This window comes from Mustela erminea, chromosome 1 (genome assembly GCF_009829155.1).
Source record: "Mustela erminea isolate mMusErm1 chromosome 1, mMusErm1.Pri, whole genome shotgun sequence".
Taxonomy (NCBI): Eukaryota; Metazoa; Chordata; class Mammalia; order Carnivora; family Mustelidae; genus Mustela; species Mustela erminea.
Genome location: NC_045614.1, coordinates 145,598,236 through 145,742,414, shown reverse-complemented (window position 1 = coordinate 145,742,414; position 144,179 = coordinate 145,598,236). Strand labels below are relative to the sequence as shown.

Sequence of the window (144,179 nt, the reverse complement as noted above, 5' to 3'; positions counted from 1 at the left end):
TGTTATATATCTGATTGCTTATTTGTCAGCTCCCTGAGGGCAGAGACTTAGTTCTGTCTTGTCCACAACTACATTTACAGTACCTGGCACTTTGGATGTTTCCAATAAATATTTTCTGAATTAATTAATTAAACCATGACTTTCATCCACTCAGTTCCTTCCTCCATTCCCTCAGGTACACCTCATTCATTCCAAAGTTGAACCAAACCCTCTGGCATGGCTTTCAGGGCTCATGATCTCACTCTCCCCTCCTTTTCTGGCCTTATTTCCTACCACACCTCCCCCACCTGCAGTGGACCCTGAGCTGTAGTCAAATCTAGTGATATATCCTCCACTCCCATGGCTGCTCCTCTGTGCTGCTAACCCTGTGCCGTCACCATTTGCTGAAATCCCCCTAATCTCTCAAAAGCCTTCTGACGTGCTGTCTCCCCACAGTGGAGACTTCTCTATTCTCCCCCTCCATCCCAGCCATTGACAATTCTGTCCTTGGTATCAGTTTGTACATCTCTTAGGTTATGTACTGTCTTACACATTATCTCTCCATTTAACTTTCTCTACCCGTAGACAAAATATCAGAACTGGATATTTTCTCACAGAGAGCGGGGATCTCAACTTCAAATGCCGGCAGAAGCTAGGCACAAAGGGACATACATGTGAGTATCAGTCTCCTTGGGCTTCTGTAACAGAACACCACAGATGGAGGACTTAAACAACAGAAACTTCCTTTCTTACAGTTCTAGGGGCTGGGAGTCCAAGATGGAGTTCCCATCAGGACTGGTTTCCAGTGCGAGCTCTCTTTGGGTTTACAGATATCTGCCACCTTCTCCCTGTGTAGGTGTCTTTCCTTTTCTTCTGTAGACATATGGTGAGAGTGAGAGAGAGAGAGAGAGAGCGCTCTCTGGTGTCCCTTCTGCTAAGGACATGGGTCCTAACTGCTTGCTTGCTTGCTTGCTTGCTTTTTTAAAAAAGATTTTATTTATTTGAGAAAGAGGAGAGACGGTGAGGGAGAAGCAGAAGCAGACTCCCTGCTGAGCAGAGAGCCCGACATGGGGCTTGGTTCCGGGACTCTGGGATCATGTATGACCTGAGCTGAAAGCAGACACAGACACTTAACCTACTGAGCCACCCAGGTGCCCATCCTAACTGCTTTCTTAACGGCCCTGTCTCTGCATATAGTCACATTGGGGTTAGAGCTTCAAAATAGGAATTTAGGGAGACACAATTCCACCCATAACAACAGGCCAGAGAGGATTTAGGGAAACTGGAGGCAGTTCCCCCACTTATCTGGGGCCACTGCCACTCAGCTCTAACACACGGCCCCAGGCCTGACATAGAAGCCTCAGATCCCCCTCACTTCAGAATTTGAAAGAAGCTGAAAATCTAGGTCATATGTAGGTGAGAACTCTTCATTTGAAGTTGCCAGTAACTAGTTAAAATGTATGTCTAGCTTATGGGGACAAAACATTTAACAAGGCAGTGTTCTGGATGCCGGTGGAAGAACTGGGCCAATAGCAAAGCCTTGTTAAATGCTTTGTGAGGAAATGCTTCGCTGATGTCTGTATGTGCCATTGTTTGGAGAACTCTGAAATGAAGACGACATGGTAGGGAAAAGTCTGATTTCTGACTTACGTAAAGACTGCCTACTGCTCCCCCCATTTTCCATGGTGGTTGTCCACTAACAAATTCGGCTGGCCCTGCCCGCCTCCGTTCCCATCTCCCTGGGCACGCGAACCCGGGCAGACCGTTTCTCAGGTCTGCAGTTAATGCAGGAGAGTGAGAAACTGGAGTTGATTCACAGAAAGCCACCGAAGAGGTGAGAGGTCTGAGAAATAAAGATCAGGGAAGGTGAAAGGAACCAAGGTAATTCCGCTCAGAGGCGAGAGGGTTACAGGGTTCGCCAGCAGTGGTTTTCAAGTATATAAAAGGCTCTTGCCCAGGACAGTAATGAGCTGTTCTCCCTACTGAGAACAGAACAAACAGAAAACAGACTCCAAATGCAACATGGGGATTTGGATATCTCTTCCCCCAACGTAAGCATTTGTAAGGACTTTTGTGCTTGAATGGAACTTCATAGTGGAAGGCAGCTATGCTCACCACTATACCACCAACGCGAATGGAACTTCATAGTGGAAAAGTTCTTTTTTTCATTCATTATCTCCCTTTTGGCTGTAACATTCTGTGATTCTTTGAAAGTCCTGTTAGAAAAGGTTGTTCATAACGAGAGAATGAGCCATAAGGTGAAAGAAAGACTCTCATCTAGATACAAGGGTGATGTGACGTTGCTCAATGAAGGGTATACTATTTCTGTATTTACCTATGAGATTCACTATGCACAAAGAAACAAAAATCCAAATGAACTTAGTAATATGTTCTAGGTCGTAGATGACTATCAACAGCCACATTCTCCCCCTCATACACTTTCCAGTTACATACCAAGACAGCCGGGTTTTCTCCAGGAAATGAGGAGTGATAAAGAAGATATATAAATAAATAGATACACATAAGCAAACACACGACCTGTTCCGTGAGAAGTGCAGAGTCATGATCCTCCAGGGCTGAGAGGATCTGCCCCTGAAGGACAGCTGGACCTTTCCTAGGGGCCATGGTAGTGAGGAAGAGGAGGAGTGAGCTCTGGTCTCTCGAAATTTGGCAAACCTGGAGCTCCAGTGAACTGGCCTCCAAGGCAGCCCCTGGCAGCACAACAACGTTGATAAAGTCCTGGATGTTTCCTCTGTGCTTCCTCTCCCCTCTGTGGCCCAAAGATCCCTGTCGCCGCACACCTCCACTCACAGCCAGCTCTTTTTGCCCGGTGCATCCACAAACCCCAACAGCAGCCTGCTCTCTTTCCTCACAGGCTCTCTCTGACGAGGAATTCCTGCCGAAGTTAGATGGCTTACTCCTCTTTCGAAGAATGCCCATTGTCACATAAGTCACAGGAATGAATCTGGAGGATTTCCCGGATTTCAGATGAGCACATGCCCTCACACAGGTAAAACCTGCCTGCCAAGTTTTTTGGCATTCCTTGTTCCTCCTCTTTTTGCCAATTCCCAAGATTTGTTTCTTTACCCCAGTATTGCCCAACTCGATGTTTCTTCTTGGTGGACTTTTAAAGGCACTCTGTATCCTATTTTAAAGAGGACTAGTTTTTAACTAATAAGAGCAAAAATGCCAAAATTAGATCAAAGAGAAGTGTTTTTGTTTTGTTTTGTGTGATGGGACTCTGTCTGAAGGATACAATAAGGAGAAGGGATCCTATTTAATTAGAGCTCATAAATTGTGGCTGGACATCTGGAATCAAGGGTGAGTATACCAGGAATATGAAAGGCTGACAAGCACAAAGAAGGTATTTGAGTCCATGAATTCAGAATAAGCGAATGGGCAGCTTATCTCATTGCTAGTGGTTTCTTCCAAAGCTGTTATGCTCAGTGCTACTGGACTCCGCACTGACTTAGCATAAAAATGGGGGGATGAGGACATTGAATCTATTTGTTTTGAGTAGAGATTACACGTTTGAAATTCCGTCACTTAAATTTGGAGCCAGACAACCTGGATTCAAATCCCAGATCTGCCATTTGCTGTGACAACCTGGCCAAAAAATGTCATCTCTAAAATAAGGACAAGAATACCAGCCTCCAAGGTTGCTGTAAAAATTAATTTATATAAGATACATTATGCCCATGGCAGTTGTTAGCACGTATCTTTTGAGATGTGGTGACTATTATCGTCATTATAGTAATAATTAATGATAATAATAAAACATTTTCACTCCTTGTAGCCTTCTGGAACACACTTCTACAGCTTCCAATCAAACAAACTTACCTTGAAAGTAGACATTAGCAACCCAGAGTATTGCGGCAAAGGCAGCCCTGGAATTGGCTCAGGCATTGTACTTCCAGTATCTTCCGCTGAGGTACAGAAATGTGTTTGCTGTATCCTAGGCAACCTCCCTCTTTCTGTCACCCTCCCTCCACCTTCCAGCAAACCCAGTCACCTCTGTCCTGCCCCGTGGCTGCTCCTCTTTTCATCCTCTGTCCTTTAATCAAAACTCTTTTCCTTCCGGACTGCGATGTTCTGTGTGTGTGCTCAGACAAAGGTATCATCAGTTTCCTCCTCAGCCAACTGAAACTGCACTAGGTACTCAAGAGGTCTTGATAAATGGCAGTTCTCATCCCTCATCTGTGAAGTGAGAGATCTGGACATGGTTACCTCGAAATTCCCGGGATTCCACAGAAATTCATAGCCAGTTGTGAAGCTGGTATATATTTTCGTGCTGGCAAGAGAATTTTTTTAACCACCCACACTCCTCCTAGTTGAGACTAATCTCTGGTTGGGAGGTTAAGTGATATTTAAAGATACCCAGAGAAACTGGATCACCCCCAGCCCACACACAAATGCCAGAACAGTATTAAGCTCCTTACCACCCCACTTTTGAATGGCGGCTGGCCCTCACTCTGGACATGAACATGGCTAGAGAATTAAAATTAGGGTTGCCACCTGTTAAGAATGTTTATGGACAGTCCACGGACACGTAGGTCAGCTTCATCCAAGAGGGACCCTTTGATCAGAAGCTGTGACTTTGGGTTATCAAAAGCGTGACAGGCTTCTTGAGCAGACTCTAAGAACAGTCCAGGCACCCCAGGTTTCTGGTAGCATCTACTGGATTCAGGCTGGGGTGACCTCTGGTGACCTGAAGATGGCACTTGAGATTAAGTCAAGTTTAGAATTCAATGGCTGGTCTGTCAAGCAGAGAGGACCATCTATGGGACTGATGGCTCCATAAGGGCCCAGTAATGAAATCATGTGCCTGGGATACGCAGCTGGCAATCATGCTCTTTATGGATCACTTTCAGCAGCAATAAAGATAAAGTGCTTTATAATGTGTTCATCCATTTCAATAGAGTCAGTAGTAATGTTAGAAAGTGTTTTGTATTAAGAAAAGACTGAACTGCATTTGAAAAGGAGAAGTGTGTTTTCTTCACGGGATTATTTTGGAGAACCAAATGAATGTACATGAGATGCTTCATTAAATCATAAGTCAGTTTGGCAGGTGATCCTAATCTGCTCCTGGCAAAAGTGGGAATTGGAGCAATTGAAACAGTAGAAACAAATGAGCTACAGGTGTGCCTTGTTTTGTTTTGGGTCTCATTTGGATTATTATGGGTTACATCAAATATATTTCAAAAAGTTTGTAGTAGATCATCCCAATAAACAGATTTCGAGTTTCTAGGAAGCATCAGACATTTATTTGATGGACACACAAGGGACAAAATACGGTTTCTAGGATGTCCTCCTGGAGACTCAACACCTTCTGAGTAAATCCCCCTATTCCAAAGCTGTTCTCTACCCCCTCTCTTCCAGGGGAAGAAGTTAGTCACGTGGAGGGAAACTGGATTCCTACAGTGAGGTGGAAAACACCGAGCTAACTACCCAGAGAGAGGCACTCTGCAGGAAAATGTGGCTCTGATCCTTAGAAAGAAAGTAAACCTACAGAGTGCCAAGCTGGGTCCCTAGCCATGAAATCCCACCAATCACCATCTAAAGTGTTTTTCCTACTAAGCTGATCCATGCTTAAAGCTAACACATCATCTTCCTTTTCTTCATCTCCTCAAATAACCCTCTTTTATGAACTTTCTACTTCATTGATTTAATTAACAAATCTTTATTGAGAACTTAACTACGGGCCAGGCACTGTGTGAAGGGCAGAGGTAAAAATGAGGGATAGTCCTTGTCTATCTGCCCTCACATTTTACTAACAAACAAGCAAACAAATAGAAAATAACCAAACAAATGGCTAAACACATAATATATTATTAGATGAGGAAACATAGTAAGAAAAATTAAATAGAGTAAGGGGAAAGGGAGGGACAGAGTAGTCAGAGAAGGCCTTTCTAACACAGGTACATTTTAGGAATTTCTGTGAACCTACAGGAACTTTGGGGGAGAGTAATATTGTCATGTTTTATGTATTGGCTGAAAATTCCAATTTTCTAAACTACAAAGGTAAAATAAATGTGTGGAGAGGCAAGATAGGGACTGAAAGTGAGGGAGCAAGCAGGTAGATAACCTGGAGGAGAAGGTTCGGGTTGGAGAAACTGGCAATGGAAAGGCCTTATGTGGGATTTTGCTGGCCTTGTTCAGGGAACAGCAAGGACATCTGTGTGGCTGGAGAAAGTGAGCAGGTGGGACAATGGGCAGAAATGGCTCTTTGGGAACTACAGGTGTCTTTTGCTCCTCCCACCCTTTCCTGTATTTGGTTATCTTTTCTAAAGGGTGATTCTCTGAAATCACCCTCCTGCTGCTTCTCTCTGATCTCTCACCCAAATTCAGGCTCCATTCACTTTATGCCTGGATTACTGAAGAGCATGCTAACTGGCCTTCCAAACTCCTGCAGCAGCTTCTATTGCTCTAATCACTTTACTCTAAGCTTCTAGATTAGTCTTCCTAGAGCTTTGCTTTCATCCTGTCTCTTCCTCCCTTGCATAAAAATAGCTTAACGTACCTATAGGATAAAGCAGCAGCTCCTTAGCACACCCCACCTCCATTCCTGCCTCAGTCTGCCCTGAGCTTCATCTTCCTGTATCTCTCTGTTCCCATCTTCTCAACTCTAGTGACCACCACTCATCATGCCATATACTCTTGGTCTTCACTCTCAAGCCTTGAAGCCCAGCCTATGACCACTTTAGCCTATTCTGAGTAACCCATCCCAAAAAAGATCTCCTCCTCTCTTGAAAAGCTGGCACACTAAGTCATAAATATATCTCCAACTTACCACTTACTATACAGCAATATATAAGGCCCATAACTTTATTCTCTAGTCCTAGCCCCCCTCCACGTTAGACTAAGTTCATTGAGGGTGTGAACCATGTCTTCTACATTCTTTACATCATTTGAATGCCATATATATATATATATATACATATATATGCCATATTTTATATGTGGACAATAAATACTAGCAAAGAAAAAGTTATGGGTTTTGGGGCCCTGAAATGGGTAAGAAAAACAAAATGATCAAATTGTATCAATGAAGCCATCCTTTTTCTGCTGCCAAAAGGGGCCATTCAAGGCAAGGTCATCTTCCTCATAATATGAAGGAAGGGGAGCTTCGCAGCATGATCACAAAAATTTTATTTTTTTCATCCCCTATATTCAGCAACAGGTAAGTAATCATATAGCTCCCATATTTATGTTAAGCACTGAGTATATGTAACTATAAATTTTCTAGGGAAATGCTATCAATGTGACTGAACCAAATCTAAAAACTGTACACACCTATCTGGACTTCTAGTAGATAATGTTAACAGGGCTGAAGAGCTTTATAACAGTGAGAAGATAATTCCTTCAGTCCTCAATACCAATGTGAAAGGCTGGACAACGGCAATATTTTTTCCCACACAGAAAGTTAACATGGCAAATTAAAACTTAGGCAAAGTTTAGGGATGCCTGGATGGTTCTGTTGGTTAAGCGACTGCCTTTGGCTCAGATCATGATCCCACAGTGGTGCAATCGAGTCCTGCATCAGGCTCCCTGCTCAGTGGACAGTCTCCTTCTCCCTCTCCCTAGGTGATCTCTCTCACCTTCACTCTCTCTCAAATACATAAATAAAATCTTACCCTGAGATCATGAGCTGAGCCAGAGGCAGAGGCTTAACCCACAGAGCCACCCAGGTGCCCCTAAAATCTCATTGTTAAGTAACAAGGTTTCTAACAAGAAACTCAAGTAGAAATCATTTCACCTTTGAGTGCCTGATGGCCTTGCCGAGCATTGCCCAACGGAATTGAACTGCCTGGACAATATTTTATGTGTGGTCTTTGAAGTTAGCACCTGCCAGGGTCTTTGAAGTCCTATCTTGCAAACTCATAATAATCATAATTAAGTTAAAAATAAGAGATGCAAGAATTCTGTACTCAAATCATATTTCACCTGATTTCAGCAAGATGAGGCACTGGAAGGGAAGGGTGGGTATGTAGGTAGACGGGAGGTGTTGGGTGGCAAATCATTAACTTTGCCTTTCCTCTTCCCTTTATTCCTGGAGAGCCTGCCTCTGTGGTTACACCATCCAAGGGAAGGTTGGGGAGGAGACTGGCTCATAGTGACAGTAGGTAGAGGCCTTACCTGACATGGGAGGCAGAGGCTCCAGGACCCTCCCAGTCTTCCCACCAGCTAAAGCCTGGAATCCCTTTATTATTGGCTAATTTGCACAGCTTTCTTCCTTCTCTGTGAACCTGTAGGACTTTTGAGGAAAGCTAATACTGGAAGCTGTCACGTATCTCTGAGGGCAAAGGTTGAAATTTCCTGGTTTACCGGGCCTGGCAGGGCTAAGAGGGGACTGAAGCAAACACCTGCAGTGAACCCCAGCTGCGCAGAGCTGTGCAATGTGGGCCGCTGCTACCAAGCCTTCCGACCTTTCCAAAGAAGCCAAGAAGCCACATCTTTATGTGAAGTCCCCTCCCCCAACTTTTTGACATTGAGCACTAACTCTGGCTCGATACAACACTGAACAGACCAGACCAAACGCACCCACAGGCCAGCAGTGAAACGCGTCAGCACGCGTGTCTCAGTTCAGCGCATGGGAGAAGTGAGGGTAGAGTCCGCAGCCACCTGGTCACAAAGGCAGGAGTGAAGGGCAGTGCTTCAAGAGAATCTGAAGGTCTGAGCGTGAGTAGAGCAACTCTGCCAAAGGTAGGCTCTGCAACAACTTGCCTGGGCACCAGCCTGCACAGGAGAGGAAGGGCCCACACAAGGAGCCTCCAGAGGGTTTCTGAGCAGCAGCTTTGGCCACAACCCATCTACCTCAACTCTACCCCTTGTCCAGGCCCACCGTAGGATATTCCCAGGCACATTGAAAAAATACATCAGCTATGGCTATGCCAGTATAAAGACAAACAGGAACCAGGCTAGATTAGTATTCTTTTTTTTCTTCTGATTTGGAAAGAAATTTAAAACTTTTCTTGGGCCCCTTAAAGTATTGTGGGCCTTAGGCCCTGGCCTCGGGTGCCTAAGGGATAAATGTGGCCCTGCCTGCCTCCGGCCCACCAGTGCTTGGACTAAATGCTGAATGAAAACTCTTGGTTACTAGCTTCTGGTGCCCATCACTGTGAATACGACAAATCAATAGTCCTGTTAGGAGATGGCTAGATTATTGTGGACACAAAGCATAAGCCATAAAAGTGGACTATATCAGTTTGAATCCTCGCCCTGTCACTTACCCTCTCTGTGCCTTGATCTCCTCATCCATGAAGCAAGAATAGTAACAGTACTTACCTGAGAATTGCTGTGAAGATTAAATGGGTTAATACATGTAAAAAGCTTAGGAAAGTACCTGGCAAAAGTCAGAAATACGTGTTAGATGTTATTTTGTTCTGTTGTGTTCCCACATCTCACTGGCTTTATGGTTCTGGATATTGATGATGAAAGCATCAAGGGAACATGTTAAAAACTCGTGAAGGACCAAGCATTCCCTGGTCTTGAAGACAGCAGATTTATCATAATTTCTTAAAGGTAACTTAACTGCCTAAAATTCAAGAGATGGATAAATATCTGTGCAGGCTTGCCTTGGCTAATTTTTAATCATGTGTTGTTTTCCTTCTATCTGCTTCTTGATTTCCCCCATTTGTCTCTAAAAGAAGTTCAAAGTGGAAACTTGAACTTAGAAGCTTAACCATGGATTGTGTTTGACATTCTGAAGAGATACAGTCTTTTAATAAATAAATAGGCCTTGCGTTCATTCAAAGTTGCCTAGCAACTTTCAAAGCACTCAAATATTATACAGTGATAAATGCTATACATTCAAAGCAGCTAAAAGCAAGAGAGAAATTTAGAAAAGTTCATGCCCCTGGGAGGACCCAGAGCACCAGCCTCCCCTGTTGTTCTGGGATAACTATGGACAGTGATTTCTGTTGTCATCCATTGAGTGCTGGAGTGAGAAGGAGGCTCTCAAGTTATCAGCCCGTCCGTCCTTCATTTGCTGAGGACACTAAACAGAGAGTTGTTTCCTCAAGGTCACCTTGGATGGTCTCAGGCTCTTTATGTCTCGTCTTGCCACCTCGGTCATCATTTTGCATGCCTTGCTTACTCTGAGTGCTTTTGTAGGAATCCATACCTCTAACACTAGAGGTGTTGCAGCTAAAGACGGCTATAGACTTTTGTGCAGATTTTAAATACTTTTGGTGGAAAAGGAAAAACTCCTTGCTAAATGAATGAATGAAAGTTCTTTAAGCTTTCATTTCATGTTTCTTGTGATCCCATTGAATTCCTCACCATTTTACAAAGTAGGAGGAAGAAATAGAGACCTTCGTGTATTATATTCTCAGCCTACATGTAGTCCATATGGTTCATAACCACATGTGGAATGAAGTATTTCTATTTCCAAATGTTTATAGATACATTAACATGAGTGTTGTTTGATTTCAAAAGAACTAACAACAATGTATCCAAAGCCACGTGATTTGGTGATTTCCTGAAGACAAGAGTCAGGAAGGTCATGTAGAAATGTGAGCTAATCTGAGCCTGTATCTCTCTCTCTCTACATAATTACCTTTAACTGCTCAAACTACAAAAAATATTTATTCTCATCTAATCCAAAGAAATGGCACAACTTCGAATCTCTTAACAACAGCCAAAAACAATATGTTTTTCCAGATTATCACGTCAAAAAATGGGCAGAAGACAGGAACAGACACTTCTTCAAAGAAGACATACAAATGGCTGTCAGACATATGGGCGTCTGGGTGGCTCAGTGGGTTAGGCTGCTGCCTTTGGCTTGGGTTGGGATCTCAGGGTCCTGGGATCGAGTCCTGCATCGGGCTCTCTGCTCGGTGGGGAACCTGCTTCCCTTCCTCTCTCTGCCTGCGTCTCTGCTTACTTGTGATCTCTCTCTGTCAGATAGATAAATAAAATCTTTAAAAAAAAAAATACAACTTTAACTAATGAGAAGTTGTACTGGTCATGCTTAAAGGTGACCTTGAGAAAAACCTATACTAGCAGCAGGCCTCTATGGGAGAGGATGATCTATGTCATTGAAGCCCAGCAGCTGGGAACACCCAGCGGCTCAGGATGGAACACTGCCAGCTTCCCCTTTTCGTTGTCTCCCCTGCCTCAGAGAAAGCCTGCTGTTAAGGTAATCTATTTAAATACGCTTGCTGAACAAATTCCATGCTGCTTGACCAGACACAGCTTACTCTTCTTGTTTACCTATAGGACTTGTGATCAAGGTATGACACACATTCTTTCTTATTTACTTACCAGACCTTTGACTAATGTATAGCGTTCTTCTCCTTTGTTGGTTGTTATCTTGTATCTAATAAATACAGGACTGAGGAGTTGTTCGGGGAGACGGTCCTTCCAGCTGTTGTCCCCTGCTCCCTCTCTTTTACAGCTGACTTGTTTGTGCCTCATTCTTCTCCCGTGGGCTGTTAAGTAGTGGCAATCATCATTAGCCATCAGGGAGATTCAAATTAAAATCACATTGAGATACTACCTTACACCAGTCGCTAGGTCAAAATCAACAAGAGAGTAAACAACAAGTGTTGGGGAGGATGTGGAGAAAGGGGAACCCTCTCACACTCTTGGTGGGAATGCAAGTTGGTTGGCCACTTTGGAAAAAGTGTGGAGATTCCTTAAGAAATTAAAAATAGAGCTACTCTATGACCCTGCAATTGCACTACTGGGTATTTACCCCAAAGATACAGATGTAGTGAAAAGAAGGGCTATATGTACCACAGTGTTCATAGCAGCAATGGCCACAATCGCCAAACTGTGGAAAGAGCCAAGATGCCCTTCAACAGACAAATGGTAAAGAAGATATAGTCCAGGGGCATCTGGGTGGCTGAGTGGGTTAAACCTCCACTTTCGGCTCGGGTCATGATCTCAGGATCCTGGAATCAAGCCCTACATCGGGCTCTCTGCTCAGCAGAAAGCCTTCCTCCTCTCTCTCTGCTTAGTTGTGATCTCGCTCTCTCTGTCAAATAAATAAAATCTTAAAAAAGAAGAAGAAGAAGAAGAAGAAGAAGAAGAAGAAGAAGAAGAAGAAGAAGATATGATCCATGTATACAATGGAATATTATGCCTCCATCAGAAAGGATGAATACCAAACTTTTGTATCAACATGGATGGGACTGGAGGAGATTATGCTGAGTGAAATAAGTCAAGCAGAGAGAGTCAATTATCATACGGCTTCACGTAGTTGTGGAGCATAAGGAATAACATGGAGGGCATTAGGAGAAGAAAAGGAAAAGAGAATTGGAGGAAATCAGAAGGGGAGACGAACCATGTGAAACTGTGGACTCTTGAGAAACAAGCTAAGGGTTTTGGAGGGGAGGGGCGAGAGGGTTAGGTGAGCCTGGTGGTGGGTATTGAGGAGGGCACACATTGCATGGAGCACTGGGTGGGTGCATAAACAATGAATCTTGGAACACTGAACAAATAAAATTTTTTAAAAAGTGCGTTTCTCAAAATACAGCTTTACTATAGTCTGATAGTTTCCAAAAAAAACTAATCAACAAAAATCTCTTGCACGTTTGCAAAATACTGGAAAATCAGTAATTTCTCTGAATAGTATTGCTAGCTCACTTTATAGTGAAGGTGCTAAAGAAAGTTTGAGACATATTATGGAATTTTTTATATAATTCGCGTTCTAGTCAATTGTAGAATCCAGTGAGCCATGCTGTGCTCCTAATGTTAAATGGATGTTCAAATCTTTCTTTGGGCCAAAATAAACCAATTGGTTTAATCTGAAATAGCTGTTTTGTTAAAAACCAGAGTCGTTTATAAACAGAATGGTGATTTCTTTATAGCAAAACAACAAAACCCGTTACTAACCTATGCTCACATGTGATGTTCAACTCCGTGGGCCCAAATGCAATTCTTGAACATAAGCCATGTCAGCATTAAGTGCTGAATACAGGCTAATATATGGACTCTTTTTAACTGGACTATTAAGTCCATTAACATTTAATGAAACAATTTTAACTTTATCCACAAAAACACTCACAATGCCTTTCCATCAACTCCCTAAAGGCAAAACAACATAAATTTAAAAGAAAAATAACCATGAAGCTTTGCTAAGTGCAGATGGTTTCCATAGGACAGGTTAAGTCCTGAATTTCTGTCTCAATGCAGTCCACATTTGATTTTTAGTACAAAGATAAACTCAAACTGGCAATTACCCTTTGTTAACCCTACCAAATAATCTCAGCATGAAAACACTGGCATTTTTCTCACTACAATGTATGGAGAATTAACTAAAGTAATTTCACCAAGAGGCTTAGTAATCCATTGCAAATTTATGCAATGAAACATTATCTTTAAAAATATCATGTTAATGATTTTCCATTTACAGCAGGCTCAAAATAAAACTATATTCACTTTGGCTTGAATGATGAGGATCTGGAAATCAAGGTCCTTTATAGAGATCCACTGTCCCATTGACACAAAGATAAACATGGGACACAGGGAACTCAAATTGTTCAGTCGGTTGTGCTTTTTTCCATTACCTTTGACACATCTATGCTAGTTTAAACTTACAGTTTGTTCTGAACCCAAATCGGGATATTTGTTTTTAACATGGATTTTTTTTTTTTTTTTAGATTTTATTTATTTATTTGACAGAGAGATAGAGAGCACAAGTAGGCAGAGCAGCAGGCAGAAGGAGAGGGAGAAGCAGGCTCTCTGGTGAGCAGGGAGCCCTATGCGGGACTCGATCCTGTAACCCTGGGATCATGACCTGAGCCAAAAGCAGCTGCTTAACTGACTGAGCTGCCCAGGTGGCCCCAAGTCTGGATATTTTTATATGTATGTTACTCCCCCCGCCCACACTGCCAAGGCCTATATTGAAATTTCTAAAGTAGAGAGAAGTGAAATTGGTTCCCTTATTAAGCTTTTCAAAAAAATCATTAACATATTCATCTTCATGTTTCTTAGTGTGAAGCTCCTATCTGGACAGTTCTGTAGATTTAACAATTCTCCATCCATTCTTCCAAATCTGACCCCTTTGAAAACAGCTCTCCCTCAGTTAATAAAATAAGAAAAACTACAAGCATCCATGACTCAGAGTCATGTTTTTGGCAAACTTATTTAATAATCTAATGATTTAAAAGTAAATCATATTTTTTTCAAACACCTGTCTTGAAAGACCTCCCGTAGCCGCTTCGGGGATTTGAATACCTTTGAGAAGCCTGAACATCTAAAGGAGTTAGTGGGACTGATGCAGTTGAGGCACTGAACATTTGACATGGCAGTTGTAGGACTTGTAAATGTACCACAGTAGGAAGCAGCTTTCCATGGACTTCAAAGCAAACGGCAGTTAATTATCTAGCTTTCCCGAGCAGTGTGGACTTAGCGTGACAGCTGTTAGGCGAGGACACATGGGCATCTCCACAACTGAACATCAGCTCATGTCATTGTCTGGCTTGGATCTCATTGGAAAGAAATGCTTAAGGTCTCAGCTTGGTTCGATTCAAATTAGTCTACGAGTTTTCCCAGATGGTTTCTCAACACAAGCTTATTTCTCACCCCAGAGCCTGTGCTTCGCCATCACCTCAGATCTGCCGTCGACATGCTGTTTGCATATGCTCAAGCTCCATTTTTAATGCCATGCATGGGACATATCCATTTGAACTTTCTCCTCCCTGTTATTATTGTGAATTCAACCTGGAGGTCTTATACCTTCGGTGAGAAAAGGAATGCTTCTGCCTTTTAATCTCTCTCTCTTTCTCCCTCTCTCTCTATATCCCTCCCCATCCCTCTCATCCATCCTCCTCTTTTTTTCACCGACAAAGGTTGACGGTTTCTACCTGGTGCCTAACAGGTGGGATGTCTTGGGGTCTTCTTCCTGGTTGGCCAAATGTAGTGGGTCTAGCTGCTACTTGACCTGCATGACTCCTAGCAGAGCCTGGCTTGTTCAGTTTCCTAGAGCATCAGCTTCTCTCTATGACCTGATCAGCCTTCAGATCAGCCTTGACAAATGCCCAGAAAAACCAGGCTCATTCTTGGCCTCTCCTAACACCACCTCTCAGTCGAGGATTGTGGTCACAACTGTGCACTTTGCTACGTTGTAGAAGCATTTTTAGATCCGGATCTCATCCTTCTTCAACAATGTCAGGTCGTGCATAAACACAAGGATGTACCTTCAAGGAAAGATAGCAAAAAGAAAGTAAAGAATATATTCCTTTGATTAGACCTGTCAGAGATAGGGAAGAATAAAATGTGAAGGGCGAAAAGTGAGGGACAGAGTTATTGGGATCAGAAGCTAATTAGGAAAGAGTTGAGAAAAGGAAAACTTTTCAAAAACAGGGAAAAAAAAAATCAAGTTCTGAACTGACCTAAACTAACTTCATCCCTTTTAGAAAAATGTCTGCCTTTAAGTACTCTAAGTTAGGGAGGTCTTGCTGTTAAACTTGAAAAGTAAAAAAATAACACTTGAAAAAAACCCTCAGCAATTGCTGACCTCTCATTACCATTCACTTCAATCAGCCCCATGCTGTTTCTTGACATGTCCAAAGACCCAAATGAGGCCTTGCTGATTTCGAGCAGTTGGTAACTATGTGCAATATATGCAGAATCATTTTCTGGGGACTCCAAAGACCTAGGACTCTGCTAGTCCCTCCACCTCCAGGAAACAAATACCAAATGCTTTCATCTTTCCAGTATGCAAAATGTTTTCAAGCTGCCTATAAAACGTGTGCTGTGAGTGATTTGACAAAAATATTCTGCAAATTTATTAATTATCTTTAAACATGTTTCTTTGCAGTTTTCAGTTCATCTTATATTAAGTGCTGAGCAGAACCTGGCTTTATTTCTTACAGTAAAATTACACAAGATGTATAAATCTTTAATGTTCTTGGTTTCCTTTAGTGACTTTGATTTCTTCTAAAAAGTGTCTGAATACGTCTGAAATGCATGCTAGATAAATTCCCAAGATGCCAGGCTGCTGGCCAAAGTACTCAAAGGTGATGGGCCACAGCTGCTTCCTTCTTCCTAAAGAAAATGGTGCAAAGATGCAGGTCACTGGAGAGTTGACAATTGTGTGATTGCTGAGCGTTCAGGCGACTTCTAGGAAGATGCTGAGTAGACCATGTGAAAGCAAAGTGCTTAATGAATAGTTAACCAAACCTAGGTCTTCTAGTCTAAATAAGGCAGTATGTGACCAGTGAATCATAAAAGCTGAGAATGGGAATGTACTTTAAAAATCACATGGTCCTAGGATGGTAGGTGGCTCAGTTGGTTCGGCGTTTGACTCTGGATTTCCACTCAGGTCATGATTCCAGGGTCCTGGGATCGAGCTCCACCTTGGGCTCTACGCTTAGCAGGGAGTCTGCTTGAGGATTCTTTCTTCCCTCAGTTCCCTCCCCCTGCTTATGCTTGCTCATGTGTGTGCTCCCTCTCTCTTTCTAAAATAAATAGATAAATCTTTTTTTTTTTTTAAATCACATGGCCCAGAGATCTAATCCAAGAATACCTGCTGTATAATCCTACCAAGTGACCGTATGTTTGAACACCTCTGGAGCAGATAATCTACTCTGTGTTAAAATAGTTTATATATGTACACACAGTTGCAATTCACACAAGACAAATGGATAATCTCCATAATACATTAGGAGATACTACACTTCACTAAGAAAAAGACCAATAGTCCAATTAAAAAAAAAGGCAAAGGATATAGAAAGAAAAAGAAATGATTATAAATTTTAAAAACGGACAATTGCAGGGTGCCTGGGTGGCTCAGATGGTTAAGCATCTGCCTTTGGCTCAGGCCATGGTCCCAGGGTCCTGGGATCAAGCCCTCTCCTACTCTTCCCCCTACTTGTGCTCTCTCATTCTTTCTGTCAAATAAATAAATAAAATTGCTTAAAAATTTTTTAAAAATTAAAAATGTTCTAAAAAGAGACAGTTGGTTAAGTTTCTCTTTCAGCTCAAGTTGTGATCTTAGGGTCCTGGGATCAAGCCCCACTTGGGGCTCCCTACTTAGCAGGGAGTCTGTTTCTCCCTCTCCCTCTGTCCCTCTCACCCCCCACTCATGCTAATGCTCTCACTCTCTCAAATAAATAAATAAATATTATCTTTAAAATTTTTTTAAATTAAATAATAAAAAATAAAGGGGCACCTGGGTGGCTCAATGGGTTAAAGCCTTCGGCTCAGGTCATGATCCCAGGGTCCTGGGATCGAGCCCCTCGTCGGGCTCTCCGCTCAGCGGGGAGCCTGCTTCCTCCTCTCTCTCTCTCTGCCTGCCTCTCTGCCTACTTGTGATCTCTGTCAAATAAATAAATAAAATCTTTTAAATAAATAAATAAAAATAAAAAGAGAAGATATGCTCAACTTCACTTATAGCAAGAGAAACACATACCAAAACCACACTGAAACACAACTTTTCACATATTTCTATATTCCTGATATGAGTATAAATTTGTACAATCTATATAGAGTAAAACAGTAATTAAAGCCATAGATGCGTATACATGCTTTTACTCACTGTTTCAACTTTTAGGAATTTTTAAACATGCAAAATGGTCTACTTATAAAGGTAGCCACTGCAGCATTATTAGTGCTAACAAAAGATGTGGAAATAACCTGATTCACATCAACAAAGATCCAGTTAAATAGCATATCCATGCAATGGAGTACTATGCAGCTATAGGTAATAATAACGGTAATAAGGCAGCTCTTAATGTTCAAAAGAGAAAGTTCTCCAGACTTTATTATTTAAAAAAAAAAAAAAGCAAGGTACCCTCAGGAAAAGAGAACTTCCTCAACTTGATAATAAACCACTATAAAAACAACAACCACCTAACATTATACTTATTGGTGAGAAACTTGAAGCTTTCCCACTAAAATCAGGAAGACAAAGATGTCCCCTCTTACCACTGCTTTTCAACATTGCACTGGAAATCCTAGCTAATGCAATAAGATAATAAAAGGAAATAAGAGGTATACAGATTGGGAGAAAGAAATAAAACTATCTTTGTTCATAGATGATGATATGATGATCTAAATAGAAAATCTGAAACAATTGGAACTAATAAGCAATTATAACAAAGCTGCAGGGTACAAGGTTAATATACAAAAGTTGATCACATTCCTATATACCATCAATTAACAAGCGGAATTTGCTTAAAACACATCGCTATTTACTTCTGTAACACCCAAAATGAAATAAATCTAAAAAAGATGTGCAAGATTTACATGAAGCTAACTACAAAATTCTGGTGAAAGATTATCAGAGGAGAACTAAATAAATGGAGAGGTATTCCATGTTCACGGCTAAGAAGAATCAGTATTGTCAAGATGTCAATTTTTCCCAACCCGTTCTATAGATTCAACACGATCCCAGTCAAAATCCCAGAAAGTTATTTTGTGGATGTTGGCAAACTGGTTATAAAATTTATATCGAAAGGCAAAAGATCCAGATAAGAAACTCAAGATTAAAGAAGAACAAAGTTGGGGCGCCTGGGTGGCTCAGTGGGTTAAAACCTCTGCCTTCGGCTCAGGTCATGATCCCAGGGTCCTGGGATCGAGCCCCACATCGGGCTCTCTGCTCAGCCGGGAGCCTGCTTCCTCCTCTCTCTCTGCTTGCCTCTCTCTGCCTGCCTCTCTGCCTGCTTGTGATCTCTATCTGTCAAATACATAAATAAAAAAAATCTTAAAAAGAAAAAAAAGAACAAAGTTGAAGAAGTGATACTACCCGAAATCAAGACTTACTATTAAGTTATAATAATCAAGACAATGTGGTATTGCAAAAGAATAGATTAATACATCATGGAATAGAAAATCCAGAAATAGACCCACATAAATATAATCAATTTATCTTTGACAAAGGGATAAAGGCCCTACAATAGAAAAAATTCATCTTTGCTACAAGTGCCAGATCAACTGGACATTCACATGCAAAATAATTATTCTAGACCCAGACTTCACACTTTTCTCAAACATTAACTCCAAATGGATCATGGATCTAAATGTAAAACACCAAACCATGAAACTCCTAGAAGGTAACACAGGAGAAAATACGGATGACCTCGGTTTGGTAACAACTTTTTAAATGGAACACCAAAGCACAGTTTGTGAAAGAAAGAATTGATAAGCTGGATTTCATTAAAATTAAAAATTTCTGATCTGTGAAAGACACTGTCAAGAGAATGAAAAGATAAGCCACAGACTGGAAGAAAGTATTTGGGCAAGCATGTTTGATAAAGGACTGTTATCCAAAGTATACAAAGAACTCCTGAAAGTAAACAATAGGAAAACAAACAATCCAATTAATAAAAAGGACAAAGGCCTTAACAGATCCCTCACCAAAGAAGATAGACAGATGGCAAATAATCATATGGAAAGATGTTCCACCTCATGAGTGACCAGGGAAATGCAAATTAAAACAATAAGAAGATACCATTACACATCTCTTAGAATGGCCAAAATTTAGAACCCTGACACCAGCAAATGCTGTGAGCATGTCAACGACATTTGTTAGCAGAGACGCAAAATGGTACATACACTTTGGAAGACAGTTTGGCAATTTCTACAAAACTAAACATATTCTTACCATATGACCCAGCAGTTACACTCTTTGACATTTACCCAACAGAACCAAAAACTTATGTCCACACAAAAGCTGGCCTATGGATGTTTACAGCAGCTTTTTTCATCATTGCCAAAACTTGGGAGCAGCCAAGACGTCCTTCAGGAGATGAATGGACAAATAATCTGTGGTACACAATGGAATTTTATTCAGCATAAAAGAACATGAGCTATCCAGCCATAAAATGACATGAAGGAAACTTAAAAGCACATTACTGAGTGAAAGCAGCCAATCTGAAAGATCAGTGGTTGCCCAGGTTCGGAGGAAGGAGGGATGAATTGGCAGACACGGAGGAACTTCAGAGCACTGAAACTGTTCTGTACAATATTGCTGTGCTGGATACTTGTCCTTACACATATGTCCAAACCCATAGAATGTACAACACACCAACACCACACCCTAATGTAAATGGTGGCCTTCGGATGATAACGATGTGTCACTGTAGGTTCCCTGATGGTAACAAATGTGGTACTGTGATGTGGGATGTTGGTAGGGGGAGGCTGTAGGTGTGTGAGATCAGGGAGTATATGGGAACTCTGTACTTGCTATTCAATTTTGCTATGACCCTAAAACCACTCTAAAAATAAAGTTTGCTAATTAAAAAAAAGGGGGGATACCATATAACAAGATGTATAGGATGTTCCCCTTACATAAAATTGGGGAAGGAGTTACCTATATATTCATTTTTCTTATGCATGAAATTGTTGCCTGTGGAGAGTAGGACTGGAGTTGCAGAAAGACTTTTCACCATAGAGCCTTTTATACTTATTTTTGAACCATTAAATACTTACTTATTCAAAAAATTAAATAAAATAATTTAAAATATATGAAAATGGTCTATTCTATCCCTTTCAGTTGAAAAAAAATAGTATTGAAATACTGCCTCGAACAGTTAACTCTTTTTATCTTTTTTTTTAAACTGAGACCATCACACAATGGCCTATTTATCCTAACCTTAAAAATTTGAACCCAATTTTCAGTCTTCTTGAAACCAATAAAAGTATAAAGAAAACCTTAAGAAAGCTCCAAAAGAGAAAAATCAAATCTTAAAAGAATGTGGATTCCGATATGAACCTCCACCATTTTTTCTCTTATCTAAACTTTACCTTAAACATCAGCCCATCAGTCTTGATTATTTATCTACTGTTTAAGGTCTTCACTTGTAAGCCTCCAGTCTTTAAGGCTCCACAGGCAGGAATAGATTGTGTTTTGTTGTGGGCGTGCTGGAAACGCCCACTGTCCTCGCCAGCTGAGCATATTCTTTGGAACTGCTAGTTGCAGGGCTTCTGGACCTTTAAGGAATTTTTCTTTTCACCTCAAAAAAAAAAAAAAAAAAATCCAGACACCTATTCTGGACAAATGCTGTTTCTTTCCGAACTGATTCGTGGGGTTCCTGGGTGCTCAGTCGGTTAAACGTCTGCCTTGGGCTCAGGTCCTGATCCCAGGGTCTGAGGATGGAGTCCTGGGTCAGTCTCCTTGCTCAGTGTGGTGTCTGCCCCTCCCACTGCTTGTGCGTGCGCTCTCTCGCTCTCTCTCTAACAAATAAATAAATAAAATCTTAAAAAAAAAAAAAAAAAAAGAACCGATGTGTCCAGGAGATTTGTCAAATTCCTATAGCCAATATGTTTGATACAAACTATTCTTCTGCTTGTCCCTCAGGTAGTCAGTACCTTTCCTACAGATATGTCTTTATGAGAGTCACATACGGTACTCACAGACTTTCTTGAATTTGATTCTAGGAGGTGGCAGGGCAGCGCCACCTCTCCTTCCTTTGGGAGAACCCACTTGCCTCCAGAAAGGGTTGCCCTCAGCTGACACAAGCGGAACCTGCCAAAGAGCTCACATGCTGATTTTCTGATAGGCCCAGCAAGGTTAGATGCTATTACCGCTCTTAAGCTTTTGGCCAGGCCAGAAGCTGGGTGCGTCCCAATGATTTACCATGACCAAACATTTTGGGCTATAGCACCCTCTCTGGCGTAGAATGGTGGAGTATCAAATTCTGGCAACAGCTTTCAGCTCTGTAGTATTCAAGGAAGATCCTGGGCTGCTGGAGGGGTTTTCCTGATGCAAACTGACAGTGAGAAATTTTCAGCTCAAGGTCAGTCAGTCCACGCTGCACAAGTTTGGCTTACCCACCAGCCCTTGAGTTATTGATTGCAAATGTTTCTGAAATATTGAGGTTAGCGGACAATCATTCCTAAATACTTGCCAATGAAATTTAATGTGGTGGATACTTTAGTACATTTATTTAAAAAAAAAAAAAGATTTTATTTATTTACTTGACAGAGATCACTAGTAGACAGAGAGGCAGGCAGAGAGAGAAGAGGGGAAGCAGGTCCCTGCCGAGCAGACAGCCCTCTGTGGGCTCAATCCCAGGACCCCAGGATCTGAGCCGAAGGCAGAGGGTTTAACTCACTCAGCCACCCAGGTGCCCCGCTTTAGTACATTTTTAAAGTTGTATAAATCCAGATAAAAAATGGAATCCAGATAAAAAAATAAATCCAGATAAAAAATGATCTCAATCATCTGACAAAAAAAAAAAAAAACCTGAAATACTCTGGGAACCAAAGATTTATCTAGTTATAACACCGCCCCCCCCAAAAAAAACCCACACACAAAAAAAATGAAAATAAAGAACTTCAAAGTTCATCAGAAGCAAAATTGGAAGCAGCCAGGAGCAATATGTTTAAGAGCTATGTAACACAAAACAGAAGTGGGAAGTATTTTAAAGCTTGAGGGCTGTATTGATTTGTTTGGAATAATAAAAAGTCTCTCGTTCTCGCCTTATGTTAAAAAAAAAAAAATGCTTAAGGGCCGCCTAGGTGGTTTAGTAAGTTAAGTATCTGCCTTGGCTCAGGCCATGATCCCAGGGTCCAGGAATCCAGCCCTCCCCCCGCGCCCCCCCCCTTGCTCAGCAGGGAGCCTGTTTCTCCCTCTCCTCCCCTCTCCTGCTCTCTCTTGCTATCTTTGTCACTCTCTTTCTGTGTCTCTCTCTCTCTCTCAAATAAATAACCAAAATCTTTAAATAATAAAATAAAATACTTTAAATACTTATTTGGAAAAAACCCTTAAATATCCCTTGAAATTTTTAATTACAAGACGGAGTAAATTTCAGTTTCTACATAAACCCCTCTTTAATGTATAAATGACCACAAAAGCACTAGGTATTCATGGTTCTAAGAATTATATGTTACTATAATTGCTCTGTGGGCAAAATAGGCATACGTCAATGAATGGATCTTCTGAAAGCATGTTGCTTATCTTAAAGTTTGGGTTGTTGTTTTTTTAAGATTTTATTTATTTGACAGAGATCACAAGTAGGCAGAGAGGTGCACAGAGTGAGAGGAAGGGAAGCAGGCTCCCCGCTGAGCAGAGAGCCCAATGTAGGGCTCCATCCCAGGTCCCTAAGATCACGACCTGAGCCGAAGATAGAGGTTTATAATCCACTGAGCCACCGAGGCACCCCTGGTTATTTTTTTAAAAAAAGAAGTTTGTTTTGGGGGCACCTGGGTGGCTCAGTGGGTTAAAGCCTCCGCCTTCGGCTCAGGTCATGATCTCAGGGTTCTGGGATCGAGCCCCACATCAGGCTCTCTGCTCAGTGGGAAGCCTGCTTCCCCCTCTCCTCTGTCTACCTCTGCCTACTCTCTGTCAAATAAATAAATAAAATCTTTTTTAAAAAAAAGAAGTTTGTTTTCAAATATCTTCAGTAATCATGTCAAGCAAAGCTGTACCCACAAACTGTATTCATGTATGACAAAAATACCTCCAGACACGGAATCTATTTACTGGCTCATGAAAGGCATATTCACACATCGAAAGTAAACAGTTTCCTAACCTCTGTGTCTCATCATTTTGTGTGCAAAATGGAGGTAATAATATCTCCTGCACAGGGCTGTCGAAAACATTAAATGAGATTATGTATGTGTTACCTATTCCTTACTGTGCCTCATAAAATTAGCTCTTCAAATAAATGTCTCTTCTTAACCAGAATTTATTTTTTCTCTCTAATTATAGGTGAAATATATTGTCCTCTATAAAAGGAATTTCAGAACGGTAAAGATATTTTAGGAGTTTAGGACACTCAGAGAAGTCATTAAGCCTTTGTTCCGATGACCCCTCCCCAGAATGAGAGTAAGCGATAGGATCTATTCTAGAAACTGCTTAGGAATTACTAAGAGTGAAGTGACATATGTCCTTTGACAGCAGCTTTTTTGGGACCTTGGAACCTTCTTGGCTCTTTTTCACTTGAACTCTGACTCCTTCTTTGCCTGCTGTGGGCTAGAACTTCTCTCAGGCTGCTTCCAACATTCATCTATCTCCTACTTTCTGCCCCCTTTTTTTTCTTCTTAGAGATTCTTCTTCAAAAATCCAATACCTCATTGACTCCTCCATCTCCTCCGTGTCAAAAGGAGAAGCAGATGTGGATTGCCAGAACTGGCAATGAGTGTCTCTGAGGTCTCAAATTCTGAAGAATGCTCTGATTCCCACTCAAATTCCAGGACGGCAGCACAGTTCAAGAAGCTCCAGACATTAAAAAAAAAAAAAAAGAAAGAAAAAAAAAGCTCCAGACATGTAGTCAAATGACCTTGAGCAATTTTCTTACCTCTCTGAGTTTCAGTTATATCATCTATAATACAGGGAAAGTAATTCTGCATGAACCAAAGAAGGCCATTTTCACCCAGTGGAAAAGAAAAAAAAAAAACCTACAACAAAAACCTTTTTTGTTTCCAAACATTGTGTTCAACAGACATCCCTCAACTTCACACTCCCTTTGTAGATTCAGGGCTGGGATAGAGCTCAGAGATGTGATGATCCTGAGGGACTGGCTGTAGTTCAGTAATGTAAGAGGGCTCAGGGCTGGGCAGCCTTTAGTTTTGTTGTTGTTGTTGTTTAAGCTGGAAGTTGAATGCTTTTTAGAAAAAAGAATAAAACTATTGATTGAGTCACAATGGCCTTATAAAAATATCATGTAGGTGATCTGATAGGCTAGATGACCTGATAAGCTGTTTTGAAGATCAAATGATATAATCCACAAGAGAGTATTTTCTATAATATATATCGTGTCCTAGAGGTTTGGTGACAGTGATGTTCTTCAGGTAAAAGCCTGCAGTCCACAGATCACTAAGACTCTGAATCATAATGACTCTTGGGATCATCTTTTCTAATCCTCCTCAAATGAGACCCTAAGCATACATATGCTGGACAGTTAGAAGCAGATGGCATTGGCATGCTAAAGGAGGGTCATTCTCCAGTAACACAAGTGGGGACTTATGTCCCCTTCCTTCTCGGTGTACTATGAATGGACATCACATCATCTCAGGACACAATCAATTTTATATAAAAATGATCACTTCCATTCTTCATGATCTCATCCAGTTTTTACAATGAACTTTGAAAGTCAACTGCCATTCTTACAAACTTACATATACAATACTACACAATCCAGTAATCCTGCTCCTTGTAGGGGTGCCTGGGTGGCTTAGTGGGTTAAAGCCTCTGCTTTTGGCTCAGGTCATGATCCTAGGGTCCTGGGATTGAGCCCCGCATTGGGCTCTCTGCTCAGCAGGGAGCCTGCTTCCTCCTCTCTCTGCCTGCCTCTCTGCCTACTTGTGATCTCTGTCTGTCAAGTAAATAAATTAAGAAAAAAAAAAAAAATCCTGCTCCTAGCAGTTGAATATTCATGGCAGCTTTATTCATAAAACCCAAAGTAAAAGAAACTCAAATGTCCATCTGCTGGTGAATGAATAAATACATGTTGGTATATGCATGCAAAAGAATTCTACTCAGCAATAAAAAGTAATGAACCATTGATACTCAGCAAATAATAAACCTCAAAAGCCTTATGCTGAAAGAAGCCAGACACAAAGACTGTATACTGTATGATTGCATTTGTATGAAATTCTACAAAAGGCAAATCTATTTGCTCAGAAATCAGAGCTGTGTTGGCCAGGGACCAGGGTAGGGGGATGAGATTAACCACAAAGGCACTAGAGGGAAATCTGGGAGGTGATTGTGTTGATGGTTATACGATAGTATATATTTGTCAAAGCTCATTGAATTATAATCCTTTATTAAATTTTTTTATTTTATTTTTTTAAAGATTTTTATTTGTTTATTTGTCAGAGAGAGGTGAGCACAGGCAGACAGAGTGGCAGGCAGAGGCAGATATATATACACACATATATGTGTGCGTGTGTGTGTGTGTATGTGTGTATCCCCCCCCCCCCCCCCCCCCCCCCGCCGAAGAGTTCATGGTTAAAGATCCTGGACAACTTTATTTCTGCTTTTTGACGACCATCGTGTTGTTATTGTGTTACTGGTAGACTAAATAATAAAAGTAAGATTGAAAGATCAAGCAATTACTTTGTCTTGGACTAATTACAGAAGGTTATTCCCATGTCTGGATCCATAACCCTGAGTCTCTAATCTATGGAATCTTCATTTTACTGAGAAACCACCACAAAACCTCTAGAGTCACCCAAATTGAGCTGAAATTTCATTTTCTGTGCTCTACTCCCACTAGAAACCTCTGATCATTTAATTATTTACTAATTAATTCCACATGCCTCCCCTACTTCCAAAGGATCTCATGCAACTTCATGAATAAGGCAAGCGTAATAATGAGAGTAAGTAATGCAAGTAAATGCAGGGTGCAGAGGCCAAATAACAAGAAGTAGCTGCAAATTTGCCATAAGCTTCTAAGTGGACCAAAAACGGGGGAAGTATGTATAAATTTTGAAATGCCTATAAAATAAAGAAAAAACAAAGTATTAAGGAGACGCAACATTCTTTCTGATTCTAAGACTAGGGTGAAAATTTTCCCATGGATCCTCTGAAAGAAGAACTTGTGTGACACAGCAAACATCATCAACAGCACATCGGAAAAGCTGAAGTGAGTTTTCTGTGGCATCCTTAGATCCACAGAGAGAGCCGAGAACATAATGCCGCTCTATGCAGGGAAACACAGCGGCTGTAGGGAAAAGGCTGGAGGGGACTGACTCTTGACTGCACACATCTCCTTTCACAGCTTTTGAATAGTACACAACCTGCACGCATAACCAAACCCTGCTTATTGCACAGACTGGGGAAGCACCTCCACAAATTATTAGTTGTATAATGTTGGGTGAGCTCTGTGTCTCCAATCGACATTGGGGATTAGAGACTATCTATCTCATTTGATTGTTAAAGGTTAAATGATTAATTTTAAGGTTAAATGATTTAATATGTACAAGCCTAGCATCAGGTGAGTGATAGCTATTACTAATGATAATGCCAAAGTGGAGTTTGTAAAGGTTTTCTTGTGATGGAGCAAAACAATGTTGTTCCTTGTATAAAAGTTGATGATAATCCCATTTTACTCAAGAATATAAATTTAGAGTATCTACTAGATATGAAAACCAGATATGTTGGTTGGAATGCAAACTGGCACAGCCACTCTAGAAAACAGTATGGAGTTTCCTCAGAAGGTTAAAAATAGAGCTACCCTCTGACCCAGCAGTTGCACTACTAGGTATTTATCCAAAGGATACAAACATAATGACTCAAAGGAGCGCATGTGCCCCAATGTTTATAGCAGCAATGTCCACAATTGCCAAAATATGGAAAGAGCCCAGATGTCCACTGACAAATTAATGGATAAAGAAAATGTGGTGTGTGTGTGTGTGTGTGTGTGTGTGTATGTATATATATATATATATGAATGAATATTATGCAGCCATCAAAAATGAAATCTTGCCACTTACAATGACGTGGATGGAACTAGAGGGTCTTAGGCTAAGTGACATAAATCAGTCAGAGAAAGACTAATGCCATATGATTTCACTCATATGTGGAATTTAAGAAACAAAACAGATGAACATAGAGGAAGGGAAGGAAAAATAAAATAAGAGGAAAACAGAAAAGAAGGCAAACCACAAGAGACTCTTAACTATAGGGAACAAACTGAGGGTTGCTGGAGGGGAGGGAGTTGGGGGGAAGGGGTACCTGGGGGATGGGCATTAAGGAGGCATGTGACGTGATGAGCACTGGGAGTTGTATGCAACCGATGAAATCACTGAATTCTACCTCTGAAACTTATATGCAATATATGTTAATTAAATTGAATTTAAATAAAATTTTTAAAAAATAATTAAAGATGAAAATTACTGGGATAAAAAAGAAAATCAGGTGTCATGACTGTGGGGTTTATGCAGTTAACAGACCTAGTTTGTTTGAATTTTGTTATGTGCTTTAAAAGGCAATGTACTACTAGGCATTGTTGAAAGAAATTAAGGAAAATCTAAGTAAATGATAAGACATCTCATGTTCATGGATCAGAAGTTTTAAGTTTTTAAGTTGTCAGTTCTCGTCAAATTGATCTAAAAATTAAGTGCAATCTCTATAAAAATCCCATCTTCCCTTATTGGAGAAATTAAAAAAGCTGAACCTAAAATTCATATGGAAATACACGGAATCCAGAACAACCACAATAATCTTGAAAAAAGAACAAAAATGAAGGACTCACTCTTCTCAATTCCAAACTTACTACAAAGCTGCAGAAATCAAGGCAATGTAGAATTAGCATTAGGATAGACACATAGATCAATGGAATAGAATGAGTCCAGAACTAGAATTGTCACACTGATGGTCAACTGATTTTCAACAAAGGTGCCAAGACCATTCAATGGAGAAACAATGGACTTTTCAATAAACAGTGCTGGGACAATTCAATATCCACATGCACAAGAAAGAACCTGGACTTCCACTGCACACGATGCACAAAAATTAACACAAAATTGATTATAGACCTAAATTTAAGAGCTAAAACTATAAATCTCATAGAAGAAAACAAAAGGGCAAATCTTCATGACTGCAGGTTAGACAATGGTTTCCTAGACATAATACTAAAAGCACAAGCAAAAAAGAAAAAAATAAATTGGACTGTGTAGAAATTTAAAACTTTTATGCTAAAATACTACTATCAAGAAAGTGAAAAGTCAACAAACAGAATAAGAGGATATATTACACATTATTTACATAGGTATATTATATATAATATACCTATATATATATAATATGTATATATTTTATATATATATATGTATATATTATATACATATATATATATATATGTGACTCAGGGGTGCTTGCATGGCTCAGTTGTTTAAGTGTCTGCCTTAGGCTTAGGTCATGATCCTAAGGTCCTGGGATTGATCCCCACCTTGGGCTCCTTGCTCAGTGGGGAGTCTGCTTCTTCCTCTCCCTCTGCCCTTCCCTCTGCTCATGCTCTCTCTCTCTCTCTCTCTCTCAAATAAATAAAATCTTTAAAAATTTTTAAAAAATAAATAAAAATCATACATTATACAATATATATCTGATAAGGGATTATATCCAGAATACATAAAGAAACCTTATAACTCAATAACAAAAAATAGACTCAATTTAAAAATGGGTAAAGTCATTTCTCTAAAGAAGATATGCAAATGGACAATAAGCACATGAAAAAATGCTCAACATCACAAGCCATTAGGGAAATGCAAATCAAATCCACAATGAAATGCTACTCCAAACCCATTAGGATAGCTATAATAAAAGACAACAACATTGGTTAAGAAATTCTCATACTAATCAGAATGCAAAATGATGCAGACACTTTGGAAAGCAGTTTGGCCATCTTAAAATGTTAAACATACATTTAGCATAGGACCCAGCAATTCTACAGTTGGTATAGATCCGGGAGGAGACAAATATGTATTTTTAAAAATATATGTAAGTATCAAGCAAAAACTTGGATACAAATAAATGTTCTTAGCAGCATTATTTGCTGTATCTAGAAAGTAGAAACTACCCAAATGTTCACCAACATGTTTATTCATGAATGGTAACTAAAACGTCATAGATCCACATAACGAAATATTATTTGCCAATAAAAAGGAATGAAACACCGATACATGCCCTTACATGAAAGAACTATGAAAACATTAAGGTAGTAAATGAAAGAAGCCAGTACAAAAGACCACATATAGGCAAATCTTTCTAGACAAATCTATAAAGACAGAATTATTAGTAGGTGCTGAGGGCTGAGGGAGAGCGAGAATGAGGAGTGATTGCTTATGGGTATAGTTTTCGTTTGGGGTGATGAAATGTTCTAAAGTTAGATCGTGATGATATTTGCACAATCCTGTGAATACACTCAAAACCATCCAATTGGATACTTTAAAATGGCTGAATTCTGTGGTATGTGAATTATATCTTTTTTTAAAGATTTTATTTATTTATTTGTCAGAGAGACTGAGAGAACAAGAGAGCACAAGTCAGGGGGAGCAGCAGGCAGAGGGAGAAGCAGGTTCCTCACTGAGCAAGGGACTTGGTGCAGGACTTGATCCCAGGACCCTGGGATCATGACCTGAGCGGAAGGTAGGCGTTTAACTGACTGAGCCACCAAGGTGTCTCTGAATTATATCTTAATAAAGTTGTTGGGTCTTTTTTTCTTTTTAAGGCATTAAAAAAATACCCTAGTCAACAGGCCCTTGCAACTTGTGGAGTTTGAGATTCTAGCTTTCAAGTGAAGAATGAACAACTTTGGGCCTCCAAGGATAACATTTCTTGAATAAGCTTTCATTTGGAGTTAGACGGGGATGTGATCACTGGCAACAATTCCAGGTACAGATTTTGTGTGTTACCAATTAAGGGCAAAATTTTAAGTAGTTAGTTAACTAGTTAGTTCCTGTGTCTGGGCAGATGTGGTATATTGATTTCATGGACCGCCTGTGGCACTGTTTGTCTTAGGCCAGCAGGTTGCCCTCTGGAGTATATTTCTAGGTCAGTGGCTCCCACCATCAATTAGTGTGTGTTCTCAAGGGAATGCAAACTGATTTCAGCATTATCTTAAACAAAACATAATTAGGAAGGTTAAGTATCCTGCCAAAAAATTACATAATGCATTCCAAAGCCAACTAAAAATGAATTTTGGAACAACCGTGCTAAATATACACATTCAGCATGGGTTTAAATGGTTAATAGTCATGCTAACACTAAGTTTTTAGTACCCATGTAGGTTTTCTTTTTGAACTTATTTAAATCTCTCTTTAAGGATTTAGAAATTCTGCTACACAAGTTTCACTGGGAAAAAAGTTAATAAATTAAATTCTTAGACATCTGCCCCACTACAACATTGTCTGTCTTTCCTCTACGTCTGACTCCTTCTAGCATGTTCAATCCAGAACGTTCAATCACCTTGCTATGCAAAATTGGTCCACAACCTGGACATCACCAGGGAGAGCCACTCCAAACTGTTGAGTCAGAATCTGCATTTTAACAGGATCCCCAGAAAATCCGTGTGCCCGTTTAAGTTTGAGACGCCTTGCTCTCATACCTAACTGAAACTCAATGTAAAACAGCCTCAGGAAAACTGGGTGGTGCGTCACTATTAGTAATCTCAATTGAGACATTGTAGCAACCTCAAAATCCCTATTTGATTAAGGTGGTGAAACCTATAAACGTTCTCTTACTGTAAATGTGCATAAAACACAGGAAAGAAGGCTGTGATGACCACTCCTGCTTAAACATCCTGGATGATGGAGCAGAGAGGAGCTTGTTCTTCAGGAGATTTTCCCTCCTGTTTCTGTTGTCCCCAGATCTTCTGCTGGCTTTGCCCTTTTGGATCCAGCATCACGCTTTGTGAAAGCCCAGCCCGGACACTCCGCTGTCAAGCAGCAGGTGGTAAAGAATCATCAAGGGCAGGAGGGTTCCAGAGTGAAAGATGTACACTTCACTATTTCCTATTTTCTGTATCAGTATAGAAAGAAGCAATTTAGACCTGGAGCACCACTGTTTTCCCTCACCCAGGTGGGTACAATTCACACACATGTGCCTTCATACTCCTTAAAGAGCATCAACTCTTCCGAACCCACAGGGTCTGAATACATGAACACCCCTCCAATGTACCTTTGCCCCCACATTTCCACTTCCTACAAATGAAGTTTATAAAGCTAAGTAACCAGGAGGTCTTTCCAAGCGAATCAGCGGTCTCCATGTCATGATGGGAGACTGGGAAGGAATCAAGAGAGATTTCTGAAGAATGATAATTAAGATGCTGATTCTTAGATTCCACCCTTAAGATTCTGATTCAGGAGGTTTGGACTAAGGACCAAAAATTAACATTTTAACAAGTGTCCTAAGCAATTCTAATGTAGGTGGTACAGGCCTATACTTGAGGGAACCAAGATAATGGGTTTAAGAATATCAATACCACCTTTGCAATCAAACACTTATTCTTATGCATCTGTTTCATTTTTGAACTGATGTTGTCAGTTTCCTATTTGGCCTCTATGCAGCATTTACTGAGCAACTGTTGTTGGCAGAGAATTGTACTACCTATTCCTTTCCTGGTATGTTTGGGCTGGGTGGAGGGGATGGGGAGACGAGAAGGGTGTGATCACAATAGAAAGCGATTTCTCAATTTCCTAGCAAAATGGCAAATTCACCTTTTCATGATTTGTGAAACAGATTAACCTAAACAACTATATTACTCAACCAGAGTTACCATCACTTGCTAATTTTTTTAAGGGCACCAGCTACCTGGGATGTCCTAGCCTTACCGGTAGGAAGGTCAGTTCTGTAAACCAAACTGCCCACCTTCTCCCCTTGAAATGACCACAGACAAGTAACTCAACCTTTCCGTAACTCAGTTTCTTCATCTGTAAAATAAGGCTACCACCTACTTCGTGGGGATGTTGTAAGGAGTAAACAAAACCTTATCTAATGGATGCAGAGGGCTCCATGAATCTGAACAATACAAGTGAAGAATTCATTCCATTTTTCAGTCAAAGCTACAAGACCATTGTGAGAATACCAAAAACTGTTTCCAGAAGCTGATTTGTAATTCTCGGAGAAGAGTGAAATTTAAACCTTGTTTATTTCAAACAGTTCAAGTGAATTATCGTCAGTCCAGTAACCTGGGATTTTTATTTTTTAGAGTTCTCTAACCCTTGGCTTCTTCGGGAGTTTGTCCTGCTGATACCACGCTCTGCCCCAAAGTTCCGTTCCAAATCCCCGCTTGAGGCGAGGATGCGGAGGCGCGAGGTCCCCGGCAGGTGCCCCTCGGAAGCTGGCCGGGAGCCCAGCGCCGGGGGTGGAGGGGCTGGGAGCGGACGGGGGTCGACGGCCCCCGCCGGCGGCTCAGCGGGGAGGATGTCGGCAGGCGCCGGGAGCGTGCGCGGCCACGTGACGGCCGCTATAAGAGCGCTCCGGGCCCACGCTCGCCTCCCGCCGCGCCTCCTCGCTGGCCGCGCTCCCTCCCGGCACCCGGCTTCTCCCAGCCAGCAACCTGCGGCTGCGGCGGCCGCCCGCCCCCCTCGGCAGCACCATGACAGGTACGCGCCGCGCCGCCCCCCGCCCCCCGGACTCCGGCTCCTCGCCCCGCGCTGTGGCCGCCAGCCGCCTCCCCGCCCCGCAGCCCCGGGGGAGTTCCTGGCAGGACGAGGACCGCCGCAAAGTTGCAGGCTGGCTGCAGTCGGGCGTGCCGCTTCCTGCGTCAGCCGCTGCCCCGCCGCCCCCCGGCGCCGGAGCTGCGGCGCGGAGCCCGGGACGCTGTCGTGGGGGTGGCAGCCTGGCGGCGCCGGGGCCCTCTGCCGAAGCCCCCGTTCCTGCTTCCGTCTCCGTGCCCTTCCTCCTGCTCTCACCGTGAAGGGCGGGCGGAGCAGCTGCGGCGGGGCCGGGTGGGGGTGGGGAGCCGGTTCCTGGGGGCGCCAGTCCCGCGCCCTGGGGCGCGGCGGGGTCGCTTGTTGGCCGCCCCCGCCTCCCGCAAGCAGGAACACCGGGAAGGGCGGGCCTAGAGGCCCGGACGGCGGCGGCCCCGGCCCGGCCCCGCTCCTCTCCCGGCCGCCGGGGCGCTGGCCGCCACGCCGAGCCTATTTTTAGGCCTTTGGGGCCGGGTTGCGGAAAGCTAGAGCTGGGCGAGCGCCCCAGGGGAGCGGGCCGCAGGCGGTGGGCGTGTGCCGGCTCACTTGTTGCAGGGGTTGACTGTGCCGGGAGCTCGGAGATAATTGGCTGGTCTTCCGATGTTGCTGAAGCTAATAGCGCGGTTACGAGAGCGGCTGAAGTGCCGAAAGATTGCAGATGTAGCCGAAGGTGTTCTTTTTTACCCAGCTGTCCCTGGTCTCTCCTGTTCCTGTGTAATGTTTGCTAGGTGTTCCAGTTTATGTTCCTAAGCATCTGTCCTGTCCCTGCTTCATCTTGGACAGTATCCACATCCTTCCTTCCTGAAGCCCTTGAGTCCTCTTTACCTTATTAAACTTGAATCCAGGTTCCCCCAATCTGGACTGCTTTTGAGTTAAAACATTAATCCTCATCCCCCAGATTACATACTCCTGGGCAGACTGTCTGAAATGTTGCCATCTCATCATGGGTTGAAGGAACAAGTCAAGGCAGAGATTGATGGGCACGTCAAAGGACAGGTTACTGTTCTGAGCTTTCCTAGGTGGGAAACCGGTGCCCCTTGAGGAGTGGGGGACACCAGTTTCTCTACAGCTTAATTACTATCCTGTTCAGGAAGAGTGTCCCGTGGGATGTGAAGATGCTCTTTGGAGTGTGGCTGGCTCGCTGGCTCCTGCTGTAGCCCCCTGACAGCCTACAACTTTCTTTGGCTTCTCAAAGGAATTCACTCTGCCTCCATCCAGCCTCCAGATTGGAAAACGGGCAAAGGGAAAATGAGACAGAGCGTGACTTCATGACAAAATGTCCCAACTCCTGGGTTGGGCAACAGTGCCCCCAAGTGACCCCTGCCACTGTTTGATCCTACGTATCCTGTACATTTGGATGCCCACTGCCTTGCTAGAATCCCTGCAGATAGAGTGGACCTCAGACTCATTCCAGGGAACCGGAGAACTGGAGGGAGGGGTAATCCTTGTATTTGCCTTCCCTTCTGGCAACTACGAGATTGTGTGTGTGTGTTGGGGGGGGGGGGCCCAGGATACAGGTTAGGGGTTGCTGTTTGGTTCTCCTAAAGAAAAAAAAAGAAAAGCAAGTTTGTTAGTGCTTTTGAGGTGGTCCCTAAAGCCAGCTAACTTGATTGGCTGCTGGTTAGATAGAAGCACTAAAGAGGGTAGGCCTGTCTATCAAGGTGATATTTGAGCAGACACTCAGAGTGACTTGAGATGTGGTGTGTGGTGTGGGTGCCTTTGCTTCAGGTTGAGGAAACAATATATAAAGCCTGAGGCTTAGCAGAAGCCTAAGCATCAGAATGAAGAATATGGCCTCTGCTTTCAGATGCTGTCAATTGAGGTCATTAGTTGCATTTGTGCTTGGCTGAAAGTACTTGTAGGAAACAGAAAATGTGCTTCTTGATAGCGTTGTCACCTGTTAATTTCCTGAGGTTTACTTTCTGGTGTTAAGCTACTATTTAGTCTGAGAATTTTGTGTGTTCAGACTCTAAATTGGGTTTAATTTTTAAAGCTAATCAGCCTGTTGGAGATTGCCAAAGATGCTAAAGAATGGTCTTGAATCATTCTTAAAGTGGGCACTTGGGTTCTTTCCTTACTCCCAAAGAAGCTGCTCCTTTATTAATAGAGAAAGTTGATCTCAGAGGAGCTGATTTTGCCAAGTTAGTGGTTGAAAAGGGTCCTGGGGTAGCTTTTTCCAGGTAGGATATTATTAATAATGAGTGTGTTGTTGTTGTTTTCTTTCTCTTTGTATTAAGATCAGGCCTTTGTGACACTGACCACAAACGATGCCTACGCCAAAGGAGCCTTAGTCCTGGGCTCGTCTCTGAAGCAGCACAGGACCACCAGGAAGCTGGCCGTGCTTGCCACTCCTCAGGTCTCCGACTCCATGAGGTGAGGACCTTCCTGCCGGTCTGTCCGTGGAGCTCTGAAGTCTTTATCCCATTTCTGGCATCACTGGGCATTGAGGCCATACCATTTACAGGGCTTGAGCACTAGGTGGAGAAAGATCAGAATTGCTGAGTGATGGATTTCTGGAGCTGAAACCTCTTCCTAGCTCTTGGGAACTATTCCAGCTGAGCTCCCTTCTGGAAGGTGTGGTTCTGATCCATGCTTTTACTGGTTCCAGCTGTGAGAAGGACCCTCCTGTAAGCAAGGCCTCTAGGATGACCTGAGTGAATGTTTTAGTCCAGGCATTCCTTTTATGTCATCACACTCCACTTGCATTTCTTTCCCAAATGCAGAGGGGCTACTTTGTTTCCTGTTTCTAACCAGGGAAACCTCAGATGACCGAAAGTAAGTAGCACTTTTCCCCACTCTCAGTTGGCATTTGTAATCTAAAGAACTGTATTTATCATTTAATAGACTAGAATATTTTCCAGGATTTTCTGAACTAGGGATTGTGTGAAGAAAGCACCCTGGGGGTGGGGGTGGAGTGGGGATGGGGGGGCACAAACTGCTGGTTGATTGGGTTAGTTCACTTTGATTTGTTGGTATTAAACTTTGAAATATTTGATTGAACTACCTAGATCCTAATACTACAGAAATATCTGGGCACACTAGCAGCTCTGTAGGTGTTTATTTTTGTTTTCCTATGCCTCTTAGAAATTGAAAATGCCCTTTTTGTGACTTTTTTTTCTCACAAGAAATGAAAGCACATGCCAAGGACCTCTGAAAAGGCTGCTGTATATTGGGAGATACTTCTCACACTAAAAACCTTATTTATAAAGGGTAATTTAGGAAAATGCACAAAAGACTGTTTCCTAAAGTGTACATCTTAATTTGTTGTCTGTTTAGTGAGGCTGTGTGCAAGAAGACACATGTAGTCTCCCATTCCTCCTCTACTGTACTAAATGGCTCCACTGACCATTTATTTTCAAAAAGCTGATGTTTACTGTGTGAATTGGAACATCTTTTTCTACAGTGTGGACACAGAATACAATACCAGTTTTGTTCTGCATGTTTCATATTGTTATAAATGTGTAGTGATGATGGGGCTTTATGGTATGTGTTCCCCTGCTCTGAGCTTAGTGTTCTATCTAAGTATACCTCCACTTAACCCACCTCAAGATTGCTTTCTAAAATAAATCTTGAGTTAATTTGGGGCCTGGAGAAGTGTTGCACCTCACAAACCAAAGTGATTCTCTCATTATGCCAAAAGTGCTAAGCATACTGTAAGTGTTGGTTATATTTGATTCTAATAACTGGCAGCTGAATAACCAAGTCCTTTAATGTCCTTTGGGACACATGACTCGCTGTCAACTGCTTCAGCAAAAATGGTTATTTATAGGCTTTATTGCAGGTATTATATGCACTTAGCATTTGTAAAACATGCAGTAATCGGCAGAAGTAACTAATGAAATGCCATTGTTAAATACATAGGTTGTTGTAAAGATGTGCTCTTTTGAAAGGGAGTCAAATTTTGAGAGGTGGTTTCTGTAATTTGCTTGGTATTCAGTGATAAAATAAACAATAGAAAAGTGCTGCTATAATAATGTATAAGACAAGTACTTTATCCTCACCAAAGCAATTTTTATTAGTGAAGTTAGCTGCCCATGCAAATTGATACAGTTTGGCCTGAAGTAAATTAAGACCACCTATTTAAGAGATTGTACTATATCAAAGTAACAGATTGCTCTACTAGTTGATGTGGTAGACTAATAAGAATACAATTTTACATTAGATGGGTTACTTGTTATTATCTGAAAAGACACTAAGCGCTGTTTTCTGGATTTGATTTTGGCAGAAAAGTTTTAGAGACAGTCTTTGATGAAGTCATCACCGTAGACGTCTTGGACAGTGGCGATTCTGCACATCTAACCTTAATGAAGAGGCCTGAGTTGGGTGTCACATTAACGAAACTCCATTGCTGGTCACTTACGCAGTATTCAAAATGCGTGTTCATGGATGCAGATACTCTGGTGAGTGTGGCTTTGGTGACTGGAAAGATGTATATAGTAACTGAGACCCGTTAGGCATTTGAGGAATGCTCTCAAGACGTGCCGGTGAAGTTCAGATAAAACCACTCATTGAAAGTATCAGGTGATGGAGGAGACTGAGCCCAGGCTACCTGACAGCTGTCATCTGAATGGTTAAGATCAGCAGCAGATTGCATCTTTTGTGTTGGATAACTTAGGGAGAACTTAAGAGTATGCTGGGGCAGAACATTTCTGTAATGCTTTCCCTCCCACCCCCCTCCCCCCTTTGAATTAGGTCCTAGCAAATATCGATGATCTTTTTGAGCGAGAAGAATTGTCGGCGGCACCAGACCCAGGGTGGCCTGACTGCTTCAACTCTGGAGTCTTTGTTTATCAGCCTTCAGTTGAAACATACAATCAGCTGTTGCACCTTGCTTCTGAGCAAGGCAGTTTTGATGGTAGGTATCTGTTATCTTTATATTTGATGAAATGATAGTAGCTTCTAGAGGCTGCTCTTCTCCAGGATCTAGTTGCTTTCATTCCTTATGCCTGGAAGACAGCAGTGCATGAGGTGGAGAAAACATTTTCATTTGTGCTCTTGTTGGAAAGACTGTTGTGTGTCTGTGTGTACATTTGCATTTTTCTTTAAGTGTATAAGACTGAGCTAAGAGACATTTTTATACACCTGACTTTAACCGGCTTCCTTCTGTCTTAGAGTGATAAATGAGCCATGATTGTTCAAGAATTCAAAAGACTATTAAATCAAGAACTTTAACCACTGTCTTTAAATCTAAGTAAACTTAACTAAAGGAGCTAACAGGAGGACCAGTCATTGTTTTCATAGAAACTGGAGGAATAAACCTGATAACTTGGCTCTCATTCTCTTGGGAAGCATTGGAAAAAAAGATAGAAAATTAACTGATTAATCTCTCTCTCCAAATTCTCATTCCCTGTAAGGCTGCACATATGAGTGGTATTTGCAAGGTCAAAGAGTAGAACATTGGCAAAGTCAGCATCCATTTTCCATAACACAGAATCATATCTATTTACATGTATATAGAGAAAGGTTCTGACTATTCGTGGATTTAGGGTGCCACAGCCTTTGGAGAAATTTGAACAAATGAATTAAGTATGTTTCCATTTCAGGCCAGTCTCTGAAATAATAAATAATCTTTTTTTTTTTTTTAACAACAAACTATCCCAAGACAGAACTAGTTAATGTGCAAAAGCAGCATTTTCTAAAATTAATGTTAATAAATCTTTTGAATAAAGAAGAATGCCAGTTACATTAGAGAAGAAGAATCTGCTCTAAGAAGGGACTTACTATCAGATACTTGACATTGTGGCAAAGATCCCTGAGCTCTGAAGCAGATTTTGGGCACCAGGAGGTTCTTTTTCTCTCTCCGCCCCTGTTCCCCCAAGAGCAGATCTGAGATTGCAGGGAGTAGATCTTTTGAAAGTAGCAGAAATAGCTTTCCTCAGTTGACAAAAGGTTTGGCCCTCAGTAAAGATATGAAGATTCATTTCCATTAACTAGTTATAAAGTTAAAAGGCTTAATCTCAAATTGAAATATTTTAAAATAAAAGATTAAAAGTTTGTCAAATTGCTGAAGTTAAAACATTTTCAGCTATATATAAAACTGAAATTGGATTTTTGTCGTTGCTATTCACAGGAAATAAATTGATCACTTAACAAAGGATTTGGGATATACAACTATTGAAATGTCATGAAGAAGATTAAGAAAATTCAAGTCTCCATCTCATGTGACTATTTGGCTAGTTTAAACTCTATGCCAGGAGCCCTCACTGTGGGGTTGATTTGGCTTCCTAGGGGACAGACTTATATGGTTGTCACAACTGAAGGGTGCTGCTGGCCCCTAGTAAGTAGAGGCTTGGGTTGCTGCTGAGAGTCCTACAGTGAATGCGGACAACCCACACAGTGAAGGATTACCAGGCCCTAGTTGTCAGTAAGGCCAAGGCTGAGAAACTTTGCTCTGTGCCAAGACCTTATATGCTCTACATGAGCAGGAGTGTATACATCATAATGAATGACGACACCTGATACAAAGTAGTCTTAACTTTAAGCACCCTTAAATAGGAAACTGTGTAGAGTGTTCACTGCGGTCAGGACCAAATGCAACTTCACTTCACTGACTTATTTTTTTTTAGGTCCATAGAAGAAATGAAAGAGGTATTAGTACCTGAGTTCAAAACACTTACTCTTTATTTCTACTGCTTATACCAAAACCATGACCTTTGCATAAAAGGAAGGTGAGAGTATTTTTAGCAGAAGTCCATAGTTTGTCTTAACCTTCCTGTCAAAATAGAGCTTTCTTCACCTCCTCCGATCAAATTTGAAGGAAGTAGTGTAATCTGCCAGAAACTCAGCATAAATGGTCCACTCCAGTAAATAATTCACATTCGAAAATAGACCCAGCAACCTGAAATCGAAATGACTGTAATAGCATAGAGTCAGTCCAGTTTCTAATCTAGAAGAGTACTTGGTTTTGTTGTTAAGAGTTTGGATACTAAACAGTAGTATGCCATGGCAAATTACCCAGGTTATAATTTTAGAATATAAAACTAATTGATTAACTGGTAGAGACCCCTCTGGATCAGTCTTGTTTGAGAATAAAGAGGGACTGGAGGAGTTGATGAATTCATTGTTAAGAAGCCCAGGATGTGTGGAAAGTGCTCAACTAGAAAGCACTTTCTGCTTTTTCGGGCCAGAATCTGAAACCACTGAGCGATTTTCTCTGTGCCTAGTAGCACATTTCATTATTCAGCAGCAGGGTTTCCAGGAGCTGGTCTTTCTATAAGGTGCTCCATTTAGCTGACTTGTTGGTGGTGAAGCATTGAATTTTCTTGGTTAATAGAAATGCTTAATTGAAGGAGTTGAAAATTTCAGTTATGCAGATTGAACTTACAGTTATTCTCAATATGTTATTTAAATTCAGCAGAAGAATAGATTAGCAGCTTTCAAGTGAAAGGTAGTTTTCCCTTTGTGTTGATAAGCTTTACTTTGTTGTTGTTGTTTTTTAAGATTTTATTTTTTTGACAGCACAAGTAGGCAGAGAGGCAGGCAGAGAGAGGAGGAAGCAGGCTCCCCACTGAGCAGAGAGCCCAATGCAGGGCTCTATCCCAGGACCCTAGGATCATGACCTGAGCCGAAAGCAGAGTCTTTAACCCGCCCAGGCCCCCTGTTGATAAACTTTGCTTACCAGAAAAAGCTCACAACATACTGAGGGAGCTGTTTCACTCTAGAGGAGTTTACTATCCTATTGAATTAATACCTGTGTGACATAAAGACTTACTGGACTGACACTTAACATTTCATCATGAGCTACATCTTTTTTCCTTTTTTTTTTTTTAAAGATTTTTTTTTTTTTTTACTCATTTGAGAGAGAGAGAGACAGAGACAGAGCACAAGCTGGGGGAGAGACAGAGACAGAGGCAGAGGGAGAAGCAGACTCCCCGCTGAGCTGGGAGCCCACTGTGGGGTTCGATCCTAAGACCTGGAGATCATGATCTGAGCAGAAGGCAGATGCTTAACCATCTAAGCCATCCAGGTGCCCCTACATCTTTTTTTTCTAACGGCAGTAGTAACCTTGCTTCACTTTGAGTTTTCAGCAGTGCACGGTTTTGTTTAGATGTCCTGTCACAGGCACTGAGATAGGAACGTTTTCAGGTGTTTCACATTTTCTAATATCTGCAGATACTCGCCATCCCCCTCATCACCCGGTTTTACTGAACAGAGGGCTTAGGTTCCAGTATTTTTAGATTGGTATTAAAGGAAACCCATTTGTAGATGATTGTAGCTCAGTTTGAATATCTCCCAAGTCCTTCTTAATCTCTTGCATACGTTCAACAAAAACTATGGGGCCGGGTGTCCACTGACAAGCCAGGCAGGCTGCTGGTGGCTGAGTGTTTGCAGCTGCGTTTACAGCCCTTCTGCTGCAGAGGAATGTGGCTGGAATGCTTCTAATCATCAGCCCTCTAATGGCTACCCCTCCCCATGCCTCTGGCCAAAAGAATAACAGTACCATGGCCAGTCCTGCTAGATACCTTGACTTCTCCTTTCCTTCCAAATATATAGAGTACTAGAATTGAGAGCTAGAGACCATGCACCTCATTCATGGCTGAATTCTAATTTTCTGTGAAGTGTCTAAGTTCCTATACTGTTATTTGTGTTTGCAGACTGTCTTGGCACTTATTTCATAACTGAAGTTACATGTTTCCTGGAAGTTGAACAATAGCTGTTGTGAAATATCTGCACACAAACATTTTATAGAATGTGACAAGATCAGGTTAATTTGGTGTTTGTTAGCAGTGAAAGTAAGCGAGGGCGTATGAGATACTGATCATCAGTTTTGTCTCTACATACTCATGTACAACAAGGATGATGCACTTGGCCCTTTAGGAAATTCATCTGAGTGCAAGTTGAGGTTTACTTTCTTTTCCCCTGCTACTCTAAAATATCCTAAATTATGGGTGCTTGTACAGTTGAAAAGTTTAGTGCTTGAGAATTGCTGTATGTTAAATTTTATCTTTATGTGTTTCAAAAACCTAGGGCAAAAAGAGGAATGTATATTTTCCAATTTGGAGGGTTTTTTTTTTGTTTTTTTGTTTGTTTTGTTTTAAGCTTTTATTTGTCCGAGAGAGAGCACAAGCAAGGGGAGCAGCAGGCAAAGGGAGAAGCAGGCTCCCGGTTGAGCAGGGAGCCCTACATGGGGGTGAATCCCAGGACCTGGGATCATGACCTGAGCCGAAGGCAGACGCTTAACTGAAGGCAGACACTTAACCTACTGAACAACGCAGGTGTCGCTGGAGTGTTTTGTTGTTGTTGTTTTTAAATTGGGGACTTACACTGTAACTTAAAAACACTAAGCTATTATTGGAGTAAAGAAATTTTGGTCAATAGTTGGATTTTCAGAAAGAAGAGGAGATAGTAAATTGGTGATTCAATATTAGGTATGATTTTACTTTAGGCAGAATCCAAGACCTGCTGTGAGGTCCTTATACCTACATGTTCCGTATTCTAAGTGGCCATTTAGACCCTTAAACTGTAAGGTGTTTTTTTCTGTGCTTGCAGATATAGTAAACCAGGAGAGTATAAGTTTTTTAAACTTTTAACAGAAAAGATTGGTGGTAAATTCTTATCAAGTGTAAAACTGACTCCACTGCTATCTCCTTTAATCTTTGTAGTTACTTAGGCTTCAAACTAGACCTGCCCCAAAAAGGAATGAAGGTGAGAGGTATTTCTCGATACCACTTGTCTTGTCCAACCCAAATCAGCTCAGAAATCCCAGTGTGCCTCCCTGGGTTGGCTGACTGGGTGGCTTCTCCCTTGCCCGCCGCCCGTGGTAGGCTTGCCTCAGCTGCCCCTACATGAGGCTGCTGGTGGCCTGGAGGGTACTTCAGCAGCTGCTTTGAAAACTGCTCTCTTGCATTTATGTCATTTCACTGATAGCTTGAGTAGTAAGCATCTCGAATAAGTAAAAGTGAAAAGTAGAAGTCACAGCATGTAACAGCAAGACAAATGAGCACCCAGGTTTTTTCTCAAGAGCTATTTTTACCTCCTTATACCCATGAGTATTTCTTTAACTTAGCCATCTGCTTGTCTCTAGCCTTGTAACCAGCAGAGCTCATGAACCCCGTGAGAAATGGAGAAAGGGGAAAAGACTCACCTATTATGTGTGTACAGGCTCTTAAACTGGCCCTCCTCCTCCACTCTCTCCCACCACGCCTCACTTGTTCACGCACTCATGTGTTCATGCGGCAGACCGTTCTGGAGGGCCTGCTGTATCACTACTCTAGTACTAGGAGCCCCTGGAGTCCCGTTCAGAACGGCAGCCTGGCCCAGTTCCTTAGCTGGTGGCAGAGCCTGGGCGGAACCAGGCAGTGTTCCTTGACTCTGCGTCTGGGTTGTGTGTGTGGTTTTCCCCCTTCCCTCCCCATTAGTCCCTTCTGCAGCATTCATGACCATGAATCCTGATAGCGATACAGGTTGGAGGAAAATCTCTAGGACATGGCCCTTATTACAGATTAATTACTTAAAATTCATCTCCCTGAGTAGAAAATAGCTGATAACATTCCTCATCCTACAGATAAGGCAGTGGAGGCTCAAGTCTACTCTCTCTCTAGCTGATGGCTCTTCTCCCCGGAACCACTATATCTAGAAGTACTTTGCCTTTCCAAATCAGCTGCACAGTTAAGGGTCTTGCATTGTTTTCTGAGTCTGGAAGTATTCTTGGAAATACTACTTTCTACATTTCTTTCGTCCTCTTAGCATTTACATAATGTTAAGTACTAATCTGGGCAAGATGCTAAGTTTAATGACCAGCGATAGACTGGTAAATAATTCCGAGTTTTATCTCTGCCTCTATAAAGCTTATGAGACCTTACAGAAATTTAATAACTAATTATTAAATTTTTTACACAACTAATAATGTAATTAAGTTATTACATAACTAATAATGTAATTGTGATTCTGATAAATTCAGAGTGCTAAGAGAATCTAGACTAGGAAGAACTGCCTTAAATTGAAAAAGTGAAATTAGGCCAAGAATAAATGTTCTCTTGCTATTATACACTATCTAACCCCCTACCCCCACCTGCCTCTATGCCTACTTGTGAGCTCTCTCTGTGTCAAATAAATAAAATCTTAAAAAAATTATTTATTAGAGAGTACATGTGAGGGGTGTGCACGACTGTGGGGGCATGAAGGTAGGGGAGGGAGAAGCAGGCTCCCCACTGAGCTGGGAGCCTGACTAGAGGGGTGGTGGTGATACGCAGTAATAGTGAGACCCAAGCTCCAAGTGCCTAGATTTCCACCAGCCACCTGGGATTCATTCAGTGATCCTTGGTAAACCTCATAGAAATATCCCCAAGATCTGGGCCATTCATAGACTATAATCCTTGGCATTTTTGCTGTAGGCAGACGTGCTGATACCAATGTTTAGTGGATGTCAGTTTTAACACAGCGAGTCACATTTTCATTTCAGGGCTTGCCTGTATCACTGTAAAGTATTAAGCATATTTTACTTTAAATTCTTTGCTTGATACTTGGTCCTCTGCCCTTTCATTAGATTGAGAACCATTTGAGAGCTAAACCTATCTTACTAATCATCCTAGCCAAAATGCCTATACCTAATTTATGTTACTTCAGACATTTTCTATAGAAATGACTGTGCAAATTGCATTCTCCAATTAAAAAAAAAAAAACGTAATTCCCTAGAAGACTCTAAACCAGTGCTTCACATATTTTAATATGCAAAGAAATCACCTAGAGGTTAAAACATGGATTCTGATTCTGTAGGTCTGGGTTGGGGCTTAACATTCTGCCTTTCTGTCAAGCTCCCCGGTGATGCCCATGGTGCTGAAAACTGGACCGCTTTGCCTAGGATGGTTTTAGAGGGAGCATTCCTGTGGCTGAGCTGCTAGGGTTCATGTTTAAACCAGAATTGACCCACCCTTCCTACTATCCAGAGGAGGAAGGCCAAGTGCCAACAAACTGTGGAGGGGCACAAAAACAAATGCACAGATTTAAAGACGGTACTCAACTCCATTTCTGCCTTACAAGATTGAGCTTCTGACAAATGCTGTGATGTGTCTATGGTTACCGGTTCATGACCCTGCTCAAAAGACCTGGAAAATACGGAGTGGTTGCAAGGTTATTACCGTACTTGGGCAGCCAGGTGGAAGCATGAGGCAGAATCTGATATTTGCTTTTGTTTGCAAAACAAGTGCCATGTGTCACTTGTCCCATTTCCTTCTGTCTCTCACCTGTGTTGCCACGCCCTGGCCTGTGCATCATAACTGCTGGTGATGTCTCCTAATCGTGTTTGTCAGTTCAGAGATGATGGAGATTAGAAGTGTCTTAACGTGTCAGAATAAATAAAGCTGCCTCCAGAAGTCTGATTGAATGTACTGGACTAGAAAGTCCTGGGGATTTTGTGGTGAAAATTCAGTAGTCTTCATAGCATTCCTATATGTTTTGTAGTGTGGACATGCTGAGATTTGCATTCTGCTTTGAATTGTGCTCTTCTTCAGGGATTTCTCAAAACACAGTATTGATGATGCTACATAGATTTTTCTGATGCAGTTAAAACATTTGCCTGACCTTGAAATGTGGAATTGTGCATTTGAAAAAAGATTTTTGAAATGCTAAACTTAAAAATCATGTAAAAAGCTACAGACTTTTAGGTGATGTTTAATTCTATTTTTAATCCACAATTTTGGGCTGGAATTCGACCCTCTGTAGTCACATAATGAGGTCGGAGGCCGTGAAAGTTGTATGCTCTGTGCTGTCCCCTCTAGAGGCAAGGTTCTTGTTGACTACGTAAGGATTTGCCAGTTGAATGCATATGACTGACTTACACGTCTTCCCTGCGTGTGCCACCTCTTGCTGGTTTCCTGTCCCACCGGTGCTGCTCCGCCCTGCTGTGGCACACGGCTGAGGGACCGATGAGGTTTGTAAGGTACCTGAGGGTAAGCAGAAACAGCCTTCGGTGGCCAGGGGCAGCTGGCCAGGGGGCTTTGAGGGATCAACAGGGCTGACTTCTGTTTCCCAGGATCATCCTGTCCGATTGGGAAGTTCTGCTTTACAACTGCTATTCTGACCTTTACGGAATTAGATTTCTTCATTGTCCTACATGTAGTCAGTAGTCCTTTTCAGTAGAAATGCTTAATTTTAAAAAAGTCTTCTAATGTAGAACTAAAAAAAAAATAGTAGAAAAATATATATAGCATGATGCCTGATTTTCCGAAGTTCAGAAACAAGTGAAACTACCGATGTTGTCTGGGGATACATATGCATGTGGTAAAACCAAGAAATCATGACCATTAAACAAAACTTTTCATTAGTAGTTCTGGGGGATGGGCAGTGGGATTGGATTAGGTAGCCCGCACAGAGTTTAAATAGCACTGGTAGCATTTGAGTTCTTAAATTGGGTATTGGATAGAGTTTTATAATTAATGTTTTATAAACTACACATATACTTTTTTACAGTTTATTTTGTAATGAAGATAAATTAACAGGTAAAGAATATTTACAAAAGGTCTTGGCACAATCTTGTTCTTGTCCCTCATCTATTATTTTAAAATAACAAAAATACGGCCTTACTAAGGAAAAATCAGGGAGAGCATATCTATAACACCAGTCCCTTTATACAATGACTATTGTTTCACTTATTTTCTTCCAGTCTGAATGTTTATGTTTTTAGTTATGATAACGATGTCTGTCACTGTGTATCTTTATATTGCTCGGTGGACTGATGGTCATTATAGCCCTTAATTTTAGTGACCGAATAATATTCCCACCAGTGTATGTAGCATAATGTACTAACCATTCCTCTTGGGTGGAATAGTCAAGTTTTTCAACTTCTCTGCTATTAGAGAACATCTTCAAGTTTCTTGCATTCGTCCCACAAATAGGTTGTATATGTGTAAGGCATTCTGCTATGTGGTAGAATTACAGTAAAAATCAAAAAGCCATAGTCTCTGTCCTTGCAGAATTTAGAATCTAATGGCTAACAGTTCTTCATCATATTTTGTATTTTAAGCACATTAATCCTCAGACTTATAAAAAAATAATTTTCAGAATAGTAGGTACACATGCAGTTGTAAGAAATAATACATGAAGTTCCCATGTATCCTTCACCCAGTTTCCCCATGATAACATCTCAATTCCACAAAAAGTAAATTGACATTGATACGATCCCTAAGCTTTATTCAGATTTCAGTAGTTTCAAGAGTTTGGCGTGTTGTGTGTTTGTGTATGTGTATGGGTTTTCTATGCGGTTTTATTACATGTGTAGTTTGGTGTGACCACAACCACAGTCAAGACAGAACAGTTCTATCACCGGGACCCCTCCTGCTTCTCATGGAGCCATGTCCGCTTCTCCTCCACTCTCTCCCCCTCTTTGACCCCTGACAACCACAAATCTGTTCTCTGTTTATAATTTCATAGTGTAAAGGATGTTCTATAACTGGCACAGTAGAACTCGTTTTTTTTTCATGCAGCATAATTCTCTTGAGATCCCTCCAAGTTGCTGTGGGTATGCAGAGTTCTTTCCTTTATATTGTTGAGTAATGCTTCATTGTATGGAGACACCACATTCCCACACCTGTGACATTTGGACTATTTCCAGTTTTGTGTTGTTATGAATAGAGCTTCTACACACATTTCCTCAACTTTTATTTTGATGATTACATGCAAAAGGAAATTAGTAAGACTTCAGGCCTCTGTACCTCAAACTCCAGTGTTTATGCCCACATCTGGGGTGTCTTTGTAGAATCCAAAGTAAGCCACTGATGAATGTTATGGTGTTTTGGCTTTAATATTTTGTGTTTCAAAATGTTGTCAGTATAGCTAAACTCAGTTTTTGTTCATGTAACTGGTGAAGTACATCCTACCCCCATCTTTACCATCCTTCAGAACTCATGAGGGTAAAATCCCAATTTCTCTGTTGAGCTGTTTGTCCCTTGAAGAATGAGGACCCATCTAAGCACCCAGTACAGAGAAGTTGCTCCACAGACATTAGTTCAATGAAGGCCTTTGATCCATAGAGTCGACTGAGGGTAGTAAGAAATGGTGAGATACACAGAGGACAGATAAGGTACGCTTGGCCTTCAGACCGAATGTTTTGATCTTACTACTTAGTTCCAAATATTAAGTGTAATCTCCAGATTTTTAAAGTCTCTCTCAAAACCAGTGAAAACCAAATAATAATGAGAGGCAGTTGGGCCTGTTGTATATTTAAGAAGAAAACTGGGTCCTGGGGCAAAACAGACTAAGGAGGGAGGTAATCACTCAGTATGGCAGCCTTGTACTTGGGAAGAGCAGGATTCTCCCTGCCTGCCATCTGCCGTAGACTGCGCTTACTTACCCACACACACGTACACAAACACACCACCACCACCACCACCACCACCCAAGCTGCTGTTTTGCTGTATGTGCATGTTTTCCAAAATCTCATGAGCCTAACCCAGAAAGGACATGAGTTATGGGGCAGAATATGTTTTGAGTTGGCACATTGACTTGTTTGGTTACTTGTGTGTTTATGATTTAGGTTAGACACTTTTAGTTTCTTTTGAATGAATGGCGATGGTTATCACTTTGCAAGGAAGGCATAAAGATCAGGAACCCCCAAGGGCTAAGCAGATGCTATGCTATGTAGTCGTGGCTGACCTTGGTCCCAGTAATGACTAACCTGGACCTGTCCAGAGGCTTGGTCAGTGGTAGGAGAATGTACCAGGATGATGTGTCTTTCTGGGCCTCTGTCGATGAGCCAACAGCTGGGGCTCTGAAAGACCATTCGATTAACCCAGTTTGCTCTCTTTTGCTTTTTACCACCCCCGCCCCCATAGCCTCTTAAAGTCTAAAATCCTTAACTGGGGATAAAATCCATGTAGTCTGAGCCCTGTGTGATCTGGTCCCTTCCCACATCTCTGAGACCCACCCTTTCCCCTGCTGCAGTCCAGGCACACAGGCCAGCTTCCAGGTCTTTCCACAGCCTCATGTTCCGCCCACCTCACATCTTCGGTACATGCTGTTTGTTCTGCCTGAAACACCATCTGGCCTCCTCCTCTTCTACCCCTGTATTTGTCAGCCTCCTCATGGACGTCTTCCTGACACGTCATGTGCTCTTGAGCCACTTCCACATGCCTCACAGCACCCAGCACTTCGCCACTCTCCTCCTCCTCTGTGGTGATGCTTATTGACTTCTGGTTTGCTGGTACCAGTGTATCCTTCCTCCTCCTGCCCTGCCCCTCATGAAGACGATGGCCATTTCTCTGTTCCCTGTTGACTCTCCAGTGCTTGCTTCCGTGTTCGGCACATAGCAGCTGCTCAGTAAATACTTGTTGAATTCGTGAATTAACTCGGGAAAATGGCTTTAGTAGGTTTAACACAGAGTTTCTTATTTTAAAAATGGAATCCATACCTATTTTTAAAGATCCAGCTATGTGTTCCTATAAAATTATTGACCTGTCTCTGAAGTTTATAACAGTAATTCATTTCTTTTTCTTTCAGGTGGGGACCAGGGTTTACTGAACACATTTTTTAACAGCTGGGCAACAACAGATATCAGAAAACACCTGCCATTTATTTATAACCTAAGCAGCATTTCTATATACTCCTACCTCCCAGCATTTAAAGCGTAAGTGCAAATGGTTTAACTGCTGTTGGGGGTGGTCAGGGCAGGGGAATGGGTTTGGGGGGTGTCCCTCATTGTCATTCTGAAGGCAGTAGCAGGTGGAAATTTGGAGGGAAGTCTTTCTCATATGAGAAACATGGCTATGGTGGGGAAGGGCCTTGATGTTACCAGTTACTTTGTTCGGAGTAACCCTGAGGGCACTTAACCACCTACAGGAAAAAGTTCCCGTTTGTTCTTGGGGTGCCACACCCTCTGTTCAATTGCCCCTCTGTCATGGTCATGAATCCATAGCGGGCACAAATCCAGCCTCTGCGTCATAGTGGCTGCTGAGCTTCAGTTCCTGTACCTCTAAAATGAGGACGTTGACCGCTTTCTCTGTGGTGACTGTGGGGGATGAAGCAGGATGCTGGCCACAGTGTGCGGTCCTGGTCCAGGGCAGGGCTGTGGAGCCAGGCTCCCTCATTCATATTCTGGAGCAGCTTTTTCCTGGTTGGTGACTGGTTCCTGAACTTCTGTCTCAGGAGGAGTTAGACTTGTTACCAGACTTCTCTGCCTCAGTGTCCTCCAAAGCTAGTCGTGATCGTTAAGGGAGGTAATCCTATGAGGCGGGTAGAAGAGGGCACTCAGTGAACAGTCACATGATTAGTCCTTTTAGTTGGCGATGTGGTCTAGCAGTAGGCATAATCTGTGAAGCCAGAAAGGCAGGGTGTGTTCTCACTCTGCCACTTACCTGCTCAGTGGTTTAGCCCTGTGCCTCAGTTTATCCGTATGCAAAATGACAAGGAAAATCAGACCTACCTCACAGAGTTGTCCTGAGGACAGTGCGAGTTCAGACAGGCATAAAGATCTCAGTGGACATCTTGGTTTTGGCAGTATTGTTTGTGTCCCCCCGCCCCCCGACCCCCACGCCAGTGTGGTTCTAATTCAGCAGTTAATACAGCCTAGTTGTAGGGCTGGTCTCACTGAACAGGGCCCAGGCCCTGTTCTTTAGCCTCTGACTCATTTGTGTTGCATGAAGATGATGATTCAGGTTTCTTGAGTGGCGGCCAAGCTGTCAGGTTGATCCTGAGACACAGCCGTGAGCAGCAAAACTCTTCGTTGAGTTGGGCTCGGCTCTACAGTCTCTGTCCCGCACCGGCATTCCTGAGCCAGCGGAAAACAAAGGGCCTTTCTCTCCTCATATTTCGTTATCCAGACTCCTCTCTTTACGTCTCCCACCACAATAATGAGTGCATCTGGCTTCTCGTGGCAGAAGTGTTTCCTTTTCTGTTCTTTTCTGGTCAAACTCTGTCAGCATTCCCCCAGATAAGGATTATAAGTATCTTGTGTTCTTTCCTCCCTAACTGTTCTCTGGCATATGTCTCCAACATATTACAGCCTCTTGATTGTCTTCCCTCTCTAGAATGAAGCAGGGAAACTATGAAATATACCAACTGTCATCTGAGGAACACAAATAGAACAGGATTCACTATCAAGGGGTGGATTTGGAAAAACATTTTTTTTTTTTTTTTTTGGTCTCTCCGTCCTTGGCCTTGTCAAGTACCAGCCTGTCTTGACCTGGAAAGAGGGCCTGATTCTTTTCATTCTTATTGCCTCATAACTAATGCTGCAGCTTTGAACGGTGCTCCCACAGACCATGATAGCTCCATCCTGTAGAACTGAATTTGTGATAATAAGGCGGTTGGTTAATGTAATTGACTAGACTCCGTTGAGCAAGCAAAAAGATGAGAGGGTGAAGAGGAAAGGATCATTAGTAGTGTGAGCAGTTCCACCCACCGTTCCACTTAATGCTGCCCAGTGAGCACATGTCCTGGGGGGAAAATGTTGGGGAGACATGAATCTCATCTCCTTCCATTTGGTCTCAGTTCCCAGAGTTAACCCTAGTGTTCAGAGATTTGTGTTTTTCTTTCATGTAATGTGGCCCCCAGTGCCTAGCAACTATCTCCCCTGCAGGTCATTTGGACTCCATCTGATTTTTACCCCAACACCAAAATTGAACACACTGCACCTTTCAGTTGCCTGGTTTGCACAGGCACGGCTTGCTTTTATTTTGTTTTGACAAGAACAAGAAGCCCGTAGAGCAGAGTGAAGCTTTATTGTGGGAAGTGGGGATAGACTTAACCAGGTCCCCTTTCTCAGGAACCCAATTTTTATATCCTCTAAATGAATTTCCTGGAAAAACAATGTGGGGTCTAAATGACCAAAATGATTAGGATGTTTCTTTTTCCTGGCTCAACAAATTAGTGCTAATTTTGGAAATCTCCTTGGTTTACTGCCATAATGCAAGGTATATGATGCACTGGGGAGGCTGGGAGCAGCTCCCTCCATGAGCTGCCCTCAGCTGGCCCCATGGCCCTACAGAAGCTCTGTGCCTCTGTGCAGCCAGCCCTTGGGGGTGTCTGCTCTGTGCTTCTGTGGTAAGACTTCTCAGAGTGCTGCTTCTCTTACCCTGTTGCTGCTTATTTGGGAATGTTGAAACCCCATCAGAGAACTCCTTTTTCCCTTCCTCTACTGGAAAACGCTTTTTTTTCTTGCAGAGATCCACTTCCAGAGACAGTTTTCATACCATTGGGAAGGGTGTAAAAGACAGTTCTATCCTTTTTTTGTTCCAAGTGAATGTCAGCTTGTGACCCAATCTTTTAAGCTGAAGCGGATGATCATGAACACTCGGGCTGCCATGGCTCCCCCACGGATCGCCCTGTGGACCTCTGGGAGCTTGTCATGAATGTGACACCTTGTTGCTGGGCTCAGTCACCTCAGGGGTCTCCAGGACCCGGTGGCCCTGTGGCATGCTGGCCTCCCCTAGGACGGCACATAGGTGGTGGGAGGTAGAATGAGAGACCATGAAGTGCTTCGGAGCGACTTGGGCTTGGCGGAGCAAGTGAAAATTTGTCTCACCAGATCCAGGCAACCATGTGCCATGATGAGGTCACTAAGGCAGTATTTAGCTGCCCCAGAATCTTAGAACCATGGGCATCTTCAAACACATGCTGCACTTAGGACAGTGTAGCCTTGTAGTTTTTTGTGAAGTTTTTGCTAAAGGATGGCCGAATATGAACCTTACTTGGCAAATGAATTTGAGTCATGAAGGCAACATTTCTCATACCTTTATCTATATACCATTGGATATTGGAAGGAAACACTTACTAAAGGAAACACTAGTTTTACCACTGTAAGTGAATTCTCAAACATACTTTCTGAAAAACAAAATTAGTGCTGTTTTCTGTAATAGGAGATAGTCTTTAACACAGCATAATTTGAGAGCTGAAATGCTTGATTTAGTAACTTTTAAGGTAATTTGTAATATATGAATTGAGAAGTTCATAAATATTTCTTTTTTTTTTTTTAAAGATTTTATTTATTTATTTGACAGAGAGAGATCACAAGTAGACAGAGAGGCAGGCAGAGAGAGAGAGAGGGAAGCAGGCTCCCTGCTGAGCAGAGAGCCCGATGCGGGACTCGATCCCAGGACCCTGAGATCGTGACCTGAGCCAAAGGCAGCGGCTTAATCCACTGAGCCACCCAGGTGCCCCATAAATGCATTTCTTAATGAAATATTTTGAAAGTGCCTACCATAATGTTTAGGAAATGGTAGTCTTTTAGTTAATACGAGTTTCTTTTTGGTTTTCTTCATCTGGAGGGCCTATTTTATTCATGTAGGTTAAAATCTGGCTTATGCATAGCGCTAGGCAAAATCTCATCAGCCTTTTTAAAAATCAGTCATTTAGCTCTATTTTAGTTTTCTACTCTGTCTATTGACTAAAACCTGTTTATGGCCTTTTGTGCCATTTAAATGGGCCCAAAGGAAAGAGAAAGAGTTCTCTGGTATTGCTTGAAGTTGCCAAATTAATTAACCCTATTGATTGAAGCCTTGTCCTGGTCTAGTCTCAGAAAGTGTGTCTAGAAACCTAAAAGATTTCTCTCCATTTGCTTACTGCTTTAAATTCTTCTGAGGATATTTGTATCCACTGTTCTTTTTCAGGAATGGGGCTTATTCACTAAGACCTCATCAAACCTCTTTAAAATCAGTATTTTCCAAAAATGAAGTGAACATTTGGCGTCCAGTATTCTGTGTTCATGTATTTGATTTGATTGATTTTTTTCCTTGATCCCTGAGATACCCTTAGGTCCAGCTCCCCACTGTGACTGTTGTCACTGAAGTCATAGTTTTCTGTTTTCCTTACTTTCACACTCTTAACATCTTCACTTAAAACACTGAGGCCTCAGAGTTTGGATCTATCTTATTTCGTCAGCCGTCTGTTTGTCCACTCACCTGTTTGGTTGGATGGTTGGTGGGCCCGCGGCACGCAGGGGCTCACAGCTGAATGGGGGTGCTCTAGTTTAATCAACCTACGACTTCCTACATGTGGAGAGTTGCCCGGATGTCACGTGGCATGGTCCGTCATGATTTGAGTGTGAGAGGAGAATCCAGCAGTGGTTGCCCAGCTGTCTTATTACTTCTTTGTGGGTGTCAGGAATCCCTGTTGGGCCCCAGGTCCCCCAGTGTCCAGCATGGCCATCTGGTGCTTCCAACCTCCTCTCTGCTTATCAGGTGATGTGTCCTCTCTTCTTACTGCTGCCTGTTCCACTCCCCTACTTCACTTTTATCACCAAGGGGAAAGCTTCCCCATCAGACCGAGCCCAGCCATTAGAGGCTGCCCTGACGGTGGGCCAAAAAGGCATGAGGAGTGGTATCTCTGGGCAGAGGTCCGAGTGAGAAGTGTCCTCAGGGGGAGATGGAGCTCATAGAAGCGGAGAGGCGGTGGATTGAGTAGAAGACCTACCATCTTCCAGATCTCAGACTGCTGGGCCACACACTCTCTTTCTTTGTCCCACAGATACGTTCTGTCTTCCTTACAAAGTTTTCTTCTTTTTTTTTTTTTCCCTAACTACTGCTTAGAAATCAGGAAATTTCACATGAAACCTAGATTTTCAAATTCTTTTGAAAAAAGGTATTTGGAGAAAGATGTCCAGTGACTGTTAAACATGTTAAAGGTTTGGGGCCTTAAGTTGTTGGGAAGATGAGGCCAAGCAGGTGTGTGGGGACAGGGTTTGACCGGAGATGGATTGAATGTATCCAGTATGGGATGAATTACATTTGACCGGCGTGTGATGCATCCGTGGGAAGATGGGGAGTAGGTGAGTAGATGCAGGAGTGGGAGTTGAGGAGAGAGGTCTAGGTGAGACAGACCTTTGGGACTGTCAGCATAGATGTGCTGTTTATAGCCATGAGACAGGCTGATGTCACCCAGAGAGTGACTGTGATAGAAGAGTCCTGAAGACTGAGCCCTAAAACAGGAAAGTGTGGAGGAGCAGGGCCCTGAGACCGAGAACAGTGAGGCAAGACGAGGCCCAGGAAGGTGAGGTGCTGCACAAGCCAGCCAGAGAGAATGTGCCCGGTGGGAGGGAGGGACCCATCTGTATCAGACGATGATGTTGAGAACTGGCTCTGACCTGGAATGTGGAGGTCACTGGGTGACCTTGACAAGAGCATGTCTGGTGGAGTGGTGGGAAAAAGCCTGATTGAAATGCATCCAAGAGAATGGAGAATTGGAGACGGTGAATGTAGAAAACTCTTCTGAAGCATTTTCTTTGAGAGGGAGCAGAAAAATGGGCTGGTGGCTAGATTGGGATATGGGATCCAGAGAGGGTAGCAGAAGTGGTTTTTTCGAAGGTGGGAGATGTGAGAGCATAGTGGTCTGTTGATGGGAATGGTCAAGAAGAGTAAGAGAGGGCGCTTAACCATGCAGAAAGCTGAAGGGGGCCTTTTTGAAGTCTGGTCCTGGAGTAGCTGAAAGGACTTGTGTCCTGGAGCCCAGGTGGAGAGGTTGGTGTCAGGTAAGAGCCAAGACAGCTTGGTCTTGTAACGTGAAGGAAGGCAGAGTATGTAGACACAGAAGAAGGCAGGCGGACATGTTTTTTGGTTGAGTGAATGGTTCAGCAAGCACCCAGCCAGAGGGATGGAGATTGACAGGGTGTCCCTAGGAAAGTCTCCACGGTGGCCTGGAGTCATGGGGTGTCCTTGGCCTACTGGGTGAGGACAGGCCACCCTGGCAGGGGCAGTAGTCGACTAGGTCCTCGTCGAGGTGGTTAAAGTCCACGCCTGAATATTGTTGTTGTTCTGATGTCCAGGGCATGAGTGGGAGGGTTATTTAGCTTGAACGGCAGGGAAAAGTCAGGGGGGATCTGTGATGGCCACAGTTCTTTGCTGCTAGGTGGCAGCTATCTTTTGGTGATGCGACATGTGCTCGCTTGTGCTCCGCAGTCCTGACACTCAGCAGATCCACCACTTCTCTGCGCGGCCAGCCCACCCCTTGGCCACTGTGCTCATGACGCTTGGTGTCGACCATGAGTAGCTGGGTAAGAGGAGGAATTTGAGGGTGAGAGAGGAAGGGGGCTGACTGGCAGTAGGGAAGGGACTGTGCAGGAGAGCGAGGCTGAGGAGGCGGCGCAGGAGTGAGCGGCCTGGTGCAGGGGAACATGAGTCACGGAGGTGGGTGGAGGCCAGCTGACCCCCGCTGCTGCATTTCCCAGAGAAAGGTCTCACAAGCCGTGCTGTGTTTCTTCTTCTTGGCTCCTCATTGAACATCCCAGATAAATTGCTCAGTGAGACGTAAAATGGCTCCCGTACGCACTGTCACGGGGTGGTTCCGTTTCCATTCTGAACACTTCTGTAGTCTCAGCCACACGTTACCAGCTGCTGAACTAGTCATGAAAATTCTATCTGATCTTTTGGTAACATCAGGTCACAGGGATTATTTTAACGGCTAACATAAGCAGTATTATTGCTGGCTCAGGTTCAAACTATGTCTTGTGATCTGGACGTCTCTTTTGAGATTCTATCAAGTTAAAATTAGAACACTTATTTTAAGAGATGTATGCAAGCTGAGACAAATCCCCATTACTGGGTCAGAATGAATGGCTCTTAGTAATTTAGAGACAATTGTAATATGTACCCAGTGTTGTTTTGTTTTTTTTTTTTATTCCTGGCTGGTAATTTGGTGGATAAATCAGGCAGTGAGTCAGTGAATCTTCCCGTGACCCTTGCTCTGGGTCGAGGTCAGTTGAACTTTATCTTTTGACATCAGTATTTCCCCTTCTTATTTGTCAGCTATTTTGCCTTTAGCCAGGCAACATAGATTCTGAGTGGTACCTGTGTGTGGCCCATGGTGAAAGAGCCAAAACAAGAAAAATACCCTGAGTTTACTTTCTATAAGAAATATGCCCGAATTTGCATTTAGGATGAAATATTCTTGTAAGCAAAAAAGTGATTTCCCTTTTTACTTAGGACCTGTTCTCCTATTTCATTTTGATACAGTTATTTTGGATTTTCAGGATTAAGAGATAAAAATAATTACATGAAATTTATATCTAGATTAATTGAAATTCTAGATACAAAAACAGTGAGACCTTTTGCTCATCTTTTTTGCAAACTGTTCTATTATGAAAGCTAATAGAGCAAGCCCTTCAGGCTACTTTGCTGTGTAAGTAAATACTGTTCTGTTTGTACAGTTAGAGCATAGTTATATAGTTTTACCCATGTAACTCACACACCTTCATAGAAGGTGGCCAGTGTTAGGCCTGACAGCATCCCTTCTACCAAGCCAAGGGCAGCCCTAGGTGCTCTCCAGAACATGGCTGTGTATGACGACCTTACGTCTGTCTTCTCTTCGCTCCCCTTCCTCTCAGAGCCCCATGTCTCCCACCTACCAGCTGCCTTCCTTTGCGCCCTGCCCCACCCTCCCAGCGTCAGTGGGCTTGTGGGCTGGCCAGAACGTTCCATGTTCAGTGACTCAGCCAGGCCTGTGCTTCCCGAAGAATCCTTGTTCTAACACTTGCTTTTCTCCTACCCCGACTCATTTCCTTAGGTCAGCTTGGTGTGTGGTAGTTAGGTTAAAGGAATACCTTGATCCCTTAAAAAAGTTCCCATCTTCACTGTACAGAAGTAGGGGGCTTGGACCCCCTACTTGGACCATGGCCTTGACCCCATGACCTCTGAAGCCTGCACGTGGCTTCTTTATGCCCCACCATCTTTCTTACTTCCTGTCTCCTGCATCCCTGCATCTCTCCGCTGTCTCCCTCCCGAATCCCCATGAGCACTTTCTGGTCAGTTCCTCAGTCCTCCCAGCTGCAGTGGAGACCTAGTCACATTGTGCATTTTATGATTTGTTTTGTTTTTGCCGAAACTTGGGTAGCTGTTGGGTGGTTATGTCACATCTCCACCATCCCGCTCGCTCTCGTCCCTCCCCCATCTCACTGGCACCAAGGAATTCCCTGGCTTCGGGCACAAAGGGCCGTTCCATGCACATTTAGGACCCCTTATGACCTCTGCTTCTACCTCAAACAGGCTTACTGAGGACTGTCTTCAAAGTAAGCCTGCTCAGTCTAGGAAAGGACCCTCCAGTGGGTACAGTTTTCTCGGTGGTAACAGTGGAATAGGTAAAGAAGGTAATCTTGAGGAGGAAGGATCCTTCTTCTAGCCACGGAGGGTGTTGATGATTTAGATTAAAGAGATGCTCAGGGACCATGGCTTCATGAAGGTGGAGCCCAGGCCTGAGCCCCAAGTGAGGTGCAGGCTGTGGACTGTCCCCAGATGGGGTGTCTGTGGACATGGCAGGGGGAAGGCATTGAACCATATGGGGTGGTCGCTAACCAGAGGTTGCAGAGGCCCCTGAGCCACTGTGGGGCACAGACGGACCCAGAGACAGAAGTGTCCCCTCCTGCCGTCAGCTGAGATGGGGGTTCTGTCTCACTGGGCGGTGTTTGCAGCTCTGCAGTGGGCCAGACCATCGTGCCCTTCTTTGCCTGAGCTCTGAAGGCCCAGTTCTGGGAGCGAGGTGCTGAAGAGGAGCTGGGTGGCCCTTACACCCGGTGTAGCACAGTCCACGTAGGGGTCAGCTGCTGGTCCTAAGCGCCACCATCCATTTCTCGTTCTCCCCACCTTTCCCTTACCTTAGTGCAAACTAAACCCTTGTGAGAACAGTCTGTCTTGGGCAGTGCCAGCTTGCCTGTTTTGTAGCTTTCTTTCCTATCGGTTACTTTCTTGCTCTGTCCTTGACTATATTTGGAGTATTTCCAGGGCTCATTAGACACATCCTTTCCACTCTTCAGATTGACCGTCTGTAGGCAGGGAATTAACCTCTCAAGTAACAGATGCACTCTCAGATGACGTCCTTCCAATTCTGGGAGTGTCTTTCACTGAGAGCCTAGCTGTGGCTAAGAACCTTGGCTCTGGAACCAGACTGCCTCCGTGGAAGCCCAGCCCTATCACTCACCAGCCGTGTGATCTTAGACAAGTTATTGAGCTATTTCATGCCTTGGTTTCCTCACATAGTTGTTTTGGAGATTAACTGGGATATAAAACATGCAATTGTCAGCCATTGTCTGGTCCACATAAGTACTCAGTAGGTGTTAGCTGTTCTGTGACTCCTGTTGAAGTGTGTGCAAACTGTCGGGAAGCAGGTTAGTTCAAGAAATAGTGTTTATGTTCTGGCCACGTCTTATTTTAATTAGCATCGTTACTCTCCTATAATGACTGTAGGACATTCATATGGCAAAATCATGGATTGAAACCTACCAGTCAGTTTTATTCTAGAAGGAGCAAACAAGTAGTCTTGCTCCAGGCAAAATGAGTGAGGAGGCGGGATGTCTGAGAAGGCGGAAGCGAGTGCTCTGTTCTGGTCTCAGGGGGGTTGGTATTGCAGACAAGGTAGGGCCTGCCAACCCCCAAAACACACGCAAGTGTCTGGTCTCTGGAATGGGTCCCCTCATCACCACTGGAGCGTTTGTTGAAGGCTGTTTGTTACCGTCACCTGCTGTCTTTCCCAGGTCTTTGCTGGGCCCTGTTCCGCACAAAGCCTCTTCTGAAAATCCGCACCTGCACTTATGGCTTGGGGGTTCATTCCCGTAGCCCCTTGAGTCAGCGTTGCTGGGTCGCCCTGCTTGTTACTCATTTGTGCTGTTGTTCCTCATTTTTATGTTAGATGACTCCTTTCCCTGTTTGGGTGAAAATCTTTTGGGGTCCTGCACTGACCATATGTAATATTTGCTTATTTAATTAATAGCCCTGTGTGCACAAATTTTGAGCGTTACCCTTTAAGGATAAAACTGAGAGTACTGTGTGTGTGTGTGTGTGTGTGTGTGTAAAATATGAAATGAAGAGTCAGCCTGGGGATTTCCAGTATCTACTTCATTTTCAGAAGAAAGGCACTGTGGTAGTGTCCATCAGTCTTGGGAGGAAATTTACAGGAGGCTCTATTTTTCTTGCATACTTTTGGAGTGGCAGAATGGGAGGATTGGTAAGAGCGCAGGCTTGGGAGAAAGGCAGAACTGTACCAAATCCCTTTTCTGCCACCTAATGGCTGTACCCACCTAATAGCTATGGGGCTCTGGCTGACCCCCTGGCCTCTAGGAGCGTCTGTTAACACGTTAGTAAGATCTACCTTTAGACTGTTAATTACTCACAGTCACGCCCTTAAAAAGGTTTGGGCCCAGGATGCCTGGGTGGCTCAGTCGGTTAAGTGCCTGCCTTTGCTTTGGCTCAGGTCATGATCCCAGGACCCTAGGATGGAGTCCTGCATGGGCCTCTCTGCTGCTCAGCAGGGATCCTGCTTCTGCTCCTGCTCCCCTGACTCATGCATGCTCTCACTCATTGGCTCTGACAAATGAATAAAAAAAATCTTAAATAAAAAAAATGGGGCCCTAAACATAGGAAACTCTCAGATAATGATAGCTATGTAATGGGTCTCTGGCATTTAAAAAAACAAAACAAAAAAACTTTAAAAGATTAGAAAGGCTACAGGAATAGTTTGCATTATTTCAGTCTGTACTTCATGCTCCACCACTTTGGTTGCCTGTAGGATAAATCCACTAACATCTGACATTCGAACCCAATGCCCAGGATCCATCCCATTTTTCCTTTTCCCTATCAGAGTTTCATCTTTGGCTCCTGTGGGAGTACCCTCGGTCTGACTCTCATATACTACCTGATACCTGCTCTTCCCCTACCTAGAACTCGTGGCACTCCAGCTCCTGTCTGTTGTACAAGCTTTAAGTCATTGCCCCACAGAACTGACCTTTCATGACCGCCCTGCCTTTGCATTCCCGGAGCATTCACTGTTCCCATATTTCTTTTGGAACTTGTTGTATTCACTTTTATTATGTGGCTTTATTTACATAAATTTCCTTCCCGCTAGAATGGGACCACCCCTAACTCTTTTTAAGAAATTATGAAATATAGTATATAAACAAAAGGGTATATAAATTTTTTTTTGTTTTTTGTTTTTTTTTACTTAATCCAGGCTAAGAAATGGAACACAACCAGGGCGCCTTGCTGGCCCAGATGGTTAAAAATTTGCCTTCAGCTCAGATCATGATCCTAGCGTCCTGGGATCGAGCCCCACATGAGGCTGCTGGCTCCGCAGGGAGTCTGCTTCTCCTTCTCCCTCTGCCTCTCCCCCTGCTTGTCCCCTCTCTCTCTCTCTCTCCATATATATATCTGTCTCAAATAAAAAAACATTTAAAAAATTCTTCAAAAAAGAAAAAAAATCAAACACAACTAGTACCTTAGAAGCTGCCTTGTCTATCCCTTCCCCATCACAGCTTCCCCTTTCCCGCAGAGATGACCAACATCATGACACATCTATTGATTACAGTTCTCTACTTTTTTTTTTTAAAAGATTTTATTTATTTGAGAGAGAGAGCATGAGCAGGGGGAGAAGCAGGGGGAAAGAGAGAGGGAGAAGCTGACCTTCCTCTGAGCAGGGTGCCTGATGGAGGGCTCAGTCCCAGGTCCTGGCATCATGACCTGAGCCGAAGGCAGATGCCCAATTCCACTGAACCACCCAGGCCCCCCCAGTTTTCTAGTCTTTAAATAGTACTTTTTTTTGTTTTGTCTTGCCCTGTATAAGTGGATTCATATATATGAATTTCTGTTTGAATATTTAATAAATTCATCCATTTGCTATATAATGTGTATAGCTCTAGTTGATTTTCACTGCTATATTGTATTCCCTGATCTGAATATACCAGAAGTTGTCCTTTAGGAATGACAAAATAGACAGATAATCTTAAAATCTCAGTGGCATTCAATAGTAAGTATGTCTTTCTTGCTGGTTTGTTGGTGGCAAGGCTGGAGCAGCTCTGATGATCTCAGCAGGCTTGGGAGCTGGGCCATAGGTTTGATTCACATCCACTCCATGGGTCTCATGCATTCTTCTGCTGACAGAGGTCCCTCAGAGAGAAGGCAGGTTTTTGTTTTGTTTTAGACACGCTGTTGCTTCCTCCTCCATTTCACTGGCAAAGGCAGGTTCTGTGAACATGCCCAATTAATTATCAGGGTGGCAGGGAAGTGTACTCCCCCGTGGAGATTGGGAAAAGGGGTGAACACTTGCTGAACAAGCTTGAATATCCGGTCACTCAGGTGGTTTATAGTTCTGTTTCAAACAGTGCTGCTGCTATGAACATTTCGGCTGTGTCTCTGGTTCCACATGGGAAAGACCTGTCGGGTCTGTTCCTAGGAGCTGAACGTCGGTCAGAGGTGCGAGCGTTTCCAGTGTCACTAGGTTATACCAAATGGTTTTCCAGGTGGTTGTGCCTTTCCTACCACAGTGGATTGGTGTTTGGTTTGTTGCACTGACCCACTGCTACTTTTGGATTCTTGTATATATTTAACGTACAACTGAATAATTTCAAAAATAGGTCTAAAAATTTTTTCAGTAAGCTCAAGTTCTTTTCCAACCACTATTTCCAGTGGAAGGTGCATCGTTAAGGCTACAAAACAAAGTGTTCAGAATCCACTAATGGTTTCAACTTGTGCTCTCTTGGCAGATTTGGTGCAAATGCCAAAGTTGTTCATTTCCTGGGACGAATCAAACCATGGAATTATACTTACGATCCTAGCACAAAGAGTGTTAAAAGTGAGTCCCATGATCCAACCATGACTCATCCAGAGTTTCTCAACCTGTGGTGGGACATCTTCACCACCAGCGTTTTACCTCTGCTTCAACAATTTGGCCTTGTCAAAGACACCCACTCATACCTAAATGTGGTAGGTTCTGTTTTTTTCTTTCAGGCAATTTAATGCTGTAGTTTTTAAAACTTGGTATACTGATAGAGGTAGTGTTTAGTGGTACTTTAAATGGAGGTGGTATTTGTAGCAAAAGGAAATGTCCATCTTACAGGGAAGAAATACTGTCCCAAAGACTTTGTAGATTTTGTGGCAGATTTTATTAGATCTGAGTGCGTAAGAAAGGACTTGAGAGGTTTATATGTATGTATGTGTGTGCGAGAGTGTGTGTGTGTGTGTGTATACATGTATATATCTGTATCTAGTATGTACAGAATTCTTAGCCCATTATCCTAAGATTCTGAGATTATTCCTAAAGTATAAAGAATGTCTTATTTCAGATTTTAGAAACTACAAACATTTAAATAGACATATTGTTTATTTTTGCTATCTGCTTAGAAGAATGTATTTTCAGTGAACATTACAGTAACACGTGAAAACAAACACTTGCAAAAACAAATACATTTCTAGTGTTATTTTGGTTTGCCATCCTTCTGCTCTTAGGGTTACATAGAATCTTGAAAAAGAAGTCTCCTTATGAGAGGACGATGGCATTAACATTTTAACAGCAACTTGCTTAGCCTCTTTTCCAAGTTTAAATGTCTTCCTCTGAGGTTTGTTCTTTTGGAAGAATTGGAAGATGAGAAGTTACACTTCTCTGCTACATATTAAGATACAAAGAACAGAACTGAATGGATGAATTACAGTCAAGTCTAAGGTTGTAAGAGATCCTTTCTTCGCCATGGTAGAGATTTTAGCCATTTCACTTGGTAGCACTTGTACCAATATATAAAAAGGAGAAAGGGAAATGTACACTAAGATTCTTATTTTGCTTTACATGGACCATGAAAATAATACTTTGTATAGTACTCAGAACATTGCCTGGCATAGTAAGTGTGTAAGGAAAGCTAGCTATTACTATGTAACCCTTAGGACTACTGTCAAGTAAGTGATACTGTTATTATGTCCTTTTGTATATTAAAATTAAGTGAGGCTTAAAGAAGTAACTTCTCTTAGTGATAAAACATATTCATCAAAAGCAGAACTGGGACGCAAATCTAGGTCTGCAAGACTCTTACCTTCCAAACAATATTATGAAACAAGAAATTTGGAAGAGCCTCCCAATATCATTGCTGTTCAAGTGGAAGCAAAGGCAGGGCTAATACAGGGTAAGGACTTAGGTTGATTGAGCTGTGAAACCTCCCCATGGAATCTGCCCAAATATCTTGGAGTTTCAACATATTTAAACATGTTTATATATACATACACTGACCTATATATAGCAACAAAAACCAATAATCAAAAATTTTGTTCTCCCATTTTCTCTGTTAAAAGCAATACCTGTATGCATTCATTCGCCTTCCTTTTTCTCTATTTCTAGTACCTCCTCACCTCAGAGTTTTTTGAAGGATAGCTTTGATATTCTTCTACAGTCAATTGAAGTTAATTGCCTTTCTATAAGTAATGAGATTCTGATTGAACATAGAGTAGGTTTGCTCCATTTCCTGCACATTTCACTTGTTCCTTACACAACCCAAGGACTGAGAATTATGAACTAAAGGAAGGGGATGGGAATTTAAACAGCTATTCAAGACTAAGCCAATTAACACGAGCTACGAGAGTAAATGCTACTTGATAACAAGCTTGAACAGGCAGAGAAGTTTGGTGCATAGTCTCAAACCATTTAGCTCCCACTTTTATAACATGACAACTTGTGTATGTGGTGTGGCTCTCTGGCTAGGTGCTTTCTGAAGGTTAGCCTCTGAGGTATCATTTTGTTTAAGTTCTCAACCTTTCAGAGCCCACACAGATCGAGAATTGATCGTGAGACTGTGTTCCCTTGTCTGTCCATCTTACACTTTCTAATGAACTGTTTGCAGCTTTCAGACTTGGTCTATACACTGGCTTTCTCTTGTGGCTTCTGTAGAAAGGTATGCAGAACTTAAACATTGACCCTAATTTACTTTGTTCTCCCAATGTTTTCACTGAGTCAAGAAGTCTTCATTTCGTTAGGAATAAATCATATGACCCTTGTATTTTTGTGTCTTTTGTTCGTTTCGTGTAATACTTTTCAGTTTTTGCTACTTTGCATGATAATTCATCCTGGCTTTTCTCACCTTCAACTTCTTGCGTTCTTTAAAACAGTCTGATTTGCAGCTCTCAAGGAGTCTGTGATTATGCTCTCCTTTTTAGGAAGGCGTCTCAGGAGCCGTATCACATCTGTCCCTTGGGGAGATCCCGGCTGCAGCCCAGCCTTTTGTGTCCTCAGAAGAACGGAAGGAGCGGTGGGAGCAGGGCCAGGCTGATTACATGGGAGCAGATTCCTTTGACAACATCAAGAGGAAACTGGACACTTACCTCCAGTAGAAACACTGCCTTTTTCCCATGGACACATCCACTTCACAGGCACTTGTTTCTGATATTTAATATCTCGAGCTGGGTTAGGAAAGGTCTGTTACAGTTGCTAGAAGCTTTGCTAGAATTCATCAGATAAGGGGATTTTGCAAGACAACAGGTGAGAACTGGGCAAAAGTTGTGAAGTAGCAGTTCTGTTTATGTGGACAGCGTTCTGCTTGTTAACCCTAGGCTTATTCATTACTCAGCTCTTGTCGGAAATTCTTAATTTTGTTGACGGCCAGCATACGTGGTAAGGGAGAGTCAGGCTAATTAAAATGGCTGTTATCGACTCTAAAAATGTGCCAATATGGCTCTAGATCAGTCTCTCTTCAGATGGGACAGGGTATCTCTCTCTCGCTTGCACTTTCATTAGACCTGCATTTTATTTAGAATGGCCCAGAGACTGCCAGAGTGATTGTGATTCTGCTTTCAGGTGAAGATATCCTGTAACACTGCTGAGTGATTCATAAACCTATTGGCAAGCGGCGTTAACCCATTTTATTTCCTAACTGTAATGTCTGAAATTGTTCACCAGTTTTCTGTGTACAGTAAGGCAGCATGCTAAAATGCTTTTTTCAGTTCTGTGTATCTGTAAAGAGCAGTGTGTTCTCTGATGGTTACCTGCGGTGGCACCTTGTATGAAAATAAAGGCTTTTTGCCATATTTTGTTTGTCTAATTAAGGGATTCCCACTCCCCTTGGAAAAAAAAAATGTATTAGGTAGTTTTTCATAATCTGTAGAATTTGTCAATGTTTTAAAAAACCAGCATAAAACTTGACACTTGAAATTGGTTTCTAGATATCTAGAAATAGTTCAGTCTAGTGTTCTCCAGTGATGGTGATTTATCTGTTCTGTCACTCACACTGTCTCTCCATATCAAGTGAGTGTTCAGATTTTAGAAAATACTACAATGCTAAAATCATCACAGGTTCATTGTCAATCTCTGGACATACTTGATAATCTTTCCAGACTTCTAGAATCAGTACTGGAACCAGTGACTTCTAGTGTTTCTATCCATGAATTAAAATGATACACGTGTAAAGGATATTTATTAAATGTATAGAGGATTCTAGGTTGCAAGGATGGCAAGCCAGGGAAGGGCAGGATCCAAAATGACCTTTTTAAAGCGATGTGAGTAATTACTCTATTGGAGGAAAACCAACCAACCAACCAACCAACCATCCAGCCAACCAGGAGAGAAGACCAGGACCAGAAACTCGAGAGGTTTAATTGGGCAGAAGCTGCAGTGGCTTTTGTGACCTAACTAACCTGCAAGGTCACCCTTTTATTTCCACAGCATCCTACTGGTTACACGAGTCAGCCCTATTCAATTTGGGTGCAAATGAATACACAGGGATACAGAATCCTGGAGGCAAGAATGGTTAAGGGCTACCTTGGAGGCGGACTACAGAAGAGCTCAAGAAGTACCTGAGGATTTACCTAAAATTGTAAATTATCAAATAAATGATTTCTGAGGATAAACTACGATTGGGTGCCTCTTCTCAAATTATTCCTAAATCCAAGGATCTCCATGTTGGGGGCATTTATCAGGATGTAACCCCATCATAAGTCGAGAGATGGGTATATAAAATAGGAAACTGGTTTCCTGGCATCCTCCAAAGGTAACCAAAGTGATTTTGGGGAGATTGTGTTCTTAGCATCATTATGAATTACTGAATTTTGATGTAGTTGGTGACTGTTCGTTGCAGTTATTCTTAAAGATGATCTAATTGTTCTACCTTTATGATTTACATTTTAAGAACACTGCTTTTGCAGCTGGTGGAAAATAGTTTGAATTGAGGACAAGAGAGTTGATGGGAAGGACAGTTAGTTTACACTCATGGTCCCGGACAGAGACTGTGGTAATCTAGCATACCTTTCACCAGGATGAAGGCAGTGAAGTTGCTGATGGATTGGAAGTGAAGAGTGAGGAAAAGGAGTAACTGAAGATGAGGGGCTTGAGCAACTGTGTGAGTCTCCAGCCTCGCTGCTCCCTAAAGCATTGGAGACTTAACTGTAAGTAGTTTTTTATGCCTCATCACTTAAAAATTGATTCAGTAGGTCTCGGTTGAGGCCAGTTACTCGGCGCATTGTCTCTGCTCCAAGTAACTGCCAGGCAATCCAAAGACTCCACCCCAAATAACATTTGAAAACCACCTGATACATTAAAGTGGTATTTATACTAACTACAACGGGGAATGAGGTTTTTAGCAGAAGATGCATGAAGAGGTCAGGTGGTGGTTACATAGCAGGAGGCTCAACTTCTAATAATGAAAGTGAAGCCTTTCCAAAAGATAATCTCAGTTCTTTGAGGGATATAGAAAACATTACCATAAATAACATGTGTAAATATATTTGTATAGTATTTATCTTTTTAATGTCACTGAGACTTGGAGCATTAAGCTGAAGTCAGATTTGGCATGTCCTTAAAATGGTCTGTTATGGTTTACTTTTTTCTTTGCTTATTATTACAAACACACAAATGGGTTACAGTCTTTTTATACTTGGGTTATTTGATTAACTTATTTCTCTGGTTTTCAGATGCTGAAATTCAGTCTCCTTTAAATAATACGTAAGAAAGCAAAAGAGGAAAGTTTACTGGGCATTTCCATCTCAATTCTGTCAATCCTATGATGTATATATGGTATACACATTATCGCAGATAAGCAGAGAATAAGGTAAATAATCTGTAGATTTTGATTCAAATTATTATACTCCAAACCCCAAAGCTATGTTCTGCATTTAAAAAAAAGTATTGTCAAAAAAAAAAGTATTGTCACATAGTGAGATCAGAGAAACCTCTCTATGTAATGAGAATTACAAATGCCAGAAATCTGGGGAGTAATACAGTGCGTAATAATAGATGAGTTTTCATTTTGCTATGAAGATAAGGACCGGGGCTTGAAAGAGGAGTTGGGAAATACCGTTTACAAAGGCTTTCATTAAATAGATTGCCTGAAATTATAATATAAAAATAAACTGATAAAACTCCAGGATAGAATTTGTTGTGAGATTTGGCTGGGACTTTGATTCAGCTTCTCTACACAAGAAGCCTCTGTTACCCTGTTTTCAGAGGTTTTATTGGCCTAGAAGAGGCACAAATTCTATTACAGGACTATGCTGTGATATTGTGATGTATTCAAGGTCAACATACACCTGTATGGGCAAAGGCTCCGCACACCTTATACAAAGCAGTTCAGTTCTTGTGACCTAGTTATTCTGTATTTGTTTCTTGAATGGTTCTTTCAGCTACCATTTCTCCCTACTGTTTGCCTAGTAAAAATAGGAAGAGTCAAATGTTTAGGAAAGAGCCTTTGAATGCTAGTCCTTTTCCAGAGTCAAATACAGTTGACCTTGAACAAAGTAAGTTGAACTGTGAGGGTATACTTAACACATGAATTTTTATAATACTGTATTGTATTTGATTTTAATAATTTTTCCAGCTTCATTATAAAAATACAGTACACAAGATCTGTATCTATGTACATGTTGAGTGTTATCAGTAAGGCTTCTGGTTAGTAGTAGGCTAAGTTTTGGGGGAGTCAGAAGTTTTATGTGGATTTTCAATACAAACCAAAAGCACAGAGGGGGTCAGCTTGCCTAACCCTCATGTTGTTCAAGAGTCAACTATATAGGGATTTACCAAAGGCTGCTATTTTAGGTGATCAAACAGTTTTTTGGCTCCTGGGTCCCTGGTTGAGATTAACAGAAATCTTTTCAGACAACTCTACTGCCATGCAGTATGAAATCTGAATAATTAAGTGTATTTTGGAACTCTGTCTGTATCACAAGATTCAAAGCCTTTTTTTTTTCTTTTTTTTTTACAATTGAGAAAAGGCTATCCAAAGGATCAGATTTGGTATGTGTGGGGGAATCAAACATATCACTTGGTGTTTTTTGTCTTAATACTTTCTGTCCCCCCCTCCCCCCCTTTTTCACATTGTATAAGCAATAAAAGCTCTAAAGTGAAAAAGCTTACATAATTTAAGTAAATACTTTTTGAAGGCTATTAATGTTTTGATTCCAAAAGGGTGATAGATATTCCATAGAAAATAGCATATAATGTGCATAAAAGTATCCAGTTAAGAGGCTGAGAAGTCACTGAACTAGGCTAACAGATTTCTTCCCTTGATCTTTTAAAGGATATGCCTTAATTAAGGTGAAATACTAACTTTTCCAACTACAGGGAGCCTAAAATACCAAGAGTCACCTAGTAAGATGTATAAAATGGCAACAATAACTCAGATTATAAGAACATTTGTAGAGGATCAATATATCATTTCTTTTTAATCTTCTTGTGAACAGTGGTGGATAGAATAGCCTTTCGCTGTTAAGACAGATTTGCCCACACAAAGGTCAGATCCATGCCTTTGGGGATTAACTCCATGCTTAATCAAAGTCTGTAATTCATGCCTAATGTGAATGTTTATCTTAAATCTCCTTACTTAAACCTGCAAGAAGCCTATTAGGTCTCCTTCACTGGAACATTTCTCATGAAATAGTTAATTTACCTTTTCTTTACCAACATTGATACCAGGGCAAGTTTTCTTTAAAAACCTACCGGGGTGGGGGGGCGTAGGTTGCTCAGTGGGCTAAAGCCTCTGCTCTCGGCTCAGGTCATGATCCCAGGGTCCTGGGATTGAGCCCCGCATCTGGCTCTCTGCTCAGCAGGGGCTTGTTTCTCTTCCTCTCTCTCTGCCTGCCTCTCTGCCTAGTTGTGATCTGTCAAATAAATAAATAAAATCTTAAAAAAAAAAACAAAAAAAACCCAAAACCTACAGTGGGGGTGCCTGGGTGGCTCAGTGGGTTGAGACCTCTGCCTTTAGCTCAGGTCATGATCTCGGGGTCCTGGGATAGAGCCCCAAGTCGGGCTCTCTGCTCGGCGGGGAACCTGCTCCCCCTCCCCCTGCCTGCCTCTCTACTTGTGATATCTCTGTCAAATAAATAAAAAATCCTTAAAAAATTTTTTTAAAAAGCCTACAATGTACTAGTAGAAGAATAGCCCTTCCCTCCCCTAACAAAAAAGTAAGTTAAGCATTCAGGAAGCTGTATCCTGGTTAATTTTATCTGCTTTCATTTTTAATTAACTAGAATGCTGAAAACACCACAAACTTACTGAAAATCTTCCTGAAAGTATTCATATCTCTTCTTTAGTAAGTACAGCACATACTTAAGAATATATACTCTTTGAGGACTCTTACTACTCCTTCTGATCACACTAAATATCCTCTTGTAATATTCTAGACTATTTCATGTGAACACATGTCCTACAATTTTTGTTCACCAATCTAAAAAAATCATTTTGACATTTGATAGCCTTCTAAATGAAGTCCTGTAGCCTTAGTTATTATAAAGTTTTTGGACACTTGGCTGAGGTTAATGGAGTGGCCTGTGCCATATATGTTAAATTACAAGCATTATTAAAATTGTGTTCTTTTCCTATAGAAAACAATTTCCATAAAAAGTAGAAATGGATTTAAATTTGTCAGAAAACTCTTGACCAGGAAGGCTGAATAGGGGATTGGAAAAAGATTTAAACATCCTACATTTTAATCAAAAATCCTGATAGTAAATCATTTGCCCTTTCAAATGAAGTAAATTATTGTGGGTTCATATAGAAGACTATTGTCTCTTATTACATACAAGAAATATGAATATATTAACAGGGAAAGAAGACATCTGCTTACAAGTTTTCTAATCAACAGTTTTCCCTTTGAAGTAGGTAGTACTGCAGGGAAGCATCCCAGTCATTATTCACAGTGACCAGTTTCTGGCTCTTCTTACTCACAAGTACTACACAAATGAGGTACCAAATTCCAGAATGTAGAACCTGGTTACTACATACTTCCTAATGAGGGAAAATTGTATTATAACTTTTGCAAGTATTTTATAGCTAATACAGCTAAAAACTTAAGGTTAAACAACTGAGTTATTATTATTAAGCCAAAACTGATACTTGTCCCCGTGTGTTTAATGAATCTTCCAAATTCTAATGAATAGAATTTTGGCAAGTACTATAAAGAAAAAAAACACCAATGCCTTGGATTTCCCCCAACAGAAAACACACACTGCTGTGAAGATGATAATTACATTGGCACTCACTAGTAATAAATTTTCCTGATTTACTCCTTCAATCCTAGATTAGAGCAAAATCTACAATACAGAGTGCTATCTATTAATACCACTACATAGAAGTATTCTTTTTTCCTGGTAGATGAGGAAAATAACTGGAACCAATGTTTTAGAAGATCAAGGCACTTAACTTCAAAATATACACACTCTGTTTTCAAAGCAAATTCAAATTGAGCAAAATAAAGGGCTAAGAATAAACTTGTTACAGTACTTTTTAGGTATTGTCAGTAAACAATTGTGTAAAGTAGGTATCTTCACAGAAGTATGAGATTTATAAAAATTTTCTTCAAGGAAAAAGGCACAAAAATTACGGCATAGAAGCTGATTTTTAAAACTTTATTGATTTTAAAACAAAATCCAGTTTGAACCACAAAATTCAGTTTGAACCACAAGTGGGAATACAATGTCTTCAAGATAACTTCTAAAACTATTACTCTACATAATGATGAAACAGAATTAACAGTAGAGCAGAATACGAACTTTTCATTTTGGTGGTTTATATATATTCTTAGGATGAATTTTAACACCATTTAAGAGGACTGTACAAAAACAGGTATTTTTTTAAATGACTTGCCAAATTTATCATTATGAATGCTTAAAAATGCAAGTCTGTAAATGGGTAAAGAAGCAAGCAAACTTACAGTGAGTTTGCAAGGCTTTGCTTTTGTAAGCAAGAGAAGTGTGTATATTTTTGCTGAAAATTCTTTTTGTATTTAATCTCATGGGAGTATTGGTATATAGAAATCCACATACTGTATTTCATGAGATTTTCATCAACCTGATTTTTTTGTGTGTGAAATGCTAGTTCTACAAGGTAAAGAAATACCCTATTGCTCCTAATGCTAATGGACCAACCCCAATTTCTGTTCCACTCTTACCCATACAGAAAGGTCTGTTGATCTTTTAACCAGCCCTCTGCCTTACCTGCTGCCAAAGAGAAAAAGGGCTGGAAAGATTCTTGCTGTCTAAACCACTGTTCCCTTGGGAGCACAAGACCAAGCACAGGGAGGGGAGAATTTAGCTGTTAACAGATTTAGCACATATCTAGATGTATGCTCTAGAACACAACACTGCCTCCAAGCTCACCTTTAAGTCCTTTCTTAACACTATAAGTAAAATGAAAAGTGTTCTTAAGTCTCCATGGTCAAACAGGAAGCTTCTCCTGTACAGTAATCTTTCTTTGGATTAAAAAATTCCCCTTAAGGAAAAACATCACTAACGTGATTGCCAATGTAGAGCTTGTTTAAATGTGACTCAAAGGGTCATCTAGAATGCCATAACAACTACTGTGTCTGATTATTAACAAGAAAAAGAGGACTAATTTTATAGATAAATGTAGGGTGAAATTACTGAAGTTCCAAAATCAATGTCTGATTCTAAACACCGTAACAAAGAAATTTTTCCATTCAGGATTAAGATGTCTTTAAGAGTTGAAACGATTTTGGAGGTCATCCAGCCCAACTTCCATCCAGATATCACGCCTCTCACATATAGTAGTCTTCTGAATTATAAAAATTTATAAAGTTATTTTTTTAAAAAAAGCTACATAAATAAAAATTATCTCTATATATAGAAATATCTATTCAGCACTTCCATAATTTAAATATTCAAATTAAACTGGGTAGAATTGGTTCCTTCTCACCCCTACAGACTGTATTTACACACTAACACATTGAATTACATTTAAACAATAATAGTACTACTTCACTAAAAATGGAGAAAAATAGTATTCTAACACAGTCCCTAGTATTTTCATAAACATAAAAACTGCAAATTACATATGTGAATTAGATCTCAAACTGTTAAAAAAAAATACATAAGTTAACTTGCTAACCTGGACTTCAGTCTCATTTAAGGTTTGATTCTGGAATGCAAATATGGTTTTTTAAAGTAATAAAATCTCTTGTATATAGTCTACGTATTAACCATTTACAAGGACTGTGAATCCATCACATCACGAATGGAAGGCTCTAGTGATTAATCAGATGTGTCCAACACAGAAAATAACTCTTTATTTGGTCAAAATTATAAAAGGTTTGACCTTATTTGAAATATGAAAAAGCTGAGTACTTGAAAGATATGAAAATACTCAGCAAAGACACTATGAAAAGCTGAATAACAAAGTAACTTTCTCAAAAAATTATTTTAGGCCACAGTATATAACAGAACTTATTGCTATTTGAAATATTAAAAATAGGTTCATATATAGAAGAGATTATCAGTAATACTTTACTAATATAAAATGATACACTTCTTTTAGAAGACATACTCTAGATCTCATTTCTAAAACACTATTTTCTCATTTCCAAAATTTCAGTATATATCTAATCAAACTGACCTTACCAAAATCCCACAAATTATAAATCAATTAAAGTTCTGATTTCATTAATTTTAGCTTGTTTCATTTCATTAGCATTTGTTTTCTTAGTTCCAAAGGCTCCCGCAGCAAGTTCTCTCTTTGTGTTTTGTATTTTCAGCATATTTTCTTCAACAGAATCCTTCACAATGAACTTAAAAAAAAAACAAAAAACTTTTTAGGTCACAGTATTTAAAATCTTCAATAGGAAAAAATGAAAACTTCAGACATGTTGAAATGTTAGTCCACTATAAAAAAAATTTGCTTTCTTACAGTATATTACATAGATTAACCAATTTTGAAAGCTATTAATCTTTATAATACACATAATCTAATATCTAATAATTTTTTTCTCAATATGCAGTAAGCATGTTTAGAATACAGTAGAATAACCAGAGCTGAGCACTGCTTTCCCTCATCACTCATATGGTTTTCTTATATAAAGAATATGGCTGTAAGTCCTTAAGTTACATCTTAAGAACAGCACCAAACCAGCAAACTTTATAGGCAACTCTGTAACTGGAATACTTGCAAGATAAATTTAGCATTATATTTAAATAGCCAAATGAGATTCTCCCAGAAATGCAAGAATGTGCCTTTATCTGGTTTAATTTAAAACATGGAGTAAAGAAAAAAAGACATCTTCTCAACTGATGCTTAAGAAGCATTTCTGATAAAAACCTTGATTAAAAAGAATCTTCATTAACCTATAAATAAATGTCCCTTAATCTTAAGTGTATCCACTGGAAACTTACCAAGAACAATGGAGTCACAATGTAAAACAATAAAAGGAACAGTTCAAGAATTACTACTATGACTACTATTAGTCAACACTGCATAGAGGTCTAGTTACTGTAATAACAATACAACATTACTGAAATACATAAAAGACCAAAAAAAAAAATGAAGACTAAATTCTTGTATGGAAACACTCCTTACTCATAAGGAGTGTTTATATATATTTATAAAAATCATTCTCGAATTAATCATAACTTCAATAAATCCAAAATAAGATTTCTTAAATGAGATCTGGTAACCTAAATCCAAAGCTCAATTTAAGAGTAAGTAATTTTGTATTAACAAATTTCCAAAAAGAAGGGTAATGAGAGCGCACTGCTCTGCTAGATACAAAAGCATACTTTAGAAAACCATAGTAATTTTAATAGTAATGTCCCAGGAATAGGAAAAGAAATCAAAGAAATAGAAACACAAAGTCTGGAAAGAGATTCACATTAACATATACAAATTAGTTTATGATAAAAGTGACATTTCAAATAAGTAGAAAAAAAAGATATACTTAAAATTTTTGAAGCTTTTTCATGAAAAAACACATCCAGTTCAAAGAGTTTGAAATAAACCATTTCTAATGTAACAAATTTAAAATCAGTGTATAAAGGAGTCTTTTACATTATAAAACTATATTTGTACTTTATGAAAACTGGGCAAAAAAACAATTTACTGAAAAAAATATTAACTGACAATAGATTAGTGAAAAATAAATATGCTCAAGGTCTTAGATGTACAGAAATTAAAGGAGCACTTTTCTATTACATAAGAAAAAATTTACATCATTCTCATACATCTTTAAGTCTGTTTAGAAAGCAAAGTTTAAAGAATCCTAAATCCAGAATTTAGTTTTCTTTTTTTTTAAAAGATTTGAGAGAAAGCCCAGAAGAGGGAAGGGGCAGTTGGGCAGAGGGAGAAGTGGACTCCCCACAGAGCAGAGACCCAACACACGGCTGGATTCCAGGACCCTGAGATCATGAGCTGAGCCAAAGGCAGCCGTTTAACTGATTGAGCTACCCAGGTACCCCCAGAATTCTAGTTTTCTTAATCCTGAAGAAGTACTTGCATATAATATAATTCTCATTATGGAACTGTTTTTATTAGCAAAATATTAGACCAGCTAAATTATGATATATCTATATATGATATTAAAAAGAATGGGTTTGTAGAATCATTAAATTCACAAAGTATAAGGGTGGTTGCTGAGGGCTGAGTTTCAAATTGAGATGAAAAAGTTCTAGGGACAGATGATGTTGAAAAATTACACAACGGTGTGAAAGTATGTAATGCCTCTTAAGTGTACACTTTGGATAAAATGGTAAATATTCTGTATGTTTTACTATGTTTATATGTACTTTTATGGTAGTGTACTTACATGGGTGGTTCCCAATATAGACTGTTAAGGGAGCAAAGTATGCTGCAGAATAATAGAGGGCGATCTTACTTACCTTAAGAGACATTTTTAAAGGAGAGACATACACACAAATGAATCTATGTAAACACTGAGAAGGAGACTTTGAATAACATGTAAAATTACTGATAGTAGTTTCCCCTAGAGGAGATTAAAGCTGACCTTCATACTTTGTTCTGCCTAATTCTACTGCAGTCTTTCATAATACTACATTCATGCATTATTTGTATAATCTTAAAAACCTCATCAACCTAATTTTAAAACAGATGGCTTAAAAACTCACTTTTGTGATGATAACTTCTTGCTTCTGTCCAAGTCTATGGCATCTGTCAAAGCACTGATCTTCAGCAGCTGGATTCCAGGCCTAACAAGAATATGATTGCTTTATTACCACCCTGATCTGTGAGTGTTCTGCCCAATTCCTTTCATTTCAGTATTACTCATTCACCTTTTTACGGACTCAAGATTTTTCTGACAGAATTCAGAAACTGACCTAAATGCTCTGGGGGAAAAAAATATACCCCACCCCCAACTATGACAGGCAGGTATTCCTCATTTCACTGCACTGCTTCTAGTATCTAATACAGTGCCTGATACATAGAAAGCAATCACCCAATACACAGCAATCACCCAATGCTTAAGTAATCAAATAGTACCTTTTCCACTTTAAAATTGATCTATGTCTGTTTAACAAAGAAAAAAAAAAGTTACACATCCTTAAATGACTTAATTTATGTCAGAAAAGATGTAATATATTCCATTTATGAAAAAGTGTTCTTCCCTTTTGCTGATCTGTTTATTCTTTTTCTTTCACTTTCTTCCATTTGTTAAATAAAAGCACAAAAAAAGCTTTCAGGAGTAATCAAAATTAAAAATTAAAGGCTTTGTTGATGTAATTTTCTGTATCTATATTTGAATCTGACTTTAAAATTGAACTAAAATAACATTAACTCATTAAATACAAGTATTATCATGGGGACTGTCTTAAAGTGAAGAATGAAACAAGCAAAGAAAAAAGCAAAACGATACAGAGTTCTTCTGTCTAGAAAGACAGGAGTCAAGTGGTTTGGAAATAACTATAATGAACTACCAAGGTTAGCGATCATTAAAATTTTAAACTATGGGATGATTCTTAAAGGATGTTTAGGACAAAGGAAACTTTATACAGCAAAATACCACCTGAAAATGTAACAAAATCGCAAATGCCTATGTTGATGACAAGTTTATAGTGTGATTCATACTTAGGCTGTTATTTTCTTCTGTTTAAAGTTCCACTGATGGATACCTGGGTGGCTCAGTTGGCTAGGCATCTGTTGATTTTGACTTGGGTCATATCCTGGGGGTCGTGAGACTGGGCCCCACATCTGGCTCTGTGCTGAGTGTAGAGTCTCCCTCCCCATCCCTAGCTCTTAAAAAATAAAGTTCCCATGAGCTCTAGAGAAAAGGAGATTTTACTATTATTGTAATTTAAGTATTGGGTGATTTTTCATATTTCATATTTCATAGTCAGATTTTAAGAATATACTTAGCTTACGATTTTCTAAAAGTATCACATTTTATGTATATTCTGTATTTCATGATTTAATACATATTGAAATTGTTATTACCAAGAGCCCAGGTACACGTTCCTTTCTGTTGTCTTCTATTTTATCAAGGAACATTCTAGTGAGCGGCAATATATATCTAGTATGACTACCAAGAGTCAAAATTTTTTTTTAAGTAGGCTCATGCCCAGCATGGACCCCAATACAGGGCTTGAACTCAAAACCCTGAGATCAAGAGTAAAATGCTTAGCCAACTGAGCTACCTAGGTACCCCTACCAGGGATCAAATTTATCTCATGATAATATAAAACTGATAGCTTCCATTTTCAGCAGTACTGATGAAGGAAGGTAATTAACTTTATCAAAAGACCAAAACTAAATATTTAAAATACATCTTAACTCTAATGCAACATCCCATGGAAAGGTAAAATATTTTCATGAATAAAGTTTTTTTGATTTAATCTTATTTTCCTGGGAAAATTTTAAAGGTAGAAACATTTGAAGCGTTCAATGAAAATTTACTATGAACTGCTAAAACATTCTAGCAGTTTTTTTTTAACTACCAAAGAGTATAGTCTGTGATTGACTTTATAATACTATATTTGGTATTGACAACCTTTTCTGTATCAGATACTAAGATTATAACAAAAGAAGCAAGTAATTTGGGAATTTGTCCAAAAATCATATAAGATTATCATCAGGTTAGTTAATATAACTTAATATGTAATTACAATGACTTTTTTTTATAATAACCATAAAATATTAAAACTCTAGCAAAGATTTAAAACTTCATCCACAGAACTAAGGCAAGAAAATACAATAGATCACTGCCATCCATAACATCAGTATGAAATCTGTGAATGTTAAAATGTGGTTCTGTTCGGCACTTCACTTGGGGAGGTTACCCCCAGCTGAGCAAAAAGGCCTTGGTAATGGGTGCATGCATGAACTAGCTAGCCTAATCAGAATAACTCAAATTTGTATCTCAGTGAACTATGTTAACGAAATTTTCTGAATTTCAGGTAGCAAGCTAAAACTACAAATCTTAAATCTGTCAATCACAGAAATAGCAAATAGGGTTGCCTCTGGCCCTGACACAGTAACCCAGTGCGAATTAGAAACTGAATTGAATTACTCCAGAGTGCCTACAGCACTATGTGCTGTTAGAAGAAGGTGCTGCTCTATATATGCTTCTCTTAGGTCAGTTCGGTGAATAAAGTTCAGAATGAATTTTAGCTCCCACTCTACAGCTAGATCTGTATTGTACAACTACAAGTGATCTGTATTAGATGCTAAAATTTATCCAAAATGTTCATTAATGGCATTAGTTTCTAAAACTGTGATGCTGGACCAACTCCACCTGAATCACCTATGATCTTTATAAAAATGCAGCTTCCTGGGTCTCATCCAAGAACTCCTTAATCTCTGAGCACAGAGGTGAGAAATTGTATTTTACCTAATTTTTTGCACATTAAAACAGACCATTAAAATCACGACGGTAACTACTTTGTCTACCTTGTTTATAGCCAGATTCCTGGTGCCTGTAAGACTCCCTGACACAATGCAGGATTCACATTATTTGTTGGCCAAATGAATGAAACCACTACACTTTCTATTAGTTAATAGAAACTAATTTTATATATGGAAGCAGAAAACCACAGAAATTAAGAACATGGAATCCTGGTTTGCATATTACTGCATGAGGTTGGGCAAGTTATTTTATTTCTCTCTGCTTCAGAGAAGTAAAAATAAGGACAATAATAAAATAAGGACAATAATAAAATCTCATAAGGATCCACCCTAGAAATATCCTAGGGATATTGTGCGAATTTCAGTTGGTGTACGTAAAGCACTTAAAGCCCTCATTACACATTTACTAAGTTACTATTTTTACCAAGAATTTTCACAATCAGTTAAAACTATGATGGTATTTACCAAATAGTTTATTTTTTTTTTAAAGTTTAATAACATACCAAAAAGTCTACAGAACTACTTACTGGATCCATTAAAAACACTCGAGAAGCTGCAGAAAGATTCAGACCAACTCCACCTGCTTTTAAGGATAGAAGCATTATGGTTGGAGATCCTGCTTCAGTGTTTTGAAAACACTGAATTGATTCAACTCTTTTCTTCTGTGCCATGGAACCATCCAAACGAGTAAACACAAATCCAGAGGCTCTGTGGAGGGACAAAAAAGACAAGTAACACTTTCCATTTGATTTAAAAAAATGTAAGTAATTACAAATCTGTTCATTCAACCAATTCTTCTACTCATTTGACAAATATATACTAACCCATCTACTAACATGTCATGCTCTGCTCTTTTTTCTGATAAAGTCAGGACTAAATCTTTAAAATCCTATGCTCCCAGGCAATATTCTTTATTGTGATTCTGTCATTTTCGATAGATGAAATGAATATAACTGGTAAAACATTTTTTGCTAACCAAATCAAAACACACAAAATCCTTTCACTCAAAGTGAGAATCAATATTGAATTTACCTGAGTGGTGTTTCAATTAAAGACAGGAATGTTGTAAACTGAGAAACAACTAAACTTTTTATGTTGGGATTCTTCTTTCTTAAGTCAATCAGTGCATGCATTAGAGCATTAATCTGAAAAAAAAAAAAAATGAGGACACCCATTAGATTCTATTTTGAATAGGCAAAATACAAACAACTTTTTTTAAATTAGGAAAAGAACGTTCCTGCCCCATTATTTCTCTAAAATGCCAAAGTCAAAGAAAACTAATGTTTTTAAAACCTAAGATTGAAACAATGCACTCAAACTGAAGCTCCTTTCCTCTCAAACTCACCACTAGATATAAAAACGTTAACACCCACAGAGTATATTCTTTTTTTTTTTAATATTTTATTTATTTATTTGACAGACATAGATCACAAGCAGGCAGAGGCAGGCAGAGAGAGAGGAGGAAGCAGGCTCCCTGCTGAGCAGAAAGCCGGATATGGGGCTCGATCCCAGGACCCTGGGATCATGACCTGAGCCGAAGGCAGAAGCTTTAACCCACTGAGCCACCCAGGCACCCCCAGAGTATAATATTCTAACGATAGGGTTAAAAGCAGAATTATTTTAAGACATGGTACCCTTTTAAAAAGAAAAAAAAATTATATTAATTAGAGGGGGGAGAAAGAGCACAGTGGGGACAGGCAGAAGGAGAGAGAGAAGGAGCCTCCCCACTGAGCAGGGAGCCTGACATAGGGCTCGATCCCAGGACCTGAGCTGAAGGCAGAGGCCCAACTGACGGAGCTACCCAGGTGCCCAAGACATGGTATCCTTTTATAAATGTAAAACAAATACTCAAATATTTGCCCATGTGCATTTTACCTTTGAACTAGATGTCCATTCCATATTAGACTTTTTCTCAGTGTCACATGCCAATTCTTCTGGAGGGCATTCTAATAAATTGTCTCCATGTATATCATTTCTGCACAAAGGACATTTAGCATGTGGCTGTATAAAAGTGAGATATAAGTAAGGTTTATCAGAGGAAGAAATATAAATTTCCCTAAAATTTTCAAAAAGATGATAAATTCTATATCCTTAATAGCTAACGCTTTCTTAGACTTTTTATTAGATTCATCCATTTAAGATAAATTTGTACATGCTGAACTCCAGGCAGATTCCTATGTGTTAAGTGGGACTGGGTAAAAAAGGGAGCTAAAGTATGGTATGTGATCTTGACTAACAGCAGGAACTTCAAACAAGTATTATAATACAATTTGCTCTGGAACATGGTCTGAACTCCAGAGGTCCACTTATAGTGGGATTTTTTTCAATAAATATAGCATAGTACTTATATATGATAATATATATTATATATAGTATATACAAATATATATATATATATATATATATAGAGAGAGAGAGAGAGAGAGAACAATATAAATGGATATTCTCTTATCATTTTAGTATTTTCTCTAGCTTACTTTAAGAATATCACATATAGGGGCACCAAGCTGGCTTAGCTGGGAGGAGCATGCAATTCTTGATCTTGGGGTCATGAGTGTGAGCCTTACATTGGCTGTAGAGATTACTTAAATAAAAACTTCAAAGAGTAAATACCACATATAACATAAAAATATGTGTTAACTGTTATTGGTAAGGCTTCTAGTCAACAGTAGACAGAAGTTTTATAGGAGTCAAAAGTCATATGCAGATTTTCAACTGCACAGGGGGTTGGCACCCCTAACTCCTACATTGTTTATGGTGAACTGTACTATTTGCAGACAAATAAAGAAACCATGAGTAACAGTATCTTGAACCTAACTACAATACAGCACACTATTTGGAACGGTTTTTTAGAAGAAAAAAATATCCTTCTTAATGGCTTATAAAGCTGGTGTAGACCTGTTAAATCCTATCAGACTCATTCAAAGCAGTATTTGTTGTGTCCATTTGTACCAAGACATGCTAATATGTCCTACATTACTATATACCAAATACCGTTACCAAAAAAAAAAAAAAAAAAAATCTGAAACTGAAACAATGTCAAAAGTATAGTGCCGTTACCTTTAGGGAGCAGGGAGAAGGTAACTGATTAGAAGGGGACACAAGGAGACCAGGATAGTAGTCACATGGATGTATTTACTTCATAATTCACTCAACTGTACAATCATGACTTGTGCATTTTTTTCTATACGTATGCCAATGAAAATATTTAAAAACAAACAAATACACCTCTACCTCTGCTGAAGAACTGCTTAAAGGATTATTCCACTTCAAAAAATTATACCATACATATGAATCCAGGCCTACCTTATCCAATAAACAAGTGAGACAATTAAGCCCTTGAATATGGTGAAGCCAAACTGAGATATTTTCTATGTTTACAATATCACCAGACTTTGAACACTTAAGTTAAAAAACCATGCATATTATCTCAGTAATTTTTATGTTTTAGATAAATTAGATAAAAATGTCATTAACTTCATCTCTTTCTACTAGAAAATTTAAAATTACCTTTGTGTCTCACATTATTGATCTATTTATTAGACAGCAATGATCTTACCAACAGAACTAGGATACTAACTGATCATGCCTCTAAAAGTGCACTGTCTTTTCATGTTTAAAAGAGCTTAATTATAAGAAATATATCAATATGAAATACTGACATACATAATTAACCATAAAACATGCACTGGTAAATCCAAGTGCAAAACTCTTTAGTTGTTGGACTTAGGTTTCATTACACTCAAGAATAACTAGTGTACCACTCTGTCAAACACTGAATATGTACCTAGTACAAAACTAACCTGCTCATTCTGAATGACTTGGCAAATACAGGGTTTACAAAAGACATGCGCACAATGTGTTATGACAGGAACTGTTAAAGAATCCAAGCAAATTGCACATTCTTCATCAGAACCTGAGCTCAGAATTAACTTCATCTTCCTTATTAACTTTTTCCGTAGTTCCTCAGGTGTATCATTTCCTAGAGAAAAGGCTGAAAAATTAATATCACAGCAAGATTTGTAATATGATTAGACAAGTTCATCTTATATAGAGAAAAGTTTTACTTGGGTAGTCTTTATTTAGGCTTCCTTTATCACAGGAGACAAACATGATTTAAATTTAAAGAAAATTCAGAAGCTGAAATAGTAGCTAACCCACGTAATGCATCTTACACAAAAGCATCATTACAATCTGCACATACTACCACAGAAAAAAAGGCAGATCCAATTTGAAACAATCACCTAAGAGTATAACTGGAAGACACCTGGAAGACATCACTATTATTCCATTTCATTGCTAAGAATTTGTGAGTATATTCCACTTACGTCCTATCCTAAAAACAATGTCCATTTGACAAATAAGACACTATAGGCCATACAAAAAATTTCATTCTGATTTAAATATTCTTGACAAATATAATAGTGTAAACAAATCACATCTACTTACCTGAGGGACCACTGGAAGACACTGCATTTGTAAGAAGGTGAGTATGACAACAAATCTGCCGCAATCTAAGCAAAAGACCCAGGACATCTGCATAGTGCGCAAGGACAGTGCCTTCATTAAAATACCTAGGGGTAAAAAATGTTAAATATTATGAAGGCCTCTAAATATCATTCCCTATTCTAAAACGGTGGAATAAAAATGGCATTGTTCTTTTCTCTGGAAATCACGTCAAAACTATCTTTAATGAAACCACAAGAGACTGTAACCATAAAGCAATATATATCAGAAATGGCTGCCAATTGCAAAAGAAGTTGGATAGGAAGATGCTGAGAGACAGGACTCCAGATCTCAAACAGACCTGCCAGAGAACAATTCTTCAAAATAGATGGCAAGCCCTGAAGGTAAAATCAACATCCTTCATGTGCAAAAACAAAACCAGGGTGCATGGCTGTGGTCTGAACTTACATGGACAAGTTTTACATCGAGGCTAGAAGGCAAGCTAACTAAGGAAACATAGCAAACCTACTGTGTTTTCAGAAAAGATTATAGGCACTAGAGTCCACATTATAAAGAACCCTACAGCTTCTGATCTTTGTTGTGTAAGCACGAATAAAACCTGAAACAACTCAGCTACAACCCTGAGACATAATTAACAAGGATACTTCCTATTAGTCTGGGACACGCTATGCCTTCTCACCCCATTCATATTAACCTCTTGCAAATAACTAAGCCAGAACTCAAGATACTCAAATATAAGTAATAATCAGCAAAGAGCAATGGAGAACAAATGGCAGTGAAAGAATATTCATCAAAAAATGCTGCCATAAAGCAAATAAAAATTATGAGCAAGGATACTGCCATGATTTACCATCACAGCGAAATAACAGAGATGAAAAATGAGCTGGTACAGCTCAGTAGTGTAAAAGAGAAAAGTGAACCATCAGAAAAATGAAAGCCACACTGAAACCAGCATAAAAGAGACAAACCACTGTGAAAAAAAAAACGTGGTCAACATAAGAGATAAAAAGAAAAACAAAAACATAAGAATAAAATTTTACCTATGGAACAAAGAACATCCTACACACATGAAGATAAAATAATGGAAAACATTTAAAGAAAACCTGATAGGAAAGGGAGTGGGGTGGGGTGGGGGAATCCAGATTTAAATGGTATATGTTTCCAGAAAAATAAAATAAAATCAGGGTTTTCTTGGGGCGCCTGGGTGGCTCAGTGGGTTAAAGCCTCTGCCTTCGGCTCAGGTCATGGTCCCAGGGTCCTGAGATCAAGCCCCGCATCAAGCTCTCTGCTTGGCGGAGAGCCTGCTTCCCCCCTCTCTCTCTGCCTACTTGTGATCTGTTAAATAAATAAATTTTTAAAAAATAAATAAATAAAAATCAGGTTTTTCAATAGAAGTACACCAGAACAATGACAGTACAGGCTTCTGAAGGAAGAATGGATGATTCAAATACTATATACTAAGTCTATCACATACTTAAATATATTAAAGCAATCGAAAAAGTACAGCTTAATGATTAGGAGCACAGACTCTAGAGCTAGGCTAAGTTCAAAACCTGGCTTTGCCAATTTAACTGTGAAGCTTTGGGTAGGTTTCTTAACCTTTCTTAACTTCAGCTGCTTCATCTTTAATGGTGGCATGGTAATAATACATACCTCATAGGACTGTTGTATTAAAAGAAGCTAATACATGGAAAATACTTAGAATAGTGTCTGGATTATGGTAAGTAATATATCTGTATGTGTGTGTGTATATGTGTGTGTGTGTGTGTGTATATATATATATACATACACATACTAGTAATATTAGTATATTATTAGAATATGTATCCTATACATATTAGTAATACTATGTCAACAATTCTAAATAATCAACAGTATAAAGGGGCAATATAATATAAAGGTTGAACTTATAAGCTCTAGAACCAAACTGCCTGAATTTAAATACCAGCTGTCATTCACCAGCTGTGCAACACAGTACAAGTTTCTAAACTACTCTGTGCTTCAGATTCATCTTTAAAATGTGGGTAATCCTTGTGCTGACTTTTTAAGATTACTGTTAACTAATACGTATAAAAGCACTTAGGGGGCTCGTGGATGGCTCAGTCTGTTAAGTGTCCAACTCTTGGCTTAAGTTCAGGTCTAAGCTCAGGTCATGATCTCAGGGTCCTGAGATCCACCCTGTGTTGGGTTCTGTTCCCAGAGGATTACTTGAGATTCTTTCTCCCTTGCCCTCTGCCCACCCCCCCACTAGCACTTGCATTAAATTTAAAAAAAAAATTTTTTTTAAGATTTTATTCATTTATCTGAGAGCACAAGCAGGGGGAGTGGCAGGGAGAGGGAGAGGGAAAAGCAGGCTCCCGGATGAGCAAGGAGCCCAACGCAGGGCTCAATTCCAGGACCCCAGGGATCACTACCAGAGCTGAAGGCAGACACCTAACTGAGCCGCCACCCAGGTGCCCCTAAATAAATAAAATCTTTAAAAAACACATATAAAGCACTTAAATAAATGCATTAACACCTAAAAAGTGCTCAGTAAATGTTACTAAATGTACTACGTATTAAAAAGAATAAAAATAACCTATTTTCTAAGGTTTCAATAAAGTTATTCTTCTCAAACTTTTCAAACAGAATAACCTTTACAAACAGTCTATTCCCTGGCATGGTCACTTATTACACTAATTAGTCAGCACTTCAGTTTAACAAATCCCTTTTGAGTACCAGATAATTAGAGCAGAAGCCTCCTCCAACCTCACTAGCCATTCCTGTCTTGTTAGACCTGTTCTCCAACTTCACTCATTCTTGGTGATCTCATCCAGTTTCATGCTTTAACTAACCATCAGGTGACTAACCACAGGTGACTTTCAAATTTACATCAAGAACATTCCATGAACTCTAACCTTGTATCTAACTCCACTTAGATTTCTAAGACATCTCCACTTAGAAATCTCAGAGGCCATCATGCAATCAATGGGCCCAAAACTGAACGGATCTTCCCTGAAAAAAACCTCTGTTCCTCCCATAGACCTAGTTCTGCAAATGGTAATTCCAACCTTCCAGTCACACTTATGTGAAAAATCATGCTGTTACCTTTGACTCCTCTCTCTCACTCCCCATACCACATCAGTCAGGAAGTTCTGCTGGCTTTATAACAGAACCCAACTGTTTTTCACCCCCTTCATCACTACTACTACTGTAGTGAACACCATGATCTCTTTCTTTATTGCCATTCATCCCTATTTATGCCCTTACTGCTAGAATATCAATCTTAACACAGCAGCCAGTGATCCTTTTAAAATATAAATAAGATTATGTCACTCTCCTGGGTTAAAACCCTTCAAAGTTTTCTAATCTAATAAAAAGTAAAATCCAAAGTCCTTGAAATATGTGCAATGCCTTATGAAACTGTCATGTACTCCCACTCCAATCTCTGACATCATGAGATCCTGCTCATTATTACCCAGCAACACTTCCCTCTTTGCTGTTCTTCAAGCTCACTGAATATTCTTTCAACTCAGAGGCTTTACACTTGTGGCTCCCTCTGCCTGAAATGTCTCCTAACTCCACTCTCTTTTTAGATCTTTTCCCACATAGACTCTTCTCAGTAAGGTCTTCACCATTTTCCATTCCTTTTCTCTGCTTTAATTTTTTTCCATCAAATTTTATTTTTTAAAATTGTCTGTTCTCCTCCGTTAAAATATAAACTCCTTGAGGGCAGAGATTCTTGTCTGTTTTTTTAATGCTATATCCCAATATGTGTTACACAGGCACATATTACATTTTGGTTGACAGAATGAATATGAAGAAAATTTCAAACACCACTGAGATTTTGAACTCTGAAATCACTTGCTTAGTTAGAACAATCTTTTTCAATCTAATTCCTGTTAAAACTGCTTTGTATTCTAGTGAAGTTTTTAAATTTGAAGATTCCCCTATTTTCTCTGCCCTCTTCTGCCTTCACTTCTACCCATTCTGGTGCATGGGCACTCACATCGAACATGTTCTTGCCTCAACTAGAATTTCTTACCTTCTACCAATCCCCAATCCCTTTATTATCTACTTCATAATTCCTATTCCCAAGATTTCACGTGCTGTTTGGAAAGTCGTATTGACTTCTACATATATCCAATATTACAGAAAGCCTATTAAGCCCACATTAAGAACCTTACAACTTTTTAGAATGGCTGTAATCCTGTGATCTTCCTTAACTTCCCATCACCTTTCCCTGTAGATACCCTTGCCTTATATTTCACTGACTGTACTCTTTACAACCCACTAGGCTTCATTTTTCTCCACCAATTTGCTTTATTCTCTTCTCTATCTGTAGTCTCTTCCATGGTCTCTCCTCAAAGCAGTTTACCCAAATAAAATGCAAAAAAATTGATAGAGCAACCAACTATCAGTCCTATGTACCAGTCTTACTTTCTTCTTCCTTCTGCAAACGTCATGAAAAATGGTCTCACCCTACCTACTGCTGCTACTTCTTTGTGGTCCACACCTCAGTATTCTGGTGAAACTATGCTAAGAGTTTATACCGGTAACTTCTGAATCACCAAATTAAACAGCTTTTCTAAGTCTCTAATAGTATCATGTGATACTATTAACCATTCCCTCTTTCTTGACTATGCTTTCATGGGATTCTCCCAACAGTTTACTTTTCTTACTAATTCTGTTCTTCACAGAATCTTCTATGGTAATTTCTCTTTGTTTTCCTATTTCTTAAATATGGGCATTCCCCAAGGTTTTGTTCCTTAAATAGGTTTATTATCTCTCGCTATATGTACTTTTCTCAATGTTTGTATCTATTCCCCTGATAGCCAGGAATAGAAGCAAGCAAGGTCTTCTCACTAGCCACTCAGAACTTGCCACTTCATGTAAACTTTTAATTTTTTCCTAACTTAAGGAATTACTCACCTGTAAATTATAATACTATTTCATTTACTTCAACTAATTTGTAAAAAGAAATTTAAATCAAGAGGCAAGTTATCTTTCTGTATACTTCAGACTTTCCTAACATTTCTAAAAAATACTATTCAGTTAAATTGGAAAGAAAATAAAAATTATTTTCTAAAATAGCTTTCTTTTTTCCATACCTTCCAATAGTAGCTCTGCCCTCATTTTTCACAGACTGATAAATTTTTCTTTCTTCATCTGAAAGTGTAATGTGCTGAATAAATACTTTACGTTCTGGTAACTCCAAAACAGGTTTTCCTTTGATTTTGCTTGTCTTTGTTCTTCTTAGGGTAATATTTTTAATTAGGGATTGTAAGCGCCTAAGTCAAAATAAAATAAATAATTACATAACCTTTTATTTCTATATAAGTTGATTCAACAAGAACAAAAAAGAATAATATATCACTACTATTTAAGAAGCAAAGTCACGTTTTTTTTTTAAAAAGATCCCTTTGTTTTGAGTCTTATCCAATCTGATAATCAGACATATATTCTACCAATAGAAAAATATAACAATAATGCATTCATTGCCCTCAATTCAGTACCTGTCACAATTTAATCTTCTTTTATCCTGTCTTTATTTTTCTTAGCTTCTCCTTCTTTTTGTTCTATTCATGAACTTATTTCTCACTTCTGTCAACTATATCACCTAATATTCAACATTCACATTCTTAAGTACTTACACAAAGTACAAGGCATTATACTAAATATCATAAAACAAATATGTGGAAAGATCTTATCTTCAAAAAAATTTTTCAGTAATATAAAAACCGAAGTACAAAAATAATTTTTACAAAGATGCCAAAAAAAATTCAAACATGATGTGACAGTTCAGAAGAGGGAGAAATGCCTTCTGGGTTCTACAATCTTTACACTGCCTTCTCAACATCAGAAAAAAAGGAGGCACATCAATTCTTTAATAGAAAGAAAGGTTTTTAAGGAAAGGTTTTTCCTAACACTGAAATATAAATACAATTTCCTAAATTAGAATTTACACAGTTGATTCTGAGAATCAAGCAGACAGTTCTGTAAACTAGGTTGGTGGCTGTTGAACCTTTTTCGCTATAACCACAATAAGAAACACATTTTATTCCATCCAGCAAATACATATATATAAACACATACACATGTAACAGAAACCTTTCACAAAATAATGTGTGACAATTTAAATTTCTTTAAATCTTCTACTATTTCATTTTCTTTTATAATGTTTGATGCCATCTTTATAATGATTTTACGACCTGCTAATGGATCCCAAACTCTAAAAATCACTGCTCTAGGCAAAAACCTTAAGCCACATATTAGCCAGTACCCTGTGAAATAGCTACCATACCAAGCTAAATTTCATTTATCTGTCTCCATGAGAAACAACTTTCTTCCTTAAACTCTTATGGATGCCAGTGTATGTCATACCATTCAATTACCACTATATAAAAGCTATATAAGTTGTGAAAATTTAATGCACATTAGATCCTCAGAGCATACAGTTTTTCCTGTCATTGTTTAATTAATTAATGGTGATTTCAAGGGCAACAGCAACACACAAAGACTACAAAGCTCTGCCTTTCCTTTCTGTTTGGCTAAAATCAAAGAAAGGTGAGGCTTATGTTTAGTGGTAGTTAGAAATCCTTGTATCCCGAAACAAGAATCACTAGGCTCTGAGAGCCAAAGACATTAAGCTACAAATGCTCTTGGAAGAAAGCCAACAGTGAAGTTAAAATAATAAAGTGACAATTGGTTCAAGCTGCTTACAGTTATTTGTTGCCAATATTAATCAGTTTACATGAGATTACTTACCTAAGTCCTCCTTCATCTCCCATTGTGACAGGACGTTGTATTGTTCTATGCCACCATTCTCTATCAAGAAACGGTTTCAGTTTTAAGAAGGAAAGAAGAGACCACAAGTCCTTTAAAGAATTTTGAATCGGAGTACCTAAAAATAACAGAAAACTGTTGTAACTCTATAGTGTATCCATTCAGAATATTCATCTCACCCAATCAGAGGAAACAAGAGTTGAAAATGGGCATTCTGCACCAAGAACACCCACTCACTATCAAGGTATAACTATAATCCATTGTTAAACATATACGTAATCTCAAAATGAAGTTTTGCTATAATTTTTGCTCTCACCTGCCATACTAACAAAGAAAAAGACCATAGGTCCAGTAAATTCAACTTTCTCCTTATCCAAGAACATTTGTTTATTTGATTTTAAATCAGCAGTACTAGCAAGAAGGAAAAATGAATCTGAGTTTACACTGTCTTCCCCATGTCCTAGTAGAGGTGTCACAAGTAGCAAACAGGCCTGGCTTCAAGATAAGAAACAGAGAAATCAAAATTCTGATTGGAGAATTTAAGTGTTTAATGAATTTTCAAAGTTCAAAAAAAAAGTCTAGTGATTTATTCCATAAACTGACTATAATTCAAATGTTGCCACAGCATAGGCAACTGTGAAAAACAAGTCAAAATACTTTATTAAAAGACTTTCATGATTAATTATGGACAAACTTTATATACATGTGAAGTTTACAAAGTTACCTCACTAAAACTTACTTAATGATACATATTTGAGAATTAATTTTTTAAAAAAAACGTAACATTTTTACCTGTTAATACCCATCTTCTTTCTGCTTCTAAATCAAGTACAGCTTTTGTCTGCTGAGCATTCGGATTTCGGATGGCATGTCCTTCATCCAGGATCACTCTTAGCCACCTTATGCTATGTAATGGACTATCACCTTTAGTCTGAAATAAATGTTTCATGTGAATTAAAAAACACAGGAAAGTAAAATGGTACACTTCATGTAATTTGGTAAACACAAATTATTATTCTTTAATATCAACACCCACTAGGTGGGAGACAGTGCTTTGAGCACTATATACATACATCATTAAATGCCCAAAAGCTTATGAAGTATTATTTACTCCTATTTTACAGATGAGAAAACTGAAGCACCAAGGCTGGGAAGTATGTTGCTCAAAGGACCACAGCTAGGAAACAGCAGGGCTACCATTTAAACCTAGAATTTAAAGTCTGAATTTTAGAACACTTTTGAAACCTGAAGCTTACTTCTTACATTCAACTTCTGAAATGAGTCTCGGTATACTTACTCCGTAGTCATGAGTTAAAATGTTGTATGTAGTCAAAACAATATCCTGTTTTGAAAGCAAGGCTGGGTCTCTTATACGATCAGGACCATAATAAACATAAAAATTCAAGTGCACATCTGCTTTTATATGTTGTCCAAACTGGTCCTAGAAGAAAATTAGAAATATTTAGAATAATAAACAGATAAATAAGAAATAACTTAAAAAGTTTGATAAACTACTGTCCTGTACACAGATCACTACTAAAATTACATAAAATCAAGTTTCCTACAATCTAAGCTAAATAACAATAGTAACAATACTAATTATTATCTTGTCAGGAAAATGGATATATATGCAGAAATAATACATTACATACATTTTGCTTAACCCTACCAATGAGCAGCCACTTCACTTTTAGGAGGAAAAATAACCAAATTTCTTTAAAACTGTAATTATTTTTTTTAATTTAGTATTTTAACAGATCGGATCTTTAATGCTTCTAGTTAGTAAAGTTTGTAAAATCAAAATTAAACTGTAAAAGAACAAGCAATATTTTCAAGAATGTAGGCAGAGATTCAAGATAGTATCCACTTTCATTCATTTATCACAGACTTACTATTTACCAGGTTATCAACAGAAAGGTAGTAAAGCTAAAAAGAAAAATAAGACCTGGGGGCGCCTGGGTGGCTCAGTGGTTTAAAGCCTCTGCCTTCGGCTCAGGTCATGATCCCAGAGTCCTGGGATCGAGCCCTGCATCGTGCTCTCTGCTCAGCAGGGAGCCTGCTTCCCTTCCTCTCTCTGCCTGCCTCTCTGCCTACTTGTGATCTATCTGTCAAATAAATAAATAAATAAATAAATCTTTAAAAAAAAAAAAAAGACCTGGTCCCAGCCCTCTCTGAGGACATGATCTGTTTAAAACACTTGCCTTTTTCTCTCATGTCTGAGAGATTCTGAGCAGGGGGGGAAAAAAAATAATAATCATGGTTAGATTGGAAAAAAATAAAAAGGATACCAGAGAGGGGCGCCTAGGTGGCTCAGTCAGTTATGTGTCTGCTGTCAGCCTAGGTCATGATCCTGGGGTCCTGGGATCGAACCCTGCATCAGGCTCCCTGCTCAGCGAGGAATCTGCTTCTCCCTCTGCCCCTCCCCTCCCACTGCTTCTGTGCTTGTTCTCTCTCTCAAATAAATAAAATCTTTACTTAAAAAAAAAAAAATCAGAAAAATAAAATGGAGAACCTATCATATGAAAGATGATAAATAAAGCCCTCATGTACCAGAAGTAAGAAAAGAATGGGTAAAAGATAACCAAGAAAAAGGGACTAATGGGACTTGAGGACTAATTAAATATGGGATATTAAAAAAGGGGGGGGAGACAAAGAAGACTCTCATACTTTAAGTGAGTGCCTAGAAGCTATATGATAAAGATATAAAGAAGTTTAAAAAAAGAAGGGGAAAGTGGGTATAAAAATGAGAAAGAAATAGGGCACCTGGGTGGCTCGGTCAGTTAAATGTTTGACTTTGGCTGGCTTAGGTCATGCTCTTGGGGCCTAGAACCAAGCCCCATGTTGGGGGTTTGTGCTCAACAATCTGCTTGAGCAGATTCTCTCTCTGCTTGAGATTCTCTCTCTCCCTCTCCATCTGCCCCTCCCCTAGCTCATGCTTTCATGTTCTGCTTGAGATTCTCTCTCTCCCTCTCAATCCGCCCCTCCCCTAGCTCATGCTTTCATGTTCTCAAATAAATAAAATCTTAAAATGAGAAAGAAATAGTATTATTATTTTAGACATTTAAAATTTTTGAATACTATACAATGACTGGATATGTAAATTAGAAATATTTATTTACTTATAAAGATGTATTTATTTGAGAGAGAGAGAATGTGCAAGTGGGAGGATAGGCAGAGTGGGAGAGAGGGAGGGGGAAAGAGGAAAAGAGAAAATAAATCCCAAGGAGGCTCTCTGCCAAGTGCGGAGCTGATATGGCTCAATCCCAGGACCCCCAAAGATCATGACCTGATCAAAATCAAGAACTGGACAAAACAGACTAGGTCACCCAGGTGCCCCTACTAGGAAAAGTAAAATACTGGTCTGTAATACAATGGAGAGATGGACTTAACGAAGTTATCAGCAGATAGTACATGAAGCTACAGGAATGAGAAAGATTTTCTAAGAACATACATAATGAGAAAAGGAAGTTAGGGCAGAACCTACCGGAGCAGTATTTAAACTGTGGGCCTGTTTTTATTGGGGTAATTTAAAATATTGCAGCAAATAAAAAAATAAAAATAAAGCAAATGTGGCAGACTTTTGAAATTTTTGAATCTTGTTAAGTAAATGAAATTTTTGAATCTTGTTAAGTAAAATTTTCCTGTTTCAAAAACCATACCACGCTTTAAGGTGGGGGTGGGCAGAAGAAGGCAGACTAAATAGAAACCATGGAAGAAAAAGAGTGGTCAGAAAATTGGGGAAGCAACAAAATTGGGTAGGGGAGGGGGAAAATAGCAAAGTTTCAGGATGGAATACGGTGTTGATTTTTTAACTTGTAATTTATGTTCATTCCCTTCTTTACACAAAGGTTTAAAGATGGCTTATAAAAATAAGACATAATAAAATACTACAAAAAGAAAAATAAAAGAGCCCAGGAAAAGAAAAAGGGAGCTCACTGAACATGGTAACAATGAGGTCCCTGAAGGCCTTCACAGTTTCTAGCGAGGATGGGAGCAAAAAACCACACTATTAGGGTGGGCTGAAGAGAGAATAATAACTGAAATAGTAAAGGCAAAAATACTAAGAAAGAGGATAAAAGATGAAAGAGTAAAGGTAAAAACTTACAGAATTTTATTAAGAAATCTGGTGAAAAAGAGAAATAATTCAATATGAGAAAACTGAGTCAATGGGCTGCCTTGAAATGAAACAGAACAAATCTGTAGCAGGATTAGACCTAAAATAGAAAAAAATTAACTTTCTAGAGAAAAAGAACGATAGTATTGAGTTTCTAGTCACTGTGCTTCAGTTTGTGTGTGTGTGTGTGTATGTGAATAAAATATGTGTTATTTCATTTTCTCTTGTGAAGATAACATGTCCAAATATCTAGAACAAGTATGTGCTAGAAGTGGGATTGGTATCTTACACCTTTAAATGGACTCTCCCCTATCTAAAGACAAAAAAAGAATGATAAGGTAGTTCGACCAGCTCACTAGGGTGCTATGACATTTATTTGGGGGCTAGAAAGAGAGTAGCTTATTGAAAGATTGCAAAATTCTAATTTTTTAAAAAGATTTTATTTATTTACTTATAAATAAATAAAAGAAAGAGACAGTGTATGTATGTGCACATGAGCAGGGGGAGGGACAGAAGGAGAAGCAGACTCCCTGGCTTAGCAGGGAGCCTGACTCAGGGCCTGGTTTGGGACTCCAGGATCATGACCTGAGCCCAAGGCAGACGCTCAACCAACTGAGCCACCCAGGCACGCCACAAAATTCTAATTCTTGACCAGGAATCCAAACAAGCCCAACCATTCCTCATCCTTAAAAATCACTTTTTTTCTATAATCTCATTTAGGCAAGACTTTGCCAAGGAGTTTCCTTTTGAAGCTTCTATTATCTAAAATTTTGTTTTCCACATACAAAATTATAATGAAATACTGATGACCCATTTTGTTTTTTTAAAGATTATATTTACTTATTTGAGAGAGAACATGAGTGAGGAGAAGGTCAAAGAGAGAAGCAGACTCCCCGTGGAGCTGGGAGCCCAATGTGGGACTCGATCCCGGGACTCCGGGATCATGACCTGAGCCGAAGGCAGTCGTCCAACCAACTGAGCAACCCAGGCGTCCCCTGATGACCCATTTTTAAAATACATATCCCCAAACCAAGCTCACAGTTCTACTGTTTATATCCCCATTAATACTTGCAAACCTCACCCTCAAATTGTCATTCTAGTACCTAAGTATTGGCCTTCCCAAAATGTACTACATTTCTTAAGAGAATACTTCTGTTGGAATAAAAAAAAAAAAGACCAAAAAGACCAAGAAAGAACTAAACCTCACTCTTGTCCTAAGAGGAAAAACGACAAACCAATCAGAGGTTAATTTAAAAAAAAATACACCAAAAACTTAAAAAGAACAAGACAAGAGTATGTAAGAGTCAAGAAGAAAGAAGCATAGAATCTGACAATTAGACAATAACTACTAATCTTTTCCAAAGCAATTTAGAGAAAAAGTGGCAGAAGCCAGATTACAAGTTAAATAGTAAATAAAAGCACAAAGTGGAAATTAAACCCCAAAAGAGAGGACAGCAAAGGAAAGGATAAGAGCAGCAACTTAAAAAGTGAGATATAATCAAGAGGAAGTATTCAAAATTAAAAAAGATTCTAGAGCGCCTGGGTGGCTCAGTCGTTAAGCATCTGATTCTGGTTCCGGTCATGATTCCAGGGGCCTGGGATCAAGCCCCGTATTGGGCTCCGTGCTTGGCGGGAAGCCTGCTTCTCCCTCTCTCATTCCCCCTGCTTATGTTCCCTCAGTGAATGAATGAATGAATGAATAAATTAATATATAAAAAACAAAAAAAATAAAAAAGATCCAAGTATGTTTCATGAAAAAGTCAGTGGGAAAAGACTAACCAGACAAGAAAAAATAACAGATAAAATGCAAAGGTGGGAAGAGATGGAATCCAATGTACAGACCTAAGGTAATGATCTTAAAAAGACTAGGACCTCTTCCATCTCTGAGATTAGAGGAGGAAAGGTCAGGAGAGATGCAACAACCTTGGACGTGGCAAGAATAGAAGTTCATGTCCAGCAGTCTTTCTGTTCACAATACTTCCTAATAGAGCCATTATTTCATTTTAACATGCAGCTTGAAGCTCAGACTGGAAATCTAACCAAGCTGCTCCTTATAAATAATATATCAAGAGGTTCCATTCCAATGTAATATTTTAGAATAGAAAAGCAATCTGGAAAGAAAAAAAAAAGCTTTCTGGTGGGTAGCCTTAAAAGCATAGGCTCTAGAATCAGTATGTTGGAGACTATATCCTAATTTTGTCATTTATTAGCTGGATGATCTTAAGCAAATTACTTAATTACTGTGTTTCAATTTGATCACCAGGAAAGTGAGAATAATGGTTGTGAGGACTAAATGAGAAAATCAATTAAAAGAACTTAGGGAAAAACTGAGCTTAGTAAATGCTACAAGTTGTTATACACAGAAGTTAGTGTAGTTCTTAGAAAAGTTTTCAATAATTTGTAAATAAAGCAACCTTAAATTATGTATCTTTCCTACCTTGTGGGACAGAAATGGCAGAGGAAGAAGTACAAACCTAATCTTGATAATAATTAAAGATGTTTCCTTCTTGGGGCAACTGGGTGGTTCAGTGGGTTAAAGCCTCTGCCTTCAGCTCGGGTCATGATCTCACAGTCCTGGGATCAAGCCCCACATCAGGCTCTCTGCTCAGCAGGGAGCCTGCTTCCTCCCCTCTCTCTCTGCCTGCCTCTCTGCCTACTTGTGATCTCTGCCTGTCAAATAAATAAATAAAATCTTTAAAAAAAAAAAAAAGATGTTTCCTTCTCTACTATAAATCTTCAAATAATTACTTTTATTCAGCAAATAAAACCCTAATTCACCTAACAATTATTTTAACTTAACGTGCTGACCTAGCTTATCTTTCCCAATGAATGACTCTAACAGAACACTTTTTACTATACATTACTAAAATATAAATTATGTCATATTTTTAAAAGGCTGTCAAGACTTACAATCCAGTTGCTTAACACAGAAAGTGGGCAGATGATCAGTGTTGTTCTTGATCTCTCTTCAACATCAGTTTTCTTTGAACCCTCCACTGCAGATGCTCCTGAAAAGAATGAATCAGTTGAAACAGTCTTTAGTTTTATTCTCATATATAAGAAGTCAATAAAGAGATGACAATATATGCCTTCATGAAAAGAGAAAATAGGAAGAATTAAAATGAAGTAGATAGACTACTGTTTCCAGCCATGATGACATAATAGGAACTAGATTTTACCTTGTCAATTTATTATTTTTAACCTTGTCCCTTTAAACAACTAAAATCCAGACAGTGCTTACTTATAAGGGGAGGTAGAGAATTATGATTGAGAGTAAATACAAGGAAAAAGTTTGGAGTATCTCCTGATATGTATTTAAGTTATTCATTAAGATAGCATTTGTTTTATGCAGTTTTTGGAATCTGTACAGTCACAACCTCATGTAATTTCCTCCCACACTCTACTAGTGACAAACAGGATACAGCAAAAGTGGTGGTATACCACTTCTGAGATTAAGTTATAAAGGATGCAGTTTCTGTCTTGGGTGCTCTCTTCCTCTCTCTCTCTGCCCACTCCCTTTGGAGGAAACCAGCTGCCATGTTGCAAGAATACTCAGGCAGCCTATGAAAGGACACACTATAATTTTATTTTCCATTCCCCTACTGGACAGTATTACATTACTTCCAATATTTTTCTAAAGTAACACAGCAGTGAAAACTGCTTTTTCATGTGTCCTTCTACATATCTAGATGATATATCTATCTTCATCATATCTTGCCTAACTGCTCTCCATAGTAATTTACTCCCATCCACAGTGCATAAGAGTTCCTGTTGTTGTCCAATCTTGCCTATACATGGCACTGTGAGGTTTTTAAATGTTTGTAAATATAACGGGTGAAATGGTATCTCTGTTCCTTTAGTTTGATTTTTACAGTGACTGACTCTATCTGCACAGCTTTCCCTATGTTTACTGGTTCTTTACCTTTACTTTCCTTAGAATGTGCATTTGTATTCTTAGTAGCTATTCCCCTACTGGACTGTCTTTTTCCAATTGATTTGCAGAGGTTTTTTTTACACATTCTAGATACTAATCCTCTGTTTAAGTTACATTTAACCAGAAATATCTTCTTCAGTCTTATCATTTTTCACCTTGTTTATGTTACACTTTGATGCATGATAATTTAAAATGTAGGAGAATTTTATCAATTTTTTATGACTTTTTGTGTCTTATTTAAGAAAGCACAATCATTTCTGTCTCCACTCACTGATTTTTGTTTCTATTCTGTTTTTCTTGCAGAAATGTGGTTACTTTTTTTTTTCACAGCTATGACTTTAAAGTTTTTCTCTTCTATTATAGTAGAAGTTATGTTATGAGCCTGCAAGAAAGAACTTTTTGAGATGAACTTAATTACATCTGAATTCTAATTTTACCTCAAAAAAAGAATTCCATGTTTCTTAAAATTTCTAAAATTAGGGTTAAGAGTATTCTATCTGAAATGCCTATATTTTCAATTCAATTAATTAATTCTCAGACCAAAAGTTAGCTCTTTTTTCATCATTCTGTGTTGGGCCAAATATCATCTCCTTAAACAGGACCCTTTCATCAATCATTATTTCACTATCCCCCTTTATTTTATTCACAATTCCCATTATTTAAAATTGTATGTTCCCTTGTTTATGTTTTCCCATCATTAGTCATAAACTTCATGAAAATAGACTTCTGCATGGTATATCCCCAACACGTAAGATATAGGAGACCAAGTTACAGAGATAAAATAACTAGACCCAGATTTCCTTAACCTTAGGGTTCAAACTCTTTCCTTCTCAAATATTTAGATTCTTATGCAATGTTTTCCTCTGAACTACAAAATATAAAATTATAATAAAGATGACTAACATTCATAAATGAAAAACAAATTCTACTCATACCAAGAACTGAGTCTTTATTATAATTTAAATAAATTCAAATAATTTAGCTTTTAAAGAGCCATCAATTGCTCTGGGCCTTCAGTAGAAGGAAACATTTCTGTTACTCAGATGATTTAAGGACCTCTTTTCCATCTATTTTTTACCTAAATAAAATAAGTAGAATTAGAAAAGGTACTAGGAGAATATATAAACATGCACTTCCAGGAAAAATGGAATTATCTTTTTCTTTTCTCTACTTTCTAAACTTCTTGTACATGTTCTCTTAACTGCTGTCATTAAAACATTTTAAAATTGAAAAACAAAGTTTTAAGTTGAAAAACAGAAGCTAAAAAACCATGAAATTTACTGACCCTTTTTCAACATTCTCCTTTTTGTTGTAGGGGTAGATGAAGTAAGTGCACATACAAACTCTGTATCTTCTTTAACCTTAGAAGATCCTGCTGAAATAAAACCACAGAATCATTAAGATATTTGGAAACTTATTCTATCCTATGCTGAGGCACAGGTACCTCCTGAGGATAGAAAATAAAAATAACACTTTCATACTCCAAATCTTAAGAGTGTATATTATCCAAAAAAACCCAAAATATCTGGTGACCAAAATTGTTGACATAGCATATCATTCCTGCTCAACAAAGAAATGTAGTCACTTGTCATAAAGTGTTACTTCTCTTGAGGAAGAGATGTGAAAGCAGGAGCAACCATATACAAAGTGATTCAGCTTCCAGGTGGAAGAATATTTTCAAGGAAATGGATGTTTGACTTCTAATGATGAGGCTGCCAAATTTTCATATTATCAGCTGGTGGTAATGAGTAATTTTCCAAATATAATATAATTTCTCAACTAATTAGTAATACAGTATGATCTAGTTTACAAGAAAAGAAAGAGTTATGTTTAAAAGGTATAGGAAAAAGTAATGATACTCACTGGTTGTTTTTACATCTATATGACAAAGTGAACAGTACTAACACCAAGGAGCTCCCACCCAACTTTTATAATTAAAATTTATTCACATTAAGGTTTTAGAGGAGTCATTTTATAAGTAGTAAAAATTACTTTGTTTAAAGTTAGTTTAAATATTTCTGCTAGATTTTAATTTGAAATTAATCTTTCAATTTGCCTCATTTACCACCCTTGATAAGTGTAAATGGCAATCAAGTGTAAGACCTATTACCAAAGAATCCAAGATAGATAAATATAAACCTATGGAGTTTTACTTTAAGTAATCCTTAAGTGTAGATTATGGATACTGAGATTTATATATATATATACCTTTTACTCTTTTAGTCTCAGACTGTGGATTTTTCAGTTTCCCTACAACAAAATAAAACACAAAAAGAGTCACACTAGGAAATTAGAATGTAAGACATATTATCAAAATCAAATCCATTTCATACTACCTTTCATCTTCTGTGGCAATTCACTTATTTCATTTTCCTCTGAATCACTGCTTTCAGTGTGCTGGATAGCAGTTTTTCTTCTAAAATAGAAGTATACACAAATATTTTCAAACCAAAACAAAATGGGATATGAAAAACATCGGTTTAATACATGCAGTATAAATGCTTCTGTGTTGCCTGTTTATCTTCTGAAAAAATTTCAAGGAAAATCTGACAAGTGTATGCAAAATCTGCTAAAAGCATTTTGCTTTTATATGCAGATGCATTTACTACACAAAATACAGTACCACTATTATTAAATTTGAAAAAGTCAACCATCCTAAAAATAATACTCATTTTTAATACTGAGCTTAATATTTGGCTTAATATTCAAACAAAACAAAATATCTATATAAAAGTATAACTAAAAAGTAACTCTTGTCAAAGGAAATACTCCTAATATAATGAAATGAGCAGCTAAGATGCAAAAATGCAATTCTCTTACAATGAAAAATTTTATGTATTTTGTGTAGAAACACTACATTACAGTGATTAAGCACCTAAAAATAATGGACTTTGGAGTCAGACTGTCTAGATACAAATTTCTATTCCCCTACTTATTTGCTATGTGACTTTAGGGAAGTCACTTAATATTCTTCTATGCCCGTTTCCTCATTTGCAAAACAGAAATAAAAATACAATTCACTTCATAAGATGTGTTACTATATGCAATGTCCCTAAAACAGTGCCTGTTGCACAGTAAACGTACATGTATTAACTATCCTATGTGTGTTAGTTATTACTTTTTCCTCCACGGCCTCATTACTATTTCCATGTCCTTTATATCTTATTTGGTGAATCTAACAGTGCTGTTCTCATGCTAGTGGTCAGTTCAGAGTTGTAAGATTTTAGATCTATATGAGAAACTGAGGAGTCCTGGATTTGTGCTCAGTTTAGACAGGTATTAATGACAGAAAACAATTAACAAAGCCCCAGTTTTGAGATCCTTACTGGACTAGCTAATACAGACTCAGTTTTGTGGTCCCACCTACAGATATTATGGCAGACAATATATAAAAAGCCAAGTATGTAGACCTACTTCTGAGGGTAAATGAAATTTATAAAGTTAACAGATTCAAGTTAAGATCAGAGGAGCATTATGTATTTTATTCAAATTCTCCCTCTAGTTTACATTAATATAATACTCTCCATAAAAAACCTCATCACGTCTTATTTCTAAAGGTGAAATGACAACTGCGATGAGCAAAGAGCACTTCTATCAAATCATCTAATAGCGGTCTGTTTTCATCCCCTCAAAATATAAAGAAAATTCTTCTAAAATCAACAACAACAAAAAAACAACCTTAGGAGCTAGATCTTAGTTCCTATGTGAAAGAAATAGAAAAAAGGTAGTAGAAAGATAAGTAATTATTAACTACCAATTCACTTATTTCATAGATTAGTATTACTTTTCTTCACCTATAAAATGAGAACACCTACCTGCCTAAGTCAGTGATTTTGGAAGTTTCAAGTAACAGAATGAATTTGAAAGAACTATATAACTGAGATAAATGGTTATATTTCTCTCCTATATCTAAGAAAATGGAGAAAGAGTTTAAACAAACATTACATACAATCAAACCATAGCAAAGTTTACCTTTTAGGGCGGGAGCTAGACAATTCTGACTTGGGATATTTATTCTTTCCCTTGACATCTGAAATACTGGGTTCTCCACTACATCTAGATCCTTTCATTTCAAAGAAAAGGACAAATATACAGAGTATTAGTAAATTGTCTTGACCACTAGCAGTATCCTTAAAACCTTGGTTTTCCAAATCAGTAGTTCAACTTTTTAAAATATCTTCACTCTTGTTCTTTCAATCGGCCAGCTCCTCTCTCCACCCACTCACCACAAAGGTCTACACCATACTGGAACCTGTGCTTAGACTCTTAACTCCTCTGACTCCCAGATGATGATCTACTTCACTTCACAAAGAAAATTGAATGCTATCTTCTATAAACTGCTAATTTTCTTACATTTTATTCCCTCAATTATCTGTATTTTCCATCAACCTTACTTCCTCCTTTCCTTCTAACGTTCACTCACCTATCTATTCTCTTGATCCCTCTGCCCCCACAGAGGCCTACAAATTCTCTACATAGTACCCCAAATCTCTTCCTATCCATGGATTTCTTTCAATTGTGCCTTCATCTCCAACTATTTCTCCATTTCTATTTCAAACTTAGCAAAATACATAATAAACAACAACTGTTATTTCCAAGTCTTCACCTACTGATCTTAAAATGTTTTTGGTTTTGCTCCACTCTAACCAATCTTCAAAGATTAATTTTGTGAATTTATTGCTAAATCAGCTATGTAACTGCTAAATCCAGAGATCTCTTTTCAGTTCTCCTCTACTTCACAATTTGGCTCTTACCTATCTTTCTACGCTTATCTGCTATTGTCCATGTACATTACAATTACCATAAATTTCTCTGAGGTCTCAGAACAAAATATGCCTTATGTTCCTACTGTTTTGTTTTTACTGCCCTTTCATGTAATTTCTTCTCAACCAAAATGTTCTCCTCAGCTTCTCTAACTGGTGTACAACCACCCAATTGCATCGTGACCTCCTTGATGAAATTTTTCCTACCAGTTCCCATGAGATTTTTAGAAGAGATCCTAAAATTTTTACATATTACAAAGCCAGAGCGCAATTACATCATCAGACTGGAAAAATGTAAATACAGGATCATGTTCAAAAGTAAACTTTACCTTTGATTAGTCCATCTGCCTTTTCACTGGTATTGCTTCCTCCAAGTTTCATAGATTGATCGTTAACATTACACTCCTGGATGAAAAGGCATATTTCTTACATAGCACTGCTGTCAGTTTTAAATAAACTTAAAATGCATCCTTTATATTGCTTTACTTTACATATTAAAGATTACTTAGATTGGTACTCCATTCTGGAGCAATGCGGGGAGGTGCATTAAGCGAAGAGGAAAAAATAAACAAATAGATTAAAAATGTTTTCACAGGTATCTCAAAAGAGAAAACTAGTTGGTCTTTACCTGTTCAAAAGGAATACAAAGAGCAAAACTCAATTATAAATGGCATATAATTACTGTAAGAAACATTAAACATGAAATGGAAATTTACTTTAGAATTAAAAGGAATTCTCAGACTACTAACTTTTAGCCAAGAGTCCCTACTCAGTAAATAACTTATCTTTAATGAGGCTGCCACTGCCATCCTTGGTCTCCAGAATTGCCAAGGTGGGTAGACACAAGAGTACAGGTTTCAGAGTACCTCCTATCATACTCTATTAGGGATTTTCTTGCCAACTCTGACTTTTTCTTTTTCCCTTCATGTATATGCCTTTGTTTCAAAATCTATCAGTGTACATATAGAATACATGAATACCAAAACTTCTGTAGAAGTAAAAATTTACAGTTCTTTGTAAAAATATTTTTACATGAGTCTGAAAGGGTAGAGTTCCTCTGATCTTTCTTTCATTCTAAGGTACAAATGACAAAGGCCAATTGGGGTGAATTTAATTCTTCCCATTAAAAAAGAAAGGCAGGTGATTAAGTCATATCAAGTAGAGACTAGGACTGGGGGGCAGCAGGAGTACAAAGTAATTTTTGCTGAGATTGGGATAAGAAAGGATAATTTTAGTATTAAAAAAATATAATTTGAAACATCTTCTAAAATCCTACAAGTTTTACTAGAAATGTAGATGAAAAGATCCATCCCCTTCTAATGGTATGAGTCTAAATAAGCTGAAAAGTTTAAATATAACATATCTAGAAATCATGTTAAATAGTTATTTTAAGTAATTTTTATTTGTATTTTTTCAGAGCTGAGGATATTTTATTTTAATCAATGTCAAATATTTACATTAAGACTGCATAGGCATTATAAAATTAACACACTGCAGTCCAAAATTGCCATTTTTATCATTACAGTATTACACCTTTCTTTACTTTTTTTTCACAAGCTCGATAAATGATCTGATTTTTTTCTCCAAGTTTTCATTTAAATTCCAGTTAGTTAACAGTATATTAGTTTCAGGTGTAGAACTGAAGTGATTCATCACTTAATATACAATACCCAATATAAGAAACTGATACTAAAATTGCTTTTCATCAAATGTTCTATGTACTCCTCTTTAATAATTAGTTCAACCATTTATTAAACAAATGCAAAAAAGAACCTAACAGTTCATCCAGAAATAAAGGATGCTCATTACTCTTTTTCTTTTTTTTTTTAAAGACTGTATTTATTTAGGGGCGCCTGGGTGGCTCAGTCATTAAGTTGTCTGCCTTCGGCCCAGGTCATGATCCCAGGGTCTTGTAATCGAGCCCCACAGTGGGCTCCCCGCTCAGCTGGAAGCCTGATTCTCCCTCTGCTTGTGTTCCCTCTTTCGCTGCATCTCTCTCTGTCAAATAAATAAATCAAATCTTCAAAAAAAAAAAAAAAAGATTTGATTTATTTATTTGAGAGAGAGAGAGCAATAGATCACAAGTAGGCAGAGAGGCAGGCAGAAAGAGGGGGGAAGCAGGCTCCCTGCTCAGCAGAGAGCCTGACAAGGGGCTCGATCCCAGGACCCTGAGATCATGACCTGGGTTGAAGGCAGAAGCTAAACCCACTGAGCCACCCAGGAGTCCCTCATTATTCTTTTATATGAAATGATTTTGCTCAGCAAGTTTTTTCTACACAGAGTTCAAAATTAAGCCTTCTACAACATCCAAATCTATCAAGTCATATTACACTCCAAACTAATGGAACTTAAATCAATGACATTTCACTCTATAAGCTTGGACTAGCTAAATCTATTTAAAACTGTAATATTTTTGTTGCAATAAATTCTTAGTTGGAAATCACACTTTCAGCCTCAATTTCAATAAATTTGACAAAGCAGAAACACTAACACCTTCCTGCTACATAACACCTTAAATGCATGGCTGATTTTCGGGGTTGGGCGGGGGAGGCCTTATTGGTAATAGATAATTTTTTAAGCTAAAAATTGCTACTGAAGCTGAAAGTTGTCTTGGGTGGTAGTGTTCTGTTTTAATAACAAAATGTAAGAAAAACAGGATATAAAGTATCAAAACTACTCATGGTAAGGAACTGAATCCCAGATATTTGACAATAGAGTTAAACTCCAACAAAAGTACAAAGTAGGAAATGCAACCAAGGTGCAGAAATTAATAATACAGACTCTGAATAAACAGTGGCAGGAAACTGATACACAGCCTCTTTGAAAACTAAAAAATTAGAAGAGCAGTAGTTTAAAAAAAAAGTCAAAAATTAAGTCAAAACACATAAAAAAATTTTTAAAAAGAGGTATTTTATATATGCTTTTTGCTGTTATTCCCTACTTTAAGTTCTTTGAATTTTAAGCTGAAAATGGAAAATAACTGTTTCATTCTAATAAAATTTATTTTTTCTATAAAACTAATTCATTTTTTATTCTTAGAAACTGAGTGAAGTATGTTTATATGCAATATGTAAAAAAATATATAAAAATTAAGTATCAAGAAAGTCACCCTTGTTATCATCACTAGGACATGATTGTCACTATGTATGACTACATTCAGACTCAATACATACATAAATACACCTTTCTAAAATGAGACCCAGGGGACCTGGGGAGCTCAGTCAGTTAAGTGTCCACCTTTGGCTCAGATCATGACCCCAGAATCCTGGGATTGAGTCCTGCATCGGGTTCCCTGCTCAGCCAAGAGTCTGCTCCTCCATCTCCCTCTGCTCCTTCCCTAATTCGTGCATGCTGTCTCGCTCTCTCTCGAATAAACAAATGAAATATTAAAAATAAATAAAAATAAATAAATAAAATGAGACTCAACTCTATTCACAAATTTGTCCCTGGCCTCTTTTTTTCTTTTAACTAAGAAATATAAAAATAAGCGTTCTTCAAAAATAGGATTTTATAGTTACAAAATATTAAATTTTAAGGCTATATAATAATAGAACTTATTGGAAGGAGTTTCTTTTCTGCCTTAAATAATGCATAGAGGAAAAAGTCCGTACTTTTATCTCTGGAAAAAAATGGATTTCTGATGATTTACTTACTTCTTTATTTTTTAAACAAATTTACTTTTTTAAGTAAGCTCCATGCCCAGTGTGGAGCCCAACACAGGGCTTGTACTCACAACCCTGATGTCAAGATGTGGGCTAAAATCAAGAGTCAGATGCTTAACTGACAAAGCCACCCAAGCACCCCTCTGATAACTCCTTTACATAATTTCTCTGAAATGGCACTACTGAGTCACAGATTATAAACACTTTCAAGATTCTTGATATATATTACTCAATTACCCCCAAGAACACAGTACCCAACTTTCATTCTTACAGCAACACATAAGAGAGGCCATTCATCATTTCTCTAAAAACACTGGATATTATCAATTTTTTGGCAAATTATTTTTTAATGACAAAATTAAAATGAACCAGGGACTTCGGGAGAAAACACACTCAACTTTACCTTCTTCAGCTGACTTTTTTTAATTCTTTCAATAGGAAGAGGTTTGCCATCATGGAAGTTGGTAAGAATAACTGCAATGGCCGTCAGAGTTTTGCCCTTTAAAAATGTTTTAATTAAAAGACAAATGGTCAGATTCTGAAACCTAGTTAACCAGAGAACATTCCAAAACCAATTTTAAAATCAAATGGGCAAAATCATATAGCATTCAAGGTCACAGAAGCATACTATTGTATTAAATAATCTACGTATTAATAAAAAGTACTTTATTGATTAAGAAATGCTTTCCCACACTGTATTACTAAGAATTATTAAATGGTTTACTCTATAAAATACTATAAGCATCCCTGAGAAATGTCATTCTACTGAAAGACTGCTATTATAAGATGTTTAACCCTGAACTAATAACTTTATCATGAAACTAAAACTTTGCTTGCCAGGTAGTTCAGAGCTAATTAAATGATTAGTAATTCCAGTATGCACATAAGATAATTTTATTAAGTTTCATTTAAAGATCACTGTTAAGACTCAAAAGCTTTAACTTATCAACAAAGCATAAACGACATATTTCTTGTGCATTTTTCTTAAATAGAAGCATGTAACTTTTCATTACTTTCCATAGCTCAGTTTATAATTAGCAATACAGAAATAACTCTTTGGCAATTTTAAAATAGTTAAAGCAACAGTTTTCTAAAGTGTAGCCCACAGGTCCTAGAGTTTCCCAGGACCCTCTCGGCAGCATGTACAAATCTGTTTTCAAAATACTGCTAAGACCTTATTTGTGTTTTTATCTATAGTAATGCCACAAAAAGGAATTATGGACAAAACCACCGGTGATGGGAAGAGCACATCAAAATACTCTCGTTCCACACCAAAATATGAGGGCTATCTAGAGAAAAATGACTTGTGAGACTGAGATTATAAGCTCAACTAGCACCATGCATCGCTATTTTTACTTAAAAGAATGACCAACAATCAGTTATTCATGACTGAGTGGCAGATGTTTTTAAAAAATTAACAAAGTACAGCTATTTCAAGGGAAAATAATTGACAGATTTGTTGTAAGTGATAAAATCTGAACCTTCAAGCAAAAATTAAAATGTTGGAAAACTTGTATCTGGGGGTGCCTGGGTGGCTCAGTGGGTTAAAAATTGTATGTGACACCATGAGCACAGCAGCTTCCCAAAATGTAAATGCCTTTCTAATAAGATTAGCAGTACTATCAAAGAATATAAACTTTTGATACTATATAATGAAATGTTATCAACATCTGGCAAATCTGTGTAACTCAATGAACCAGTATTTTCCAAATAAGCAATGACTGATGTTATAAAATTATGCATAAGCGCAATATTCATTCAATGTGCAAGCTACACCAATGGATTTTAATGCAAGAGAGTACAAAAAGCTCACTCATACCATTTTTAAGTTCCATGTTGTAACTGTTATCCTTTAATAAACTAATCCTTGCTTAATTCTGTTGTACCAAAGAATTACACACAGTTACCTAAAAAGACTATTAAGATACTCCTTAGGTTTCCCAACTACATATCTGTGTGAGAACTAATCCTTATGTACCTATATCAAAGCACCTTATCAACAGAATGAATGAAAAAGCAGTTATGAGGACTCAGAATTCATCTCTTGGGCCAAACATTAAAGAAATTTGCAAAAATGTAAAACAATGCCAGTCTTATCTAAATTATTTTTGTTTTGGAATAGTCCCTTTTCATTTAAAAATATGCTATGTATGTTAATAAGTAATGAGTTTATTGTTTTTAAATTACTAACTTCAAAATTTTTACTTTAATAATTAATACTATTAATATTGATATAACCCGCAAATATAAAAAGCCCTTTGGGACTGTCAAAAATTTTTTTTAAGAATGTAATGGTTATTGAGACCAAAAAGTATTAAAACTGCTCGTGAAAGGAATCACAAATATAAATTTAATACTCTATATATCATAATACTGTGACAGAATACAAACAATTCCATATAACATTGTTGTCTTTCCCTCCCTTTTGTAAAGATCCATGAAAGATAAGCTACCTCGAATTTCCAAAGAAAACTGAAAGTACATTCATACATTATTGTATGAATATTGTATTGTAATACAATATTGTATTAATTGTACCTTAACAAAATAAACCAAAACAAACAAATAAGTATAACCTCATTTTAAGTTAAAGACATAGAGAAAATTATTCTATACTGAAAGTAAAATCTAGTCCCATACTGGCACCAACATATTCCTATCTACTTCAAAATTACCTTCTATAAAATCTTAATTACAAAATAAAATTTTATGAACTCAAGAAAAAAAAATAATTACCAAACCCATATCATCAGCTAAAATTCCTCCATGAACATTTTCTGGTCGGTCCTTCTCAGAAAAATTTGTTATTGTGTTATAGTATAAGTCATTTCGTTGTTCCCAAAATGGCGGAAGGTCTTTACTGTTTTCCCGTGAAACCATCCAAGCTAGAGCTTGTTTTTGATGTGGAAGCAATGGTGTTTCAACAGCCTATAAATAAAAGGAAGGTCTTAAATAGAAATAAAACCAGTCTTTTTCTCCATGCAGTACTAAAAACTACACAGATTAACATCATATTTTAAAATTCCAAATAGTTCTAAATAAAAAATACTGGGTGGTGCCTGAGTGGCCTAGAAGAAATCAGGCCAAATCAAAAAAGAGAGGTAACCTGGGTCTACACACCATGCAAAGGCTCAAGCCCTACTAATAACGAGCAGGTAAAATATGGTAACTACAATTACAAGACAAAAAGGTTAACAGAGATAGGTAGAGACAAAAAAAAAAAAAAAAGAAAAAAAAAACCCTGATGTATTTGTAGACTGATTTGAGAGGGTTAAGTGTCTGACTCTTGATTTCGACTCAGGTCATGATCTTGGTGTCATGGGATCCCACATCAGGCTCCACACTCAGAGTCTTCTTGAGATTCTCTGTCTCCCTCTGCCTCTTCTCTCTATCTCACATAAGCATGCTCTCTCCCTTTCTAAATAAAGTATTTTTAAAAGTTAAATAAATACATACATATATACATAAATAAGTAGAAAATACTGGTTCAGTACCTCAGCTGGTTCCATTTCATGAGTTTTATCATCTTCTTTTAAATCTTCAAACAATTTGTCAAATTCTGTTTTAAGCTACAACAAATAGGAACAAGAAACATCATGAAACAAACCAATTAAAATAATTTCACTTAATTCAGGGCTTTCAAATCATTTAATTAACTAAAAGATTTGAATACTAAAAGGTACCTAACACATTTTTTGAGTTGCTACATTGCTCACTGAAGGCAGAATGAATAGATGCTTTAGGTTTACTGTGTTACAATCAAAAGAATATACATGAGAGGCACCTGGGTGACTCAGTGGGTTAAGCCTCCACCTTCAGCTCAGGTCATGATCTCAGGGTGCTGGGATCGAGTCCCGCATCCGGCTCTCTGCCTAGCAGGGAGCCTGTTTCTCTCTCCCTCTCTGACTGCCTCTGCCTACTTGTGATTTCTATCTGTCAAATAAGTAAATAAAATCTTTAAAAAAAAAAAAAAAGAATACGAATGAGATAAATCTAAGGTTTGTCACAGCTCTGTCACAAATCTGTACATAACACTGGGCAAGAGATTTAACCCTTATTGCCTATATCTCACTCTTATAAAATGAAAGGGATAATTTAGATTTAGAGTGTCTCTAAGGTTCCTTCTGCCATTGCAATTCTGTGATTCTATTAACTGTATTCAAAACATTCTGTCAGATCCTACCAGGTATATTTATTTGACTTTTTTCCTAAGTTAATGTCACTTCATTTACTATTACTACAAACAGCTTGCTATGTGCTGCAAAATATTAATAGATGATTTTTATCTTATGCTAATTTAGTTGGTTCTTTAAACTGATCTAATCTAATTCTGTAACAACATGTGTTATAATTACTTTTATAAATAAGCACATGACTACAAAGCAGTAGCCCAGAAGAAATCAGGCCAAGTCAAAAAAGTTAGAGGTAACCTGGGGTTTACCCACCAGACACAGGCTCAAGCCCTACCAACAACAAGCAGGTAAACTAGGATAACTACAATTACAAGACAAAAAGGCTAACAGAGATAGGTAGAGACAAACAAAACAAAACAAAACAAAAACTGATGTATTTATAGACTGATCTCCATTAATTTATTTTATATTCTTTTTTCCCAAATTAACTTAGCCTAATAGTATCTTAGATTACAAATTAGACAAAGTAAGTACTATACTAATGTCTACGATTTAGAATTTTTTTTGCATCCCATTTGCAAACTTACTGAAACAAGTTTCAAGCTTAAATTTTTTAAAATATTTGAACATTTTAAAAAATCCAAATAATATAAAAACATCAAAACATACTAAAACATCCCATGCATATACAACAATGCATGTGTTTTAATATATGTACGAATGTGTATGCATTCCTTATCACTGCTTTCTTTTCACATAAAAGTTTTTAATATAGGCACGCCTGGGTGGCTTAGTTGGTTAAGCATCTGCCTTTAGCTCAGGTCATTATCTCAGGGTCCTGAGATCCTGCTCAACAGGGAGTCTGCTTCTCTCTCCCTTCTGCCCTTCCCACCTGCTTATGCTTGCCCTCACTTGCTCTCTCAAATAAAGTCTTAAAAAAAAAAAGTTTTTAATATATATTCTATAATGTTTCATAACTTAACATACCCGAAGATCACATATACTAGCACATACATATTTATCTTATTTTTTAAAACACTATCTTCAACATTTAAAATTCACTTTTAGATTATAAAATAAAGCAGCATACCTGCTCAGTTGTCATCTGTACTGCAGCATGAACTGGCATACTATAGCTTGGTCCAGCTCTTCCAGAGCCCCAACTACTTTCTAAACTGAATCCTAAAGCTGTAATTTACAAAATGAAAAGAATAAAATCATCAAATGAATTATCTTTTAGTGACTTTTTGAACTTATGTTTGAAATATATTTAAAAGATTTTTTAAAAAACTAAAAGTCGGGGCGCCTGGGTAGCTCAGTGGGTTAAAGCCTCTGCCTTCCACTCAGGTCGTGATCCCGGGGTCCTGAGACCAAGCCCCGTGTTGGGCTCTCTGTTTGGCGGGGAGCCTGCTTCCCTTCCTTTCTCTGCCTGCCTCTCTGCCTACTTGTGATCTCTCTCTCTGTCAAATAAATGAATAAAATCTTAAAAAAAAAAACAAAAACAAAAATCTAAAAGTCATTAAAAAATACATTGTTAAAATAATTTCACGTTTTTGAACAAACTCTTGCCAAATAAATATTAGTTCTTCATTTCCTATTGGGAGATTCTTTTTGTCTTTTTCAAAGATGAAGTTTAAAATCAGTGATTTCCAGATGTTATCATTGAGGAAACCTAGGGAAGGGAATACAGAACCTCTTTGTACATAGTCTGTGTTGTGTGTGCATGTTCACACACACACACATGTGCGCGCGTGCGCCCCTTCCTATGAAGCTATAATAATTTCAAAATAAAGAGAAAAAAAAATCAGGTATTTCCTTAAAACAATTTCTGAGTTACAACTCAGAGCCTTCAACACACAAATCAGTTTAGCCAAACAAACTCAAATTATTTCTCAAGAGAAGAAATGTTTTACAATTCCTACATCTTACAATAGCAAAAAAAATAGGAGCTTAAACTCTAAACCTACTTTTTGGTGCAGGACCCAATTTAAATCCATGCTTCTTCAACTGATCTAAAACCGCTTTTCTATGTTCTTCTTTTCCCCAAAAAGTCATATGGAGAGGCATGGTAAAGGCATTGTTTGCACCAAAAGGAACGACCCTATTATATTTAAGAGAAAAAAAAAAAAAGAAGAGAGAGAAAATTAGAAATGTTTTATTTTTTACTTCCATTAAGAATGTGACTATTAAATACTGTAAGCATCTCATTCAAATTTTGCAAGGAAGTGAAATAAGAAGGAACTATATGGGCAAACTAGAAAGACAGAAGTAGTACAGGGACAGTATCAAGAACAATCACTTTCTGTTCCTCTGTTTTTGAAACAGAAAGTCAGAAGAAACTGAAAGACAGAATAAAGCAGGGTAACCTATAATTGAGATTGTAAGATAGGTACAATAGTAAGTTTAATTGGGGTAGAGCTTTCACTAACAGAACCACTGAGGGTAGCAACCAATTCTGGGAGAATGGGAAATAATTTGCAAGAACTACATCTAACCCTTAACAACATGGGGACACTCACCCCCTAATGCAGTCAAAAATCCACATATAACCTTTGACACCCTAAAATCTTAACTACTAATAGCCTATTGTAAGCCTTACCAATACCATAGTTAACACATATTTTGTAGGTTATATGCACGAGAGACTGTTTTCTTAAAGTAAGCTAAAGAAAACATTCACAAAATCATAAAGAAGACAGAATACGTTCACAGTACTATACCGCATTTATTTTTTAAAAATCTGCATTTAAGTGGACCCATACGGGTCAAACCCATGTTGTACAAGGGTCAACTGCATTTTTGACCCAGGATTCACTAAAAATTTATTCTCAATATCCAAAAAATTTAATGAACTGAGAATGGAGAAAACAAGTGAGAAGACATTACTCAGTATTTATCATCCAACATCACCTTTTCATATTCTAAACATTCCATACTTAAAGTTGAGCTCACAGACTAAATGCCTAGAAGAGAAAAAAAGATAACCAAGGAGACTGGGAGTTTTAAAAAAGAAAGGGGTGGTAGAACTGGGAGCGTATAGGCCTTGCCTAAAGTAGCAGCTGCTACTCTGTTCCAGTCAACTGATATCCTGTGAAAATGAAGGTCAGATCTTGCATTTGTCAAGATAAATCTATATAAATAATTTTTACATTAGGTAAAAAATAAACTTGTATAAAATGCAGAATATCCAGATATTTGAATATTAGAAATGAATGAAAAATTACAAAACACTATGTAGGCAAAATGAAACTCACTTACATATGATCACAGGCTACTAGTTTACAACCTCTGATTTAAACACTTTTAAACTCCCAAATCGATGCACTAAAAAGTTTGGACACATGGTGTGGACCTCCTAATATTTGAGCCAAAGTCTACTATTCTCCATGGTAATAATTTAGTAGAAAAGTAAGGGAATAGTTGTTTCATGGATGGGGTAGTAGAGGCAGATGGGAAAAGAATTAACACATTTATTAACACACAATAAAGGCATAGTGATAAAAGTTGTAAGGGCAACTATATAGCCTCTTAACAAATTCAAAGATCACAACTTCTAATTATTAAAACTAAACTCTGAAAATACATTACCCTTCAATCTGTGCCAATTTGTTGTCCATGATATAGGCCAATGCAGCTGCAAGATCTTTCTTTAAATGCCCAACCTGATTTCCATTTACATTGTTTACTTTAATTGCATTCTTATCATAGGGATTATTGGGCTCTCGTTGTAATGCAACCATTTCATTATTATTAACCTAATAATAAACAGATAATATTATAAATAATAAACGCAATAGGAGCTTTCTTCATTAAACTTTTCTGGGCTTCCCATTTATTTTTTAATACTTAATAATAGCATATAAAAATGTATATTTTATTAGGCTTATATTGTATATTAACATAAAAATACATTTTATAATATTTTTATAGTATTTTTTAAACTTACATTCACTGGAAAGTTAAAAGATCCTTGATATCTGCATGATACATTCAAAACTAAATAAAAGAGTCACACTAACATTTTTCAACATCATAACTTCTGAAAACAGGTGATCTTTATTGAGTGCTTATTATATGCTATTGTTCTAAGTATATTACATAGAATTAGAATTTACATCCAAGCAAGCTGGTTCCTAAGTGTGATTTCTCCAGACTCTAAAAAGGGAAAAAGTTATTAATTCTAAGTCAGAATGGAACAAAATTAAGAAAATATATCCAACCTTCAACTCATGCCATTCTGATTCTACCAGATTAAAAATTGCCTGAAGGTGACATCACTGAAAACAGAAGAGTTAAGGACTTTTGAAAATTCTCTCTTCCATAAAGGCAATGAAAAAAATGGCAGAAATTTTCAGAATCAACTTTTCCAGACATCTAGAAAACCAACCAAAGGACTGCAGAAACCTGAAGGGTGTTAATTGGGGAAAAACAGCTAAACATCAGTGCTCTAGTCCCTCTCCAGCTCTCAGCTGCATGATAGCCTTTAAAAATAACTTGCTAAGGGACGCCGGGGTGGCTCAGTTGGTTGGACGACTGCCTTCGGCTCAGGTCATGATCCTGGAGTCCCGGGATCGAGTCCCGCATCGGGCTCCCAGCTCCACGGGGAGTCTGCTTCTCTCTCTGACCTTCTCCTCACTCATGCTCTCTTTCACTGTCTCTCTCTCAAATAAATAAATAAATAAATCTTAAAAAAAAAATAACTTGCTAAAAGTCTTGGTGCAGTCTAGCAGTCACCAAAGGGAGTGCAATGGAACAGAATCTTTCATAGATTCATTCCCAAAGAATTGTTATTATTTGACCTGTATGATGGTTCTCCAGAAGATCTCCACGTGCAAAGTGATTTCTATTTGATCTCTGAGCGCATCCAATACAAAAAAACCTTCTTCCTTGGGTGGGTATTTATCAGAAACAATTTTAAAGGCAGTGGGTAATAGATGGGGCAAACAATACAATAACCGAGAAGATTAAAAGGAAAGCTGGGGACTAAGATGTCCATCTTTGAATGGCTCTGAAAAGCTCCAATACATTTCTGGGAATGTACAAGGCCATATTCAAGCAGAGAGCTGTATGCAAGCCTGGGGCTGTGCATATGATCAGGGATAGACTTCAGAAGACCCTAAGCTCACACCTCTGACTACACTTGCGGCTCTGAACAAGCAGGACATGAATGTTAAGGAAGCGCTGTCAACTGAAGAGTGCCCCAAATGCATATAGATCCCCTCATTTAGTAAAGACTGAAAGACTGGTATAATTATAAGCTGACTACTAAGTTAACCAAATGCAGACATCAGTAGATTTTACAGGGTTAATTCAGGAAACTCATTAAACAAGCAACAATTAGCAAAATCAGCAACAATAAACAACCCTGGAGACAGAGAAGAATATCTAATTTTTACTGTTGCCACATTATTTAAAATGTCTCCTTTTCAACAACAACAACAAAAGACATGCAAAGAAATGAGAAGGTATAGTTCACTCATAAGAAAAAAGCTATCAGGGGCGCCTGGGTGGCTCAGTGGGTTAAAGCCTCTGCCTTTGGCTCAAGTCATGACCCCAGGGTCCTGGGATCGAGCCTCATGTCGGGCTCTCTGCTCTGCAGGGAGCCTGCTTCCTCCTCCTCTCTCTCTCTGCCTGCCTCTCTGCCTACTTGTGATCTCTGTCAAATAAATAAATAAAATCTTTAAAAAAAAAGCTATCAACTGACCGTGAGGAAGCAAAGATATTTGACCTACTAGGAAAAAAATTTAAAGTTATGTTCAAAAACCTAAAGCAAACCATGTCTAAAAAACTAAAGGAACGCACAAAAACTATGTCTCACCAAATACAAAGTCTATTGTCAAAAAGTGAAGTAAAAAAAAAAAAAAAATTTCACTAGAAAGGCTCAATAGCGGTATGTGGAGGCAGAAATATTAATGAAGTTGAAGACACGTCAATTAGATAGTCTAAGAATGGTTACAGAGTCTGAGAAATAGAAAGACAAAAGATGGAGAAACATGAACAGGCCTTAGAGATCTGTGGGACAATAGCAACCATATCTAAGATACACACCAGTCTCAGAAGGAGAGGAGAAAAGGGGTAGAGAGGATATTTGAAGAAATAATACCTGAAAACTCCCCAAATTTGATGAAAAACGTTAATCTACATATCTTAGAAAGTCAACAAACTCCAAATAAACTAAAAGAGATCTAAACCCAGACACAGCATAATTAAGCTGTGGTAAAAAATGCTGAAAGCAACAAGAGGAGAAACGCCTTATATATAGGGGGATCCTCAATACAATAAGGTCAAATATCTGATTTCTCATTAGAAAGCATAGAGGCCAGAAGACAGTGCAATAACTTTTCAAAGTGCTTCCAAAAAAACTAAAGCCAAGAACTGTATATCCAGTAAAACCACCCTTCAAAAGTATAGGAGAAATTAAAGACATACCAGTTAAACAAAAACTGAGAAATCACCACCAGCAGACCTGTCCTATAAGAAATATTAGAGACCTACATCTGAAATCAAAGGACTAGACAATAACTTGAATCTACACAAAGAAATAAGGACTACAGGTAAAGGTAATTAGGTAAATATAAACAGTGTAATTTCTTTTGGTTATTAACTTTTTTCTCCTACCTGATTTAAAAGTGCATAAAACAATCATAAATCCATGTTGATGAGCATTCACTGTATATAATCTGTATGTTAACAGCACAAAGGAATGGGGGATGAGGGAAATGGAGCTATCTATAAGCAAAATTTTTGTATGCTATTAAAATTAAATTGGCACTAATCCAAACTAGATTTTTATGAATTAAGATATTAACTGTAATTTCCCAGAACAGAAAATAAGAAAACAACTCAAAATATATAGCAAAAGAAACGAGGAAATTAAAATGGCACACAGAGAATGTTAACACAAAAGATGGCAGTAATGCAGGCTAGACAGAAAGGTCACATATTGTATGGCTCAATTTATATGCATTGCATACAGTAGGCACATCCATAGAAGTAGAAAATAAATTAGTAGATACCAGAGACTGAGGAGAGAGAATAATGGCGAGTGATTTCTAATGCATACACGGTTCTTTCTGGAGTGATGAAACATTCTGGAACCAGACAGCGGGGACAGTTACATAACCCTGTGTATAAAAACCACTCAAATCTATGTACACTTAAAAAATGGTGAATACTGGTAGGGGTGCCTGGGTAGCTCAGTGGGTTAAGCCTCTGCCTTCAGCTCAGGTCATGATCTCAGGGTCCTAGGATTGAGCCCCGCATCGGGTTCTCCGCTCAGCGGGGAGCCTGCTTCCCCCTCTCCCTCTTTCTGCCTACTTGTGATCTCTCTGTCTCTGTCAAATAAATAAATAATTTTTTTTTAAAAAATGGTGAATATTGAGACACCTGGGTCACTCAGTTGGTTAAGCGTCTGCCTTCAGGTCAGGTCACTATCCCAGGATCCTGGGATCAAGTCCTGCATCATGCTCCTTGCTGAACAAGGAGCCTGCTTCTTCCTCTGACTGCCCTTCTCTCTGACAAATAAAATCTTTAAAAAAATAAAAATGGTGAATTTTACGGTAGTGTTTATCACTTTTTTAATTGTCTGAAAAAGACAAGGGAATGCTGCTTCAAACCACCACCAAGATCTGTCTACTGATTTTTCACTATAGCCTGACCAATCAGATTATCAGATACTCCTCTCTAGTCCTTTGGAGATATTCATAAGGCATAGCTCTATCCTCTCCCATTCCCATCCTCTCTGCCAATGCCTGCAAGCCTGATATTTTTTTACACAAAATTATGCAAATCCCAGGAAATATACAACCTCAAAAAGGCAAAAAGAAAACAACCAATATATTTTAGATTTTATCTCAAACAAGAAAATTAGGTAAGTTTCTTTTACTGTAATAAATTATCACTTATTAAAATTAGGTAACTGTCACTTACTATAGACGTAAGTAATTACTGATAGTAGACAGTAGATAGATAGTAGAAAGTAATTAATGACAGTAGAATTTAAAATAGAATACATATAGGCCAAAATGCTAGAGACAACAAAAACAAAGAAAACAAGACCTGAGCACAAAGACAAAAAAGACATATTAAAAACAATGAAAAGAGGGGGCGCCTGGGTGGCTCAGTGGATTAAGCCGCTGCCTTCAGCTCAGGTCATAATCTCAGGGTCCTGGGATCGAGCCCCGCATCAGGCTCTCTGCTCGGCAGGGAGCCTGCTTTCTCCTCTCTCTCTGCCTGCCTCTCTTCCTACTTGTGATCTCTCTCTGTCAAATAAATAAATAAAATCTTTAAAAAAAAAAAAAAAAAAAAACAATGAAAAGAGAATTATGACTACTTATAACAGTATTTTTAGAATAGGAAAAAATCATCTATTTTATTATAAAATACTTTGATGTGTCAAGAAATAAATTTAACCATAAACTTAAAAAAGCACGTTAAAAAAAAAATTAGCAATTCCTGGAGCACCTGGATTGCTGAGTCAGTTAAGCCTCAGACATTGACTCTTCAGCTTAGGTCATGATCTCAGGGAGATCCAGCACCACAAAGGGCTCCACACTCAGCAGGGAGTCTGCTTCTGTCCCTAGCTCTCCCCCTGTGCAGTGCAGTTGGAGGCACTTGCACGCACGTGCGTGCTTTCTCTCTAAAACAAATAAATAGGCTAAATCGGTTAACCATCTGCCCTCAGCTCAGATCATAATCCAGGGGTCCTGGGATTGAGCCCCACATCAGGCCCCCAGGATTCTTCCTTTTCCCTCTGTCCTTCTCCACCCCTCCCCAACTGAAGCTCTTTCTCTCTCAACTAAATACAATAAATAAAATCTTTAAAAATAAAATAAATAATCTTAAAAAAATAGCAATGCCAACTTTTTGTATCAAAACTTAGGAGATACGGGACGCCTGGGTGGCTCAGTTGGTTAAGCAGCTGCCTTCGGCTCAGGTCATGATCCCAGCGTCCTGGGATCGAGTCCCACGTTGGGCTCCTTGCTCGGCAGGGAGCCTGCTTCTCCCTCTGCCTCTGTCTGCCATTCTGTCTGCCTGTGCTCGCTCTCTCTCCCTCTCTCTCTCTGACAAATAAATAAAATCTTTAAAAAAAAAAAAAAACTTAGGAGATACAACTAATATAGTACTTTGAAGAATGTTTAAAAGATTAAAAGCTATTTTTTTTTTAAGATTTTAATTTGACAGATAGAGATCACAAGTAGGCAGTGAGGCAGGCAGACAGAGAGGAGGAGGCAGGCTCCCAGCTGAGCAGAGAGTCCGATGTGGGCTTGACTCCAGGATCCTGAGATCATGACCTGAGCCGGAAGCAGAGGCTTTAACCCACTGAGCCACCCAGGCGCCCCAAAAAGCTATCATTATTTTTTAAAAATATTTTATTTATTTATTTGACAGAGACACAGCAAGAGAGGAAACACAAACAGGGGGAGTGGGAGAGGAATAAGCAGGCTTCCCACTGAGCAGGGAGCCCCATGCAGGGCTCCATCCCAGAACCCTCGGATCAGGACCTGAGCTGAAGGCAGATGCTTAATGACTGAGCCACCCAGACGACCCTAAAGGCTATTATTAGTAAGGTTAAAATGAAACATTCAAATCGAAAATCTAAAAATAAAATAAAATAAACTTCAGGAAAATAAGATAACAGATACAAAACAGAAGGAATGAAGAAAAATAACAACCATTAAGAAAAATCCAAGAAAGGTTTTTTGAAAAGATGAAACTTAAATCTCTACAAGACTGATAAAAACTAGACACAAATGTATAGCACAAAGAATGAACACAGTCAAAATGTTACTAAGCACAACTCTGCAACAATAAGTATGAAAATTTAGATGATTTTCTTTAAAAATATAAATTGCCAAAATTGACTATTTGAATTATGCTGAGTTTGAATGAAATGAGAATTAAAAAGTACATAATGTATGATTTAATGCATATAAATCTCTAGAACAGCCTAAACTAACTATGAGCAACAGAAATTAGGTTGTAGTTGTAGGGCAGGTAGAGCAGAAATGAACAAGAAAATACAACCAAACTTTTAGGGGTGATAGAAATAATCTACATCTTGCCTAGAGTGGTGATTATCATGTATTTATCTTTCTCAAAACTCATGGAATCATTTACTTGAAAATATGCATATATTCTCATGTAAATCCCATCTCAATAAAACTGCAAAAAGTTGAAAATAGTAACTATGCAAAGTTAAATACCTCAATTTTTATTATATTCTCACAATAGTGATCAACCCCAAAATGCCCATCAATAAGGAAACTAAAAATATGATATAGATTTGTACTGACATGAAAAGATAGTCCTAATATTCTACCAGGAGAAAAAAGGGTGATCACTATAACATACTAATAACGATCATATTTTTTAACACATAATATGATTTCAATTTACATGCATATGTTCATAGAATGAAGTGTGAAAAAATAAAATGAATAAGTTATGGTCCAGGATGATAAACTACAGGGAGATTTAATGTTTTTTCTTTTAGCCATTTAAAAATAATGAATATGTATTACTTATAAAATAAATAATACATATTTTAAAAAATAAAAAAACAAGTGATGATTACTTTTAATGGGTTCAATATTTTTATTAGCTTATTAATATCATGGAAATTATTCTAACTCAACAAATAGTAAATGTTCTAAAATCAGAAACCATAATCCAGTATTTCACAATGGCTTAAAATAATTTAGAAAACAATCAAAGTTTTGAAAAAATAGCACAAATCAGAAATAGGCAAGCTCAGAGATTGATACGAGAACTAAAGAAGAGATGGACAGGGATGCCTGGGTTCCTCAGTCAGTTGAGCGTCTGCCTTTGGCTCACGTTATGATCCCAGGGTCCTGGGATTGAGTCCCCCATCAGGCTCCCTGCTCTGTGAGAAGTCTGCTTCTCCCCACTGCCTGCAGCTTCCCTTTCTTATGCAGGCGTGCTCTCTCTGACAAATAAATAAAATATTTAAAAAGAAAAAAAGAGATGGATAGGACATAGGAACTGATAGATTTCAGGAAAAAATTAGAAATGAAAAACTGTTTCAAATTAAAAACTAGAAGGAACACAAAGTGCACAGACCTTGTGGATAACTACATGGTAAGAGAAATAAATGATGAAAAATTAAAAAGTGAAGAAGTTTGACAGAAAGGAATTCAGAGGGCAAAAGATATGAACAGACACTTCTCCAAAGAAGACATACAAATGGCTAAGACATGAAAAAATGTTCATCATCATTAGCCATCGGGGAGATTCAAATAAAAACCACATTGAGATACCATCTTACACTAGTCAGAATGGCCAAAACTAACAAGACAAGAAAGGACAATTGTTGCAGAGGATGTGGAGAAAGGGGAACCCTCTTACACTGGTGATGGGAATGCAAGTTGGTGCAGCCACTTTGGAAAACAGTGTGGAGATTCCTTAAGAAATTAAAAATACAGCTACCCTATGACCCTGCAATTGCACTACTGGGTATTTACCCCAAAGTACAGATGTAGTGAAAAGAAGGGCCCCAATATTCATAGCAGCAATGGCCACAATCACCAAACTGCCGAAAGAGCCAAGATGCCCTTCAACAGACAAATGGATAAAGAAGATATGGTCCATATGTACAATGGAATATTACGCCTCCATCAGAAAGAATACCCAACTTTTGTATCAACATGGATGGGACTGGAGGAGATTATGCTGAATGAAGTAAGACAAGCAGTGAGAGTCAATTATCATATAGCTTCACTTAGTTGTGGAGCATAAGAAATAACATGGAGGACAGTAGGAGAAGGAAAGGAAAAGTGAATTGGAAGAAATCAGAAGGGGAGACGAACCATGAGAAACCGTGGACTCTGAGAAACAAGCTAAAGGTTTTGGAGGGGAGGGAAGTGGGGGATTAGATGAGCCTAGTGGTGGGTATTAAGGAGGGCACCTGTTGCATGGAGCACTGGGTGTGGTGCATAAACAATGAATCTTGGAACACTGAAAAAACAAAATTAAATTTAAAAAATGTTAATATAATTTAAATTTTTTAAAAAAAGGATTTCAGAGACAGCAATAGACATATACACGGGCACAGATATATGCAGAGGAGATCTAATACATAGATGGTAGAATGGAGTCCCTGAAAAACAAAACAAACATTTAAAGCTATAATTAAAGAAAAAATTTCTGGAACAGAAAAAAATCAAGTTACAGGGCAATCATAAGACCTTTCAAGATAAGGAAAAATACCCTTTAGTTATGGAGGCAAAAATACCCAATTCACTTATATGGGAGAGAAATCATATTGTCATCAGAATTCTAACCAACATTTTATGCAACATCAAAATATCACATAGCAAAAAATGGGTCAAGGACTTTGTATTTAGCCAAACTGCCCGTTAATATAAATGTCACAATTAGAAACATAGAAAAACTTAGGAAATCATGTTCTTTCCTAAGAAATTTCCTAGCAACACATTTCAAACAATTACAAAATATTCTAAGAAGCGCCAATATAAAGAAAATATAGGAGGTGTGCCAGGTGAGGTGGTTCAGTCAGTTGTCTCTAAGGGTCATGAGATCCAGCCCCTTGTGGGGCTCCACACTTGAGCCTGCATAAGATTCTGTCTCTTCCTCTCCTGACCCTCCCTGCACATGCCCTAGCTTGCTCTCTCTCAAAAAAAAAAAAAAAAAAAAAGAACTATAAAAAGACATTTTTAAACAATCAAGAAAACTGATTATGGATTAGTTATTAGATGTAATAAGGAATTACTAATTTTAAGTATGAAAGTAACAAAGTCTGAATTTTTTTAGAGAGACATACTGAATTATATGAATGTGAACTGATACAGTAGAGATTTTTTTGTCCTAAAGGACAAAAGAAAAAGTGATGAAAGAAATGTGAGAAAAATTTGTTATATTTGGGTATATGGATTTGGGTATATGGGAGTTTGTTATACTATTCTACTCTTATGTATGCTTAAAATATTTCGTAATAAAGAAGAAAACTAGTGACACATCATCCAAATAACGCAAAAACATCCTACATAACCATAACAAAGACAACTTCTCACCAGCTATGAAATCATGTACTATCTCTATCTCTCACACATACACACAATGCAAAAAGAGAAACAGTAAGATAGACATAGGGAGAAAAATTAGGAGACAGGTAGTCTTACTACAGAAAGGGGAAAAAAGGACCTAAAAATAGACAATTCCCTTATCTAGCAGGAATTAATCTTCCTAAATTAAAAATACTGAAGTAGAGAAATGCGGTAAGGGACAGAAGGGGAGAAAGCAAAGAACTGACTTGGAAGTTACTCTACAAATGTACCCCAAGTATCTGCTTTTTGGGCCAGTCATCTAACCCTCCTAAGTTTTAGTTCTTCAGTTATAAAAACGGGATAACAGATGTTCTATCTACCTTTGAGTCATTACAGCTATCAAATGAAACCATACTGGAAAAAGTGCCCTGTGTATTACAAGCAGAATATAAATGCAAAAGAAAATTAGTCATTAAATATTTGTTATCTCTTAACCAGATACATTCTAATTAAAGTAAAATAAGTAGTAATTGTACATATCACCTTCAAATTCTTTTCTAGGTTAATAAGATAAATATATTTCAACTTAATATGTAATACTCACTACTCCTGTGTAATAGCGTAGTCCAACTACATGACCTCTCAAAGTTCCAAATAAAACTGAATCTAGCTCTTCATCACTAGTTAGGAAGTCATCTGGAGGTATAATATCTTGGAATTCAAAACGAGGAAAGAAAGTTGGATATGAGAGGCGTGGAAAATTGCCATGGGTTCCGTATTGGACAGTCTGCAAGTACTTCCAAACAGGATCTCTATTAAAAAAGAAAAAGCACAAGAAAATGATACACCATTTAACCAAAGACCATGTTATATACACAGGCCAAATGTTTTCTCATTTTATTTCGACATGTTAAATCTTTAGAGAGAACTGTTATATAAAAAGATCGACAGAGTGCTACTATGGGTAAAGCAGGTATTGGAGAGTGGGGAAGGTCTCCAGGAACCCTACCTGCTCCGTAATGCCTCTTCTACCCACTGAGTACTCAAAATGAAAACTCCAACAAGGGCTCCCAAATCTTTTTCCTAGTGATGATAACCTATTTAAACTAAAATGTATATGATGTCTGTAATTCTAATCACACACCATATTTCAATAAAAACTGAACTAGAAAGGACTTGCAAATATGGAACTATTATTATATGTGAAGCCATCTATACGGTTACAGATAATACGTCCAGCATCCACTATTTTAATTCTCTCCAAACAGAACCCTTATTCAGGCATCCAAATCATACCATCATGGGAAGATGACCTCAAGCCTTCCATTCCCATTGGTTTAAGGGTACCCTCAATCCTTTCATGGATAACTGTTCCAGGAAGAGGCGTGTGCACCAATTTGGAAAACGAAAAATAAGGGGAAGTCCATTGAGGGGCTTCCTGAAACTCTCCTAAAAACAGACGGAAGCTATTTCCCCGCGTTTTCCTTGTACGCTCCGCATACCTCTGGCTCCATTGCAAATACATATTTCCAGGTATGTACATGCACATAAATTGTAAGCTACCTGGGGACAAGGGCTCTCTTAATTGGTCCTTTATTCTGAGCACACCGTCTAGCGCACATTGAGCATCTAACGGGTGCTCACTGAATAAAGCTCAGATCAGGACCCATGTTAAAGAGCGGAGCTTTGAATCCCGGGCCCCCCAGAATCCCCCCATAACCCCTGATAAGCCCAAGCCCTGGCATGAGGCTCGCCTGAGGAGCCTCCCCTCGCCAGCTAAGGCAATGCATTTATTTCTCCGGCGGTGATATGAGCCACCAGCAAGACGAATATAAGCTGCACCGGGAACGCGAGGAGAACTCGAAGGGAACGCAGGGAAGGTCAGGTTCATTTGGGGACGCCAACAGGCCGTTACCCCCTGCGCCCCACCCCCTTCGCCCCCTTCACCTCTTGAACATCCAGGACATGGCGCTGAGCGGGTAACGAACGGAACGCTTGGGCGCCCCAGATAGCTCTCGAGCCGCCTCAATACACCTCCCTCCAGGCCCCCCAGCCGAGAAGCTGAGGATAGGTTCCGAGCGCCGAAGGAAAAGCGCTCTGGTGGAAGTGAGACGCCGCGAATCTAGTCAGACGTCGACGCCGTCGCCTTCTAGCAACAATCTAAGAGACCAGTGACGCTTTGTGACTGACACTGGCAAAGTCCAATCGCGAGGAGAGGGCCTACGGAAATAAACCAATCAGAACATGGAAGGGAGGGCAACTCCGCCCCACGCAGGGATTCAAAGACTGTAGGGGGTCCCGGCTGCAGGGGCGGTTCCATCCGGGTTCTTCCCCGCCCCCGAGGCGAGCGCGCGGGAAAGCCACGCGGCCCTAGGAGTCGGAGTGGCGTGCGGGCGGTGTCTGCGTTTTCGGTTTGATCCCAGCTTCAAATGCAGCAGAATGACCCTCCTTTTCCATTGTTTGTCTCAGACCCATTTTTCAGGCCTGACCTCATCCTGCCTCATCCTTACCTCATCTCATGTGACCTGTAGCAGAATTTTACACTGAATAAGCTCCGCGATTTTATGAGCCCTGGAGCGACCAACGAGATACTTTATTTCATTTCCTGGGGTGAACCTCGGGTGATTGCCCTCAAACTATTCATTTTAAGTGTCACTAGCGAATCTATGTGACACAACGAATTCAGGAGACTTTAACTGGAATTTAGATTTACAGCCCCCCCTCCCTTCCATTTTCTTTTTTAAGGAAAAATTCATTTCTAGCAGTTGTTGATAGCTGGGAGTGATGAGCAGGACCGGCTACACTGGAGGCACGTGCCTGCCCATGTGAATAGGTGGAAAGAAGCTTGTTTTCCTTCAGGAACCATAGGAGGAACGGAGCTACACAGTTGGCTTTTGAGTCAGAGGAGGATCAGAAAATGTACTTTGCGGGGGTTGGCCAGCGGGTTGACTGCAACCAAGAGGCTGGCAAGGCTGAGCTCTGCAGCTTGGGAGCCCAGAACAAGCTAATTCAGCTGAGCTTTAAAATGGTGCAGCAGCAGCACCACAGTAAGAAGCTGGTGCTGGTTTTGAACAGCACTTAGGCCCTGTGTAACTGTCAAAGAAGAATGAAAAGATCAAAGAGGAAATGTATCTGTGAATGTGGTCAATATTGGCACTTGCCCTTCGTAGAGTGGTGCTTTTTACACTTCCTTCAGCAGAGTATGAAGAGTAGTCAATAAGACAGCTTTTTGAAGAGGCATTTGTTCATTTTCTTAAGCTATCATCTGTAAGCATGAACTAGCAATGGAAAGAGAAATTGAATTTGCAGCAATTTATTCATTTCACTAAACAGAAGGAAGATGATGAAGAAGATGAAAACAGTGGCATTTCAAATAATATTAATTTACTTTCTTCTGGAACTATTAGATAAATGGCAATATAGTTCAATTTTTGGTGTGCCAAAATCTAAGTAAGCTTTTGGAAAATATGCCAGAAAGCACCCAGACTGAAAATGTTGTATGTGTAAAATCAATGAAGAAGCCATGATCATTAGACTGAAAGACAAAATTGCTAATATGAAAAGAGAGGTAAACCCAACTCCTTAAGATCTGTAATTACCGCCCCATTGTTAAAGAATGCAGATTAAGGTAAAAAAAAAATGCCATTTAAAGTCAACTTTTTTGACATTAAAGTCAACAATTTTAGTGTCTTACATTGTTTTACATTTCAGATCTAGCAGCTGAACAGTCTTTCACTTAGTCATGGCACAAAGGGGATGGTGGTGAATGTAAATTTCCATAGAAATTTAGGGTCTATGATAGAGTTTGTATTTTATTTTAAATGTAGTAGACCCTCAATTGTTTTCAGCAAGAGAATAACACTGTGCATTAGGCTTTAAAGAATCCATTCTGGCAGCCATGTGGAGATTATAGGGAAAAAACAGAAGTAGGCTGCTTAGTAGATAATTAGGAAACAATTGTGTCCAGCTAAGAGATAATGGTAGCTTGGAAAAGGGAGATGATGAAGCTAGAGAACCAACACAGTGTGCTGATGGATTTGGTATGGATGCTGAGGGAGGGGAAGGAATAAAAAATTTCTCCAGCCGCTCACTTTCCAGTCACAAACACACTTTCTCATCATTACCCGTTTATGCACATTAATCATGTCACTCTCCTGTTTGATGCTGTGAGCTTGAAATCAAAGAATGGCAGGTGTGACTCTTTATAATCTGTCCCCTACCTCCTACTCCTATCACTTCCCAACCCAGCCTGCCTATAAAAGCCTTCACTAACTTCTCTAAAAATTATATTTAGATATAATATAATATTTTCATACAGACCCACAAGGCCATTCTCACACCCCACAAAATTAATGATAAATTGATCTTTGGTATCTTCTAATAACATAATCAAATTTTCACAATTGTATACAAAAATTTTTTAAAAAAATAATTTAACAGAATGGAATTTTGAAACCCTTGGCAAAGAAAACAAGAATCTGAATTTCCAAAAGGCCGACTGTAATACAAAATATTCCAAGTTTATGTCCTAATAGGTTCGGAAGAATATATGATGTTGTGTGTTTGCCTGTTTCCTTGTTTTATTCACCCGTAAGGAGATAAAGACAAAGTTCAGTGGAAGAGGAGAATTTTCAGGAATAACATAGTAGAGTTCACAGAGTAAATCTGTCTTAAGTGGATCTCAGGGAAAGAGCCTGAATGCCATCACCCTAGGCCACAAAGGGAAGGATAATAGCCCAGTAATTTCTGGGGATCCCATTAAAAAAAGACAGCTATGCTTCATTTTCCAGAGTGTAGCCTCAAGGTTCTGCAAATCTTAAGAGTCTTAAGAGATCAGAAATGTGCCAGGGCAATAAAGGAGTAAAAGCTAATAAGGTGGCTCTGTTAAGGAGCTCAAGGGCAGCCTTTCAAAAGCTTTTCATAATTCCCAGTAAGCCTCCAGCACTATGAAGGTTCAGTAGTTGGTACCTGCTGAAGGTGAATGGAGCCCAAACATAGCCTATAGGGTAAGAGAAAGGAGAATGATTCTGAAACCTATATCTAATTGACTTTAAATCTTAAAATGCCTGAGCAACCTGGAAATGACTAAATTAAGTTACCTCCCATTAGGAAAACTGAAGGTATAAGATAAATTAAGTTCAATAAAAAAATACAAAATTTCATCTTTGTAAATAAAGTCAGTGATCAAAATTAATACATACTACATATCCATACACATACACCTCTCAGTGACTTTACATTTATATAGTTATAGCAGATACCTCTAGCTGGTTGACTTAGGAGGTTTTCATTTTCTTCTTTTTACTTACATGCATGTAAAATTTTCTGTTTTGAACATGCATTGCTTTTCTGCCACAAGAAAATAATGAAAGATATAAAGTATAATAAAGAAATTAAGAAGTTTTTCAAGTTTTTTTTTTAAGATTTTATTTATTTATTTGACGGACAGAGATCACACAAGTAGGCAGAGAGGCAGGCAGAGAGAGAGGGGGAAGCAAGCTCCCTGCTGAGGAGAGAGCCCGATGCAGAACTTGATCCCAGGACCCTGAGATCATGACCTGAGCCGAAGGCAGAGGCTTAACCACTGAGCCACCCAGGTGCCCCTCAAGTTTGTTTTTAATTAATGTTAACCTTAAAGAAAAGTTGCAAAATTACTACAGAATGTTCCCTCACATCTCTTACCCTATTTATTTTAACATACACAATCACAGTACAATTATCAAAATCAAAAAACATTGGTACAATACTATTTCTAACTTTTTTTTTTAAAGATTTTATTTATTTATTTGACAGAGATCACAAGTAGGCAGAGAGGCAGGCAGAGAGAGGAGGAAGCAGGCTCCCTGCAGAGCAGAAAGCCTGATGCGGGGCTCGATCCCAGAACCCTGGGATCATGACCTGAGCTGAAGGCAGAGGCTTAACCCACTGAGCCACCCAGGCGCCCCATCTAACTTTTTTTTTTTTAATAAGAAGACAGAGGAAATGATGGAAGATAAAATCTTTTGTAACTTAGCTATTTACAATGGAATTTTCTCAGATTTAATCAGGACCACAACAGATTCTGAGGCAGATTTCTGGGTACAACAGCTGGTAGGGCAGAGGAAGTAATATATAATGAATACCAAGTAAAAGTCTTAATAATATGATGAATATCGAGTGCCTGCCTTTAAATAATAAATGCTTATTGCCATTACTATTATTGTAATAGAATTATTATCTAATTTTCTCTAGCACTTAACAAGAAGTATAGTTGACTGAAGCTTATTTCCTGGTGCTCAGCAGCTGAGTTATTCCCAAATACCAGAATAACACTGTTTCTAGAAGCCAGTCATTTTCCCAGGTGTGTGTCCTTGATCATACTGAATTGTTTCATCAAGAACCAGAAGACACTCTGATGCCAACTCCCATTCTGAGAAATCTGTGGTGTTCCAGATTACAAAGGACTTTCCCAGGAGATACTAGTTTCCTCCTCCTTTAGGCCTTGACTCACCAAGTGCTCCTACTCAACAGAAGATCAGAATTTGCTAAAGAATCAGGGAATCTATCCCTTGGGATCTATCCCTTCCTTTGTGTCCTACATAGGACGCTTTTCCGAACTTCAGGAAAGCACAACTCCGAGCCATGGAATTATTTAGTGTTCTTGTCATGGCCATGGTGAAAGATCTTATTTTATTTTTTTAAAGATTTTATTTATTAATTTGACAGAGAGAGAGAGACAGGGAGAGAGGGAACACAAGCAGGGAGAGTGTGAGAGGGAGAAGCAGGGCTTTGGGCTGAGAAGGGAGCCTGCACAGCAGTGAGTCTGCTTCTCCCTCTCCCTCTATAATCTCTCTCACTTTCACTCTCTCTCAAATAAACAAGTAAAATCTTTTAAAAGAATAAAAGACAGCGGGAAGGAGGTGCCTGAGTGGCTCAGTCAGTTAAGCGTCTGCCTTCAGCTCAGGTAATGATCCTGGGGTCCTGGGATCTAGCCCCACTTCCGGCTCCCTGATCAGTGGGGAACCTCCTTCTCCCTCTCCCACTGCTGCTCCCCTGCTTGTGCTCTCTCACTCACTCTCCCTGTCTCAAATCAATAAATAAAATATTAAAAATAAAAAATAACAAAAGGATCATGTCGGTCAGTTAAGCATCTAACTCACTCTCAGCTCAGGTCTCAATCTCAGGGTTGTGAGTTCAAGCCCCCACTGGGCTCCACACCCAGTGTACTTTAAAAAAAAAAGAATAAAGGATAACTAACATATGGTCTTTAAATACACAAAAGAAATACTGCATGTCTTAAATGGTTTTATAAAGCAGCAAAGTAAACAAAATGAGATACAAATCACTAAACTGCAAGGAAAATTAACAAAGCAGAGTAATGGAGATAAAAATACCATGCTCTGGGAACTAAGAAGCGGTGTTTAGAGGCTTCATGAACTAGGAAGCAGCTAAGCTGGAGGAAAATGACAATTTCATTTTTTAAAAAGATTGACTTAAATGAGAGAGTACATACACAAGAACAGAACAGAGGGAGAGGGAGAGAGAATCCTCAAGCTGACTCCCTCACTGAGTGCAGAGCCCAAAACAAGGCTCTATCCCAGGACCCTGGGATCATGACCAGAGCTGGACATTTAAATAAGTAGGCCACCCAGGCGCCCTGGGGAATGACAATTTCAATGGGTGGGTTCCAAAGGGGTCTTTAAAGCTGGAGAAAAAACAAACAAGTCAGAGAAACAGCCAATTTAAAATATGATTAAGTGCTTATTGTGGGTAAAAGAATGTCTAAAAGACTGTATAAAACAGAGAAATGAAAATCTCACTCAACTAAATCCCAAAAGAATGCAGTTCTGAATTTCTCAATATCAATTTAATATAGATTCTGGGGTGGACTGCAAAAATGACAGGAGATTAAATATTTTCCTAAACACTAAGACTTGAAATGCTTTTTGTTGCTTTAATTAACCAAGGGATTATCCTGCTGTCCACCACCCAGGTATCTTCCTTAATGAATATTGTCTCTGTCCAAAACAAACTATAGATCTTTGTCAACTTATGGGGTTATGTCTTGATAAACCCATCCCATGTTGAAAATGTCTTAAGTTGAAAATGCATTTTATACACTTAACCTACATCATCACTTAAACCCAGGCTTACCTTAAACATGCTCAGATTTGTTAGCCCACAGTGGGACTGCATCATCTAACAATTTTATACTAAAGTGTGGATTATCTCATATAATATGTTGAATACTGTACTGAAAGTGAAAAACAGAAAGGCTGTAAATCAGTATCAGCTGATTACCCTTGTGATATCATTGTTGATTGGAAACTGCAGCTCACTGCCCCTCACTGCTGCTGCCGCCACCCAGTATCACGAGAGAGTATCATATTGCGTATCAGTAGCCCAGAAAAAGACCCCAATTCAGAATTTAAAGTGCAGTTTCTACTGAATGTATACTGCCTTTGCACCACAGAAAAGAGAAAAAAAATCATTAAGTCAAACTATCGTAAATTAGGTATTGTCTGTAAAGCTAAAACAGCACAAAACAAAACAAACACAAATCCAAAACAAAACTAAAAGACCATCACAGGTCTCTTTAACCTCTCATAATTGACCTGTGCCCCCAAAGATTTCCTTTCTTACCCCCTCCACATTAAACACACGCAAACGCCAGAAATCCACATCAACCTAAAAATCTTACTGTACTGCTATTGTAAAACCATATGTTATTCTCCTCCTCCTCTTACCTATTTAAAAAATATTCTCATTCAGAGAGCTAGGGGATCATTACAAATATTACTGCTTTAGATTTCTATTCTTTTTTCTTTTTTTTAAGATTTCATTTGTTTATTTGACAGAAAGAGAGAGAGAGAGAGAAAACACAAGTAGGCAGAGCTGCTGACAGAGGGAGAGGGAGAAGCAGGCTCTCCACTGAGCAGAAAGCCTGATGCGGGGCTTGATCCCAGTGCCCTGGGATCTTGACCCCAGCGGAAGGCAGACGCTTAACTGAGTCAACCAGGCACCCCTAGATTTCTATTCTTAAGGGAGTTCAAAGTCCCAAAACACAATAAAATTCATATTTTCCTTCATTACTGAGGATTATCCCAAAGGTCTACATTCTAAATGCTCATTTCCCGATCCCAAAAGTAGTGTAATGTTCTCCCTCACATCATACAACTTAAGGTAACAACTGAAAATATACACAAAGACATCAAAAGTCACAAAAAAATTGGGGAAGCTGAGTGGCTCAGTCATTCAGCATCTACCTTTGGCTCAGGTTATGATCCCAGAGTCCTGGGATAGAGCCCTGCATGGCTCTCACTGCTCCCTGGGAAGCCTGCTTCTCCCTCTCCCACTCCCCCTGCTTGTATTCCCTTTCTCACTGTCTCTCTGTCAAATAAATAAATAAAATCTTTTTAAAAAATTAAAAATAAAAACATAAAAGTCACACAAAAAAGTCAATAGTAGAAAAAAAAAGCAAAAACAAACCCCCCCCCCCAATCTAAACGTGGCATTATACTAACAGGTTACACTTAGCTAAAGACACAAAAATTTACTTGTTTTACTTGAACTATGGGCATCTTAGGAAGTACTCGAGAAATTAAGTTTATTAAAATAGGGTAAAAATTTCAGGTGGTAGGAGAAAACTAAAATCACATTATACTCGACTAGAAGCCTTGGCCCTGACTGTACTCCTTGCCAGGCCCCTGCCTTAAAGTCAATCCTTCACCTTTCATCTCCAACTTCGTTCGCTCTGGGAAACCTTTCTCACCTACTTGCTTCTGCTCAGCACAGCCATTACAATACAGGCCCTTCTACTCACACTAGTTTGTCAGTTTGCTTGTTAGCCCCATATCGTGAGCTCTGGAATGAATGAACCCTTTCCAGTAGGAAGGTCAGACTGAACCTCGATTAAGAAGCCGAGGGACGAACAGTCGCCGTGCCAGCCGTGCAGCCTTCAAGCTGCACCAATCCAAGCCCCAGGTGACACCCAGCATGTGCCTACTTGGCACGGGAGCTAGCACCAAGGTCCAGAGCGCATTGCGCATGAGGAGTTGGGCATGCGTGTTTGCAGACCAAAAACTACTAATCCCAGAATCCTCTGGGAATGCATTTTCCTTATCCAGGACTATGTTTCCCAGAAAGCCCTGCAGGCTTCTGTTAGTGTTTGGAAGCTCTTCTTTCATCAGAATACAAAGGGCGGAATTAACCGGTGTGTTGGGGTGATTCCTTCTGCCACGGGAGCCAGAGCCACGGAGACACTCCCTAGCTTCCCCAGGATGGCTTCAGCGAAGCCTATTTTAGACTTGTCACAGTTTGTTAGACCATGGAGTCATTAGAAGTTCCAAGAAATCGACATTTTGGAAGGAGTGGAAAGGGGCGGGGAGACAGCTACACCGGACCCTGCTTTGTGCCAAGCAACGGCAGATGGCTTAGGACTGCTAGGTCTTCTCCACTCACACTGGCAGAGATGGTGTCTTTTTTTTTTTTTAGATTTTATTTATTTACTTGACAGAAAGAGATCACAAGTAGGCAAAGAGGTAGGCAGAGGGAGCAGGAAAGCAGGCTCTCCGCTGAGCAGAGAGCCTGATGCGGAGCTCGATCCCAGAACCCTGGTATCATGACCCCATCAGAGGTGGGGAGAGGCTTAACCCACTGAACCACCCAGGAACCCCCCAAGATGGTGTCTTGGTCCCCAGAAGCCCCATCTCCTGGGAGTCACACTGGTGGCCACCAGGCATCTGCTGCAGAAGTCTTGGTAGGGACAGTGGAGCAGCTGGCTGTTTTCCATCTCAGTCTCAGTCTCGTTCCCCCGGGAAACTACTTAAACGCGACCCAGACCTTCCTTCTCCCCTGTTCCTGATCTTCAGTTCCACTCCATTTCTGCTTCAGAGACTCAATTCTGCCAGTTTATGTGCAAGAATCCACCCCACCCCTTCTCCCCACCTCCAGTACCTAAATCGTCAGCCTCTATATCCAACACTGATATCCTCCTTTCTCTCAGACTCTATAGTCCCATACTTTTTGCTAGTATCCTGACAGCATTTAGTGTTACCTCATACTGAGCATGACATCTCTAGTGCCCCTTTAGGCTCTGGTGCCCTATTAGGCTGAGGCTCCAAGTTAGCCAGGGGTTTTCAGAAGCGTGCTGGTGGAGAGCAGTTCTGTACTTGGGCTTCAGTTTCTCTGCTTGATATGAAGCCCCTTGGACTCAGGACAGAGAAGAGATGTATGTATCAAGATGAATCATCGCCTACGGATGATGGCAACACCTTCCATTACGCCTTATTCTCACTTGTAAAATGGAGAGTTATTATCCTTAACCAGAAGGCCCAGTCAATGACTTTCCTAGCCAACAGTGCAAACTTTGCCCTCTACTCCAAAGAAGAAACAGAACCCTCAGACATAGAAGAAAGAAATTATTACTTCTCTGGTGGTGCTCGCACTGGGAAGTTAAGATGAGGCCACTCTGGGGAGGATGACTTTGAAAGGAAGGGGAAGTTGGAGGACCAATTAATTTCAGTTCCACAGCAACCAATGGTTTTCTTATGTGCTCTTGGTTAGCTTACTTCTGAGACCTAAAGTTTCCTTTCTAGATATATGTGTTTATGGTAGAGGGGCACAGAGGTGGGGGATAGTCCTCATTGACACCTTTTCCCAGTGTTTAAAACATTCTTATCCCAAGTAGATTATTTTAGATTCTAATATCACCACCAGGGGGCACCATTGACTGGCTGAAGAGCCCTTCGTTTACAATTTGAACAGCCTTGTTCACGGCCGTCATAGTTTTTACACGCATTACTTAGAAAAATGAAACAAGGTCCCAGATAAAGGCATCGATTTATTTAGCACCATAAACTCACAAAGAAAACCAGTCTGTTAAGCCAGAGGTTCCCAACTTTGTTTCAAATTGGAATCTTTAAAAGATACTGATTGCTGGGGCATCTGGGTGGATGGTCTATTATGGGTCTGCCTTTGGCTCAGGTGGTGATCCCAGGGTCCTGGGATGGAGTGCCATGACGAACTCCTTGCTCAGCAGGGAGCCTGCTTCTCCCTCTCCTCCCCACTCCTGCTGTCTCTCACTATCTCTGGCTCTCTCTCAAATAAATAAAATCTTTTAAAAATATATGCTGATTCCTGGGCCCTGTCTTCAAATATTCTAATTTCCCTGATAAGGGTCACAGTGTGGGCATCAGTACTTTTAGAAGCTCCCCAGTGATTCTAATGTGCAGTAAAATGTGGGAACTGCAGCCTTAAGTCCTCTGCTCAGTTTTAAGAAAGGAGTGGGATGTGGGGTTTGATCCCAGGACCCTGAGATCATGATCTGAGCTGAAGGCAGAGGCTTAACCCTGCCTTCCAGAGGTTAACCCTGCCTTCTGCCTGCCAGGTGCCCCAAAAGCACAAACTCTTAAACACCGTGCTATTCCACAAATAGTGAATTTTTTCCTTTTCTCCCCACTTGATCTATGTTCCCTCCATTAGTGTTCACACCCATTTTCATCCCCTCTCCATTCTCCACTCTCATCTCCAAGGCCTACATTTATGGCCATTGTTCATTTTCAAGTCACTCAAGTTTCTAGTCCTACATCACACTGTGTACTCGGAGGAGTTAGGAAGATATAAAATTTTCTTACTATGTGGCAGGCCCTTCACTAAAAGCTTTATGTATATTATCTCAAATGAAGCTTACAATAACAGTGTTGCCGTTGAAGAAATCAGCTTAGTGAGGTAAAGTAACTTGTTCAGCCGTTTGGCTTGGTTTTAGGCTGTTTGTCCTGACTTTACTCAGGGCATTTCCATTTGTCTTACAGGTCCCAGTAAGTATTTATCGAAAAAGGAGCACCGCAGTGGCTCAGTGGGTAAAGTGACTGCCTTCCACTCTGGTCATGATCCCAGAGTCCCAGTATCTAGTCCACATCAGGCTCCCTGCTCAGTGGCAAGTCTGCTTCTCCCTCTGACCCTTTCCCCTCTCCTGCTCTCTCTAACTCACTCTCTCTCAAATAAATAAGTAAACAAATTTTTTAAAAGAAAAAGGGAAAAACGGAAGAAACAAAGGAAAGAAGGAAGGAGGGAAAGAGGGAAGAAAGAAAAGCGAAAGACATTTCCTCTGTTAGAGAGGATGAATTCCCAACTTTTGCATCAACTTGGATGGGACTGGAGGAGATGATGCTGAGTGAAATAAATCAGAGAGTCAATTATCATATGCTTTCACTTACTTGTGGAGCATAAGGAATAGCACGGAGGACATTGGGAGGTGGAGAGGAGAAGTGAGTTGGGGGAAATCAGAAGGGGAGATGAACCATAAGAGACTGTGGATTCTAGGAAACAAACTGAGGGTTTTGTGGGAGAGAGTGGGGGTGGTGAGCCTGGTGGTGGGTATTAAGGAGAGCATGGATTGCATGGAGCACTGGGTGTGGTACATGAACAATGAATCTTGCAACACTGAAAAACTTAAATTAAATTTTAAAAAAGAAAAGAACTAAAAATATATGCATTCATGTAATACATTTACACATTTAGGACATAATTTGATAGAATTCTAATCATGCTGATTTTTTTCAAAGTCCTAAACTAACATGATAGCAAGGTACAAGACTATCTGCCTATGAACATGCTGTGTGTGGATAACAACTCCGTAACTGAGCCATTGCTATCACTTTCATGTGTTTGTATATATGGTTATATTTTATAAACTTAGCTCATCTTGGAAATCTGCATTTACTCCATAACTCAGGGAGACTATTCATGGACATAACACAGTTACGTCTTATTTATGTTTTAGTGAATGAAGGTGAAAGGAAAGTAGTCTGAATATTTGAAAAACAAAAAAAGGTATTATTAATATTATAGAATAGGTCCAAATTCCTTTAGTCTGAACCTGAGTGAAGAGGTGGTTTTCCTCACATCATTCCACCAGGATGAATTCTGAAGCACCATTTCCCTTTGGCTTGTACCTTTTTCTGGGTATGTATCTTGTGTTCCCAGCAAAGGAGAAAGCTCTATGTTTCACACACCCTCACTTCACTCAGCACATTGGCTTGTATGTCATAGATGCAAAGAATCAACAGTGCTTTTAGATATGGTTGACGCTTCATCTTGCCCACTCCCCTCAGTCTGCAGCTGTGGAAACTCAGGTCTAGGGAGACTGAGGGTTGGCACCAAGACCACCGTTAGTTGTAAAGCTGGGATTAGCATTGACTATGGACTGAATACTCTTGGCACTCTTCCAAACTCAATAAATATTTGTTGATTTGTGGGTCGATTTATTTTAATGTCAAAATGACCTGTATTGTGATTGGTAAATTATATATGTAGAGACTTGGAACTATTTCATGAGATAGTTACCGCCATAAATAATTTTGGGTTGTAACACCCTTTCAGATTCATGCAGCCAAACAGTTTGCTGAATGGTTCTCAAAGTTTGGTCTGGAGATCAGTAGCATTAATATTGCCTAAGAATTTATCAGAAATGCAGTTTCTCTGGCTACTGCAGACTTGCTGAATTGGAAAGTGGGAGTGAGGCATAACAAAAAGTGTTTTAACAAGTGCCCAAGGAATATCTGATGGATGGTCAGATCTGTGAGCCACTGGTTTAGTGTGAAGTGTCTGTTTGGTTTAAGAAACATATATAACCATAAGAGACTCTTAATCTCAGGAAACAAACTGAGGGTTGCTGGAGGAGAGGGGCGTGGGAGGGATAGGGTGTCTGGGTGATGGACATTGGGGAGGGTATGTGTTGTGGTGAGTGCTGGGTATTGTGTAAGACTGATGAATCACAGACCTGTACCTTTGAAACAAATAATACATTATATGTTAATCAACTGAATTTAAATTAAAAAAGAAATATATAACCAATGAAAACTCTCCAAAGATTTTGTATAATACTCTTTAAAAAAAAACCCAGATATCCTATTTATATATTACCTTGATTAGGACTTGTCTGGCCCAGAAATAAGAAAATGGTAACTGAAAATATTTTGTCAACAACTCAGTTTTTATTATAAAAACATTCTCCAGAATAAATCTATCTGAAAAGATAAAGGATTAGACTCTCATGCCAAAAGCAGTGCAAGGCCAGTAATTGCAGGTTTATGTGTTTAACAGGTACATCCTCTTAAAAAAATTAATAGGGGTAGTTCATAGAAAATTCTGTTAGTTCAGAGTTCATAGAAAAATAATGTTAACTCATGAAATAGGTATATTAATACTAGGTATAGTTAATTTATATATGTTTGCCTATGTGGGCAAAAGGGAATATATACTTAGAATGTTTGAATCTGAGAGGTCTGTGATTATTTAGGAAACAGTTTTCATACAATTTCATCAATAACCTAGCTCAGTAGAGGATGCTACTAATTCTTTTAAGCTAGGAGTCATTTTACATAAGGAAATTCCAAAAGAGGCCACTCTTGAATAAGATAGAAGCTGAGTGAGCTAGCATAACCCAGTCTGGAAGTCACCAGAATGTATATTATCCCTTTGAGCAAAGGAGGCATCGATTCCATTAGCCCTGCCTTATTGGTAGCGCTAAAGGTAGTGATGGAAATGTACGTTTGTATGTGCATGCATACACATGTGTGTGGCATTAGGTATAAGGAGAAATTTTCTTTAAGGAAATTGGGACCTGTAGCCCAGAGGAATATTCTGAGAAGCTTGTGAGAAACTGCAACCTTGGGAAATCACCCATTTTGTTATTTACTGTTACTCCCCGTTTGTTTTGTTTTCCTAGTATTAGTTCGGAGCAAATATATTCAAAATCCAGAGTACCAGAAGATTTGATTTTAGTAGTCCTATGGGAGAAAGAATCCCAAGGCCCAAAGTGGGTAGGGAGGTATCCTAGCGACAACACTGGCCTGGCTGGGCCTCAGTGAAGGCATTGGCATGAACAAACCAAAGGGCCCATGCAGATGTTCTCTTGTGATCCTGCGTGACATTCGGAAAATGGGAGTTGTAAGGACCTATTTAGCCAGAGCGATTTCATCTCGGTTAAACGGTGATTTTGTTATTTATGCAGTAAAACTTTAAATGACCCTGCCCTCTCCCTCAGGGGACTTACTTAAAAGCAAGTCCGGGAAACTAGTAAAATATAGTCGACCAGTCCTAGGTAACAGCGCCCAAATACAAGGGCAGGGCAGATCAGGTGGAGATAACAGAGCCGGAAAGCAGGGATGAGTCGGGCCAAGTGGAGACATCCAATCAGTGGAGCGTGCATACTGTCTCCCTAGCTACCAAGGAGTGTGGGCCCCGCCTTTTGGGCACCTTTTGGGTGCCATTTCTGCCCAAGGTGATAGGCTAGTTCAAATAGCTACTGTGGGGTGAATTGTAATTCAATTGGCCACCTGTGTGTGACCTAGTATGACTGTGCAGCTTTCTCTGTGTGTTGCAATCTCATTGGCCACTTGTGTGTGGCCAGGCTCAACCACATGGCCTTTGCTCTATAAACGCTTGTCTGTGAGGCTGGGAGTGGCTTGCCCTCTTTGGAAGAGGCAGCCCTGAACAGTTTGATTCTCGATGGTTGGCTTGAAATAAAGCTTTGCTTGACCTTCGCTTTGTATCAGTCTCGCTCCTTTGATCACAGACCTAACAGGAGTAAAGGTTGGCTTTGGTGGCAACTCGGACATACAAGCAGTTGCTGCCCGGCTTTCTAAACTAAGTATCATTCATCCTTTCTTTAAAGCCCATAACAAATTCTGAATACCAATATACCTTGGGTTGCTGTAGAAATCCACAAGCTCTGCTTTAATAACACTTAGTAGTTTACATTTCTAGAATGGTTTTTCCACCCTTTTGCCCTTATGAGTTGCTCTCTTTAAGCAAAAATCCACAAGAAAACATGAGGCGATATATCAGTAATAAATTCTGGGCTGGGATATTTTGTTCCTTTAGATAAGTTTTCCTGAGTGAAAATTCCCAAAGGTGCTCTCTGGACATTCATGTTTTTTAAAACATGAACAGTATGGATGGTTTGACTTCTATATTTTTAAATTGAATGAATAAAATAACTATTGAAATAAAATGTCCCATTTAAGCAAAACAATGTGAAAGACCCTACACGTTTTTTCAGTGAGGAATTGGGACATAGAGGAGATTAGATGAGCATCTGCTGTGGATAGTCCCATTTAAGTCGCACACTCTACTCTGTGCTCAGTGGATCTGGAAATATTAATAGAAAAAGGAGGAAAGTCATGGAGGTCAAAGAGGGAGACCAACTCTCTGTTACAGCAGAGAATTAAAAGGATTGCACATTACGTGGAAGGGGCTCAAAAATGAGAATGGTGCAAAGAGGCACTGCTTTGCATTCTTCCCACTCCCCGCCTTGATATGTCTCTAGGCTTATTATATTCACCAATCCTGTAAATGTAGAAACTAATCTCCAACTTTGCAGGCTGCAGGACAGCCAATCTAACTTCATTCCCCCTTTCCAGTCTATTAACAAATGTTGGGATACCAGCAAATGGAAGGGGCACCCATAGCACAAGAATGGGTTGATCGATAAATGAAGTGCATGGAATGATTTTGAGAGCAATTCTACATTTCTGTAGAAGCCAGCAAACTGATACAAACATTAAAAGTAGTAAGATTCACTTGAGTAAGAGATTATGATCTTTCCATCACGTTATTGTCTGAGTAACAGTCGCTGAATACTGTAACTTTGCACATGCTGGGTCTAAATGCCAGACCATCTGTGGAGATGAGGGATGCCCCATAAGGTCCTGGCAGTCTTCCGAGAGAGCTCTGCAGCTGGAACCCACTTTTGCTTGAGGCTTCTAAAATTCCTATAAATAGCAAAGATTCTATTAAAATAATATGTCTTCTATGGGTGCCTGTGTGGCTCAGTTGGCTAAGTGTCCAACTCTTGACTTTGGCTTGGGTCATGATCTCAGGGTCGTGAGACTGAGACCCATGTAGGAGGATATTCTCTCTCCTTCTCCCACTGCTCCTCCCCACTGCTCTCTCTCTCTCTTTCTAAAACAAAGTAAAACAAACAAACAAACAAACAACATGTCTTCTAGAGTAACATTTGTGATTATGACTCTTGCTTTCCGCAAACCCATAAAGAAGAAAAGTGAGTCTACATGGTCTGGAGGGTATGTTTCACAGAATGTCAGGGAAGTAACATTAGGGAGGCCCTAAAAAGCAGCAAGACAGTAAGTCATGGCAAGATTTGGGAACAAACTCTAGGTGCAGAAAACAGCAAGTGATAAAATCCTAAGAGAACAAGCAGGGGATTTTTAGAGAACATAGAGAGGACTTCTGTGTCTATGGCACGATGGAAGAGAGTGGTAGGAAATGAGGTGGGAGAGAGATCATGAGGTTGACCAGATAATATAGGGCCTTGCAGGCCAAGCCAGGAAATATTAGTTTTGATCTGAATATCATGGAAAGCCACTGGAATGTTTGGAGTGACACTGTTTCTCTTTTATTTAAAAAAAATAAATTAAAGAAGCATTTAGAATTTTTAAATATTTTCCAGAACATAGCAAATAACTTAGAACACATTATTTACCATTGAACTCCAAACCACAGCATTCTTATTTTAAATTTCCTTTTTTGGGATGACATATTTTATTTTTTTATTAACTTATTTTGCTTAAATTCAATTAGTTAACATATAGTTTATCTTAAGTTTCAGATTTAGAGTTCAGTAATTCTCTTATTTTAAATTCTCAAAGAAATACTTGTGAAATACCTTCTATATAATTGAGCTTCGCTTTGCAATTATGCAATAATTTGCTAATTAATGAGTTAATTAGCAATTTGATTTTGGGTAAGTCTCTTAGCTGTAACACATCTTGTAGTCTTTTTAAAAAATTTCACGTATTGAAAGTACACAGTCTGACATGCTATAACATATATATTCACCCATAAACCTGGATAATGGACAAATCTAACATTCCCAAAGTTTACTCCTGCTCTTTTTTAATCTATTGTATCTCTGCCCGTCACTGAGACCCGGGCAACCACTAATGTCTGCTACTATAGTTTGTATTTTCTAGAATTTTATTTAAATAGAATCGTTTATATTAATAGTACATTCTATTTTTGTCTGGTTTCTTTCATTCAGCATAATTATTTTTTTAATTTATTTTTTATTTATTTTCAGCATAACAGTATTCATTATTTTTGCACCACACCCAGTGCTCCATGCAATCCGTGCCCTCTATAATACCCACCAACTGGTGCCCCAACCTCCCACCCACCCGCCAATTCAAAACCCTCAGATTTTTTTTTTAAGATTTTATGTATTTATTTGACAGAGAGAAATCACAAGTAGATGGAGAGGCAGGCAGAGAGAGAGAGAGGGAAGCAGGCTCCCTGCTGAGCAGAGAGCCCGATGCAGGACTCGATCCCAGGACCCTGAGATCATGACCTGAGCTGAAGGCAGCGGCTTAACCCACTGAGCCACCCAGGCGCCCCCCCTCAGATTGTTTTTTAGAGTCCATAGTCTCTCATGGTTCACCTCCCCTTCCAATTTCCCCCAACTCCCTTCTCCTCTCTAACTCCCCATGTCCTCCATGCTATTTGTTATGCTCCACAAATAAGTGAAACCATGATAATTGACTTTCTCTGCTTGACTGATTTCACTCAGCATAATCTCTTCCAGTCCCGTCCATGTTGCTACAAAAGTTGGGTATTCATCCTTTCTGATGGAGGCATAATACTCCATAGTGTATATGGACCACATCTTCCTTATCCATTTGTCCGTTGAAGGGCATCTTGGTTCTTTCCACAGTATGGCGACCGTGGCCATTGCCTCAGCATAATTATTTTGAGATCTAGCCATGTTGTTGTATGTATCAACAGTTCATTCCTTTTCATTGCTGAGTAGTATTTCATTGTATGGATAAAACAAAATTTGTTTACCCATTCATCGTTGATGGATATTTGGGTTGTTTTTGGGTTTTGACAGGTACACAAAAAGCTGCCATGAGAATATGTGTACAAGTCCTTTTAAGGATATATGCCTCAGTTCTCTTGGGTAAACACCTAAATGTAGAATGGTTGGATGGTATGGTTGGCATATGTCTAACTTTCTAAGAGACTGTCAGACTATTTCAAAAGTTCTTATAGCATTTGACAGCCACATCAGTTGTTCCATATTCTCACCAACATTTGTTATGATAAGTCCTCTAAATTTTCATTACTACAATAAATGTAGAGTGATCTCTCATGGTAGTTTTGACTTGCATTTCCCTAAGAACTAATGCTGCTGAGCACATACTGGAATCTTAATGCCCAGCGTGATGGTGTTAAAAGGTAGGGCCTTTGAGAGGTAATAAGGTCATGAGGGTTGGAGCCCTCATGAATGGGATTAGTGTTATTATATAAGAGATGCCACAGAGCTCTCCACAACCTCAAAGAGGACCCTAACCCTACTATACACTAGCACCTTCATCTTAGAATTCCCCAACTCCACAACTGCGAGAAATAACACTCTGCTGCTTAGAAGCTGCCTAGTCTGTGGTCTTTTGTTCTAACAGCCCAGATGGATGATGACAGTGGCTATCCACAAGCCCAGGAAACAGGCCTTAGGAAAAACCAGAACTGCAGGCTCTCTGATCTTGGATTTCCGACCTCCAGACCTGGGGGCAAAAAAATTCTGTTTAAG

At 39.1% G+C, this 144,179-nt stretch overlaps 2 protein-coding genes across 11 annotated transcripts; one reads left to right on the top strand and one right to left on the bottom strand.

The window, feature by feature from the left end:
* Positions 1–32,790: 32,790 nt before the first annotated feature.
* GYG1 (glycogenin 1) lies at positions 32,791–67,797 on the top strand. Of its 4 annotated transcripts, none has more exons than XM_032346138.1 (8): positions 32,791–32,922; positions 35,247–35,382; positions 37,235–37,409; positions 37,702–37,864; positions 49,441–49,567; positions 62,393–62,612; positions 64,511–64,561; positions 64,824–67,797. In XM_032346138.1, exons 1-8 carry the CDS (start codon positions 32,916–32,918, stop codon positions 64,995–64,997), a joined length of 1,053 nt encoding a protein of 350 aa, XP_032202029.1. In that variant the 5' UTR covers positions 32,791–32,915; the 3' UTR covers positions 64,998–67,797. The 4 variants fall into 4 exon arrangements, with proteins under 4 accessions (XP_032202029.1, XP_032202036.1, XP_032202014.1 ...); XM_032346145.1 differs by having other exon boundaries at positions 32,821–32,922; positions 35,252–35,382; XM_032346123.1 differs by lacking the exon at positions 32,791–32,922 and adding an exon at positions 33,654–34,447 and having other exon boundaries at positions 35,252–35,382.
* A 3,684-nt stretch (positions 67,798–71,481) lies between these two features.
* HLTF (helicase like transcription factor) lies at positions 71,482–125,770 on the bottom strand. Of its 7 annotated transcripts, none has more exons than XM_032346066.1 (26): positions 125,537–125,770; positions 124,194–124,401; positions 114,153–114,319; positions 112,532–112,665; positions 111,655–111,752; positions 109,926–110,000; positions 109,168–109,359; positions 106,835–106,930; positions 103,099–103,174; positions 101,979–102,069; positions 100,343–100,422; positions 100,215–100,256; positions 99,292–99,381; positions 96,983–97,080; positions 91,256–91,399; positions 90,751–90,889; positions 89,941–90,076; positions 88,284–88,463; positions 83,176–83,300; positions 82,530–82,720; positions 80,602–80,727; positions 79,759–79,871; positions 79,254–79,434; positions 75,996–76,076; positions 73,498–73,669; positions 71,482–72,660 (listed from the first exon to the last, which is right to left on the bottom strand). In XM_032346066.1, the coding sequence occupies exons 1-25, from the start codon at positions 125,554–125,556 to the stop codon at positions 73,517–73,519; spliced, it is 3,036 nt and encodes a 1,011-aa protein (XP_032201957.1). In that variant the 5' UTR covers positions 125,557–125,770; the 3' UTR covers positions 71,482–72,660; positions 73,498–73,516. The 7 variants fall into 7 exon arrangements, with proteins under 7 accessions (XP_032201957.1, XP_032201964.1, XP_032201951.1 ...); XM_032346073.1 differs by having other exon boundaries at positions 73,503–73,669; XM_032346060.1 differs by having other exon boundaries at positions 71,482–73,669.
* Between the last annotated feature and the right edge of the window lie 18,409 nt (positions 125,771–144,179).

Coding starts and splice junctions, on each gene's coding strand:
- HLTF (XM_032346060.1), bottom strand. CDS start 125,556: ATGTCCTGGATGTTCAAGAG. Junction 124,402..125,536: donor ATGTCCTGGATGTTCAAGAG/GTGAAGGGGGCG, acceptor CTTTTTTAATAG/AGATCCTGTTTGGAAGTACT. Junction 79,872..80,601: donor AATGGACATCTAGTTCAAAG/GTAAAATGCACA, acceptor TTTTTTTTTCAG/ATTAATGCTCTAATGCATGC.
- GYG1 (XM_032346123.1), top strand. CDS start 34,286: ATGTCCCAACTCCTGGGTTGGGCAACAGTGCCCCCAAGTGACCCCTGC. Junction 37,410..37,701: donor TCATGGATGCAGATACTCTG/GTGAGTGTGGCT, acceptor CCTTTGAATTAG/GTCCTAGCAAATATCGATGA. Junction 64,562..64,823: donor CTTGTGGCTTCTGTAGAAAG/GTATGCAGAACT, acceptor TCTCCTTTTTAG/GAAGGCGTCTCAGGAGCCGT.